Source organism: Rhinoderma darwinii, chromosome 1 (genome assembly GCF_050947455.1).
Source record: "Rhinoderma darwinii isolate aRhiDar2 chromosome 1, aRhiDar2.hap1, whole genome shotgun sequence".
Classification (NCBI taxonomy): domain Eukaryota; kingdom Metazoa; phylum Chordata; class Amphibia; order Anura; family Rhinodermatidae; genus Rhinoderma; species Rhinoderma darwinii.
In genome coordinates, this window is record NC_134687.1 from 72,968,041 (window position 1) to 73,112,219 (window position 144,179).

Below are 144,179 nucleotides of genomic sequence, written 5' to 3' on the forward strand. Positions count from 1 at the left end.
AAAATATGCATTTTTCTAAATTTAAATGTATCTGCTTGTAAAACAGATAGTAATACCACACAAAACAGTCACTAGTTACCATTTCCCATATGTCTACTTTATGTTTGCATCATTTTTTGAACATCCTTTTATTTTTCTAGGACGTTACAAGGCTTAGAACTTTAGCAGCAATTTGTCATATTTTCAAGAAAATTTAAAAAGGCTATTTTTACAGGGACCAGTTCAGTTCTGAAGTGGTTTTGAGGGCCTTATATATTAGAATCCACGTATAAACCACCCCTTTTTAAAAACTGCACCCCTCAAAGTATTCAACACAGCATTCAGAAAGTTTCTTAACTCTTTAGGCGTTTCACAGGAAATAAAGCAAAGTAGAGGGGAAATTTACAAATTTCTCTTTTTTTTGCCGAAATTCATTTGTAATAAAAAAAATTGTGTAACACAGAAGGTTTTACCAGAGAAATACAACTCAATATTTATTGCCCAGGTCCTGCAGTTTTTAGGAATATACCACGTGGCCCTAGTGGACCGAAACACCAGCTTCAGAAGCAAAGGAGCACCTACAGGATTTTGAGGCCTGCTTATTTTTAGATTATATTTTAGGCACCATGTCGGGTTTGAAAAGGTCTTGTGGTGCCAAAACAGTGGAAACTCCCCAAAAGTGACCCCATTTTAGAAACTAGACCCCTCAAGTAATTTATCTAGGGGTATAGTTAGCACTTTGACGCCACAGGTATTTTGCTATATTTATTGGAGTTAGTCTGTGAAAATGAAAATCTACTTTTTTCTGAAAAAACATAGACTTTTTTAATATTTACAAGGAATAAAGAAGAAAATGCACCTCAACATTTGTAAAGCATCTTCTCCCGATTACGGCAATACCCCATATGTGGTAATAAACTGATGTTTGGACCCACAGCAGCGCTCAGAAGGGAGGGAGCGCCATTTGGATTTTGGAGCGCAGATTTTGCTGGATTGGTTTTTAGTGCCATGTTGCGATTGCAATGCCCTGGAGGGAACAAAACAGTGGAAACACCCCAAAAGTGCCCCCATTTGGGAAACTACACCCCTCAAGGAATTTTTCTAGGGGTATAGTAAGCATTTATACCACACAGGTTACTTGCAGAATTTAGTCGAATTAGGCCATGAAAATGAATATAAACATTTTTGTCCACTAAAATGTTGCATTTTTTCATTTTAACAAGGGATAAAGGAGAAAAATTCGCCCTAAATTTGTAACTCAATCTCTCCCGAGTATGACAATATCCTACATGTGGTAATAATTTTTTTTTTTTATAGAAATGAATTAACCTTTGCAGGACTGATCCTTTTTTGCTTTTCCATTTTAGTTTTTCACTCCCCGCCTTCCAAACGCCATAACTTTTTTATTTTTCCATGAATTGAGCGGTGTGAGGGCTCATTTTTGGCAGGACGAGTTGTAGTTTTTATTGGTACCATTTTTTAGTACATGCAGCTTTTTTATCACTTTTTATTACATTTTATTTAGAGCTTTGGTGACGAAAAACAGTGATTTTGGCGTTTTAAATTCTTTATCTCTTACGGAGTTCATAACGCGCTATAAATGACCATTATATTTTATTCTGCGGGTTGATACGATTACGGAGATACCATATGTATATCGTTTTTTTATGTTTTGCAGCGTTTGCACAATAAAATCACTCCTTTATAAAATTATTTATTTTCTATGTCCCAATATTCTGAGAGCCGTAACTTTTTGATTTTTCAGTCAAAAAAGCGGTGTAAGGCCTTATTTTTTGCGGGACTGGTTGTAATTTTTATTGGTACTATTTTCGGGTACATGCGACTTTTTGATCACTTTTTATTCTATATTTTTGGAGCGGTGGTGACCAAAAATAGTGACTCTGGCATTGTTTTTAGTTTGTTTTTTTTGCGGCGCTCACCGTGCGGTAAAAATAACATTATACTTTTATAGATTGGGTCGTTACGAACGTCGTGATACTAAATATGTGTACTGTTTTTTAACGGTTTCATTTTTTCCCTATAATAAGAGACTTATTATAGGGGAAAAAAATCTTTTATTTTTACACTTTTGTAAAACATTTTTATTAACTTTTTTTTTACTTTTTTCTTTACTTTTGACACTTTCTTTTTTTTACCTGCAGCTCTGATCGCTGCTAGAATACATTACACTACCTAGGTAGTGTAACGTATTCCAACTGTCAGTGTGACGTCACAGTCACTCTGACAGTTAGGCTGGGTTCACACGACCTATTTTCAGGCGTAAACGAGGCGTATTATGCCTCGTTTTATGCCTGAAAATAGGGCTACAATACGTCGGCAAACATCTGCCCATTCATTTGAATGGGTTTGCCGACGTACTGTGCAGACGACCAGTAATTTAGGCGTCGTCGTTTGACAGCTGTCAAACGACGACGCGTAAATTGACTGCCTCGGCAAAGAAGTGCAGGGCACTCCTTTGCAACGTAATTTGAGCCGTTCTTCATTGAACTCAATGAAGAGCAGCTCAAGATTTACGAGCGTCTCAGACGCCTCGCATAATGCGAGGAGGAGCTTTTACGGCTGAAACGAGGCAGCTGTTTTCTCCTGAAAACAGTCTGTCATTTCATCCGTAAAAGCCTCTCACCGTGTGCACTTAGTCTACGAGGACCAGCCAGAGGCTGGTCCTCATAGGCTTCCGTACATAGCAGACCCGGTGGTTGTTGTCTGGCCCCCGGGTGCCATCACAAGCATCAGCAACCCCCACAATTGCATGGGGGCTGCTGATCTGCTACATACCCCCTAAATGCGGAGATCGCAATCGAGCCCCGCATGTAACGGGTTAATTGCCTAAATCAGTGGCAATGAGCCGCTGATCGGCAACAGTGGAGTGTCAGCTGTCCTCCCTTTCCCGATGCACACTGTCGCCGACACTGTCACAGACACGGTCATCGACACTGTGCATCGCGAACGGCAGTGACGTCCTGTCATTGTGACAGGAAGTCTATCAGGAGGCTGGTCCTGATAGGCTTCCGTACATGGCAGACATGGAGGCCATTACTTGGCCTCCGATCGCCATGCTAGCCATCTGCAAACCTCACGATTTCATTGTGAGGTCTGCCGATGTGCTAGAAACCCTTGAATGCGGTGATTGCAATCGATCACCGCAATTAAGGGGTTAATTGCCGAAATCAACGGAACTAAGCCGCTGATCGGCATACAGTAGAGTGTCAGCTGTGGGGACAGCTGGCCTCCCGGTTCCCGGTGCACACTGTCGCCGACAGTGAGCACCGGGAACTACGCAGTAACTATACGTCCTTGTACGCTAAGACACTGGCCACATGGACGTACAGTTGCATCGTGGTGCGCCTAGGGGTTAAGGACACAGACAATTTTAGCCTTGAGGACAGAACTATTTTTTTAGATTTACCTCTTTGCATCCCGATGCTCATAACTCTTATTTTTTGTACGACGTAGTTATATGAGACTTTGTTTTTTGCGGGACGAGTTGTACTTTATGTAGGTATCATTTTTTGGTACGAATACATAATCGTTTAATTTCTATACATTTTTATTTTGGCGAAAATGCAGAAAAAAAGCAGTTCTGCAGCATGTTTAATATATATATTTTTTTTACACCATACACCGATCATCATAAATAATGTTATACATTTGTTGCACAGGTTGTTACGGTCGTGGCGATACCAAATATGTCTATATTATTTCATGTTTTGGGACTTATATTTTAAAAAGTTTTATTTATTATAAAAAAAAGTGTGTTTGTGTATTTTTTTAACTTTTTATTTATTTATCATTAATTTTTTTTACATTCATTTAACTTTTTTTTAATCCCATAAAGGGATTTATCATTTTTATTTTTATTTTGTAACTGTAATGTACTGGCATAGATCTATATGCTAATACATTAGCCTGTTACTGATTGTACACAGGCAGTTGTTAGGGCATACCGCAGTATAAACTGCCTAACCCTAGACTAGAATCTAGAATAACCCTATATTTGATTTTCAGTAATGTAGTGTCTTAAGAGCGGATTTACATGAGCGTGTGCGTTTTGCGCGCGCAGAAAACGTGGCGTTTTGCGCGCGCAAAAGGCACTTACCAGCTCCGTGTGTCAGCAGCATATGATGCGTGGCTGCGTGATTTTCGCGCAGCCGCCATCATTATGACACTCTGTTTGTATGTTTGTAAACAGAAAAGCACGTGGTGCTTTTCTGTTTTCAATCATACTTTTGACTGCTGTTGCCCGAATCACGCGCGTCCCACGGAAGTGCTTCCGTGTGGTGCGCGTGATTTTCACGCACCCATTGACTTCAATGGGTGCGTGATGCGTGAGAAACGCAGAAATATAGGACGTCATGAGTTTTACGCAGCGGACACCTGCTGCGTAAAAATCCCGGACTGTCTGCACGGCCCCATAGACTAATATATGTCCGTGCGAGGCGCGTGAAAATCACGCGCATTGCACGGACGTATATGACGTTCGTGTAAATCCGCCCTTCGTGTCACAGTCAAATTTTCTGCATCTCGTCTCATACAAAGTAGCAAGTGTGAGGAGACAACTGGGGACGACGACTTTGTTTACATTTTGTGATCACTGTGAATGGTTCTCACAGTGATCACATGATCGGAGACTACGGTTATTGGTCTCCAATCATTGCTCTAAAGCCTGTTGCTAACAGCCTTGGCTTCAGAGGCAGAAAATGCGATGCCCGCGAAAGTTCTTCTGAAGCGCCGATGACAAAGCCTCATACACAGTGGCGTAGCTATAGGGGTCGCAACTTTTGCAGTTGCGACTGGTCCCCTAAGCCTGCTGACCACGTTGATCTCGGTTCAAACTGTATCCGCATCCTCAGGACACAGATAAATTCATTGCTGGAGCAAGTGACGTTATCGTGCCTGTCTGCACTGTGTCACTTATAGCACAGGCCAAAGGAGGTTGAAGGATCTCCTCCACTCATCGTGGTAACGGTGATAGGTAAGTAAATGTTCAGGGGGCTGATATGATGGCAGCTATAGAAGCATTATACTGTATGGGGGGCATTATACTGTATGGGGCAGCTATGGGGGCATTATACTGTACTCGGGCAGCTATGGTTGGCATACTGTGTAGAGAGCAGCTATGGGGGGCATTATACTGTGTGGAGGGCAGTTATGGGGGGCATTATGCTATGTGGTGGAAGCTATGGGGAGCATTATAGTGTGGGGGAAGCTATGGGGGGCATTATACTATGTGGGGGACTCTATCGGGAGCATTATACTGTATGGGGGAATTATACTGTGGAAGCAGCTATGGGGGCCATACTGTGGGCGCATCCATGGGGGCTGTTGGGCAAGGTGGCTGGGCTTAGGCACATGCAGGGGTCTGGAGGTGTTGGGGACGGGTAGGGGGGCCCAAGCTGAATTCTTGCACCAGGGCCCATGAGCCTTTAGGTATGCCCCTGTTCATACAGCTACGTCGAAGGAAAAAATAAAGTTCTGACTGCCGGAATGCAAAGAGGAAAATTAAATAAAAAATTCTGGTCCTCAAGGTCAAAATTGATCCGGTCCTCAAGGGGTTAAGGTTATGGCTGAATAGCTTATATAGTTTCTCAAACACACCGGTAATGTGATGCGTTGTTAAGGAGTGCCACAGAACTAACTCCACTGAATACATTTGCTTTACATACAATGAAGCAAACCATAGAAATAGTCCTCTCTCGTATAAATTGAGACAATATATACAGTATTTTATTTATTTCCTGCTTTAGTGGTTTTTACATTCTTTGGGTATGTTCACGTTTCTACTGAATCGAACTTACAGCAACATGGATCCCTAGATCTGGGTATTACATCTGAAATGCAGACTCTTAAACAAGGGTACACCACTATCTTCTGAATGAGGCCTAAGGTGTATAACAATTATATGTCCTGTTGTGTGCTGCCCAATAGCGGCAGTCCGTGTTTATACACTTCTGTATTGCTCTCCTCTTTCATGTTCCTTTGGGATCAGCTAAGAAGGTCTGTCCAGCGAAGTGATCTATTTCTACTAGTTGATTCTGCCAGGACAGTGTCTGACATTAAGGACACTTTGGAGGCACAGAAGCCGCCATTATAGAGGCTAAATATATAAAAAGAAAAATCAGCCACCTCTAGAAGCAGGTCAAGATGTACAGAGGTGAAAATTGTCATCTCAATTCAGCTCCTGTGACGTGATCTTACTTCCACGCAGTTTAGCGACTATCAAAATAAAAACTAGGGGTTAAAGTCTTGTAAAGATAAGCCAGGTTGGGAAAAGTTAGATTATAGTTTGCCAACGACATTAATAATGTTAATATGTTTCTTACTTTTGGCATTCAATCCATCAGAAGAGTAGAGGGATGGAAATACGGGTCAGTTCACAGTTTTTTTGGTGCTGATTTTGATGCAGAAATGGAATCAGAGTCAAAATCAGAGCCAAAAAACGGCCGAAATCACCCTCCCATTGATTTCAATGGGAGGCAGTGTTGTTTTTTTCCCGGACGGCTTTTTGCCACTCGCAGGGGAAAAAAAAGTGGCGTCTACTTTCGGAGCGTTTTTTTTGCCCGCAGTCCTTGCTTTAGATTCAATGGCCGTGGGCAAAAACTCCTGAAAATAAAGGGTCAAAACGATGGCAGTACACAAATCTGCATCAAAATTCCTGAAGCAATTTTGAGGCAGATTTTTTTCTGCATACAAAAAACTCTGTGTGAGCAGGGCCTAAGATTGTATTGTTGTAGTAGATTCACACCGTTTTTAGTTTACACATTACTTCAAGGGAAAATGGGAATAGGTGAGTTGTTTTTTTTTAAAAGATATACAAAAAAAATATTTAAAAGTCCCCCTAGTGATCATTTGCTCTCTGGTATTAAAGAGGCTCTGTCTCCACATTATAAGTGCCCTATCTCTTACATAAGGATATGGGCACTATAATGTAGGTGACAGCAGTATTTTTTATTTAGAAAAATGATCTATTTTCACCACGTTATGAGCGATTTTAGCTTTATTCTAATTACTTTCTTAATGCCCAACTGGGCGTGTTTTTACTTTTGACCATGTGGGCATTGTGGAGAGATGTGTATGACGCTGACCAATCAGTGTCATACACTTCTCTCCATTCATGTAATCAGCGCATAGTGATCTTGCTAGATCAGTATGTGCAGTCACTTACTTACACATTAACATTACCGAAGTGTCTTGACAGTGAATAGATATCGCTTCCAGCCAGGACAGGATGTCTATTCACAATCCCAACACTTCGGTAACGTTTGTGTGGTACTTACAGCAGAGCAAGCGTAAACTTGCGAGATCACGCTGTAAATGAGTTTACAGTGAGATTACGCTTTGCGTTACCGAAGTGTCAGGATTCTGAATAGTAGTATGCAGTGGTGGCTGTGGCATACAGTCACATCACATGTCGCCAAGGGGTTAACAATGATAAACAATAATTTACCGTTTATCTTTTTGAATTTAGACTGGGCAATATTCGATACAATCTCTTGGAATGGATCATAATTATTATTTAAGGGTCTGTCTCAGGTTGTCCACTCCGGACTCTCCTCTATAAGTCAACGTAGAAAGCTGCTGCAAACAGCGGCTCTCGCACTCATCTAGTGTATTACATGAACTGCCATCCGTTTAAAAGGCCACCATGTAATATTTAATTTCCCTGCAGTCGCTCTAAGGGACATTTATGGCTGGCTCACAGTGACAGCTGATTGGCTAGGACTATGAACGCAGTTGGTGTTTGAAACGCGTAAGCGTACTAGTCCTTTGTGTTTATGCGCTGGGTGGATTTTTAATGTTTATAAAATAATTTCTGAGATTTCTTCACGAAGTGCTGAATCGTACCTTTTTTTTGCTAGTGTGCAAGAAGCCTGGGCCAGGGTGAGGTCCGTGCACTGGTTCACTGAAGACGCTGGACACCGGTGAGCTGGAAAAATCTATTCATTTTACAGACTCCGAACCTATGAAGCTAGGGTTTGTACTAATCTTGGATAAATGCTAGCCATGCAACATTTACGTAGGAAGCCTTCTCTTACTTCTTTATCTTATGTATATATTTATTAGGCTTTTCTTATAGTAAATATAAAATACAGTGTAGCCCATGCTAAACTCTATCAAATTCCTTGCATTCTTGAGATAAGCATGGTTATACAGTAACCCTAAATCTATTGCTATTAGTGTTGATAACAGTTATGATAGATTGTAGCAATAGGTTCCCTTAGCGGTCATTAGCTATGATACCGCTGCTATTTACAACATTTTCAAGTTACCAGGTGAGTCATATATGGTACATTTTATCTTAGACTTCTACTGTGTGGGGTTAATAGGGCCGGGTGCAAAGCAGGGGATCCCCTCTAGGACTTCCCTATACCCCAATAGGAAATATGGACAGCTGGTATCCGGTTGGGACAACCCATATAATGAGGAACGTTCCTCTAAGAAACAAAACACACAATCGCACATTTATGTACAAGTCTTGTTTTTATTTTTCCATTGTCTTTTTTTCTCTCTTTTACATCAATCTGGAAAGCTACTCAAGATTTGACATATCACAAATAAATATTTATCAAAAGCAGCACACATTCATATTAATACTGTGTTGGTATATTAGTGCACTTTGTTAAGTCAGAAATATTAGTGTTTTCAAGCCAAACAAGATTTAAAGCTACAGTATTATGTTGTAATGATAGAAAACACTTTATGTGAAAACCAGGCTTTTATATTTAAAGGGTCATTCCAGGCAAAACACAAAATCGGGAGTTTAGCATAGACCCATAGTGCCCTTAACCCCCTGTGGTCTTACCTCCCTCACCCTCCAGCGAGCAAGGTGAGAGTATCAGGAATCTGGGCAAAACTCTGGTTTAATTGACACATACATCGAAAAACACATTTATTTTGCAGAGATAAAGGGTTAAAACGCTAGACTATAGAGGGTACATGTGACCACCCCCTATGGACAAAACCAGACTTATCTACTCTATCCAGAATAGAACAGGGAATATCCACCAAAAGGAATAATGCGTAAGAATAATTACAGGCCACTGCAAATGTAAGAGAACAGCAGCATCTACAATCATACTACACATAAGTCACATGAACTTTGTACCAACTCACACCCATTAACAATGCAGACAATTTCCACAAGAGAACTACGCCGTCAAAGAATTTATCTGTTGTATTTTTTCTTGCTGTAAAGCTGTAACTACCATTGATCTGCATAAATAACCTTATCTTGACTGTGCCGTCCTGTGCATGCTGCATTATGCAGGAATAAGGAACAGACTGAATTATGTCAAGAGCCCGAAAAGTGGCTTTGGTTTGGCAAGTGTCAGTAAAAACACAAACTCAAGGTGGCCATATACAGTAGATCACTGTCGGCATAACAGTTAAGGCCCTTTTACACGGGCCAATTATCGGGCGTACGATCGTTCATAGAACGCTCGTATGCCCGATAATTGCCCTGTGTTAACAGAGCAATGATCAGCCGATAAATGAGCAAACGCTCGATCATCTGCTGGTCGTATAGTTTTAAAAAAGTAAAATATATTATTGTGTAAACAGGGAGACGCGCTGCCGACATGATAATGAATGGGGACGAGCGATCGGAGTAACGAGCGCTTGTCTCCATACATAGCTCCTTGTGAAAATAGTAAACGAGCGCCGATCAACAAGCTGTCTTGTTGATCGGCGCTCCTTTACACGGGCCAGGACGAGACGTGTAAGCAGACATTTATACCTTTCAACTTCTCCATATACATTCGTGCCTGTTTATTTAATTGGGGAGAGTGGAATAAGCAGCAAGACGCCTTTGGCAATGGCGTATCTCCAATTGGAACGAAGGATCAGGCATGTTGAAACCCAACCTGCCCGATCCTTCTGCCCCCAAAAGTCGTCTGCCACTGACAGTGTTCGGAAGCTCTGACACACATCAGATCGTTGGCTGATTGATTCGTGGGTTTGTGTATAGGCACCTATAGGCTAACATTACTACAGAGCAACTAAATGAGAAATAACTGAATGTATGCGGATTCACACAATCTCAGCCACAAAAATAGAAAACACATGCGTAACTAAAGTCACAAAATGGGTTTGCTTATATTGCAGACTTCACATAGCTGCTCCTTGTCAATAATCAACTATTGCTGCTCATGTCCATACATTTCACAGGCTCATTTATATTTTCTTGTCATATTCACCCAACCCTAATAACATTTGTAGTGGTGAGACAGGAGAATGAAGACACATGCCGCCGTTCCTATCCCGCATCTTCCGCTTTCCACAATGGCTGCCTCAGTCTTATACTTTGTATGAAAAGCTTCTTTAGTAGTCTGAGGCACGCCTCACCCCCTCCACTTGTCCAGTCTTGACATAAAACCCACATGGGGTTAAAACACTGCGATCTTCTATTCTGTGTATGCCCTATAATCCGTGGACCCGGATTTGCGACTGAGCCTGCACCCTCCACTTGTTAGTGGGATTTTTATGGTTGTGCTGCTGATTTCTTGGATATTAGAATACAAAGACATTTATAAAACTGGCTGCAAGAAACGTTTGCAGTTGTGATTTTGCCAAAGGGGGTGTTATGTAGTACTGAGTGACAGGATGCCTATACTTTTGCACATGCCAAATTTTATATATATATATATATATATATATATATATATATATAAACATTTAGCGTGTATGTTTCTTAGCTGCAAAGGTTGTTTGCGCTTGGAAAGTCATTTAGCAAAGGGTGCCAAGAATTTTACATAAGATTGTATACGTTTACAAGGGATCTACTAGTCCTTCTCAATGAATTAGATCATCAAAAAGTGAATTTATTTCAGTAATTCAATTTAAAAAGTGAAACTCAATCTATAGATTCATTACACACAGAGGGATCTATTTCCAGCATTTTTTCTTTTAATGTTGATGATTATGGTAACAGTTAATGAAAACCCAAAATGTAGTGTCTCAGAAAATTAGAATATTCTATAAGCCCAATTTCAAGAATGATTTTTAATACCGAAATGTTGTCCTACTGAAAAGACTGTCCAGTATATGCCCTCAATACTTGGTCGGGGCTCCTTTTGCATGAATTACTGCATCAATGCGGCGTGGCATGGAGGTGATCAGCCTGTGGCACTGCTGAGGTGTTATCAATGCAGCGTGGCATGGAGGCGATCAGCCTGTGGCACTGCTGAGGTGTTATCAATGCGGCGTGGCATGGAGGCGATCAGCCTGTGGCACTGCTGAGGTGTTATGGAAGCCCAGGTTGCTTTGATAGCGGCCTTCAGCTCGTCTGCATTGTTGGGTCTGGGGTCTCTCATCTTCCTCTTGACAACACCCTATAGATTCTCTATGGGGTTTAGGTCAGGCGAGTTTGCTGGCCAATCACACACAGTGATAATGTGGTTAGTAAACCAGATATTGGTGCTTTTGGCAGTGTGGACAGGTGCCAAGTCCTGCTGGAAAATGAAATCAGCATCTCCATAAAGCTTATCAGCAGAGGGAAGAATGAAGTGCTGGGAAATTTCCTGGTAGACGTTTGCGTTGACTGATCTGTGTGTGATGAATCTATATAATATAGGAGTTTCACTTTTTGAATTGAATTACTGAAATAAATTAACTTTTTGATGATATTCTAATTCATTGAGAAGGACTAGTATAAGGTAGCCCAATAAAGATAAGCTAGTGGGGACACATTCAAAATGGGTAGGGTGAATAACTTATGCCCAATCTAATAAGAGGTCTGCAGTGTGTGGGACTCTTCTGCCCCTTATGGAAGTGATTTAAACCAGTCTAGCAGTTCAGAAAAGCCATCTTCGGAAATGCTCCTACTACATTATTTTCATTAGGGCATCTTGTAGGTGCAATCATTTAAAGGGGCCGTTCTAGGGATACAATCCCTGGCAGAAAGACTGCAAATACCTAGGCGCTAACCTGGGGTGTACTGTAATTTCCAACTCATGAAGCAGATAGTTAATATTGTGAAAACCATCTGCAATATAGTACAGTATCCCAAACAGTTCACACAAACACAACAAATACTGAATGAAGTCAAATACTGCATGAATTATTGGCTTTGTTGTTGCTCCTTAAAATGTTGCTCCACAAGGGTTAACTGAAGTTTGGCAACCCATGTTACGACTCTCCACCAGTACTCTAAATAGAGTCCCATCTGCACACATGCACAGCTTGTAACGCTCCGTCCCATCATCGTACATCAGCTCCCCCGTAGAAGTTGGTAACCGGGAAGGGGTAACCATCACGCTGCCATTCAGAATGATACTCTTTTCCTAATGAGAGAAACACGAGAGGTTTTAGGAAGTCTTCAATACTTCAATTTAATATTGTAACTTTTTCAGCACTTACTGCTTTCAGTACAATGTTTCCACCGGTACGGAAATCTATAGTCTTTCCCATTATATAGACTCCTTCATTTCCACGTACAGTAATTTGCCCATCAACATTTATTTTAAGATCACTGCTCGCGCTGCTGGTAATCTGAAAATAAAATAAAAAGATGGATAATAGAAATAGAATATATACCCCAATATATCTCTTCCCCATTGTCCACGAATATAAAGCGAACAACTACTCTGATCAGGTGACTAATATCTCTCTACCGTTTACTTATAAGGATATCAATACAAATACAACTTTTTCCATTATCACAGTCAAAATGTTGAAATTTCCTCAAAGCACTTTCATGATATCTCAACTAGATGTCAGAAAAGTGAGAATAGCTGCAATACTAGGCACAACCCATGGACAAGCAAGCATGTCTCGGTTTCTAAAAAAAAATTGGACCCTTTTTGCTAGTCTCATACAACCCCTTTAACATACATATGGGATAGCAGAGGAGCAACACCCCAAACTAAGGTGATCCAACAAGAAGAGAACCGTAATAGCCCTGATATGCCCAGACCTCAGCCGGAATGACAAAAGGTTTCACATATAAAAAACAAAACAAAAAAAAAGAAAAGAAAAACAAGCATAACACATGCATCCTGACATAATATGATCATAATGTAACATATATGTGAAAGTAAACCATACAATTGTGTCAAAAAACATGTATTAAGTAGAGCATCAAAACTATATAAAACCAGTGCGGGGGTCACAAAGGAACCATCCTGTAAGAAGATACCAGTTACCCGTGGGGAAGCCAGTTTCAGCAGTGACATACTGGGGTCTTTAGATAGGATGAAGAAAGATACAGTTTTTGATTCTGACTTTGATTTCATTTGTATCTTGGGAGTGCATTCAGAAGCTCTCTCTATGTTTTACCAATTTTTAGTTTGTGTGTCCTTATTATGGCCTCCTGTGAGTATGATATGGGGGAGGGGAGAATGATATTGAAGTTTAAGGTTTTAAGTGGACTTTAAAGGGGTTTTCGAGTCCTTATCCCCAAGATAAGCCATCAATATCTCGTTGGTCGGGATCCGACTTTCGCCACTCCCGCCGATCAGCTGTTGTAAAGAGGCCGCAGCACTCCTACAAGCGCTGCTTCCCCTTCATTTTTTTTACTGCTCACACTGTGGATCGCCAACACACTTGTAGTGGCGGTTCCCAGTATTACAGCCTTATCCCAAATACTTTGATGTATTTCTAAGTACTGGACAACTCCTTGGCATGATGTGCAATATTCAGAATTACTAATATAAAACACACATAGATACAGAAAAAGAGATGTGCCACATCTAAGAGACTCTTGAGACAATTTGAACATATAAAAATAAATCTGAATATATAGTAAAAAAACTAAAATAACAATCTTGTATTACCCTTTCTGTGGATGCTCGCTGTACATTCAATGTTTTTACTCCTTTTGGTAAGTGGAATTCATGTTTCTCATAATCTGTACTGAACAAAGTGTTTTGAGTTCGAGGGTCCACAAACTCCATGCCAATGTCGCTGGTAATGGACGTCTTGTTCTTGTCCACCTTCAATACTGTCGAACCTTGTTGAAGAATCACCTTGAAACACAAGACCCAAAACCCATTCAGTACTTTTCTTAGAGGACATCTGTGAGTTACTGGGAAAAGCTAATATGTGCAGACTGCAATTAAATGTCAATACATAAATGGAGCATCCCGCAGTATATACAGATATGGTAGACATATTAATGCTACCAAACAAGTCTAAAAGCAAATATTTCTAAATATAACCCCTTAGTGACCAGCCCATTTTAGGCCTTAATGACCAAGCTATTTTATTCGTTTTTCTATAGTCGCATTCAAAGAGCTATAACGTTCTTATTTTTTCGTCTACATAGCTGTATGAGGACTTGTTTTTTGCGGGATTAGTTGTGCTTTTTAATGGCACCATTTTTGGGTACATATAATTTTTATATTAACTTTTATTAACCTTTTTGGGGGGGGATTATAAAAAAAAAACTGAAATTCTGCCATTGTTCTATGCGTTTTTAAATTGACGCCGTTCACTATGCAACGTAATTAACATGTGACCTTTATTCTATGGGTCGGTACGATTACGGCGATACCACATATGTGGAGGTTTTTTTATGTTTTACGACTTTTGCACAATAAAAACACTTTTGAACTAAAATTATTTGCTTTTGCATCGTCGCTTTCCAAGATCCGTAATTTTTTTATTTTTCCATCAATGTAGTGATTTTTTGGGCTTGTTTTCTGCGGGACAAGACGTAGTTTTGAATGGTACTGTTTTGGGGTGCATGAGACTTATTGATTCATTTTTATTCTGACTTTTTTTGGGGGGCAATGGAAAAAAATTGCAATTTCGCCATGGTTTTTTGCGTTTTTTTTTACGGTGTTCACTTTGCGGTTTAAATTACATATTAACTTTATTAATGGAGTCATTACGGTCGCGGCGATACCACATATGTGTACTTTTTTTTATTTTTTTACACTTTTACTAAATAAAACCACTTTTTATGGAAAAAAATGGATTTATTTTTTTACTGTACTTTTTATTAATAATCTTTATTTCACTTTGATGACTTATTTTATTAGTCCCACTAGGGGACTTTACTGTGCGATGTTACGATCGCTGCTATAATGCTCTGGTATACTTCGTATGTAAATCTGACAGGCAATCTGTTAGGACGTGCCTCCGGCGCGTCCTAACAGGAATATGTCCAGGGCAGACCTGGGGGCTTTTATCAAGCCCCCGGCTGCCATGACACCCCATCGGAGACCCGCGATTTCATTCGCGGGCCGCCGATGGGTGACAGAGGGAGCGCACTCCCTCTGTAAACAAAGTTAAATGCCGCGGTCGTTATTGACGGCGGCATTTAACGGGTTAAACGGCCGCGATCGAAGTAAACTTCGATCGCGGGCGTTGGAGCAGGAGCTCAGCTGTCATCAGACAGCAGAGCCCCGGCTCCTGCCTGCACGGGAGACCCGTGCAGGACTTAGACTAGGCTGACGTGAAAAGGCGTCAGCCTAGCCTAAAGCCCATTAGTGACCGACGTAAAAAGGCGTATTAGTGGTCACTAAGGGGTTAAAGAGGGTATCTGACATTAGATATTGCAACAAAATTCCCCAAACCTGTAAGAAGAAACAAAACTTTGCAATATACTTAACGTTAAAATTCTGCTTTGGTCCTTAACTGGTTGCACTTTGGGGAAATGTGAGAACAACCTCATTAAATAACACTGAAATATTAAGAAGCCTCTCTTAGTTGGAATACAGTAAATGTGCTTAGACTATGGTAATATGTGACATAAGTTCGCTTCAAGTTATATCATAAATATATCCTAAATTGTATGCATAAAAATCTTCACTAAAACCCATCCAAGAATATCAGATTGCATTAATAGTCATAAATATAATGGTGATAATGACTGTATACATCAATCTTATTATCGGACTTGTATAAAAGTTTTCCTAATCTGATCAGTGTGATTGCTGGTTGGTATCTAAATTCGGTCAGTAAAGGAACCTCTTTATGTGGGGTTGCTGAGATTTTACATGCTAGGACTGAAATAATACTTTGGCATTCAAATGTGACGCTCGGTAGGATAACCCTCCAGCTGTGGATTAAATCAACCTGTGTAGCCCAAGCCTAAAATCCATTTACGTAATGTAATAATAAGAAACACCTAACAAGCAGAATAATTATCTTCTAAGAGTACGTGAAGGATGTTCAAATTTGCTTGTATGGACCATCGTCACGTGTAACCTATTTTGGATCTGAATGACCATCATTTAACGTAAAAGAAGCCAATGGGCGTCTTCAATAGTCTCAGTCATGACTGGGTAAATAGGTGGAATTTTATCATACAATCCATTCAGTGCTACTCCCAGTACAAGGCTAATACAGAGGATATATATATATATTATATAAAACTTACAGGCTGATTATTGCCAGTGATGACCAGATCTTCACTGCGTCGTCCTCCCACTGTGCTCTTGTATAATGGATGTATTGTTCCCATGTCAGAAACGTGTTTAAACCGGAGTAGACCGTTGTTGTGAAATTCCATGCTTTCACAGCCATTAGGACCAACACGGATGACAACCCATATTACCAATGTGATCTAGAAAAACACAAATAGTTAAATTCACTAATCCCGAAATTATAGAATCTAGAGGAGAACACACAAAGTTCCTATGACTCCATGTTATGGACTTGTAGTGCAGTTCGTGCACTGATATACAGACATGTGCACACCAAAGTTTATGGCAACAAAAAAACAAAAACAATGTATCTTAGGCCACATTCACACGAACGTGTTTTTGCGGCCGCAATTCCCCCGAAAATCCACGGGAGAATTGCGGCCCCATTCATTTCTATGGGGCTATGCACACGACCGTAGTTTTTACGGTCCGTGCATGGCCCGGGAACCCGCACCGCAGAAAGAACGGGCATGTCCTATTACGGCCGTCTTCTGCGGTCCGGGCTCATTGAAAACAATGATGGCGGCCATGTGCATGTCCTACGATTTGCGGGCGGCCCGCGGCTGACAATCCGCAGCCGGCCGACCCGAAAATCACGGCCGTGCACACGGCTACGGTCGTGTGCATGAGGCCTTACACTACATAAATAGTCATCCTTGTGTTGTTTCTAGATGATATTAGGTAATGGGATTGGTCATACACACCTTAAAGTAATATACATGCCAGCAGAATACATGAACACTACCTTACAGAGCTTGTAAACATGTCGCCAATGGTCTGTACTCACAATTAAGTTGATGACAGCCAAGATAAACAGGAGGACAATGACACAAATGGCTAAATTGCCCTTCCTGCCTCTCAGGCCAGTTTTATGCAGGCGATCTTCATCAATGGGAATGTATCCGGCTTTGAAGTTACTGTTGTGCTCTTTATTTACATTTCTGCGTTCTACTGCCTTCTCCCGCATTGACTTCTTGACTGGCCCATTGGAGCTCTAAGGTAAAAGCCCAAAAAAATTAAAAATGACAATAAACCTATAGTATTACAACAGTTTCTATTTAATGCCCTACACATGACTACATAAAGCAGTCGTATATTTAAAATACAAGTAAACACAGATAAATAAGGAGAAAAAAAGCCACAAGTGTGCTCACCCAATCTTCATTGTGGGATCTGTAGTTTCTCAATGGTGTGCAATCGGAAGGGGGGCTAGCAGGCAGGCAAGAAACTCAATATTTAGAAGAAAGAAAATTCCTCAGCACATCCGTAGAATATAAAAGATATAAAAAGAGGTTTATTAGGTCATCTTAAATAAACCCATAGAGGACACAGGTAAGGTGTGTCACAGCTTACGCGTTTCGAACAGAAGTGTTCTTACTCGTAGCATACGTAACAGATTCGATACATGTGTTTTAAAATCACAGTTAGCCAATCCTGACACATTAACTTAGTAACAGCTCTACACACCATTTAGAAGAGAAACAGGTTTCATGTATAATAAAATCACAGAATGTGTGCGCATATAGGAACCTAGAAAAAGTTTGCTTTATAATGAGATTACATATAGTGTATTTTTTGTTTTGATAGAATAAAATAACGAAATATATCCAGGAAAATGTCATCAAATAGAGAATATGTCTATGAATACAATCCGCATTAAGTATAAATGAATTATTAGGCATATTTAGGCACTAGGTGTACATAGACAAGGCATATACATATTATCCAGAAATTTCAAGGTAAGAAATATATTTTTCGGTTGGAAATAAATATTACAAATGAAAAACGTTGTAGAATATGTCATATAAAACAGACATGATACAGAGAACCTCAAGATTTTATATTCTCTATTTGATGATATTTTTCTGGATACACTATATGTAATCTCATTATAAAGCAAACTTTTTATAGGTTTCTATATGCGCACACATTCTGTGATTTTGTTATATATGAAACCCGTTTCTAAATGGTGTGTAGAGCTGTTACTAAGTTAATGTCAGGATTGGCTAACTGATTTTAAAACACATGTATCGAATCTGTTACGTATGCTACGAGTAAGAACACTTCTGTTCGAAACGCGTAAGCTGTGACACGCCTTTCCTGTGTCCTCTATGGATTTTTTAAAGATGACCTAATAAAGCTCTTTTTATACCTTATATTCTACGGATGTGCTGAGGAATTTGCTTTCTTCTAAATACAGATAAATAAGGCCTCGTTCACATCAGTGTCGGGTTCCGTTCGACCTTTCCGTCGGAGGAACCAATGAACAGAAAGACAAACGGAAACCATAGCTTTAGTTTGCATTACCATCGATTTCAATGGTAATCATTCAGTTGCAAATGGTTTCCGTTCCATAAGGTTTCCCTTTTCGTAGCGGAAACAATAGCATAGTCGAGTTCGCTATTGTTTCCGCAAAAAAAAAACAAAAAAACCTTACCGAACTGAGGCAAACGGAAACCATTTGCAATGGAAGCATTACCACTGAAATCAATGGTAATGAATTCGTCTTTCCATTCATGGGTTTCCCTGACGGAAAGGACTAACGGAACCCACGAACGGAACCTGACGCGGATGTGAACGAGGCCTAAGAAAAACTGAGGGCTAGAATATGAAATCTGCTTCTGGTACACAAGGGGTTTATGCGCCGATCCAGTGTTGATAAGATCAGGAATCTTTTAGATTGGGATGTCTATTGCATTTACGCTGTAGTAGCGTGCTCATTTCACCTGCACGTTGGATTTCAGCATGCCCGGTATTTTGCTCCCTGGAAGTGGAAATAACCTTGTCCTCGTGTCAGCAACAAATTTATAAATAAATAGACAACTGGGCTTTCCATTTCCCTTGTCAATAGGATGTGTCTATACACAGTTTGATACCATCAGCAATGTTTTGGCAGTGCCAGACTGTGTACGGACAAACCCTAATGACCCAGGGAATTATAGCATCCAATTGTCAATTTATTCATATATTTCCAGGAGGAATAACAGAGGAACGCAAAGTTCTTTGAAAAGATTCTACAGAATTGTTATTTCATGCGAAAAACAAGTATTTACTAAAACAGGTCAGGAGATCGGAAAAATCCTCTTAACAACCTTCTGTGCTTTGATAACTTGATTTGTAGTAGCAATCTATCATTTCTATACTATTCTACTGAAGTGCGTAGCCACCTGTTAGTGGAGTGACTGTAACGTGACACCAACACCAGGGTAATATTACTATACACAGTGGTCCTCGTAATTCTTCTATGTAGAGACTTAAAATCATAAAGTTCCTTGTGAAACAAATGTAAGGCCTCATTCACACGACAGGGTCCGAGTGTCGGCCGGGAAAATCGGCCGTTTTTGGCCGATTTTCCCGGCCGGTTTGCATCCGATTTGCATCCGTTCCGATTCCGTTCCGGGCCGAGTTGCCGTTTTTTCCGGCCGATTTGGACCCGATTTGCATCCGTTTTTTTCCCTGTCCGTTTTAAAATCGGATGAATTTCATTTAAATTTGTTGCCACACACAGCCCTTTGTAGATAATGTCACAGCCCCCCTGGTAGGTAATGCCACCCAGCCCCCTGCAGGTAATGCCACCCAGCCCCCTGTAGGTAATGCCACCCTGCCCCCTGTTGGTGATGCCACCCTGCCCCCTGTAGGCGATGCCATCCTGCCCCCTGTAGGCGATGCCACCCTGCCCCCTGTAGGCGATGCCACCCTGCCCCCTGTAGGCGATGCCACACAGCCCCCTGTAGGCGATGCCACACAGCCCCCTGTAGGCGATGCCACACAGCCCCCTGTAGGCGATGCCACACAGCCCCCTGTAGGCGATGCCACACAGCCCCCTGTAGGCGATGCCACCCTGCCCCCTGTAGGCGATGCCACCCACCCAGCCTCCTGTAGGCGATGCCACCCACCCAGCCTCCTGTAGGCGATGCCACCCACCCTGCCCCCTGTAGGCGATGCCACCCACCCTGCCACCTGTAGGTGATGCCACCCTGCCCCCTGTAGGTGATGCCACACAGTCCCCTGTAGGTTGCACCCATCCCCCCCCCCCTTCCAGGAGAAGTCACTGACTTCAATGTCCATATATGGACAGTGTAGTCACTGACTTCTCCTGAAGAGGAATTCCCTGCTACAGGTCGGGAATTCCGCTTCAGAAGTGAGTGACGTCACTGTGTCCATATATGGACAGTGTAGTCACTCACTTCTCCTGTAGCGGAATCCCCGGCTATAGAGTCGGGGATTTCGCTGCAGAAGTGCGTGACTTCGCTGTGTCCATATATGGACAGTGTAGTCACTCACTTCTCCTGTAGCGGAATCCCCGGCCATAGAGTCGGGGATTCCGCTGCAGAAGTGAGTGACTTCACTGTGTCCATATATGGACAGTGTAGTCACTCACTTCTCCTGTAGTGGAATCCCCGGCCATAGAGTCGGGGATTTCGCTGCAGAAGTGAGTGACTTCGCTGTGTCCATATATGGACAGTGTAGTCACTCACTTCTCCTGTAGCGGAATCCCCGGCCATAGAGTCGGGGATTCCGCTGCAGAAGTGCGTGACTTCGCTGTGTCCATATATGGACAGTGTAGTCACTCACTTCTCCTGTAGCGGCATCCCCGGCCATAGTCGGGGATTCCGCTGCAGAAGTGCGTGACTTCGCTGTGTCCATATATGGACAGTGTAGTCACTCACTTCTCCTGTAGCGGAATCCCCGGCCATAGAGTCGGGGATTCCGCTGCAGAAGTGAGTGACTTCGCTGTGTCCATATATGGACAGTGTAGTCACTCACTTCTCCTGTAGTGGAATCCCCGGACATAGAGTCGGGGATTTCGCTGCAGAAGTGAGTGACTTCGCTGTGTCCATATATGGACAGTGTAGTCACTCACTTCTCCTGTAGCGGAATCCCCGGCCATAGAGTCGGGGATTCCGCTGCAGAAGTGCGTGACTTCGCTGTGTCCATATATGGACAGTGTAGTCACTCACTTCTCCTGTAGCGGCATCCCCGGCCATAGTCGGGGATTCCGCTGCAGAAGTGCGTGACTTCGCTGTGTCCATATACGGACAGTGTAGTCACTCACTTCTCCTGTAGCGGAATCCCCAATCCCCAGCCGGGGATTGGGGATTCCGACTCCTACAGCGAGCAATAAAAGATCCTCCTCCTCACATGCACTCTGCACTGTGAGGAGGAGGAGAGAGAGAGTGCGCGAGCGACGGTAGACCCAGCCATCACTCGGAACACATTCCGGTGATGGCCGTGTATTACCCGGCCCCATAGACTTCTATGGGAGCCGGGCGGCCGGGCACCCGGCTGAAAATAGAGCATGTCCTATTTTTTGACTGGCGGTTTTCCCAGCCGTCAAAAAATCGGTCGTGTGAATAGCCCCATTAGGCGGGATTCACACGACCGGGTCGTTCCCGAGCCCGAGTGCCGGCCGGTAAAATCGGCCATTCTGCCCGGCCGGTTTGCATAAAGTTATGCATCCGTGCCGGGCAGATCCGGACAGTGACATCAGCGGCAGCTCCTGAAGGGGAATCCCCATGTGTTCGGGGATTCCGCTTCAGGAGTTTCCCCTGATGTCACTGCCCAGATATGGACAGAGACATCAAGCGCTCTGTCCAGGAGCGGAATCCCCGAAAACACGGGGATTCCGCTCCTTTAAGGAGCTAAAGTGCGGCTAGCACATAGCAGAGCGGGGAGATACCTCCCCGCTCTGCTATAGTGGCGTCGCTGCAGTAGCAGCCGCAGCAGCTGCTGCTACTAGCGGCGCCATCGAAGGTGTCGCCGAGCCAGGGTGCTTTTAACAAGCAGGGGAAGGGAGCCAGCGCAGCGCTGCTGTACACCCCGGCCCTGCAACACAGTGTACAGCGATGCCATTCGTCAGAATGGCATCAACTCCTCCTCCTCACATGCACTCTGCGCTGTGAGGAGGAGATAGAGCGCAAGCTCCGGAAAACCCGGCCATCACTCGGAACACATTCCGGTGATGGCCGTGTAATACCCGGCCCCATAGACTTCTATGGGAGCCGGGCGGCCGGGTGCCCGGGCAAAGATAGAGCATGTCCTATTTTTTGACGGCCGGATTTCCCGGCCGTCAAAAAATCGGTCGTGTGAATAGCCCCATTAGGGGTCTATCATTCCTAATGCAGCCGGGTGCCGGCCGATTTATGAACGGCCGGCACCCGGCCGGGAAACCCTGCCGTGTGAATGAGGCCTTAGGGGTCTATTATTCCTAATGCAGCCGGGTGCCGGCCGATTTATGAACGGCCGGCACCCGGCCGGGAATCCCTGTCGTGTGAATTCCGCCTAAGGCTCTGTATACAGTGTTCATGGCTTCCGTCAGCGGTATATACGCTCCCGACGTGTTCGTTCAACGGAGGCCTGTGATGGATCCCATGCAGTGACATCCGTCACCCATAGGATTTAATTGTAAAAAAACGGATACCACACAATGTACTTTTTTTGCATTGGCCCCCTCTATAGGAAAGTGCGGTTTGCAGCGTGCGTTCTGGACACTACGGGGTCAGGTGTGAACGGGAGGGATCGATAGATGGATGGACCGAGGAAAGAAGACAGGGCATTTTGGAACAACGGTGACGCCCTCGTTGCTCCAAAATGCTCATTTGCATATATGTGACAAAGGAAAATAACATTACATTCAGGTGAGGCTACACCATATTAGGCCTCGTTCACATCTGCGTTTGGGTCCCGTTCTGACGTAGTCGACTACGCTATTGCTCACGACAAAACGACAGGTCCGGTGCACAACAGAGAAAAACGGAAACCATGGGCACCGGATCTGTCACCGTTGAAATCAATGGTGGCGGAAACTTCTTCCGTCTGTGTCAGTTTGTGTCTGTTCAGGGTCCGGCTCCGACGGAACATAAGCACGGGACCCCAACGCAGATGTGAACGAGGCCTCAACTCTGTTGATCGTTTGATAGGTACGTTCCTGGTGACAGACTCCCTTTAACAGGTACAGCTTTTTTATTATGCGATTACAGTCGTTTCATACAAAGATATAAATTTACCCTATAAGAGATTTTTGCATAATTTTTTTTGGCATACGCATTACGAGACAATTATAGTTCCGTGAGCTCGGCATTACCTGTATCCGTATAACATAGCATAGAGAGAGTTATAGAAAAGCATCACCCCCGCAGCTCATGCTTTCCTATTAGTCTATATACAGCCATCTCCCCGAGATCTCCCGCAGTGTATACATACAAGACACAATGGTTTGTAATCATTTATCGCAGCTCTTTTATCCCCCAGAGCCTCGTAACCCCACACCGGCATACAGTCAGCTCAGGACTGACCTGCTCGGCAGCCGCCATCTTCCCTGCGCCCTGATTCTGACTGCGGGAACACAGAGGAGGTGCCGGACTATACCACTTGCATACAGACGGGGGGGGGGTCCACTTTGACGATCAGGTATAAAATATACTGGGGAAATAATTATTTGTAGACAGAAAGATAATCGATTACTGTATCGCTTCATGAAATCGGTTTAACGCTAAAATTAAATTAAAATTAAAATTCGGAACTTTTTTCTACCCCCCCCCCTCTCCCATTAGCGTATGGTTTCTGCCTGTGGTCTATAGGAATGTAGTGGTGGGAGAAGCTGCTCATGGACGAGATTCTGGACTATTATTGGACATTGTATAAATAGTGTTGTCAGGATTCTCTGTGTGGAGTACAGCTGGGCTCTCTCCTAATAGGGGGGACATATGAAGTTAGAGTGGAACTAAACTTTTAAAAAACTTTTGAACATGTCATAATGAAGTTTTCAAAGGTGGGGGTCCGGGCACTGAGACCCCCACCGATTGCTAAAACGAAGTGGCAGAAGCGCTCGGGCAAGCACTGTGCTGCTTTGTTTCCGATCGGCTTTCCTCGGAGAAGTGAATGGCTCAATAGAAAGTCTATGAGTCCATATTCCGCTCGCTCAGCTTTCCGAGGAAAGACGTTTAGAAACGAAGCAGCACAGCGCTTACCCAAGCAGTTCTGTTGCTTCGTTTTAGCGATCGGTGGGGGTCTCAGTGCCCAGACCACCACAGAACAAAACTTCTGATGCGTCACTGTGACTTGTCATAAGTTTTTTTTAAATTTAGTTATCCTTTAATATCGTTATTACTAGAGATAAATAAGTAGAAATCCCCTCCTGTTAAAGGTCATTTTCAGCTATAGGTTCAGGCGTTGCATCAAGGGATAGACAATCAATATTTGATCAGCGGAGTTCATCCTAAGGCTATGTTCACATGGGGTATTTTGCCGAGTTTTTTGACGCGGAAACCGCGTCGCAAAACTCGGCAGAAACGGCCCGAGAACGATTTCAATGGGAGGCGTCGGCGTCTTTTTCCCGCGAGCAGTAAAACTGCCTCGCGGGAAAAAGAAGCGACATGCCCTATCTTCGGGCGCTTCCGCCTCCGACCTCCCATTGACTTCAATGGGAGGCAGGAGAAAGCGTATATCTCGCTGTTTTATGCCCGCGGCGCTCAATGGCCGCGGGCGAAAAATGGCGCGATAATTGCCGCGAAAATCGGCGTGCAGGGAGAGGAATATCTGCCTCAAAGTTCCAAACGGAATTTTGAGGCAGATATTCCTCCCCCAAAATACTCCGTGTGAACATAGCCTTAAGATCCCCCTTTAATTGGCACAATAAGGGGGCAACGTTCCCTTCATTGATTACACAGGCACCTCGACTCGCCTGTGTGAGCGATTGTTTCTGGTACTCTTGCTCATCCCAACTGCCATGTTAAAAAACTTATACCTCACGGTATACTTTTGTTAATGCAGGATCCCTCAGAATGGAAAAGTGTTGTCTACTATGCTATTCCTTCCTTCAAAAAAAGGTTTACTGGCGTATACCAGCCCGACAGACCAAGAGGACACTCTTTTGGTATCCTAAGAACATGTTTAGTGTGTACGTTGGGAGCTTTCGACATACGTTATAAACGTAGGCCAAAAACGCCATGTGAACTAGGCCTTAGATTGTGTGTCAGAGGCACACAGGAGCCACTGTTGGCCAAGATGTCTGATGATGGCTGAATGATGGATTCGGCTTACAGCGATGTTATGCAGCTTATATGTATAGTAGATACATAGAAGCTGCAGCGCTAAGATGAAATACAATTTCTTAATGAATATTTATTTATTTTTTAAATAAAACTATATTAAAAAAATGTTTCGGATGCCTAAACACATACATTACATTAGAAGAAAAAAGAGCATCAAAGGTTTTTATACCCTTTATGCGTGCCATTTCTTCTAAAAAAATATTTTTCATAATGCTCTTTCCTTTTTTCCACTCACTAATTTTCTTATCAACTCCATCAAATTAAAAGGGCTTACGTCTAGAATCTATCGCTGTTTGATACATGAAAAATCTGTAAGGTGACACTTTGGTGCTGCATAATATTGGGAAAAACAGATTAGTCATATTTTGGTACTTCAATGGTTGAGAATATTGAAATATATTGTAAGGCTTTCCCCTAGCCCTGCTATGTGACTCTGTATGTGGATCTCTTGTATAAATTGTCAAAATTCTCCAGGAATAGAGAATTTTTATGTACATGTGGCCAAAAATCGTAGCATGCTGCAACACATCCCGTACAACAGAGGTATTTTCCTTTTGTAGTTTGGAAGAATTTTTATTTTTTCTTTAGTTCTCTTTTTATGAATTGTACTAACACACAGGTCAAGACAGGGCCAAGATACAAATTATATAAAAAATACAAAGCACTCATCAAGCAAAGGAAACAAAAAACAATAAAGAAAATGATCGCCAATCCCACCCCCATTTCCACCTGCTTACAAAGAATATTATCAAGATTAAGAAATGGGTGTTTAACTACGTAAAATCTCTAAACCAGTGTTTCCAAAACTGTGGGTCGCGACCCACTGCAGGGTTGTGTGAAGATTTCCGGGGGTCACGAGTCACTCACCAATGTCTCGATTTCAACTGTATCTGCGTCCTCAGGACTCAGATACTGTTGGATACAATGCTGGAGCAGGGAGCTGAGGGCTCCTTGCTCCAGCATTCACTATATAATGCCATCCGTGAGTGGCTCGGCGCAGACAGGCGTGATGTAATTACGTCATCGCGCCTGTCTGTGCTGAGCCACACACTGAACAGACCGGAGGAGCAAAAGGATCTTCTCCATTCGTCATGGAAGCGGGGTTATGTGAGTAATTATTATTTCTTTTCTTATATATATAAGGCACTATGGGGACAATATACTGGGTATGAGGGGCAACTATGGGGCAATTTACTGTGTGGGAGGCACTAAGGGATCATTATACTCTGTGTGGGCAGCTATGGGGGCATTATTCTGTGTGGGGACAGCTATGGGTGCACTCCATGGTGCCCCATGTGTATTCAGATTCTAGCACTGCCACTATATTCTGGGCAGGTTTTAGAGGGTGGCAAATTGGGCAATTGTTTAGGGCCCCATTTTTTTACTGAGCCCCTGGGAACTGGATCAACGATGTAAACTGGGAGCAGGGGCGTAGCTATAGGCCGATGGGCCCCGATGCAAAAGTTCTTATTGGACCCCCCCCCCCCGCAAACTTCTCATGGCCGACGGTCCGCAGCTTTCAGTTGCATCGCTGGGTCTCCTAAGTGACCCAACAATGCAGCACTAGCAGCCAGGGGCGTCACTAAGGACTTAAAATCTCAGGGGAAATAGCCCCAATACATATGTGTCCGCCCAAAAAAATTTGTGTGTGTATGTATAGGGGACAGCATAGCATATCTATAGCACTACGACCCTATAAACTATGGATAGGATTAGATACATTGGCCCAGCAGACAGTTTGACACATGATGGGATTAGATACACAGCTCAGCAGACAGTATCATACATTATAGGATTAGATACATTGGCTCAGCAGTCAGTATTACACATGATAGGATTAGAGATAGGGCCCAGCAGACAGTATCACACATGATGGGATTAGATACAGTAGCTCAGCAGACAGTATCACACATGATAGGATTGGATACAGTGGCTCAGTAGACAGTATCACACATGATAGGATTAGATATAGGACTCAGCTCGCTGACATTGCGGCTCCAGCGCTGGACCCAGGAAAGGTACGAATAATAATTGTTTTGCTTCTTAATGTGTTACTAATTATTTTTCTGTGTTTGTGTTTTTTTACAAGTTCGGTTGTTGGACTGCTTCGGATTCGAGGATTACTTCAATGACAGCGGTTTTTTTTCTCAATAAAATGGTAAATCTGGGTTGTCTATTTTTATTTTAATAAAATATTTTTTCTATCTGCTTTTATTTTTTTAAACTTTATTATTACTGCCTTAGTAATGGCCGCTGGCTGATTGACACCCTCCATTACTATGGTGGGGCTTAATGTTAGCAGGTGCAGAGGCAAACACTAACCCCCATTATTACCCCGGTACCCACCGCCACCAGGGGTACTGGAGAGAGCCGGGTACGAACCAGTACCCGACCATCTGTAGTGACAGTCAGGCACCAGGGCGGCAGCAGGCTGGTAGTATTAGGCTGGGATAGGCAAAAAACAGTGCCATTCCCACCCTGGTAATGCTGTCTGCTGCTGCTGTGTTGTATCTGGCTGGTTATGAAAATTGGGGAGGGGGGGGACCCCACATCGTTCTTTCCAATTATTTTTTTTTTTTTTTTTTTTAAATCATGTGAGGTCGCCCCCATTTTTCATAACCAGCCAAATACAATAAAGCAGCAGCAGCCTAGCATTACCAGGGTGGGAAGGGCCACTGTTTCTGGCCTTTCCCAGCCTAATACCAGCCTGTGGCTGCCCCATTGCCTAACCATCACTACAGATGGTGAAGTACTGGATCGTACCCGTCTCTTCCCAGCACCCCTGGTGGTGGTGGGTACCGGGATAATAAAGGGGGTTAGTGTTAGCCTCTGCACCGGCTAATACTAAGCCCCGCCTTAACGATGGACGCTGTCAATCAGCCGGCGGGCATTACTAAGGCGGTAGTAATATAGTTTCAAAAAAAACACAAAGACATAGAAAAAATATTTTATTGAAATAAAAAAAAACACACAACCCTCATTAACCATTTTATTGATAATAAAAAAAGCCGTCAACGAAGTAGTCCTGGAATCCGACGTAGTCCAACGACCGAACCCGTAAGAAAACACACAAAAAACGATTAGTAACACATGTGTTAGGCTTAGATACAGGGCCCATGTGTGATACTGTCTGTGGGATCCTGTATCTAAGCCTACCACAAGGTAGGCTTAGATACAGGGTCCAGCAGACAGTAATCTTATACAGTATAAGATTACTGTGTGCTGGGGCCCTGTATCTAAACCTACCATGTGGTAGGCTTAAATACAGGGCCCATCAGACAGGATCACACATGGGCCCTGTATCTAAGCCTACCGTGTGATTGGCTTAGATGCAGGGCCCAGCAGACAGCATCACACAATCTGTGATCCTGTCTCATGGGCCCTCTAAGCCTGCAACATCGTAGGCTTAAAGGGGTTGTACAGTCCCTAAACATTGATGGCCTATCCTCAGGATAGGCCATCAATAGCTGATGTGTCGGGGTCCGACTCCCGGGAGCAGGCCAATCAGCTGTTGTGAAGTGGCCGCAGCACTCGTATGAGCTCAGCTTCCCATTCATTTCCCTTACTCGCCCACACTGTAAATAGCCGACACGGATTCACAGTGTGAGCAAGTGACCGGACTGAAGGGACCGGAATGAAGGGGAAGCAGCTCTCGTACGAGTGCTGCGTCCCCTTCAAAACAGCTGATTGGCCGGCTCCCGGGAGTCGGACCCCGCCAATCAGCTTCAGCAGACAGGGATATTAATCTTACCCGCCTCTTCAGCCGCGGCGGAAGTTCTGTACTGACTCTATCCAGGATCACGATGTTGTCCGCGGCACAGCGTTGTGACGTCAGGACCTCCGCTGTGCTCCGGAACCAGGAAGGTAAGTACTGTCAGTTACTATAGTAACAGGGGCCCGCGGCCCAAGTTTCTATAGTAACTTTTTATTGATGTGGTGCGGGGGGCTGCGGGCCCCCCTGGCTTCAGGGCAATTGCGACCGCTGCGACCACTATAGCTACGCCACTGACTGGGAGTGAAGCATGCCCTTCACTGCCCTGGATCACCAAGTACTCAACCACTAACCCACTATTGGGATTGTTCGGCGATATTATTTTTTATTATATCAGTTTTGTGTGCGCATTTCATAGAAGTATTATTTGTCACTGTATGGCAGTATTTGGGTATAAACATTCAGGTAGAAAATACATGTATCTGTGTTTATAGATAAAAATATACTCTACAATTTATTGGTGGAAATCGCTCATCTCTTTATTAGAGAAGTCTCTGGAGTAAATTACATGACATATTAAGTAAATCTTTAGCTTTGGTGTCTGGTGTCCAGTGGGTTTGCTCTCTTCACCTGCTGTTCTCCAACTTTGAGGCACACCACAGGTCCCAGCATGCACGGAACAATGGAGAAAAGCTGACATATCCTCCAAAGATGGATATGAATTCTGGGATGCGTCATTCAGGTGTTACTTGTGGCCTCTACAGTGAATTACATCAGGGAGGATCAGGGGCGTAGCTAAAGGCTCATGGGCCCCGATGCAAAGGTTCTTATTGGGCCCCCGCATACTTCTCATGGCCGACGGTCCGCAGCTTTCAGTTGCATCGCTGGGTCTCCTAAGTGACCCAACAATGCGCACTAGCAGCCGGGGGCGTCACTAAGGTCTTAAAATGTCAGGGGAAATAGCCCCAATACATATGTGTCCCCCCAAGAAAATGTGTGTGTGTGTATATATGTGTGTATAGGAGAAAGCATATCTATAGGACCATGACCCTATAAACTATGGATAGGAATATATACAGTGGCTCAGCAGACAGTATCACACATGATAGGATTAGATACAGTGGCTCAGCAGAAGAGTATCACACATGATAGGATTAAATACAGTGGCTCAGCAGAAGAGTATCACACATGATAGGATTAGATATAGGGCCCAGCTCGCTGACATTGCGGCTCCAGAGCTGGATCCAGGAAAGGTTAGAATAAGAATTGTTTTGCTTCTTTATGTGTTACTAATTATTTTTGTGTGTTTGTGTTTTTTTTACAGGTTTGGTTGTTGGACTACTTCGGATTCGAGGACTATTTCAATGATAGCGTTTTTTTTACTCTCAATAAAATAGTTAATGAGGGCTGTGTGTTTTTTTTTATTTCAATAAAATATTTTACTATGTTCTATTTTTTTAAACTTTATTATTACCACCTTAGTAATAGCTGCTGGCTGATTGACAGCATCCATTACTAAGGCGGGCTTAGTGTTAGCCGGTGCAGAGGCTAGCACTAACCCCCATTATTACCCCGGTATCCACCGCCACCAGGGGTACTGGGAAGAGCCTGGCACGAACTGTAGTGATGAATCTGTAGTGATGGTCGGGCATTGGGGCGGCCGCAGGCTGGTAGCATTAGGCTGGGGAAGGCCAAAAATAGTGGCCCTTTCCACCCTGGTAATGCTAGGCTGTTGCTGTTGCTGCTGCTGCTGTGTTGTATCTGGCTGGTTATGAAAATTGGGGGGACCCCACATCGTTCTTTCCAATTATTTTTCGGCCGCCCAAGTATCTGACCATCACTACAGATGGTCAAGTACTGGATCATCCCCAGCATCCGCCTTAGTAATGGACGCTGTCAATCAGCCGGCGGCTATTACTAAGGTGGTAGTAATAAAGTTTAAAAAAACCACAAAGACAGAAAAATTATATTATTGAAATAAAACCCCTCCACACAACCCTCGTTAACCATTTTATTGATAATAAAAAAAGGCCGTCATCTAAGTAGTCCTCGAATCCGATGTAGTCCAATGACCGAACCTGTAAAAAAAACACAAACACAAAAAAACCGATTAGTAACACATGTGGTAGGCTTAGCTACAGGGCCCATGTGTGATACTGTCTGTTGGACCTGGTATATAAGCCTACAAGGTAGGCTTAAATACAGGGTCCAGCAGACAGTAATACTGTACAGTATAAGTGTAATGGATTTGCCTGACACAGCTTCTGTGTCGACGCCAGTGGTTAATCAGCCTGCATCTGTGCCTAGGTGTGTTAGAGTGACTCGATCTGCTACCACTCAGGCTGGGAGGCTGAGGAGTGGGAGAACCTATCACAGCCTGGCCAGACGGAGCTAGCTCCCGCCCTCTGTCTATTTATACCTTCATTTCCTGCTCCTCCCTTGCCTGTGATTCTGTCTGTTTCTTGGCTCTGCTGCGCCTGCTTGTACTATTGTCCTCTGCTTCAAATTGACCCTGGCTTTACTGACTACTCTCCTGCTCTGCGTTTGGTACCTCGTACACTCCTGGTTTGACTCTGCTCGTTCACTACTCTTGTTGTTCACGGTGTTGCCGTGGGCAACTGCCCCATTTCCCTTAGCTTCTGTGTACCCTTGTCTGTTGGTCTGTCGTGCACTTATTGAGCGTAGGGACCGTCACCCAGTTGTACGCCGTCGCCTAGGATGGGCCGTGCAAGTAGGCAGGGACTGAGTTGCGGGTAGATTAGGGCTCACCTGTCTGTCTCCCTACCCCGTCATTACATAATCACAGGCCCAAATACCTTCTCTACCCTGGTCCCTGACACACTATGGACCCCCTTAAGGCCCTGGCACAGCAAATGCCGCACACGTAAAACGTCTATCCAATCCCAGCAGTGTTCATAGCAACCAATGTATACATGAATTTACACTTCCCTGCAGGGACATATCGCAGAAATTTTTGGATGGTAAGTGGTACCTGTATGGTTCATTGAGTGAAAGATACATTTTTTTCATGCATGTCTATGATCTTAGGGCCTGTTCACATCAGCGTTAGGTTCTGTTGATGGGTTCCTCCTGTCAGACCTTTATGTTAGGGGAACCCATCAACGGAAAGGCAAATGGAAACCATAGCTTTCCGTAAGCATTACCATTGATTTCAATTGTAATGGTAATACTTCTGTTGCTAATGGTTTCCGTTTGTCTCTGTTCCGTAAGTTTTCCATTTTTTTACGGAAACAATAGCGCAGTCGACTGTGCTATTGATTCCGCCAAAACAACAGAAATCTTACGGAACAGAGACAAACAGAAACCATTAGCAAAGGAAGCATTACCATTACAATTGAAATCAATGGTAATGCTTACGGAAAGCTATGGTTTCCATTTGCCTTTCCGTTGATGGGTTCCCCTGACGTAAAAGTCTGACGGAATCCATTAATGAAACCTAACGCTGATGTGAACAGGCCCTTAAATAGTTTTTAATTTAAAAATCATCTATATATAGACAATATTTACATCCAAGTTCATCAAAGCATCAAATAATAAAATAATATACAATTGGGAACTAGACAGATTGTTTCTGGAGCAATATACAGTAAATTTATTTAAAGAAGCTCTGTCACCACATTATAGGTGGCCTATCTTGTACATAATGTGATTGGCGCTGTAATGTAGATTACAGCTGTGTTTTTTTTTTAGAAAAATTATTATTTTTGACGGAGTTATGACCTATTTTAGCTTTATGCTAATGAGTTTCTTAATGGGCAACTGGGCGTGTTTTACATTTGACCAAGTGGGCGTTGTGGAGAGAAGTGTATGACGCTGACCAATCAGTGACCAATCAGCGTCATACACTTCTCTCCATTCATTTACACTGCACATAGTAATCTTACTAGATCACTATGTGCAGCCACACACACACACACACACGCACACACACACACACACACACTAATGTTACTAAAGTGTCCTGATAATGAATATACATTACCTCCAGCCGGGGTGTGATGTCTATTCAGAATCCTGACACTTCAGTAACGTTTGTGTGAGATTTACAGCAAGGCAAGCGTAATCTCGCGAGATTACGCTTGCCTTACTGTAAATATCACACAAACGTTACCGAAGTGTCAGGATTCTGAATAGACATCACGTCCTGGCTGGTAGTGATCTCTATTCACTGTCAGGACACTTGAGTAACATTAGTGTGTGTGTATGTGGCTGCACATAGTGATCTAGTAAGATCACGATGTGCTGAATAAATGAATGGAGAGAAGTGTATGACGCTGATTGGTCAGCGTCATACACTCCTCTGTACAATGCCCACTTGGCCAAAAAGTAAAACACGCCCAGTTGTCCATTAAAAAACTAATTAGCATAAAGCTAAAATAGGTCATAACTCCGTCAAAAATTATCATTTTTCTAAAAAAAACAAACCATAGCTGTTATCTACATTACAGCGCCGATCACATCATGTACAAGATAGGCCACTTATAATGTGGCGACAGAGCCTCTTTAAGAAATCTATTTTCCAGGTCAAAAAGAGGGACATTTAAGGATTCACTTATATAGGAACAGAGCTGCGGTATTGCACCTCGGCCGCTATTCTGTGACTTGAGCCATCTGCTTCCGGAGGCAGCCAGAGCAGCTGATCAGTGCGGGCTCTGGGTATCGGACCTGCACCGATCATATACTGATAATGACCTATCCAGTGGATAAGTCATCAGTTGTCCGCTAAAACGAAGCGACAGAAGCGCTCGTGTGATCGCTCAGCCGCTTTGTTTCTGAAAGGCTTTTTCCGGAAATCAATGTATCGAAGTATTGGCTCGATAGAAAGTCTAAGAGCCCGTACACCGATACATCCGTAAAAAGCTAAACAGAAACTAAGCAGCTGAACACACACACCGCTTAGTTTTACCGATTGGTGGGGGTCTCAGTGCTCTGACCCCCACCAATCAAAACTTCTGACATGTCACTATGACATGTCAGAAGTTTGTCGAACATTTAGTTACCCTTAAGGAATTCCAGCGGTCGCGGTGTCAATTTGAAGTACATATATGTAATCATTTAACATAAGTGTATTAACCTTTGAGGGGTTAATACAATTCCTGTAGTTTTAATATAAATCTTGGATGTGACACTTGTGTCATGTTTGAGGTCATTACAGGATAAAATGACCTCATACAGGTCACGTATATTCTGCTGTGACTACTAAACTGGGCCAGAATATCCTGCCTGTCCCCCATTACTGCTCCTCATAAGGAGGAGGAGAAGACCTAGAGAGGAGGGGGTGAGGGGAGGGCAGGAGGATGAATAAAGCCGTTGCCACAACTAAAAAGTCTCAGGGCTGATGCAGTGGCGTCCCTAACACCCGAGCAGAGCAACAGTGCCGCGGTGATTGCAGGACTCGCCCCTCTATATAAAGAGGCGCAGGTCACACGTCAGCGACATTTTATTCCGGGGAGCCGTCCACAGAGCACAGCCATGGCAGACACCCTGAGGAGGCTCACCAACAGCGAGACGTGCAAGCTGCTGCAAGACAAGCTGGAGGACTGGTACAAGGACTATCATGTGAGTGGTCGCCATCACACTGCCTCGCACATACCGACTACTGTGTACAGCTGACGGCTGCTCTGTAACATATATATATTATAAGGATGCGTTATTGTATATAATATAGTAATACTACTCTGAGTACACACACACACGTACATACACGTCCAGGCTACAGTATATTGCATTCAGTTATATCGCGCCTGCTGTGTATTATAACATTTCTACCTATGAGCAGGTACTGCAGGAGCTGTGCGGTGTAATGCGATTATTGTGGTATTACCGCATCTGTGTGCGGTGTAATGCGATTATTGTGGTATTACTGTATCTGGGTGCTGTGTACACAAGGACTGGGATTGAGTTGGGATTGTCGGTAACCAAGGACGCTCGTTGTCATGGAGACTTGAAGCTCATTCACGGTAGAAACCAGTGCCAGGGACTACAGCCGCAGCTTCACTGTCATCACCACAAGCGGCTCCGGGTCCTGTGCCAGGCAATGCAGGAGAGTAATGTGCCCACTGCTGCCCTATAGCTACTGCTGATATATATATATATATATATATATATACATACACCTTGCAGTTTTCAGGCTTTATCTATTTGTTTAGAATTCTGGCTCAAGTTGCGTTAAAAAACGTACCATGCGTCAAATGTTTTTTTGTTTTTTTAGGGACTTTTTACACTTCGCTTAATAGTTTTAAAACTGTCTATAAATAGTGGCTATAAGAAAAGTAATAAAATGTTATGCGTTTATTAATAGCGCACGCGTTTTTTTTTGGTGCAAGCTATTGGTGTAAATTAGGCCAGTTATGAGGGGGGGGGGGGTAATGAAGAGAAAAGTGTCTAATATGTCCAGCAAGATGCGCCAAATTCATCATACAGCGTGTGTCACTGGGGTTAATTTTGTGCCGTTTCTGCCTGTTATAGCATTTACTTTCATGTCATGACATACTGCAATACATTAGTATATCATGCAAGCAATCCAGCGATCGCTGGTTCAAGTCCCCGAGGGGGACTAATAAAAAAAGTAAAAAAATTTTTTTTTACAATGTTTCAAAAAAAATAATTTAAAAGTAAAAAAAACAAACCCTTCTCACATTTTTTTCCTAAAGCAATGTTAAAAAAATAAGTTAACATAACTGGTATCGTTGTGTCCGTAAAAGTCCGAGCTATCACAATATAGCGCTGTTTAACCTGCTCAGTGATTGCTGTTTGAGCCCTCACCGCTAAGTTGATGTAAAAATATAAAAGTTATGGCTCTCGGAATAAGGCGACACAAAACATTATTTTTTTTTAGCAAATAGTTTTATTTTTTTTAAAACAAAACCTATAAATTAGGTATCGCCATAATGGTATCAACCTGTAGAATAAGGTGAATATATCGTTTTTACCACCTGATTGACGCCGTAGAAACAAAACCCCCCAAAAATGGCTTAATCGCTGTTTTTTGCCCATCTCACCCCACAAATAATTTTTTTTAGCTTTTCAGTACATTATGCGGTAAATAAATGATTCCATGAAAAAGGACAACTTGTCCCGCAAAAAACAAGCCCTCATATGTCGACGAAGGAAGAAATAAAAAAGTTATGGCTTTTGGAAGGCGGGGAGGAGAAAATGAGAATGAAAAAACTAACATTGGCCTGGTCTTTAAGGCTGGGTTCACACAGAGTTTTTTGCAGGCAGAAAATCTCCCTCAAAATTCAGTTTAGAATTTTGAGACAGATTTTGCTCTGCCTGCACGCCGATTTTCGTGACGTTTTTCGCCCATAGCCATTGAGCGCCGCGGGCATAAAACGCAGCGAAATACGCTTTCTCTGCCTCCCATTGTCAATCTCCCATTCATATTTCAGAAGCATAAACGCCCGAAGATAAGGCATGTCCCTTCTTTTTCCCGTGAGACAGTTTTTCCGCTCGCGGGAAAAAAACGCCTTCGCCTCCTATTGAAATCAATGGGAGGCATTTTTGGCCGTTTTTTGGCGCGTTTTCCGATGCGGTTACCGCGTCAACAAACGGGTTAAAAAACTCTGTGTGAACTCCCCCTAAGGCCCTGTTCACACGGAGTTTTGACGCCTTGACGAGTGTTTTGACGAGTTTTTGTCAAACCACTTTGCAAAAACCGTCTGGAGCAGTTTTTGCAGGAGGAATTTTCAGTGTGAACTTTCAGTGGCAATTTTCAGTGTGAACACAGCCTAAGGGGTTAAGAACGCCATGAAAAACAAAGCAAAACGATGTGTGTGAATGCAGTCTTAGGGCATGCCCAGACGTGGCGGAATTTTTCCGCCACTGTCCGCATCAATGCCGCACAGAATCTGCGTTGCAGATTCTGTTGCGACTTTGCCCTAAATGGGCATTAAATTAATGCCGACTAGCTGTTGCGTATTGAGGGGAAAAGTACTTCCCTTCTCTCTATCAGTGCAGGATAGAGAGAAGGGACAGCCCTTTCCCTAGTAAGAGTAAAAAGAAATTCATACTTACCCGGCCGTTGTCTTGGTGACGCGTCCTTCTTTCGCCATCCAGCCTGACCTCCCTGGATGACGCGGCAGTCCATGTGACCGCTGCAGCCTGTGATTGGCCTGTGATTGGCTGCAGCGGTCACATGGGCTGAAACGTCATCCCAGGAGGCCGGACTGGAGGAAGAAGCAGGGAGTTCTCGGTAAGTATGAACTTCTATTTTTTTTACAGGTTGATGTATATTGTGATCGGAAGTCACTGTCCAGGGTGCTGAAACAGTTACTGCCGATCGCTTAACTCTTTCAGCACCTTGGACAGTCACTATTTACTGACGTCGCCTAGCAACGCTCCCGTAATTACGGGTGCACACACGTAGTCACCCGTAATTATGGGTGCACACACGTCACCCGTAATTACGGGAGCCCCCTTTACTTCCTCAGTCTGGCTGTAGACCTAGAAATACAAAGGTCCAGCCAGAATGAAGAAATGTCATGTTAGTAAAAGCAATACGCTACGCAGCACACATAACCATGTACATGACATCTGCGGACTTCATTGCGGAATTTTGACTCTCCATTGAAGTCAATGGAGAAATTCCGCAATGAGTCCGCAACAAGTCCGCTACACGTCCGCAACAAACATTGTATGCTGCGGACACCAAATTCCGCGCCGCAGCCTATGTTACACAGCGGAATTGTTCGCAATGTGTAAACGAACACAACTAAAAAGCTGTGGAAGGCAATGGAGAAACGTGTACGCTGCGGATTTCCGCTGCGGACTGTCCGCAGCGGAATTCCAGAGCAATTCCGCTACATGTGGTCATTCCCTTATAGGAAAAGAAAAAAGCATGTTGTAATGACGGGGTAGGGAGACAGACAGGTGAGCCCTAATCTACCCGCCACTCAGTCCCTGCCTACTTGCAACGGCCCGTCCTAGGCGACGGGGTACAACTGGGCGACGGTCCCTACGCTCAGTAAGTGCACGACAGACAAACAGACAAGGGTACACAGAAGCTAGGGAAACGGGGCAGCTGCCCACGGAGACACCGTGAGCAACGAGAGTAGTGAACGAGCCGAGTCAAACCAGGATTGCACGAGGTACAAAACGCTGAGCAGGAGAGTAGTCAGTAAGCCAAGGTCAATAACAAGCAGAGGATCAGTAGTTCAAGCAGCAGCAGCAGAGCAAGGAAACAAGCAGAGCAGAATCACAGGCAAAGGAGGAACAGGAAAGGCAGGTATAAATAGACAGTGGGCGGGAGCTAGCTCCATCTGGCCAGGCTGTAATAGGCTCTCCCACTCCTAAGCCTGCCATCCTGAGTGGTGGAAGATGGAGTCAGTCTCACAGACATAGGAGCAGGTGCAGACTGATTACCCACGGACGTCGACACAGAAGCTGTGCCTGGCAGATCCTTTACACATGTACAAAATGATGTTTTTTATGCAGTTTAAATTGCCATAAAATCTCTTAGAAAATGCCACTAAAAACTCAAGTAAAAAATACATCCTGAAAAAAAGTGTGTGAAGACACTAAGGCCGTAGTTTTCATCCGTAATTACGGATACATTTCTATTGGCCACGGACACCTTTCCGTATATTTACGGATGTGTGTCCGTGCCGTAGAAATGATCCGCAAAATATAGAACATGTCCTATTTTTGTCTGCAATTTTGGCACGGACTCATCCATAGAAGTCTATGGGCGCTTCCGCAATTGCGGACGGCTGCCATGTGTATCTGTAGCCGTTGGATCAGTACTTGCGGGCAGTAAAAACTGTTACGGTCACGTGCATGAAACAGTAATAATAAATCTCCCTCAGTGCATTACGTTAATGTTTGAGCCTGTCTGGAGCCACTGATGTGTTCATTTCAGTCGGGTAAAACAGGATTTTGAAAGCCAAGAAAAAACGAAGAAAAAATATACAGTTTTTTAGCTTCGGTGCACAACCTGCGTTTTTTTATATTTAAAAAGTGCATCATCTTGTGTAGTTTTTGTCCCTAAGTTTCGGTTGCTAGGTTACCAGCTAACATAAAATCACAATGACCCAGGCAAATCCTCCTCCTTATTCCCTCCCCCACCCCATCCACCATTAACCATTCACCATCCTGTAGACTCAATAATGTAGAAAGAATGTTCAGAACCGACTTAATTATGATGTATTATGGGAATATTTTTCGGGCAGTAAAGTTGTTTTGTTTTGGGCTCTGAGATATAAAAAGAGTCAGCGGAGCCAGAGATGAGCTCCACTGTAATAAAAAACCTGGGTTTCATTTTGTTTATACAAGTTCTGCCGAAAGTTTTATGAGCCCTAGTTCAAATGTGTTGCTTGCTTCGCCCCTGCCTCGCCCGCTGTCTGTGGGTGAAGGGTTTAATACCAAAATTCTTAGTGGTCTAAGGCAGTGAAGGAGTTAATCACCATCTTCCTGATAGTCGAGGGCACTCAAGGGGTTATTGTGCACTGACAATAATTTTATCATCTGTTTAATACTAAGGGTGAGGACACACGTTGTGGCTGCTGCAGGCCGTCAAAACCATGCTAACGCACGGTGGCCGGGTTTCCAAATAGCGTGTTAATTGGACGCACAATTTTGCCAGTAATACCGCAGTTTTACCTACAAAATTGCGCAGCCATTAACAGTCATATGTCCTATCATAGACGTGATATGGGGTCCCTCCACTGGAAGCGCGCTCACTCAGCTGTTTCCGTGCCTCCTATTGATTTTGCATGTGCAGCCACTTTTCCACAGGAAACAGACACCCCCTTTTTCGGAATTAGTGGGGATCCCTTTAACAATTTTGTAAGGGTATGTTCACACGAGGTCATTACGTCCGTAATTGCCGGACGTTTTTCGGCCGGAAGTCCCGGACCGAACTCAGTGCAGGGAGCCGGGCTCCTAGCATCATACTTATGTACGATGCTAGGAGTCCCTGCCTCGCTGCCGGACAACTGTCCCGTACTGTAATCATGTTTTCAGTACGGGACAGTTGTCCTGCAGTGAGGCAGGGACTCCTAGCGTCGTACATAACTATGATGCTAGGAGCCCGGCTCCCTGCACTGTGTTCGGTCCGGTACTTGCGGCCGAAATACGTCCGTCAATTACGGACGTAATGACCTCGTGTGAACATACCCTAACAATCACATACTACTAAAACTGTGCACATGTATTATGGTATAGCAACAATTCAATCAACCTTACATAACTTTACATAGCTGAATATCCTACGACTTAAAGGGTAACTATACTTTTAAAAAACGAAGCTAACCAAGAGCTGGTATAAGGAAGAGAAAAGTGTCTCACATGCTCAACAAGACTCGCTACATGTATTATACAGCTGAGCCACTGTAATTAATTTGGCGCAACTTCTGCCTGGTCTAAGTTTACGCTGTCTAAATCTTATACAGCATTAGTAAATCTGCTCCAATGTTTGCCCAAGCCTTCCTTTTAATGAACAGATACCACATAATAAGTTCATGCTCTTACCCTCTTATTTGTACTAGAAAAGGTACCCGGCGCTGCCCGGGTATAACGTGTCGGTCTGTCTGTCTGTTCATTGGATTTGTTCCAAGAGTGCCCAGGAGGCCAATCCATGTCCTTGTATTTTCTTAGTTTACGGGGAAATCACTAGTAGCCCTATATACCCAGGCAGTTACGCACTATTTATTTTAATTTTAACTTCCTAAATACCTAACAGCTAAACTGGTTGGAAATGGATTCAAAAGATTGTGACAGAGCCTGTTGATTAACAACATTGGCAGTTTTTTTTACCAGTTGGCCATAGACTATGGTTGGATCATAATTGAAAACAGCATCATGCATGAAAGCCCACTCATTAGCACGCTGAACATGATACATGGCACATAGGTACACTACCGTTCAAAAGTTTGGGGTCACCCAGACAATTTTGTGTTTTCCATGAAAACTCACACTTATATTTATCAAATGGGTTGCAAAATGACTAGAAAATATAGTCAAGACATTGACAAGGTTAGAAATAATGATTTTTATTTGAAATAATAATTTTCTCCTTCAAACTTTGCTTTCGTCAAATAATGCTCCATTAGCAGCAATTACAGCATTGCAGACCTTTGGCATTCTAGCTGTTAATTTCCTGAGGTATTCGGGAGAAATTTCACCCCATGCTTCCAGAAGCCCCTCTCACAAGTTGGATTGGCTTGATGCGCACTTCTTGCGTACCATACGGTCAAGCTGCTCCCACAACAGCTCTATGGGGTTGAGATCTGGTGACTGCGCTGGCCACTCCATTACAGATAGAATACCAGCTGCCTGCTTCTTCCCTAAATAGTTCTTGTATAATTTGGTGTGCTTTGGGTCATTGTCCTGTTGTAGGATGAAATTGGCTCCAATCAAGCGCTGTCCACAGGGTATGGCATGGCGTTGCAAAATGGAGTGATAGCCTTCCTTATTCAAAATCCCTTTTACCTTGTACAAATCTCCCACTTTACCAGCACCAAAGCAACCCCAGACCATCACATTACCTCCATCATGCTTGACAGATGGCGTCAGGCACTCTTCCAGCATCTTTTCAGTTGTTCTGCGTCTCACAAATGTTCTTCTGTGTGATCCAAACACCTCAAACTTCGATTCGTCTGTCCATAACACTTTTTTCCAATCTTCCTCTGTCCAATGTCTGTGTGCTTTTGCCCATATTAATCTTTTCCTTTTATTAGCCAGTCTCAGATATTGCTTTTTCTTTGCCACTCTGCCCTGAAGGCCAGCATCCCGGAGTCGCCTCTTCACTGTAGACGTTGACACTGGCGTTTTGCGGGTACTATTTAATGAAGCTGCCAGTTGAGGACCTGTGAGGCGTCTATTTCTCAAACTAGAGACTCTAATGTACTTGTCTTGTTGCTCAGTTGTGCAGCGGGGCCTCCCACTTCTCTTTCTACTCTGGTTAGAGACTGTGTGTGCTGTCCTCTGAAGGGAGTAGTACACACCGTTGTAGGAAATCTACAGTTTCTTGGCAATTTCTCGCATGGAATAGCCTTAATTTCTAAGAACAAGAATAGACTGTCGAGTTTCGCATGAAAGCTCTCTTTTTCTAGCCATTTTGAGAATTTAATCGAACCCAGAAATGTAATGCTCCAGATTCTCAACTAGCTCAAAGGAAGGTCAGTTTTATAGCTCCTCTAAACAGCAAAACTGTTTACAGCGGTGCTAACATAACTGCACAAGGGTTCTCAAGTGTTTTCTAATCATCCATTAGCCTTCTAACACAGTTAGCAAACACAATGTACCATTAGAACACTGGAGTGATGGTTGCTGGAAATGGGCCTCTATACACCTATGTAGATATTGCATTAAAAACCAGACGTTTGCAGCTAGAGTAGTCATTTAGCACATTAACAATGTATAGAGTGTATTTCTGATTAATTTAATGTTATCTTCATTAAAAAAAACTGTGCTTTTCTTTCAAAAATAAGGAAATTTCTAAGTGACCCTAAACTTTTTAACGGTAGTGTACATCAGGTGTTCAGGAAGGTTTTCGTAAAGGTCACGGCCTTCCTGTTGTCCTCTGTTTTCAGCCATTATCACATGATTACGATCCAATACTATAAAAGCGAATACAGACATTCGCTTTTATAGTAAGTACAGCAAAAAAAAATATATAGAGATGTATCCTGGAGCTACATGATTTCTTGCCTTTTCCTGTCATGTTTCTTGTTGCTTTAGTGAGGAAGACCTAAGCAAAGCTGCACTGTATGTGAACAGCATAAGAACTTCCGGTGACCATCTAGCTACATGTATTGAAATGGTGGTCACCCAGACAAAAAGGTGCTTACTAGGCTGTAACTGAGCTGGAGTTAAGCTAAATTTACACGTAGCAATTTTTCACATCACCTGCGAACGATCAGTGGTTTAAAAATTGTAATGGGAATCTGATGGATATATGCTGCCATTTTCTAAGTGGTATTTCAATTGTAAAGCAAAGTAATGTTTGTTCAATAACGCAACGATTAATGTGATCTATAAACGAATCCTAAAGTGGAGCAACATTTACATACCAAGTTGCACTAAACTTCTTAACATGTGTGGGTCATGTAATGCATGTGAATTTATTATGCTTCACAGCTGGGATGAGGTTCTGATGTTGGATTGCTGTGTTCTTTTTCCTCCAAACAGTGTTTTGCATTTGTGCTTAAAAATGTTACTTTTATCTCATCTGTCCATAGAACATTTTCTTAGAAGCATTGTGAAAGATCCAAGTCACAATGTTTTTTTTGGACATCAGCGGCTACACATAAACAGAGGTTTTTGCAGTTTCGAGACTTCAGTAGGTCTTTTGTGTACCCTTGGGTTCTTTCTTACCTCTTTCAGGATCGCCCATTGTGCTCTTGGAGTGATCTTATCAGGACACCCACTCCTAGGGAGAGTAGCAACAATCCTGATTTTTTTCCATTTGTAGACCACTTGTCTAATTGTGGATTGATAGATAGAAGGAAGAAGGAAAAGGCTGGCACTGTTGAACCAGTAATTATTTGAGTGGAGTTCTTCAATGGTCTTTTTTGATGGATCACGGCAGTCAAATTGCCCGGGAGTTGCTCATCGACCAGTACAGCACAAATAACTTGATATCAAAAGATAGAAAGTATCGAGGCACTCACCGACTTTGCAACAAATTACTTTTATTCAGGATCTTGGTCTAGGATGTGGAATAAGCCTACGGCCGTTTCGCATGCGTACACGCTTTTTCAAGGCCCTGGCGTCCCTTCCTTTTCCTGCCCTTTTTATTCGAAAATCAGTATAGATTATTTCATAACAAAAAATAATAATATTAATGACAAAACGGGAAAATATACAACATATAATACTAGATGATGCACCATAATGATATCGCAGCAAAAAAAAAACAATCGTTTTTATTCATCCATTTCATTCTTTTTAAAATAACAAGGTTTATGTTATAAAAGCACTCAGGTCGTTTCGGTCATTAAGACCGAGAGGTCCTAGTGCCCCTGTCTGTAAGATAATCTCAGCCCCTTTTTGTAAATGGGTTTTATTTCTATCTCCTCCAGACAATAGTGGCTTAATGTGAACTATGTCCACAAACTGCATACATCGTGCATTACTTGCATGTTTTTCCTGCATATGTTGTATCAACCTAGGACATCCCTCTCCGGTGATTAATGATCTTATATGTTCACGAAATCTTTTATACATCGTTCGTATCGTTTTTCCTATGTAAAATCTACCACAATTACAGACTACTGCATATACAACATACTGAGTTTTACAAGTTATCAGCTCATTTATCTCAAATTCACAGCCCCCTAAATTAAGGTTCCTAGTACTTATTATGGAATTGCAAAAATTGCATTGTCCACACTTATGATTACCCTTTGGTCCTATTGCTGATAACCAGTTCTCATTTCCCTTTTCTTTTTGGGAAAAATGGCCCTTGACCAATATGTCTTTTAAATTTCTACATCTACGAAAATATATTATTGGTTGTCTAACTGCGACCTCCATTAATCGTGGATTGATATACACCTAGGTATTTAGCAATACTTTTGTCGTTTTTTTTTTACAGCTTAATGCATCTCTATAACACATATTCAGAGGTCTTCTGAAAGTTATTTGCCTTGGGGCATGGTTCATCTTTCTAAAAAACAGATTTGTCAGTAACCAGGCTTTGTGTGCCTTTATTTATTGGGCAAAGCACCTCTGAAACCCTTCCAATCTCATCTCCTTAATTGAAACACATTTAGCCAATTAGCTCTATTAACAGAGATTCACTTACTTTTTCCTCCCTGCACTGTGGATGTTTACTCCATGTGCTCAAAAAAGACATGAACAGTACAACTGTTTGTATGTTATTAGTTTAGTTACATTGTGTTTCACTATAATTCTGACTTTGATAACAATCAAACCACATTTTATTAGTAATCAATGCAGAAATCCAGGTGATTCCAACAAATTCACTTAGTCTTTCTTGCAGCTGTATAAAGTGTTTGTATGTAGACCTGTATGCTGGATGGTGCTGAATTAGGGTATGTGCACACGAGAACTGTCTTTTACGTCTGAAAAGACAGACTGTTTTCTGGAGAAAACAGCTGCGTCGTTTCAGACGTAAAAGCTCCTCCTCGCATTATGCGAAGCGTCTTTGACCCCCGTAATCTTGAGCTGCTCTTCATTGAATGCAATGAAGAACGGCTCAAATTACGTTGCAAAGAAGTGTCCTGCACTTCTTTGCCGAGGCAGTCAATTTACGCGTCGTCGTTTGACAGCTGTCAAACGACGACCCGTAAATGACAGGTCGTCGGCACAGTACGTCGGCAAACCTATTCAAATGAAAGGGCAGATGTTTTCCGACGTATTGTAGCCGTATTTTCAGACGTAAAATGAGGCATAATACGCCTCGTTTACGTCTGAAAATAGGTTGTGTGAACCCAGCCACAGGGTATGTTCACACGCTTAACAAAAAACGTCTGAAAATACTGAGCTGATTTCAGAGAAAACAGCCTCTGATTTTTGAAGCTGAAATGAAATTTGGAGCTTCTTTTGAGGCTTCTTTTCAGGCGTATTTTGAGGCGTTTTTGGAGCTGTTTTCAATAGAATGAGGCTGGGTACATACAACCTATTTTCAGGCGTAAACGAGGCGTATTATGCCTCGTTTTACGCCTGAAAATAGGGCTACAATACGTCGGCAAACATCTGCCCATTCATTTGAATGGGTTTGCCGACGTACTGTGCCGACGACCTGTCATTTACGCGTCGTCGTTTGACAGCTGTCAAACGACGACGCGTAAATTGACTGCCTCGGCAAAGAAGTGCAGGGCACTTCTTTGCCACGTAATTTGAGCTGTTCTACATTGAACTCAATGAAGCACAGCTCAAGATTTACGAGCGTCTCAGACGCCTCGTAAAATACGAGGAGGAGCTTTTACGGCTGAAACGAGGCAGCTGTTTTCTTCTGAAAACAGGCTGTCATTTCAGCCGTAAAAGCAAGCTAGCGTGTGAACATACCCTCAGGGTATGTGCACACGTTGTGACCAAAAACGTCTGAAAATACAGAGCTGTTTTCAAGGGAAAACAGCCCCTGATTTTCAGACGTTTTTTGAGCAACTCGCGTTTTTCGCTGCGTTTTTCGCGGCGTTTTCGCTGAGTTTTTTACATCCGTTTTTGGAGCTGTTTTCATTGGAGTCTATGAGAAAACAGCTCCAAAAACATCCAAAGAAGTGTCCTGCACTTCTTTTGACGAGGCTGTATTTTTACGCGTCGTCGTTTGACAGCTGTCAAACGACGACGCGTAAATGACAGGTCGTCTGCACAGTACGTCGGCAAACGCATTCAAATGAATGGGCAGATGTTTGCCGACGTATTGTAGCCCTATTTTCAGACGTAAAACGAGGCATAATACGCCTCGTTTACGTCTGAAAATAGGTCGTGTGAACCCAGCCTTAATGAAAAACGGCTCCAATTACGTCCCAAGAAGTGTCCTGCACTTCTTTTGACGAGGCTGTATTTTTACACGCCGTCTTTTGACAGCGACGCGTACAATGACAGGTCGTCGGCACAGAACATCGTAAAGCCCATTGAAAGCAATGGGCAGATGTTTGACAACGTATTGGAGCCGTTTTTTCAGACGTAATTCGAGGCGTAAAACGTGTGAACCCAGCCTTAGATTGGGTTAGGTGATACTCTAGCAGAGTTTCAAAGATATAGGTTAGCCATGTGTGTAGGAGTGAGATACTTGGTTAGGCCTTATGCACACGAACGTATTTTTTTCCTCCTGTAAATACTGGCGTAAATACAGGTCCTTGGTCATACGTATTCGACCCGTATTGCACCAGTATTTACGGATCCGTGCCCGGAAATACGGGTCCGGTGTCACCAGTATTCCACCCGTATTACACATTTACGGGCACGTTTTCGCTGCAAAATCGCACTGCACTAATCGGCAGACCCTTCTCTCTATCAGTGCAGGATAGAGAGAAGGGGCAGCCCTTTCCGTAGTAAAAGTAAAAGAAATTCATACTTACCCGGCCGTTGTCTTGGTAACGCGTCCCTCTTTCGACATCCAGCCCGACCTCCCTGGATGACGCGGCAGTCCATATGACCGCTGCAGCCTGTGATTGGCTGCAGCGGTCACATGGGCTGAAACGTCATCCCGGGAGGCCGGACTGGAGGAAGAAGCAGGGAGTTCTGGGTAAGTATGAACTTCTATTTTTTTTTACACATTGATCTATATTGTGATCGGTAGTCACTGTCCAGGGTGCTGAAAGAGTTACTGCCGATCGTTTAACTCTTTCAGCACCCTGGACAGTGACTATCCCCTGACGTCGCCTAGCAACTCTCCCGTAATTACGGGTGCACACACGTAGTCACCCGTAATTACGGGAGCCCCATAGACTTCTATGGGCCTCCCCGTGCCGTTATTACGGCCTGAAATAGGACATGTTCTATATTTATCAACGGCACGGACACCTTCCCGTAAGCATGCGGGGAGTTACCCGTGGCCAATAGAAGTCTATGGGACCGTAATTACGGGCATTTTTACGTTCGTGTGCATGAGGCCGCAAGTATCAGCTGAGATATATTTGGGCCAGACAGTGGCAAGAATATTACATAAACTATACACAAGCAATGTGATACATCTGATGTCTGTTAATGCAGTTGTGGTGAAGAATTTGCTATAGTTTTTGCTGTAAGTGAAGATGAATAAACCAATGGCCACTGTCACATGGCAGTATTTTACATCGGTATATGTAAGCCAAAAGCAGGAGTGGCACAATAACCGAGGAAAGTTTAATGGAAAGATTTGTACCTCCACTAAGCCCCACCCACTTTTTAAAAAAAGTGGCGGAAGCAACATAAAATGCGAAAGATGTGCAAATTATTGCACAACGATGGTGTGCACCATAATTAGCAACTTTTTTACACCATAATACTGGCGTATAACCATTGATAAATACCACCCATGGTGTTCTATGTAATTGCTGGATTTTAGTAAGTGAAATAAGTACGGTATATCTTTCAGACCCTACAGTCCGGATCCGGAGTATGCTATTTTAATCCTCCAACCGCAAATATGGAAATAGACAATTTTGTTTGACAAGACAATTTGGTTTTATTATATTACTGGGACTACCAACTGAATTGTGATATTTTGCTAGGGACAAGACCACCCTAATAATTATGTCATGTACACACCCTTCCATGTACACACCCTTCGATGTACACACCCTTCCATCTGTGCTATAGTGATTGTTAGCCTTTGCTAAATCATTGTATTGCTTAGTATCCATATGAGAGATACAGATCATGGGCTTGATATTGTTTAAAGGGATTGTCTGGTCGTGCTAAGACAAGCTGATTATTGGGGTCCATTTTTCTCAGTGGACACTGCTGGCTCTATCTAATAGAGATGCATCTCTATTCTTCCCTCCCCCCATCAATTTACCATGCCCTAAAAGAGCAAATCCAAAGAGGTTGTCTTCAAAGACAAAAGAAAAAAGCAAAGCAGAATTATCCAACTAGAAACACAAGGACTTGATGGTGATTTTACGTTTATTGTGTCCTTTACTTCCACACACTTTCTGTACATAACTATCTTATTTATTAATGTGTGTCTTTGCCTTTGGGTCCCCAGTGAGAATGTATTTGGCAATTTTAACATAGTGTTATTCCATTCTGCAGTAGAATAAATAGCGTAATTCAAATTCCCTGCAATTCTCCTGTCATCCCATAGCAGACGATGTCCCAATCGGAGATCACAGTCTGCGTGAATAGCAGCTTGTAGTCTACTAATGGACCTACAAGTCAGATATAGAGAGCGACGCTCCAGATGCTAAGGGCAGCGGAAATAAAATTTGAAAGATTAAATAATCCATTATATCCTAAACCTAGCATTGATAACGTTCGGGACTGGACTAGCTATGTACATATAGCTATATTACTCTTTCCAAATTCTCCTTGTGTTAGGCATGCTGCATATGAATTTGTCGGAATATAAAACTTTTGGTGGGATTGGCCAATGATCTAATATGTAGGGGGCTCTTGACCCTCAACTGATGGCAGAGGTCGGTGAAAGAGGGATCGGGGATGTTGGATTTCAACATTCTCCATCCTTTGTTTCCCGCAGGAGATAAGCCGCTGCCAGAATCCTCCCTCTATTGAAATAAACATGCACACTCATTCTTCTTACTATAAGGACATGGAGCGTAGAGTAAATTGAGCCTGTGTCTATTTCCTTTTTTATTTCATTCACACTGACATGAATAGACTTGTAGCTGCTGCTTTTGATCAGATTATTGTTCACTTACTGTAAACAAAGATAGAGCTGCGTTTCTCCCCCTTAATATTGATGATCTGTCAAGGCAAGTCTAATGGTTGCCATGTAACGCATTGCCAGGCCAAGTTAGTGGAAACCACATGTTAAGCGTAAGTGTAAACACAGATAAGAAAAGTATTTAAGAATGTAATGGCTGAAGTTGTACTGTAATCCGCAATGTTTAACGTAGTGATCCCATGTTAAAAAAACTGTGAGTCTACAGTGATGTGAAAAGTATTTGCGCCCTTAGGCTATGTTCACACGGAGTTTTTTTGCAGGCGGAATTTCTGCCTCAAAATTCTGTTTGGAAGTTGGAGGCAGATTTTCCTCTCGCTGCACGCTGATTTTCGCTGCGTTTTTCGCCCACGGCCATTAAGCGCTGCGGGCATAAAACGCAGCAAAATACGCTTTCTCTGTCTCCCCTTGAAGTCAATGGGAGGTCAGAGGCGTAAACGCCCAAAGATAGGGCATGTCCCTTCTTTCTCCCGCGAGACGGTTTTACCGCTCGCAGGAAAAAGACGCCTCCGCCTCCCATTGAAATCAATGGGAGGCATTTTCGGGCAGTTTTTGACGAGTTTTGCGGCGCGGTCTCCGCATAAAAAAACTCGTAAAAAAGCTCTGTGTGAACATAGCCTTAAAGACATCTATTAGTAAATAACATTGAATGTTATTTGATCTTTAAAGGGGTTGTCTCACATAACAGAAGTATCCCTTATCCAAAGGATAGGGGATATATGTGAGATCGCTGGGGGATCCGACCGCTGGGACCCACAATGATAAGGAGAACGGGGAACCGAAAGTCCCACGAAGTGCTCCATGAGAATCATGGGACTTCCGGGGTCTGTGTCCGGGCTTGTGTGTCCGGCAGCTCCATAGAAACAAGCGCGACCGGCCCTCCATTCATTTCTATGAAGCTGTCGGACACACAAGCCCGGATACAGGTCCCCCGTTCTCCTTATCGCTGGGGTTCCCAGCTGTCAGACCACTAGCGATCACACATGTATCCCCTATCCTGTGGATAGGGGATACATGTGTTTTGTGGGAGAACCCCTTTAAAGTAAATGTAATATTAGACAATGTCAATCTGAGTAAACACATAACATAGTTTTAATATTATTACTACATTTGTTTACATATTTTTTTAAACCAAAAATAGGTAATGTTGTTTGAGTGCCCCTACAGTGTCCCAAAAGAGACAGACAGTACTCCATAAGTTTCACCTAATGTTCCCATAAGTGCCAGCATCAATGTGTCCATATAAACACCAACGCCATAGCACAGCATTTGGATAACTTCTTCCCAAATCCCACTGTAAAATTCTTGAAGCTCCGATATTAATGGCTAAATTGACAAAAGTAATAATGAGGTCCCGCTAGTTTTGAGAGGCACGGACCAGTCAGAATAAGTACCGTGTCTCTCAAATAGGTGCCCTTGAAGGGTCTGTAGTTATGAACTGCTCGTGTCAGGTCCTGTCGCAGCTTCTCTATTGGTTTTAATTATATTTCCTCTTTGCATTCACAGATTAATTCTTGTGATCAAAATCTAAACATTTGCTGTGAACTTCTTGAGTTAAATTCGAAAATCCAGGGACAGCTATTCACAATCCTCAATTTCACAGCAAGAGAAGGTAAGAAGCTGAAATAAACAAACACGTATGGTAGAAAACATACATCACAAGAACAGACCCTCTACATTTACATTTATGGACACTACTGTGCACAACAGGGGCATACTAATAGCAAAAAACAAAACTAGTCCCTCTTCCAGGTTCTGGTTCACGCCATTACACAACTTGTATCATTTTGTTCAACTTGCTTGAAGGTAATGCATTTTTTTACTGAAACGTACACCTTCCTTCTAATCTGTTTTCTTGACATAATCATGGGGGCAGCCATCTTGCCTGAGTTGCTGAAACAGCAGCTGCAGAGATTTGCTTTACGGCAGGTGGTGAGCATGATCTGACGTAAGCAGAGGTCACTGTGCAGCGAAGGGGAGGAGGGCGGAGGAACTGAGCTTTCTCCATCACGTATGGCAATGGTGTGATCCTGTGTTGTCTACCTCCAGCTTTATAAAAGAGATGTTACTATTCATTGCAGTCATGCCCTCTGATGATGAGATGACTTTTGACCTTGTCCCCAGTGTACACAGCACAAGCTGAAAAATTATCTCTAGAAACAGGGAGTGTTAGGTCATTTTATGATAATAGATTCCCTTTAAAGTTCGGTGACTTTGGAAATGGGGAGCGAAGAGTATCGTATTTCTCATTGGGTGCCTCTATTGTATTGCATACACTCTTGCGCAAACGTGCACCAGCATTTTCAATTATATAATAATTAATAGATCATTATTTTCAGATGTAAACGTGTGCTTTAAGCACAAATATGTTTTCTCCTTTTCTCTCATAGGTGGTCAATATGCAGGAGTGGAAACCCTTAAGAGTCGCTTTCTGCCTTGGCTTGGCACCTGCTTCGCCAACTCCTCCTGTGCTGACAGCAGCTTCTCTCTTCTTCAGGTATATCACCGTCATTATCACAGACACCAATAAATTAACTTTAGCATGTAGTATAATTCCATGGCTCACGTGCATGCATATTTTACAGCAGTCAAAGTGGAGAAGGTAGTAGCAGAAAAAAGTTAGCAAACCAAAGTGCTCACTTCTCACAGTAAATTAGTATAGACATAGCAAGATTTCACATTTCCACAGCTACAGTAACTCGAATCAGGAAGTAGAACAACAGAAAGAAATAAAAAGGGGAATACAATCAATCACTTGAAATGAAGAGAGTACAATTTTGCCTCCATTGGGGTCAATGCTTCTGTAGAGCTCAAAAATACTCCCACGGTTCATAGGCAGCATTAAAAAAACAGTTCCATCATATTATAAAGTGTGGTGTCCAGGAGTGCCATGTGACATACTTTGCAAATACAAAGAAGGTCAGCTTCGGCTAAGGGGCGTAGACTACTTCCAGTATCCAGCTATGAGACAATTTGATGCAGTTAAGATGTGAAGAAGTTGTCTGGAGGACCGTTTACCCATACATCGGGGGAGAGGGTTCATTAAGTAAATAGACCAATGGATCCAGCAGGATATCTAAGAGAGCCAAGTGAATTAAGGCGCTGACATTAGCCCAAAAGGTAAGAATACCAGGGCAGGCCCAGAAAATATAAATAAGAGGCACTAGCGAGGACTGATAGCGCCAACAGATGGGGGACAGAATGGAGTTTAGTTTGTGTAAAAGTTAAAACATTAAGAGTTTGTATTGGTTTTCTTCGAATGATGTGTAGATCAATGTTTTGGCCACTCTTCCTCAGATAATCTGAGGGGAAAGTTGGCTACCAACGGAGCGTTCCCATTTAGCCATGTATGTGTAGTGCATGGGTTTATCCACAGGCTGGGAGTTCAGGATTATGTAAATATTAGAAATCAGACCTTAGGTGGAGGATATCCTCCGACAGAGCTTTTTAAACTCAGTGGAAGTAGAAACTCGTGTGTCACCAAAAAGGGAAATTGCAAAATAGCATATCTGCAGGTAATGATAGCGTTCACTTTCCAGCAGCCTATTAGTTTGCACTAAATACGTCTGAGTCAAAGTGGAGCTCTGTGCCCATTACTGATCCAGCCACAGGCCCATCCATCTGGTCTGTCAAGAGTCACTCTCATCTCATCAGTCCATAAAACCTTTGAAAAATCTGTCTTCAGATATTTCTTGGCCCAGTCTTGACGCTTCAACTTATGTGTCTTGTTCAGTGGTGGTCGGGTTTCAGGCTTCCTTACCTTGGCCATGTCTCTGAGCGCTAAACACCTTGTACTTCTGGGCACTCCAGGGAGGTTGCAGTACATAGGTACATAGGAGTGGGAATAGAGCAACCTGACAGGAAGGAGTTAATAATGCAGTTGTAAAGGGTTTGCCAGACACAGGTTCTGTGTCGACACCCGGAGTTAATCAACCTTCATAAGCTCCAAGGCCTGCTAGAGTGACGCGATCTGTTACCACTCAGGCTTGCAGGCTGAGGAGAGCGAGAACCTATCACAGCCTGGCCTGACGGTTCTAGCTCCCGCCCTCGGTCTATTTATACCCTCACTTGCAGTCGTTCCTTGCCTGTGATTGTCTTGTTTCCTGGCTCTGCGTTTCCTGCTATTTTCCTGATTGACCGCTGTTTCATATTGACCCTGACCTGACTGACGATTCTCCTGCTCTGATTTTGCTACTACGTACTCTCCTGGTTTTACTCGGCTCGTTCACCCTGCCTGTTGCTCACGGTGTTGCTGTGGGCAACTGCCCCAACTTCCCCCTTTGCTTCTGTGTGCCCTTGTCTTGTGTTGTCTGTCTTGCACCTATTGAGCGTAGGGACCGTCGCCCAGTTGTACGCCGTCGCTTAGGATGGGCTGTGCAAGTAGGCAGGGACTGAGTTGAGGGTAGACTAGGGCTCACCTGTCCGTCTCCCTACCCCGATTCATTACAGCAGTCATTCAAGGGATGAGTTCATCAGTATATATTTTATAGTAAATGTAGGTGAAGCCAACAAGGACCTGGGGCTTTACTCAAATCAGCGTCATGCACTTCTCTCCATTCATTTACACTGCACTAGCAATATAGCTATATCGCTAGTGCAGTCACTTACACAAACACTAACATTACTGCAGTGTCCTGATAATGAATATACATTACCTCCAGCCAGGACGGGATGTGTATTCAGAATCCTGATACTTCTGAATCTTTTCTGTGAGATTCCAGCAATGCAATCTCATTTGAAATGACAGGTTACATCGTAATCTCGCGAGATTACGCTTGCCTTGCTGGAATCTCACAGAAAAGATTCAGAAGTGTCAGGATTCTGAATAAACATCACGTGCAGGCTGGTAGTGATGTATATTCATTATCAGGCACTGCAGTAATGTTAGTGTTTGTGTAAGTGACTGCACTAGTGATATAACTATATCGCTAGTGCAGTGTAAATGAATGGAGAGATGTGCATGACGCTGATTGGTCACTAATTGGTCAGCGTCATACACTCCTCTGCACAACGCCCACTTGGTCTAAAGTAAAACACGCCCACTTGGGCATTAAGAAACTCATTAGCATAAAGCGAAAAATCGCTCATAAAGTGGTTTCAAATAGATCGTTTTTCGAAATAAAAAGCATTACTGTCACCTACATTACAGCGCCGATCTCCTTATATAGGAGATAGGGCACTTATAATGTGGTGACAGAGCCTCTTTAAGGAGGCCAGGGATTTGTGGGTGTGGGGAAATGACAGGAGGATAGATAATCTTGGCGTAAGAATGGCCTGAGCACTGGGTAAGGAGGTTGCAAAGTTTAGAATTAAATTCATGAAAGAAGGTGGAGATGCCAGAGGGGTCATAAATGAAATTACCATATCTGTCCCTGGGAGCCATAACATGATCTTATAATTATCTCGTGGCTCGAGTGTGGGCTTTAAAGCTTGTTTCATAATATTTTTGTTCATTATAAAGTAACATTTTCTCAACAATGGCCAGGTGTAGTTCAAATTCAAGTTTCAATCAAGGGTCTCAAGGTTAGAACAGTAGGGTTTCGTGCCATAGAAGTTTCAAGATCGTGCAGTTGGGTTAAGAGTTTAAGCCTGCTCTAAGTTGCATCCCTCTTAAGACGCTATGCAGTGTCCGTAGAGAACTGCCTTATGAGCCTCCCATAGGGTGGCCAAGGAGGAGACTGTAGCATTATTCTGTGAAGTGCGAAACTTTGGCACATTATGATCTCTCACGCAAAAAATCTTTCTACACCTGCTATAAGCTGATGTAGATTTGTGCCATAAATGTGCAAGATTTCCCCTTACTTCAATTAATACATTTGGCCTCAACTACGCGTCTGGGAGACCACACCGACTTTTCTTGTCACTTAAAATTTGACGAGTAAGTAGAAAAGTTTCAAAGAATTGTGCAAATATGGCGCACGTCCCAACGCGACTTTGGCCGCAATTACACATGTCGTTTTTATGTAGTTTGAGGTCCTGGAGATTTTAATGCAGTTTTTTTTTTTAGCCAATTCCAGTAGGGGAACCAAAAGTAAAGTTCTTCCTTTATACTTCTCATTTCTTTTGAATCCACTTCTGGCTTTGGCTCAAAAAACGGCATCAAAAACTGCATGTGTGATTCCAGCCTTAAAAAGTTGCATTTTGCGCAGAAAACTGCATAAACACTTTGGTAAATGTTGGCTTATATGTTTTATTAAAGGGCACCATGTCTCAGCCTTACCTTCTAGTATTAACATAATAGCATTATCATGTTCTTGTTAGGGTTTTGGAACCACTCCAATTATATAACGCGTTCATTACACAGTTTTACTGAAACCCATTTAGGCTTCTTTCACACTACCGTTAGTACATGTTTACCTCTCTTCCGTCAGAGGAAGAGAGGATCGAAAGATTAAACGGAAAACAAAAGTTCTGCAGACTGCACTTTTGTTTCCGTTCAAAAAAACGGAAACCTTAGCGAACGGAGACAAGCGGAAAGCAACTGAAACAAAAGAATTACCATTGAAATTAATGGTAATTCTAACGGAACCGTTTCTTTCCGTTTAATCTTTCGATCCTCTCTTCCTCTGATGGAAGAGAGGTAAACGTATACTTACGGTAGTGTGAACTTAGCCTTACTAACACATTTAATTATTGTTTATTTATATTATGGTTATTTTGGTATAGTTTTATTTAAGAGAATAAAAATATGAAATACTTTTAGTCATAAATATTGCTTACTATGGACCTAAATTATTGTATTAGGGCACATTGACCAAATTGCTCAAACTTTGCTTGAGAGAGTAAATGAAATTACATTGTGTTCCAGGACTCTCTGGAAAGGGACAAACGAATGAGGGAGTTGTCATCTTCTCAGGAAAAAGAGCTGCACAAACTGGAGTCTCAGTTGGCATCTTCACGTGTGGAACTGAACTCAGTGAGACAAGAGTGAGTCAACAGCCAGAAATTCTATCTATCTATCTATCTATCTATCTATCTATCTATCTATCTATCTATCTATCTATCTATCTATCTATCTATCTATCTATCTATCTATCTATCTATCTATCTATCTATCTATCTATCCATACATATGCAGGGACGTAACTCGGAAACACTGGGCCCCATAGCAAACTTTTGACTGGGCCCCCCTCCCCAGGGTGCCACACACAGCCAGTCCTTGTAGATAGTGCCCCCTGTCAATAGTGCCAGACAGCCCCCTCCTGTAGACAGTGCTATACAGCCCCCCCCTGTAGACAGTGCTATACTGCCTCCCCCTGTAGACAGTGCTATACAATGAACCCCTATAGACAGGAGAAGTCAGCAGCACAACCAAATGAATGTCCAGAGGAGAAGGCAAAATATCCCAGCGAGGGATGGTGCACGCAGGTCCAGAGGGACAGCTTGCACAGAGTAAATAGAAGAAATACTGCAGCACTCAAATATCCAAATGATATTGGTCTTTATTCACCAAGCACTAAAAACTGCAACGTTTCAAGCCCTGTTGGGTCTTTATCAAGCTTGATATGCTTGATAAAGACCCAACAGGTGTTGAAACGTTGCAGTTTTTATTGCTTGGTGAATAAAGACCAATACAATTTGGATATTTGAGTGCTGCAGTCTTTCTTCTATTTCCCCTATAGACAGGGCTATACAGCCCCCCCTGTAGACAGTGCTATACAGCGCCCATGTAGACAGGTCTATACAGCACCCCCTGTAGACAGGGCTATACAGCCCCCCCCTGTAGACAGTTCTATACAGCGCCCCCTGTAGACAGGTCTATACAGCCTACCCATACAGTAATATACAGCCACCCCTGTAGACAGTGCTATACTTTCAAGTGTCACAAAGAGGGACAGTCGATGCGGCGCAAGGCGGGATTTTTTCTTTCTTTTAAGCCACGCCTCTAATCCCACCCAATCCCTGCCCTTACACACCCAAGCCCAGGTTGCTTTGATAGCGGCCTTCAGCTCGTCTGCATTGTTGGGTCTTGTGTCTCTCATCTTCCTCTTGACAATACCCCATAGATTCTCTATGGGGTTTAGGTCAGGTGCAGTGATACTGTTGTTATTACACCAGGTATTGGTACTTTTGGCAGTGTGGACAGGTGCCAAGTCCTGCTGGAAAATGAAATAATCTCCATAAAGCTTGTCAGCAGAGGGAAGCATGAAGTGCTCTAAAATTTCCTGCTAGACGCTGCGCTGACTCTGGACTTGATATAACACAGTAGACTAAAACCAGCAGATGACACGGCTCCCAAACCATCACGGACTGTGGAAACTTCAAACTGGACCGCAAGCCACTTGCATTGATGCCTCTCCACTCTTCTCTATCTATATAGATGATGTTAAAGATGTTAAAATAAAATGTTTTTTTTGGACAAGCACATTTGCACTCATTTTTGCCAGTTTTCCCGGATCTCTCAGTAGACTCAAGTCTATGAGGGATCTGTGAAAACAGGTCCCACACAGGTGGAAAATTGACAGTGAAAAACTGTGTTTTTTCACGCCCGATTTGACACCCATTCGTGTGAATACGGCCTTAGTCTAGTCTTAAGGTGTATGTCCATCTTTTAAAACCATTTTATTTTTAGGTCCTAAATTCTGTTCTGATTACTTTCTTAATATAACTATATAGTAGTTGATTCAGCCAACACTAGAATTTTATCATTTAACTCCTTGTGGATGCAGGTCATTCGGAGCTCTTTATCAGAGAAATGGAGCTTCGCACAATAACCATATACTAAGAAATGCGTCACCACAAAATTTTGGACCTGTTTAGATTAAAAAATAAAAAATGTAAATCATGCTCAGGGACGGGCATTCACTTTAATGCCCTAATATAATCCAATCTTAGATTTAACAAATCACAAGTAATTGCGGTTTTACGAACAATATTATTTAGTGGGACCAAATATTTCGCTTACAGAATTATAATCAATTATTAATGAGTCAGAGCATACGGGATCCAGTTAACAATTACATCTTCCACTTTGTTAACTACTTCTATTTTCTACTTCTGCACTTAGCCTTCTTGAATCTCAAATGGAACTTGAGGAAACAAAAACCAAGTCAGCAACCACTCTCCTAGCAACAGAGGATGAGATACTGCAGCTAAGAGCAGAGTAAGGGGACATTACCTCACCTCAATATTTTGATGTTACAACCTGTTTAGCTTTAGAAGTCCCTTGGGTGTATTCTCTTTACAGCTGAAAGTATTGGATTAAAAGGGGTTATTCTCACCATGAAAACCGCTTGTTAAAAAGAAGCCAGCCTGACGATCAGCTGATCTCCGCAGGTCCGGTTTCTAAAACCCCAAGCAATCTGCGGTCATTTAAATATATGGCTGTCCATGTAATAGCTGGACGGCCAGGGTCCATCAGAGTGGGAGCCACATTTTTTTCATTTTTAAGCATAACTAATTTACATGAACTAAGACAGATTTCACCATAAGACAATATGTAAAGGAGATGTTTTTGACTTTTTGGATAATTACAGTCTAAGGATGGCTCATGAAAACCTGGAACTGAGAAAACTAGAATCGGAGGATGATTATCAGCGCAAGATACGGTTGCTGAAGGATGAGATCTCCATATTATCAGCTGAGAAGAGTATGCTACATGGAAGGTAAGTAGTTAGTCAGGGTTGAATGTGTCTAAAAGCAGCAACCTATAGGTCCTGGACCAAGGGGTAACGATGACAAACATATTGTACCGTTTGTCTAATAAATCATTACAAATAATATACGGGACTTGCTGTTGAGTGAGGGCAGCCTCGATATACAGGCGTACACAGTGGCTGCTGCCACTCAAATGTGAGGGGGTGGGAGAGACAGAAGCAGCGGTCTCTTCATGAATACATTGAACTCATAGGACTGAGTCTGGTGCATTTTTGTACAGTGTTATTAGAAAAATGATGGTGAATCTTACGACAATCTTAGTAAAGAAGATAGTTGGTATTAGTATTAGAAAAATGTGGTTTACTGGGACATAAACTCTGAATAAAGAAGGTGTGGATTCCTGCTAATACAAATCCTCAGCTTATAAGGAGAAGGAAAGTGGAACTAGACTAATTGAACTTATAGGGTAAAAACCCGTGGCATATCCATGACCAATCCGCTACAAATCCGCAGTGTGGAATATGTACCGAAGATGGTCAACAAATCCGCCATGTCTGAACATGGCCTAAATAGGATGGTGCACCAGCAAATTTAAGTGATTGATTGAGAATTATAGCCTAACGATAGCAGGAGGTATGATACTACATATCCTTGCATTGTACTGTGTGATCTTTATCAGCTATTCAAATGAACAAAAGATAGAACAAGAAAAAGCTCACATGTTTTCTATAATGTATCTATGTTTGAATATCTTCATGTTGCAGACTTTCCAGAAGCCGTTCTCCTAGTCCAATCCGCCACTCCAGCAGGTCAGCCAGTCCATATGCCAGAAGCGAGTCACCTACTGCTGCCCAACTCACCAATTCATCTCGCCATAGTCGGTTAATATCTCGTTTTAATGACATCTATGCCAACGATCGTCTAGACGCACAGAACCTACTGAGACGCTACATTGAAGACTTAGAGATGGTGCAGAGGATCATTTTTATAGCTACTCTGGTACGTGACAGTTTAATTATAGCTCAAGATGTATTTAGTATTATACAGCAGTATTAATGCTATGATTCATTGCTCTAAAATTGGAATATTATCCTTTTTGCTCAAAAAAATCTTGATAAAAAAATCTTCGAGTGTCGATAAAAAAAAAAATCTAATTAGAAATTTTGTTGTATACAGGAATCTTTCCATGCTGCAAAAATGGCATTCAGGCAGTTTAAGCTCCGAGTACGAAAGTCATTGTCTCCATCTCACATGGGACCAGAATCCCTAGAGGATGCCGTGATTGACTACATTGTCCGCAATCTGGATCTCTACGATGTCCAATCCAGTGTTAACGTATGGCTTTGTGTTTGAAAAATAATAAGGTCTCTTTCACACGGCTGTATTTTGTTCAGTATTTGGAAGCCAAAAACAGGAGTGGGTCCAAAATACGTAAAGAAGTGCAACTCTTTCCAATACTATTCTCTGTTTATGTTTCACTTCTGGTTTTGGCTTCCAGATACTGACGCAAAATACTGACCAACATACTATACTGCCGTGAAAGTGGCCTAATAATTCTTAGAGAACTGACAATATGTACGGATTCTGTTTTGGACTGTTGTTTCTGCCTGATTAAATGTGTCTAGTTTTAAATTATAAAAGAATGTGTTTGATCTGCCATTTAATCTCCAACAAATCATTGGTTATGCGTCTTGGCATAGCAAGTACAAGTGGCTACTCTTCAGTAAAGGCCCTTTTACTCGGGCTAATGATAGGGCAAATAAGCGTTCATACGAACGCCCGTTCCCGATCATTGCCCTGTGTAAAGAGGGCAGTGATCAGCAAATGCTCGTTCATCGCCTGGTCGGATCTTTTATGCGGCCAATAAAATGGTCACTAGTTGGCATCAAATCTCCCTATGTAAGCAAGGAGATGTGCTGCCAACATGATGCAAATAATTGGGGAAGAACGATCATAGTAATGATCATTTGTCCCGATACATTACCGATCATTTCTCCTTGTGACAGGAGTAAACGATCGCCAATCAACATGCTGTATCGTCGATCGGCGCTCCTTTTAGACGACCCGATATTGGTCGTGAAAACAGAAATTAGTTGCAAAAAATTTATAGCCTCCACCAGACAAGACAAAAAATGGTCGGTGACTGGTGGTCCATGTGGCACAATCCTGAATGATAATATGGTCTTCAACAGCTACAAAGTGTGAATGAGGCATTTTTTTTTATTTGTGTGTTTAGTTTATGACATGTTTTAATATTTGGATAAGAAATACCTAAAATGGTATAATGTAGCACTCTTGTAATATATCTTCATTATTGTTTTTGCTGTTTACCCTTATTTTTCTGTTTATTTTTAATCCATGCAGTGCAAAAAAAACAGATTTTCTTAATCAAACAAGTAGTTTAGGCTTTTTCGTTCACATCTGCGTTAAGGCTCTACGTTCTGACGTTCTGTCTGAGCGTTCCGTCAGAACGGAGCCCTGACTGACACAAAGAGTAGTCGACTACGGTATTCATTCCGTCAAAACGACGGAACCCTTGCACAACTGATACAAACGGAAACCATTGGTACCGGATCCGTCACCATTGAAATCAATGGTGATGGAAACGGAAAACTATGGTTTCCGTTTGTGTCGTTCAGGGCTCCGCTCCGACGGAAAGCTCAGACGGAACGTCGGAACGGAGCCCTGGCGCAGATCTGAACGAAGCCTTAACCCCTTCCCGCTCCTTGACGTACTATTACGTCATGGCAGCTGTATCGTTCGCGCTCCATGACGTAATAGTACGTCACGGGAGTAACGGCCGTTTCGGCCGTCCTCCCGACACATACAGGAGCTGTGACGCTGCTGTCTTGTTCAGCAGCTGTCACAGCTCCTACAGCGGGGACCGATCGCTGTGTCCCCGCTGATTAACCCCTTAAAAGCCGCGTTCTATAGAGATCGCGGCTTTTTAGGGGTTAAGCTGCCATCGCCGGCCTGCTACGCGATAGCGGCCGGCGATGGTGACTATGGCAACCGGACACCAAACAATGGCGTCCGGCGATGCCATAGACGGAAGCCTAGTGGGTCCTGACAACGTCAGGACCCACTATGCTTGCTGTCAGTGAGTAGCTGACAGTTCTAATACACTGCACTACGCATGTAGTGCAGTGTATTAGAATAGCGATCAGGGCCTCCTGCCCTCATGTCCCCTAGTGGGACAAAGTAATAAAGTAAAAAAAAAGTTAAAAAAAGTTGTGTAAAAATAAGAAAATAAAAGATTTAAAAGTATTAAAAGTAAAAATCCCCCTTTTTCCCTTATCAGTCCTTTATTATTAATAAAAATATATAAACAAACAAATAAACTATACATAATTGGTATCGCCGCGTCCGTAACGGCCTGAACTACAAAATTATTTCATTATTTATCCCGCACGGTGAACGCCGTAAAAAAAAAAAAATAATAAACCGAACCACAATCACAATTCTTTGGTCACTTCACCTCCCAAAAAATGGAATAAAAAGAGATCAAAAAGTCGCATGTACCTAAAAATGGTACTGATCGAAACTACAGTTCGTTACGCAAAAAATAAGTCCTCGCACGGCTTTATTGATTGAAAAATAAAAACGTTATGGCTCTTAGAATAAGGTAACACAAAAAGTGAATGATTGTTTACAAAACTTATTTTATTGTGCAAACGCCATAAGACATAAAAAACTATAAACATCTGGTATCGCCGTAATCGTATCGCCCCGCAGAATAAAGTGAATATGTCATTTATAGCGCACGGTGAACGCTGTAAAAAAAAACGAAAAAAAAAACAATCGTACAATTGCTGTTTTTTAGTCACCACGCCACCTAAAAATAGAATAAAAACTGATCAAAAAGCCGCATGCACCCCAAGAAAACTACAATGGATTCCTCAAGGGGTCTAGTTTCCAAATTGGGGTCACTTTTGGGGGGTTCCCAATGTTTTGGCACCACAAGACCTCTTCAAACCGGACATGGTGCCTAATAAAAAAGATGCTTCAAAATCCACTAGGTGCTCCTTTGCTTCGGAGGCCGATGCTTCAGCCCATTACCGCACGAGGGCCACATGTGGGATATTTCTCAAAACTGCAGAATCTGGGCAATAAGTATTAAGTTGCGTTTCTCTGATAAATCCTTTTGTGTTATAAAAAAAATGGTATAAAGAGGATTTTCTTACCAAAAAAAAAATGTAAATTTCACCTCTACTTTGCTCTAAATTCCTGTGAAACACCTAAAGGGTTCATAAACTTTCTAAATGCTGTTGTGGATACTTTGAGGGGTCTAGTTTCTAAAATGGGGTGTTTGATAGGGGTTTCTAATATATGGGCCCCTCAAAGCAACTTCAGAACTGAACTGGAACCTAAAAAAATAAATAAATGAGGCAATACTTCGCTTCTTACATTATACTGATAATGAGCCGTGCCCACCCCGAGATGACCCCAGTTTTGACCGTTTGTATAAACGGAGACCCCTATTAGACCGTTCCAGTGCCCGGTTTTCCCAAGCATACACCCCTGAGAAGTGTATTTCTATTGATGAGTCCCTGGTACATTTTAAAGGGAGGGTTCAATTCCGCGAGTACCTGCCGGGTAAGAGGGCAAGGTATGGCGTGAAGATGTATAAGCTGTGAGAGTGCATCAGGGTATACCTACAGGTTTAGGATATATGAAGGAAAGGCCACCCCCAAACCAGACTGCATCCTGGACTACAATAGGTACATGGGAGGGATGGACTTGTAAGATCAAGCCCTGAAGCCCTACAGCGCCATGCGGTGTGGTATAAGAAGCTGGCCGGGCACATCATACAGATGGCATTGTACAATGCGTACATGCTACGTCGATGTGCAGGCCAGACGGGAACTTTCCTGGAATTTCAAGAGGTGATTATCAAGAACCTAATCTTTAGGGACCAAGAAGGGGGGGGCACCCAGTACTTCTGGAAGCGAGCCCACACGCATCGTACCAGGGCAACACTTTCCAGGAGAAGTTCCCCAAACTGGCAAGAAGGGAAAAAGTCAAAAGAGGTGCAAAGTCTGCTATAAGAGGGGGATAAGGGATGACACAATATATCAATGTGACACGTGTCCCGAATAACCAGAGCTCTGTATGAAAGTGTTTTAAAATTTATCATACATCCCTTGGTTTATAATTTACCCCAATTTTACTTACCCTGATGCACTCCACACAGCTTATCCCCCCTCGTCTTTCCCCTCTGATCCCTGCTGTGTGTCCAGGCAGCTGATAACAGCCACATGTAGGGTATTGCCATACCCGGGAGAACCCACATTACAGTTTATGGGGTGTAGGTCTCCGGTCAAAATGCTCACTACACATGTAGATGAATGCCTTAAGGGTGTAGTTTTTAAAACGGGGTCACTTCTTGGGGGTTTCAACTGTTCTGGTACCTCAGGGGCTTCTGCATACATGACTTCGCACTAGAAAATCCCCAGTAGGCCAAATGGTGGTCCTTTCCTTCTGAGCCCTCCCATGGGCCCAAATGGCAGTTTATCACAACAAATGGGGTATTGCGGCCCTCAGAACAAATTGCGCAACAGAATGGGGTATTTTGTTTCTTGTGAAAATAAGAAATTTTCAGCCAAAACTACATATTATTTGAAAAAAATAATTTTGTTTTCATTCCCAGCCCAATTCAAATAAGTTCTGTGAAAAAACTATGGGGTCAAAATGGTCACAACACCCATAAATGAAGTCCTTGAGGGGTGTAGTTTCCAAAATGGGGTCATTTGTGGTTGGTTTCTATTGCTTTGATACCTCTGGGGCTCTGCAAATGCGACATGGCACCCGAAAACCAATCCAGCAAAATCTGGACTCCAAAGAACACACAGCGCTCCTTTCCTTCTGAGCCCTCCCATGGGCCCAAACGGCAGTTTATCACCACAAATGGGGTATTGCCGCACTCAGGACAAATTGGGCAACAGAATGGAGTATTTTATTTCTTGTGAAAATAAGAATTTTTGAGCTAAAATGACATATTATTGGAAAAAATATATATTTTTTTAATTCCCAGCCCAATTCAAATTAGTTCTGTGAAGAAACTATGGAGTCTAAATGGTCACATTACCCATAAATGAATTCCTTGAGGGGTGTAGTTTCCAAAATGGGGTCACTTCTGGTGGGTTTCCATTGCTTTGATACCTCTGGGGCTCTGCAAATGCGACATGGCACCCGAAAACCAAACCAGCAAAATCTGTACTCCAAAGAACACACAGCGCTCCTTCCCTTCTGAGGCCTCCCATGGGCCCAAACGGCAGTTTATTGCCACAAATGGGGTATTGATGCACTCAGGAGAAATTGGGCAACAAAATTGAGTATTTTGTTCCCTGTGAAAATAAGAAATTTTGGTAAAAAATTACATCTTATTGGAAAAAATGTCATTTTTTTAATGTCACAGCCCAATTGAAATAGATGCTGTGAAAAAACTGTGTGGTCAAAATGCTAACAACAACCATAAATGAATTCCTTGAGGGGTGTAGTTTCCAAAATGGGGTCACTTTTGGTGGGTTTCCATTGCTTTGATACCTCTGAGGCTCTGCAAATGCGACATGGCACCCGAAAACCAATCCAACAAAATCTGGACTCCAACAAACATATAGCGCTCCTTTCCTTCTGAGCCCTCCCATGGGCCCAAACGGCAGTTTATCACCACAAATGGGGTATTGCCACACTAAGGACAAATTGGGCAACAAAATGGGGTATTTTGTTCCTTGTGAAAATAAGAAATTTTGATCACAAATGACATTTTATTGGAAAAAATGACATTTTTTTCATTTCAGAGCCCAATTCAAATACGTGCTGTGAAAAAACTGTGCGGTCAAAATGGTAACAACAACCCTAAATGAATCCCTTGAGGGGTGTAGTTTCCAAAATGGGGTCACTATTGGGGGATTCCTACTGTTTTGACACCTCAACACCTCTTCAAACCTGGCATGCTGCCTAAAATATATTCTAATAAAAAAGGGGCCTCAAAATGCACTAGGTGCTTCTTTGCTTCTAGGGCTTGTGTTTTAGTCCACGAGCGCAGTAGGGCCACATGTGGGACATTTCTAAAAACTGCAGAATCTGGAGAATACATATTTATTAGTGTTTCTCTGGTAAAACCTTCTGTGTTACAGAAAAAAAAATGAATAAAATTGAAATTCAGCAAGAAAAATGAAATTTGCAAATTTCACCTCCACTTTGCTTTAATTCCTGTGAAATGCCTGAAGGGTTAAAAAACTTTCTAACTGCTGTTTTGAATACTTTGAGGGGTCTAGTTTTTAAAATGGGGTGTTTTATCAGGGTTTCTAATACATAGGCCCCACAAAGCCACTTCAGAACTCAAGAGGTACCTTAAAAAAAAGGCTTTTGAAATTTTCTTAAAAATATGAGAAATTGCTGTTTATGTTCTAAGCCTTGTAACGTCCAAGAAAAATAAAAAAATGTTCAAAAAACGATGCCAATCTAAAGTAGACATATGGGAAATGTGAACTAGTAACTATTTTGGGTGGTATAACCGTCTGTTTTACAAGCAGATGCATTTAAATTCAGAAAAATGCAATTTTTTCAAAATTTTCTCTACATTTTGCAATTTTTCACCAATAAACACTGAATATATCGACCAAATTTTACCACGAACATGAAGCCCAATGTGTCACGAGAAAACAATCTCAGAATCGCTTGGGTAGGTTTAAGCATTCCGACGTTATTACCACATAAAGTGAAATATGTCAGATTTGAAAAATGGGCTCTGAGCCTTAAGGCCAAAACTAGGCTGCGTCCTTAAGGGGTTAAAGAGCATCTGTTACTAAAGTATTATTTTTCTTTGTATTTGGACACGTAATTAAAGAACCATGATAAATATAAACAGCATTATATACAGTAGCTGTGTTTGCAGCTGTCCTAAATTTTATTTATCTGAAAATTCATGAAGGGTTCCACCCTTGTCTAGCCCTCTTAGGGCACGTTCAGACGTGGCGGAATTTTTCCGCTGCAAATGTTGGTGCAGATTTGGGGAAATTACGCAACAAATCTGCAGCAACATTTGCATATTTGACAGGTAATTCAGACGTTGCAGATATCACAGTGGATTGCATTGCAAAGGCTGAAATCTGCAGTGAAATTCCGCTTCTTCTCCACAAAGTCATGAGCATGCTGCGGAGGGAAAATTCTGCACCGCAGCCTGATTTCCGCACAGTTATTTTCTGCAACGTCTGAACTAACTTTCCTAACAATGTATAGAAACAGATGTAAAAAACGGCTGCTGCAGAATTCCACTGCGGACTGTCTGCAGCGGAATTCGACAGCAATTCCGCCACGTGTGAATGTGCCCTTAGAATGCTGGATTTAGCAGCTGATTCGACCTCACGTACATTGCTGAGCTGTAGAAAACTTGTTTTGTTAAGACAATGAGACGTCTATTTTCTTATAATTCTGTATTTCTTAGTTATATACCTGTTGGTATAATGTAACAATTTTTATTTCTGAAGTGAATATTAAGAGAATAATAATTTACATACTTCATATTTTTATTTTAGGATGTAATCAGTGCCATGAACGTCAATCCTAAAATCTCTTTCCCTGCTGAAGTAGACTTTATTCTGATCAGTGGCTTTATCCGGGAGGTTTGTCGGGTTGCATTTGCCATGCAAACCCTTGAGGCCCCATTAGACATTGCATTTGCCGTCGATGGAGAACTGTTTAGTGAAACCAAGTAAGGAAAGTTCTCAAAAATATACATATACATATGCTTTATATTTTCGTTCAACAGTTAACCCCTTCCCTCTGCAGTTGCTTTCCGGATTTTCACTTTAGTTTTTTCCTCCCCACCTTCCAAAAGCCGTAACTTTTTTATTTTTCCATCAATATTTCCGTATAAGGGCTTGTTTTTTGCGGGACAAGTTGTAGATTTTTCACGGCACCATTTATTGTACCATATATTGTAGTGGGAAACTGGAAAAAAATATTTGTGGGGTGGAATAGGAAATAAACAGGGAAAAAAACAGCGATTCCTCAATCTTTTGGGGGATTTTGTTTTTAGGGCGTTCACCGTGTGGTAAAAACAGCATGTTAACTTTATTCTGCGTGTCAATACAATTACGGTGATACCAAATTTATATAGTTTTTTTATGTTTTACTACTTTTACAAGGAAAAAACTGATGGTTAAAAATAAAATTTTAGTTTTGTCATCATATTCTGAGAGCCATAACGTTTTTATTTTTCTGTCGATTTAGCGGTATGAGGGCTTATTTTTTGTGGGGCGACCTGTAATTTCTATTGGTGTAGCTCCTGGGCCCTAATGCAAACTCTGTAACACGATTTCCATCATTCATAATACTGGTATCTTGTTTTGTGGCAGTAGGATATTTGGGGCCCCTCGGGTTCCAGCGCCCATTTGCAACGGCTATCTCTTCACCCCCAGCTATGCCCCTGAGCAGAGTGTTGATGCGCTGGTCTTATTGTTTTGAATGACAGTATAATATTATTGTGTTTTTTTTCATTTAGATATCGTCGTACATATGACTCTGAGCTCACTGCTCCATTGGTATTTTATCACATGTGGCCGACTTTGATGGAAAATGACGTTGTTGTTGTAAAGGGGGAAGCTGTGACAAAAAGGGGTGCACTGGTAAGTCCAAAGTATTCTTCACACACGACTCACCTTTTATGGTGGGATATCAAAGTTCATTGTATATAATGTACCTTGTATGCCAATTATACAAGGCAAAGAGCGGACAGCACTGGACTTTCCATATAAATATAGAAATCTTTATACATACATATGGTACATGTAATCTATGTAATATGTGTGATATAACATTTTCTTGTGTAACTTAACTTCAGTGGAGCCCCCGCAAGAGCAGAAGTAGAAGTTGCAGCCCTATACGATCTCGATCAGTCAGCCCAGGCCGGACCTTGGTAAGTACCCAAGCTCACAACTGCAATAAATGTTATAAAATGTAATACAAACATTGATCACTTTATCTTAGGTTGTTTTTTGTTTTTTATCTCAAATTCAAAAGTTATAAAACATTGTCAAGTTTCAAAATCATGATAATGATAACTCGTAAAGGGGAATAGGAAGATGTTAGAGGGAAAAAATAATCATATACGGTACCTGTTTTTTGGATAAATCTAATGAGCCACTGAACTGATATGGAAAATGTCATGGCTTGATTGCTCCGAAGCTAAATTTCCTTAGGCCTCACACATGACCACATTTTTAATCCATATCGTATAGATTCCCACTACATTTCAATGGGGCCATGTATACCGCCGTATATAAATATGGCAGTATACAGGAATTATTTTTATGCAGAATCTATTGAAAAATGTACAGCAGTCTTTATTGGGTACTATATATTGATCCAAGTTTCCCCCTAAATGCACTGTATTCTGTTGTTCAATGGAAAAACTGGTTTTAAGATACATACAGACGGTCGCATGTTTGAGACCTTAGGGTGGGTTTACACGGGCAAATTTCTGCCCATAACGAGCGCTGATCGACGATATAACAAGTAGATCGGCGCTCTTTAGAAGGCCTTATTACACGGGGCGGAGCTATACAGTTTGCATCATTGTCAGCAGCACATTCACTGTACATTCACAGGAAGATGTGCTGCCGACAACAATTATTTTACAGGCTGCAGAAAAGATGTGATCAACCAACGAACAATTGTTTGCTCGTTTGCCGGCTAATCGCTGCCTTCTTTACACGGGCCAATAATCGGGCCATTTACTGGCCTGTGGGGCCTTTGCTCAGCTGTCAGCACAGTGCCAACCTAGGCAGCTGAGTCGTGTGACACGGGCAGGTTACTATGGAGAAATTGCCTAACACACTTTAATATTAGGTAGTTCGGGAGTGCCTCTTTAGCGACCGGTCTGTTTCATTTTACTTACTTCTCTACCTTAAGTCCAAATTGATGCCAAGCTGCGGGCCGACAATGTGCAAGGAGGCTTAGTAGTATTCCAACCACACATTTATCTATTTATCGCTTCTTTATTATTTCTATTTTAAGCTTTATTAAGTAAAACTTTCCAAAATGACATTTTATAGCAATGTGTAGATCCTTTCTTAAGAAAAGAAGATGTCTTAGTATTTCTTCTATCCTCATGTATTTTCAGGCATCTAGAAGCCGTAGCCCATCCCCACGAAGAAGTGGAACTCCACGTAAGTTAAATGATAGTCAGCATCTTGAACTGTCTATGTTGAGTTCATAAAGACACAGAATCAGCAATATGAAGGAGTCCAAGTTATTGCAGGAAGGATATAGCCGCAAACCCAATAAAACATACTGAAAAGCTGAAAATGTTTTCAAACTTTTTGCAGAATATAGATGACATTTATAAGTGTGAATATTCATACCGGTAAAAAAAAAACTCCAGACTTCGGAAATACAAAACCAACAAAGAAATATCTAACAATGTTGTTCTAGCTTCTATGAAGTCTGTCTTTCCAAGGGAGGATGAGCAGCAGAGCACTGTTGGTCACTTTGTTAATCTGTGTGACATGTTCACCTATAGATAATTCCCATACGTTTTCTCCTTTAGGATTCTAAGTGGCTTTGTGTGTGAAGTCTGTCCATCATGAACCGGTCAACATCAATGGTGCTTTATGTGTTCTCCAAAGTACCTCAGACCTTCATTGTCAAAATGTGAATGACTATTTAGTTCTTGTTTATACATAGTGTGTTTTATTACTATTTTGTGAACATTACTAATGTACTTTGTATTGATTTTTGTAAGAGAATTATGATAATAATGTGAGTTTCATGATCGGCAAGGTGTGTGCAGTATCAGGTGGGGAAGGCGTCTTATCATGTGGTTAAAGAAGAGATCATTGCAGAATCTGAAAAGTTGTCAAAGAAATTGTTTTAAGTATTTACTGGCCATAAATGAGTCAATCAGATTTATTTTTACTAAGTATTTAAAAATATAGAACTATTTTGCCTACGTACTCCATATTTTACTGTATGTGTGATGACATGTATTGTGTCTATGATATATGTAATATTCAAAGGCAGAACAGCAACTAAAAGAGGAACTCACAGTTGTCAATTTGTTAATACTTTTCCAGGAGGAATAACAGAGGAACTCTGTACAATGCAGAGTTCTAAGAAAAGATGCTCCAGCATTATTATTTTATGGAGAATATAAGTTTTTAGTAAAACAAACATGTCAGGATAGCTTATTTAACTGATTCAATCAGATTCCAAATAAATGGGAAGCACCCCTGTAGTGAAGCGTGGTGCTCGTTGGGCTGGGATGGGTTCCCGGGATACAGTCACGAATTACCCCAGCACACACACAAAAGAATAGAAGTTTTTTTCTGATTCATCAAATATTTATTCTTATTTTTAGTTGTATTTCATATATTTGGTTTCATATAGAAAAAATAAATTAACAACATGTGCATAGGTGACATAATCCTAAGCATGTTACGTCGGTAGTCCTGACATTGATGATACAGTCAGCAATTGTAACATCTTTCATTTTTGCAATTAGATCTGTTATTAACCTATGCTGTTCCAGCGCAGTATATTATAATGACAGGTCCAATGAGCTATAGTGTACTGGTTGGATAATAAAGTAGACTAATACTCAGCTTTATCTATGAGCCTGACATTCCCCCGCCTTCTGTCGCCCCCTCACCATGATTGATGGCCTTTGAGATTTTGCATATTTTGATAAATCAGACACAATTGTTTCATGTGGAGTTAGGGCGGATTCACACGAACGTGAATTGCGTCCGTGCAGGTCGCGTGGACCAATAGAAGTCTATGGGGCAGTACAGACAAGACAGTCTGTGCTTTTTGCGCAGCGTTTGTCCGCTGCGTAAAAAGCGCGACACGTTCAATATCTCGGCGTATTTCGCGCATCATGCACCCATTGAAGTCAATGGGTGTGTGAAAACCACGCAGGTCGCACGGAATCACTTCCGTGCGAACTGCCTGTTTCGCGCAACAGCTGTCAAAAGGATGAATGTAAACAGAAAAGCACCACATGGTGTGTCATAATGATGGCGGCTGCGCGAAAATCACGCAGCCGCGCATCATATGCTGCTGCCTCACGGAGCAGGTAAGTGGCTTTTGCGCAGGCAAAACGCCACGTGTTTTGCGTGCGCAAAAACGCCACGTTCGTCTGAATCAGGCCTTAATCTGTGTGTCCTGCACAAGCACTTTTATTAAGATTTAAAGTGAATGTCCACTGTTGAACACCATTTAATTTCTCTAAAATTCTAAATAGTGTCAAATTCTGTGATTATTTTAATAATATATATTCATAGGGGTTGTAGCTCTGTTACATAGATCTGCTACTTTTCACACAGCCAAAGTTACATGATCAAAATTCTGTCTGCCTGCAGCAACCACTAGGGGGAGCCTACTGGAAATAGATTCAAACAGCTGAAGTCAATATATATTTCCACTGACAGTCTCAGCTATAAGACATTTATCGGCGCGGCACAGAGTTAAAAACTGTCTTTAGCATTAGACATTTATCATGACCCGGAGACAGTTTAATAAATAACTCACAGACTTAGCAGTATTTTGGGTATTGGATTTGTAGACCATGTCTTTTGTTTAATCTTTTTGGAATAAAGTCATACAATAGAAATGTAAGGGCTTGTCCACACGTAATGGAATTTCTGCGTATTTTCCGTCCGGAATTGCGGACGGAAAATACGCAGCGGAATGCAGTAACAGCATAGTGGGTGAGAATTTACAAATCTCATCCACACGCTGTGTAAAATTTCTGAGCAGAAATTCACCTGCAGTGTGTATTTTTCGGACCGCAGCATGTCCATTCCCGCTGCAGAGAGTTGACTGAGTTGCTGCGTTTTTCCCATGTTACCATCTCCCAGCAATGAGAAAAACGCAGCCAAATACGCAGGAAATGGTTTGCTTTTTCCGCAGCTGAATATCTGCTAATTTCAACGGAAATGCTGCAGAAATTTTCTGTAGAAATTCCGTTATGTGTGGAAAATCCTTCTAAGTCTTTGTGTCCGGATTCTGCCGGGCTCTAAGGCACGGTGGGTTACACAGGACACCTGTTCTCCTGGTAGGTGGTGTTCCTAGCAATGGGATTCCCACCTATAAGACATTTATGGCATATCCTTTAGTACTAAGTATTAAATGCTCATAACATCTGCAATCTGTCTCATGGTGCTCACCTTAGTAAACAGGCTCTGAAGTGTAAGGTCGGGTTCCCACGTAGTGTAAACACTGCAGAATTTCCGCAATGGAATTGTGTGTGGAAATTCCGCAGCATTTACAGTAACAGTAAAGTGAATGAGAGTCAGAAAAAACCTGCAGCGTAAATGTTAATAAATTGACCTGTGATGCAGAATTTAAATCCGCAGCACGTCCATTTATGTTGCGTTTTCATTGATTTTCCATTGCGGGTTTTCCACATTGGATTCAATGGGGATGCAAAACCCGCAACATATAGCCAAGCGTTGCGACTTTTGCGGCTTATTCTCAGTGATTACGCCGCATAAATCGCAACTACGGGAAAAAAAATGGCCATAGTGGCTCTGAATAAAAAAACATACTTACCCAGAAGTCTGTGTTTCTTCAACCATTCAATCCGGCCTCCTGGGATGACATATTATCCCATGTGACCGCTGCAGCCAATCACAGGCTGTAGCGGCGGCCAGGTCTGATACGCTGCACAGTTGTTACGCAGTGTATCTGACCCATGGGAACCCAGCCTTAGACAAACCAGCAGGTGTACAGCATGACACTGCAATCCCCACCAAGACATGTTTTAGTCTTGAAGCTTGGCCATATTTACACGTTGCAGAATTTTTCCGCTGCAAATGTTGGTGCAGATTCGGGGCAATTACGCAACGAATCTGCAGCAACATTTGCATACTTGACAGGTAATTCAGCCGTTGCAGATATCACAGCGGACTTGCCACAGATTTCAGTTTTTGCATTGCAAAGGCTGAAATACGCAGTGAAATTCCGCTTCTTCTCCGCAACGTCATGAGCATGCTGCGGAGGGAAAATTTTACACCCTAGCCTAATTTCCGCACAGTAAATTTCCGCAACATCTGAACTAAGTTTCCTAAAAATGTATAGAAACAAATGTAAAAAACGGCTGCTGCAGAATTCCACAGCAATTCTGCCCCGTCTGAACGTGGCCTTAGGCTGTTTTTCTAAGAATTGCAAAAAAAGGCATCAAAACATTGAAAAACATACACAAAATATTGAAAATGAAAAACGTCTCGAAACCAAGACTATGTCCCGAAAATATGGAAAAATCTTGGTATCAGTTTTCTTTATCTGGGATTTCATTTATTAGTGACAGTGTTCTCCATAGGAAGTCACACAGTTTATCCTGTGATAGGAAGCTCTGAATCATTTACTGATCCACTACTTGTCATCAAATGGGTCAAATTAAGAGAATGTGTGAAAGGCCACATAAATCTTTCCTCTCGAGCGTAATTGATTATTGCTGTATGACATCGCTGATGTAATATTTTACACTGACTGTAATCTCCATTTGATCTCTTCATTTGTCTTTCATTGTAACTTCACTATTTTTGTATTTTTTACCTAAGATTTTGGTGCTTTTCAAAAATATATTTAATATTAAATGCTGTGAATTCCTGCATTTGGACTTTTTGATCAATAAACATTTTAAGTAATAACTCTTTGAGTATGTGATATGCTTCTCCTTTTAAAATGTTAATTTTTTTTTGCCATAACAGTAATTGCATATTCTTCAAATTGTATATGGGCATGCCCAGACGTGGCAGAGTTCTTCCGCCACTGTCCGCATCAATGCCGCACAGAATCTGCGTTGCAGATTCTGTTGCGGCTCTGCCTAAAATGGGCATTAAATTGATGCCGACTAGCCGTTGCGTATTGAGGTGAAAGTACTTACCTTCTCTCTATCAGTGCAGGATAGAGAGAAGGGGCAGCACTTTCCCTAGTAAAAGTAAAAAGAAATTCATACTTACCCGGCCGTTGTTTTGGTGATGCGTCCCTCTTTCGCCATCCAGCCCGACCTCCCTGGATGACGTGGCAGTCCATGTGACCGCTGCAGCTTGTGATTGGCCTGTGATTGGCTGCAGCCGTCACTTGGACTGAAACGTCATCCCGGGAGGACGGACTGGAGGAAGAAGCAGGGAGTTCTCGGTAAGTATGAACTTCTATTTTTTTTACAGGTTGATGTATATTGTGATCGGAAGTCACTTTCCAGGGTGCTGAAACAGTTACTGCCGATCACTTAACTCTTTCAGCACCCTGGACAGTGACTATTTACTGACGTCGCCTAGCAACGCTCCCGTAATTACGGGTGCACACACGTAGTCACCCGTAATTACGGGTGCACACACGTAGTCACCCGTAATTACGGGAGCCCCATTGACTTCCTCAGTCTGGCTGTAGACCTAGAAATACATAGGTCCAGCCAGAATGAAGAAATGTCATGTTCGTAAAACCAATACGCTACGCAGAACACATAACATCTGCGGACTTCATTGCGGAATTTTGACTCTGCATTGAAGTCTATGGAGAAATTCCGCAATGAGTCCGCAACAAGTCCGCGACACGTCCGCAACAACCATTGTATGCTGTTGGCACCAAATTTCGCACCGCAGCCTATGCTCCGCAGCGGAATTGTCCGCAATGTGTAAACGAACCCTACTAAAAAGCTGTGGAAGGCAATGGAGAAACGTGTACGCTGCGGATTCCAGAGCAATTCCGCCACGTCTGGTCATGCCCTATTAGTGCCCAAAGGAGTCAATGACAGTCACCACTAGGCTTGTGTCCATGCAGGGGTCAGTCTCCAACTCAAGGCCACACACCATTAGTGTAGGACAGTGGTGATCAACCGATATATTATAGGGGTCTGAAATATGGCCCTTAACTCTATCAAAGTGTCGCAGATCACATTAAGCCAGGGACGACCCAAGGGGTAGACACACACACACACACACACACACACACACACACACACACACGTATGATGTATATTTTACACAGCTAAAACATGACGTAAAACAGGTGTGGACTCAGCAGAAGAAAAGAAAACCTTTCCAATACAGACCTTCGAAGATTTGAAAAATACAGATGGAGAGGTAAGGGCACGTTCAGAGTTTTTCAGCTGAAAATGTTGGTGCAGATTTAGGGCAATTACGCAACGAATCTGCACCAACATTTGCATATTTTACAGGTAATTCAGACATTGCAGAAAACACAGCGGACTTGCCACAGATTTCAGTTTTTGCATTGCAAAGGCTGAAATACGCAGTGAAATTCCGCTTCTCCGCAAAAGACAGTGCATGCTGCGGACTGAAAATTCTGCACTGCAGCCTATGGTCCGCAGCGGAGTTTTCCGCAACGTCTGAACTAACTTTCCAAAAAATTTATAGAAACAAATGTAAAAAACGGCTGCTGGAGAATTCCACTGCGGACTGTCCGCAGCGGAATTCCACAGCAATTCCGCCACATGTGAATGTGCCCTTATACTGGTATATGAATAAAGCCATAACCTAGATACACATACATAATTATATATACTACAGCTTTTGGAAATGGGAAAATTATCATAGTGCCTCCATAACAGAGTAGTAGCTCTTTTGTTCTTTAAGGTTGGACAGAGCACGTAACATACAGGGGCACTTGTGCCTGATTCCCCCTGGTTGAAGCAGAGTGACACTGAACGTATGCTTTACTCCTTAGGCCCTGTTTACATCATGTTTTTACCTAGCGTGTACGTCAGTATAGCACCCAGCATACATGCTAAACATTGTCAGATATAGGCCAAAAGTGTGTGCATTTGGCCTCAGTCTGGCTGGGATACATTACAATACTGCAAAAGGAACGGTATTGTAAAGCATAATAGACTACTTTATTCCATCCCGCTGGATCCTGCAAAAAATGTAGACCTTGCAGTAAACATTTTTGTAACATGGGAGCCTATAGGTGACGTGTGCCACTGCATAGCATATGTCACAGACTTCAGTTTAACAAATACGTCATGGGCTTTCCAATAGCATATCATGATGTATCCGTTAAATGGAAAACATTGTAGTCTATAGGTGCTGAATCCGTAAAAACAGATGACTAATAGTCCCATCCGTCACCCATAGAATATAATGGTATCCGTTCAACAGATACGCCATGAACTCTCATGACCCCAGTTCATGACATATGCTGAGCAGGGCTCAGAAGGGAAGGAGCGTCATTTGGATTTTGGAGCGCAGATTTTGCTGGAATGGTTTTCGGTGCCATGTTGGGTTTGCAACACCCTAGAGGGACCAAAACAGTGGAAACCCCCCAAAAATCACCCCATTTTGGAAACTACACCCCTCAAGGAATTTATCTAGGGATATAGTTAGCATTTTGACCTCACAGGTTTTTTTTGCTGAATTTATTGGAATTAGTCTGTGAAGATAAAAATGACTTTTTTCTGAAAAAACATAGAATTTTTAAATTTTTACAAGGAATAAGAAAAGCACCCCAACATTTGTAAAACTAATTATCCAGATTACGGCAATAACCCACATGTGGTAATCAACTGCTGTTTGGACCAACAACAGGGCTCAGAAGAGAAGGAGAGCGATTTGGAGCACAGATTTTGCAGAAATGTTTTTTGGGCGCCATGTCGCGTTTGCAAAGCTACTGAGGTACCAGTACACTGGAAACACCCAAGAAGTGACCCCATTTTGGAAGCTGCACCCCTCAAAGAATTTATTTAGGGGTGTGATCACTTTTATGAATTCAGTGGAAATCTGGCATGAAAAATAAAATGTAAAATTTTTCACAAATTAGTCAATTATTGGACAGGTTTTTCAGGCACAGAGCATATAAGTGAAGTTTTGTCCCTGTATTTTAGACACAGGACCCCATCCTGCAGTAATGCCCTGCTTTCGCATATTTGCAAGGATTGGCTGATGGGGGTCTTGGGAAGGGGCCTCTGTTTTTTCGGACCGTCCCACTGCTACTTATTTTTTTGTCTTTTAGACATGTTATGAACAGGGGTACACTTGTGTACCCCTTGTGCAAGTACAACTTGTACCCCTGATCAAATAGTGGGTGCAGGAGGTCCCAAACTATCTTCCCACTGGTCGTTATGCAGGCTGTACAGTCTGGGGGCTGTATTGTCCTGTCCTACGTTAATTTAAATTTCTTTGTCGGGGGTGTAGATTTAAGAAAAATTTTAGGAGAAAATATTAATGAGGGATCTAATTTTAAAAACTCTGTCTCGGAATTGGGGTCATCCTGGGGGGGGGGGGGGGACATTGGGAGTTGTCATTAAAGTACAAAAATTTATGGAGGGCCTCAAAGCGGGGTCTGGTCATAGTATTTCATACAACAGACAATGCTACAAAATGTTCGTGGACCAGTAGGATCTCACTTTGGGCTTTTTAGTGAGACCCATGTTATGTACTAACCCACAATATTTCAGCATTTCTGCACAATTGGTCGGTTGCCAGCGACTGGACTGGGCATAAAAGGAGTTGCGGTGTTTGGAAATAAATTGGTGGGCATAAATGTTGGTTTGGTCCAACATAAGCTGTATGCAGTCGACTGCGCTATTGATTCCGTTGAAAAAACGGAAACCTGCCGGAACTGTGACAAACGGAAACCATTAGAAGTGTTTCCGTCACCATTGATATCAATGGTGATGCAAACGGAAGCTGTGGTTTCCGTTTAACTTTCCATTGCGGGGTTCCACGACAGAAACCTCAGACCAGACCCCTGAACGGAAAGCGAACGCTGATATGAACAGGCCCTAACTGACAAGTGACACAACTGACAGTGATGGATTGACGCTGACTAACTGACAAGAGACGGATTGACGCTGACTAACTTACAAGTGACGCAACTGACAGTGACGGATTGATGCTGACTAACTTTCAAGTGACGCAACTGACCGTGACGGATTGACGCTGACAACTGACAAGTGACGTGACTGACAGTGACGGATTGACGCTGACTAGCTGACAATTGACGCAACTGACAGTGACGGATTGACGCTGACTAGTTGACAAGTGACGCAACTGACCGTGACGGATTGACACTGACTAACTAACAAGTGATGCGACTGACAGTGACGGATTGACGCTGACTAACTGACAAGTGACGCAACTGACAGTGACGGATTGACGCTGACTAACTGACAAGTGACACGACTGACAGTGACGGAGTGACGCTGACTAACTGACAAGTAATGCAACTGACATTGACGGATTGACGCTGACTAACTGACAAGTGACGCGACTGATAGTAACGGATTGACGCTGACTAACTGACAAGTGATGCAACTGACAGTGACGGATTGACGCTGACTAACTGACAAGTGACGCGACTGACAGTGACGGATTGACGCTGACTAACTGACAAGTGACACAACTGACAATAACGGATTGACGCTGACTAACTGGCAAGTGACGCAACTGACAGTGACGGATTGACGCTGACTAACTGACAAGTGACGTGACTGACAGTGACGGATTGACGCTGACTAGCTGACAATTGACGCAACTGACAGTGACGGATTGACGCTGACTAGTTGACAAGTGACGCAACTGACCGTGACGGATTGATGCTGACTAACTGACAAGTGATGCAACTGACAGTGACGGATTGACGCTGACTAACTGACAAGTGACGCAACTGACAATAACGGATTGACGCTGACTAACTGGCAAGTGACGCAACTGACAGTGACGGATTGACGCTGACTAGCTGACAATTGACGCAACTGACAGTAACGGATTGATGCTGACTAGTTGAGAAGTGACGCAACTGACCGTGACAGGATTGACGCTGACTAACTGACAAGTGACGCGACTGACAGTGACGGATTGACGCTGACAAACTGACAAGTGACGCGACTGACAGTGACGGATTGACGCTGACTAACTGACAAGTGACGCGACTGACAGTGACGGATTGACGCTGACTAACTGATAAGTGACGCAACTGACATTGACGGTTTGACGCTGACTAACTGACAAGTGACGCGATTGACAGTGACTGATTGACGCTGACTAACTGACAAGTGACGCAACTGACAGGGACGGATTGACGCTGACTAACTGACAAGTGACGCAACTGACAGTGACGGATTGACGCTAACTAACTGACAAGTGACGCAACTGACAGTAACGGATTGACGCTGACTGACAAGTGACGCGACTGACAGTGACGGATTGACACTAACCGACAAGTGACGTGACTGACAGTGACGGATTGACGCTGACTATCTGACAAGTGACAAGACTGACGGTGACGGATTGACACTAACTGACAAGTGACGCGACTGATCGTGACGGATTGATGCTGACAACTAACACAAGGGATTGATGCTGACTAAATGACGTGACGAATTGACGTAGACGACCTAGAAATCTAATTACAACTAAATCTAATTATTATTTTTAGTGAATTATGATGAATAAAAAAATATATAAAAATAGATCTCCCTCATACAATGGGAGGTGGTGAAGTCAGACACTGGGTACATGACAAACATAAAATTGGGGTTTATTCTCCTTTTTTTTACTTAGACTGGCACAGAACACGACACAGGCTCTGATCTCGTCAAGTTCTCTTCACCAACAAAGAGATCAGAGCCCTGTGTGAGGTATTTTTCACCCGCAATTGGTAAAAATGCACTGGTGCGTCTAAACAGACACAGCAATTGCTGGCAATGGATCACTGCTATTGGTCCATTGGCGGTCACATGGGGCAGGGGTGGCCATAGTACCCATTGCCGGAATTAACTACAAGTCCCGTGAGCGGTTTTTAAAACTTTTAACGTAGAAACAATGTGATTGGTGGATCTGTACAGTGACTGGGAAGTGTTAGCTGTAGGGGACAGCTGCTCTCCCGGTTCTCGGTGCACATTGTCACTCACAGTCTGCATCGGGAACGTCTCAGTAACTGTACGTCCTGGTGCGCGAAGTAACTTACTGCCAGGATTTTCAGTTGTGTCCTGGTGTGCCTAGGGGTTAACCTTCGCTGCATGCCAGAGGAGTAACTTGAAGCTCCTGGGTCCCAATGCAAAATCTGTAATTTATAGTACTATTTTCCTCATATGGGCCGGAAGGACTTTTTCGGCCCCCATTAGGCTCCGGGGCCTAGGTGCGACCACAACCTCTGCTCCAACTAGCACTAGCTATGCACCAGCTGAATGCATCCATAACAAACATAAAAATATAAACACATAAAAACATAGGCAATGCTTTTTTGGTTTGACACTTTTATTGTACTCCCACAAGATGGCACTAGTGCTTCAAACACTATTGTTTTATAATGTGCATGATTATACTTTTATGTTTCACATTTGAGAAAAAATAACATTCTAAGTTAAATACAAAAAAGCATAGTTCCTCAAATTTTGGTTCTAACGTTATTGCCTAGTGAAAGATTATGCCAATTGCAGTGTTTTTTTAAAATAACATGTTATAGTTCTCACCTTGCTTTGTACTGAACTTGAATATATTTTACGTGGGTTCACTGCATGAAGCATTTCCAGAAGTGAATAAAATAAACTTGTCTAGTCACTCTTTATAACTAATATTATTATTATCTTATATTAGGAATTACACCTTATTCGCTTTCTATATTCATTTGGAACATTAATCTCTAGACATGTATATATTTTTTTACGTTTTTGTGCTGTGATTTTTCTATTTGCACCAAAAAACAACCTCAAAACAAATAATTCAACCATCCAAACAATAGTTGCCATAATTGACAATGTCTGGCATACCCTAAAGCCTAGAATGATCAAAAGACTATCCAATTAAATATCTCAGTGTGCCATCCAAGACAAGGAATAAAATTACAAAAAGTTAAAAAAAAAACAACATTCCAGGACATAACCAGCACCACACACTGAGTTGCAATTTTTTAAAATAAATATATACATAACATTTCCCTGACTAATACCATAAACAAGTTATACAAAAAACTGCATTATTAAAAAATACCACCATGCAGTTTGTGCACAAGCAGAGGCATAGCTAGGTTCTCCAGCACCCGGGGCAAAGATTCCGTTTGGCGCCTCCCCCCAAAACTCTTTCCCGACAGCTCCTTCCCCTTCGCCATTTTTGTTTTCTCTACCAATCAGTGACGTGTCATTTCTTTTCCACATTTTTTTTATGTAACTCGAGCATAAAAACATTTGTACATTTTACAAGCAATATAGTTCTATACACAACACCAGAACCAAGCTCATTACATATATGCAGCACCAGAACAAAGCTCATTACATATATACAGCACCAGAACAAAGCTCAGTACACATATACAACACCAGAACCAAGCTCTTTACATATATACAGTGCCAGAACAAAGCTCATTATATATATATATATATATATATATATATATATATATATATATATATATACAGTCCAGGGTGGATGAACACAGCACTCCAAATGCAACAAATCAGGCCATGTGCTCGTTACCTGGGGGTGAATCAATTCCCCAATATCCAGATAGAGAGAAATGTAGAGCGTAGTAACGGCACCAGGACTTCAAGATGGATGAAAGCAAAAGTGGATTTATTTCACCTCAACACAGCAACGTTTCGGTTCAACAGGAACCTTTCTCAAGCCATAGTAAACTGAATAAAGTGTCAAACATTTATAGGAGGAGCATACATTAATTGGTAATAAAACAATTACATGTGTAAATCCATCAAAATATGAACAAAACATATACCAGTATTGAATAAAAGCATTTCATAAGGTGCAGATCACTTTTCCACTGTGAAATATACAAAAACATTAAAATATACATACAAAATGTAGTAATAATTACAAGACAACATAAATAAGGACAATTTCCGATAATTGGAAGCAGGCAGAAGCTAATTATAATAAAGCACCAATGTACTCACTGTAAATCATTCAATCTGTGAAGAGATGACAAATGCGTCCGACACACACATGTGTGCGTCTAGCACGCATGTCCAAAGATGGCGCCCAAACCGGATGTTTACATCCGGTGGAACGCATCAAATAGCAGGTTCCTACTGCGCACGCGCCACGACGGAGCTTGCGTTCCACCGCTCCTGCGCATGCGCCAGCCGGAACTAAGCTATTCAAAACCTAAAGATGTCCGAAAATAGCACAATATCTAAATTTAGACCATACTCGACACAATGCATTGGACTCAATTGTCCTTCCATAATGGATTTATGCAGATATTCAATCGCCTATACAGATAGTAAGGCTACAGCAAATATCAATGTGTACAAGATGCAAAGCTGCAGATGTAGTATACGACCCCCTAGTGGTAGAGAACTAAATCTACATGTCATATTATCTAAATATGATATGATTGTAAATATCAATGGGAATATTACGAATATTCTATTAGAGGGAACTTTAAACACTCCAAACAAGGATATCAGATAGTCCCAATAAATAGCAAGGCAGAGAGAAACACATCTGCCAAAAATCACGTAATATAAATGAATATCGACGCTAAACCCATATTTAAGTAGAGAAATAGAATAACATTTATTAAAAATGCCAGGGAGGAAATACAAACATCAATAGCATTGCAACTATGTGGTCCGGATAAACAAAAAATTTTAGGTTTAAACAAAGCTCTGCTAATATGTATTACAAGTGTAGCGTTGGTGCTTTTAAAGGGAAGACTTCTGCCGCTATCCAATGCCTCTCAAAATTGTTTAACAAGCAGTTGTGTATCTAAAGCGTGGAAAAAAAACGTGAAAAAAAAGAGAAGTATATTAATATACAAAATATACCAATTAAAAACAAATGTATAAAATATATGTATATAAATTCAACCAAGGTCAAAATAGGACCCCAGTTGAACTATACATTACAGACACAAAATTATACCTTTGAGGACGTCAACCAGTCATATCTCTAAAGAACCACGGGAGAAAATAGATATCAAAAATTATCTCAAATATGTGGGCCACAAGAATATTCAATGTTCAACCCCTTAGGAGACATGGTTTCCAGTCTAAAAATCCACTCAAGCTCTTTCCTTTTGAGTACCAGACCCCTGTCACCGCCACGTCTCAGCTGAGGCACTGAGTCAATGACTCTAAATCTCAACTGTGATAAACTATGCTTCTTCTCAACAAAGTGTCTCGATACTGGTAGATCTTGTCTCTTAGTTTTAATGTTTGATTTGTGATTTCTCATCCTGAGACGTACCTCCGTAGTGGTCTCACCAACATAGTGAAGACCACATGGGCAGCTCAGCAGATAAATCACATAAGATGATTGGCACGTGAAAAAACCTTTTATCTTTATTGACTGGCCATTTTGTGGGTGACTAAAAGTGCTACCTTTGATCATCATATCACAGATGTTACAACCAAGACATGGGAAACACCCATGTTTAGGGGGGGCCAGAAACATCTGATTTTTCCGATGTGACCCGATGTCTGCCTTGACCAAAGAGTTTTTTAGTGTTTTACCTCTCCTATATGCCATCATAGGCCTCTCCTGGAATTCAGTAACTCCAGGAAGAGCTCTTTCCAACATCTTCCAATCCCTCCTCAGAATCCCACCAATCTTTGGGCTTAATGAGGAAAAAGTGGAGATAAATGGCAACCGAACATTCTTCCTAATAGCAATCTGACCACTAAGAAGGTCCTGTCTGTCCAGCAGATCCACCTTCCGTCTATTAGAATCCAGCACATAGTCTGGATACCCCCGATCGGAAAATTTTTTACACATTTGGTTAAGTCTTAAGGATACTTTTTCTTCCTGACTCACAACCCTTTTAACTCGAATAAGCTGACTATAAGGTAATGACTTCAGCAACATACTTGGATGCCCACTTGTAAAATGTAAGAGATTATTTCTGTCCGTTTTTTTGGAAAACAGGTCAGAAACCAATCCATTATTGACAATAGAAATTCGGGTATCCAAAAATTCAATAGAACTTGTAGAGAAAGACATAGTAAATATAATTGTGGGATTCAAATCGTTGAGAAATGTGACAAACCCCTGTAGTTGAAGCATTGAGCCGGTCCATATGAGGAAGACATCGTCTATGTATCGCCACCACCGCAGCACTAAACTGAAGTGGTGGGACACATAAACAAGGCCCTCCTCAATGCGCCGCATGAAAATATTGGCATATGTGGGGGCCACATTGGACCCCATTGCCGTTCCTCTTTTCTGTAGATAAAAAGTGTCTCCTACTAAAAAATAATTTTTCACAAGAATAAATTCCAATAATGATTGAATAAACCCAATTTTATTCTCAGAAAAGCCAGACCTCTCTAGATAGAAAAGCGAGGCATCAATACCCTCCTGATGGGTGATTGAGGTATACAGACTACCCACATCAAGGGTAACCAGAACCGACCGGTCAGGAATCACAAGATCCTGAATCCTGACCAGGAAGTCCGAGGTGTCCCTGATGTAGGAGTCTGCACCAATGGCAAACTGCCTAAGAATTTTATCCAGAAATGTAGCAGCTGGGACAAATAGGGAATCACACCCCGAGACAATAGGACGTCCAGGGGGCCGAGTGGGATCCTTGTGAATTTTGGGCAGTAAATAAAGAACGGGGGTCACAGGGAATTTCACCTGTAAAAAATCATGTAGATTCCTGTCAATAATTTTGCTCTTGAATGCATTGCCAATCAGGGTATCTAACTCACGAAGATACATGAACTTAGGGTCACCCAAAAGAGCAGCATAGACACTACTATCATTCAGTTGTCTGGTCATTTCTTCCAGATAAAGGGAGGTGTCCATAACAACTATGGCACCCCCCTTATCTGCCGGTTTGATGGTAAGATCCCTATTATCTATCAATTCTTTAAGTGCCAAATTTTCTGTGTATGTCAAATTTCTCTGAGTAAACTGACCACTCTGCACTTTCTTCAATGAATTTATCTGTTCTCTAACAAGTAAAATATAAGTTTCAACAGCATGGTTATTTTGGGGAGGTTGAAATTTACTCTTATTAAATAACCCATAATCCCTCAGATGGAGCATCTCACTAGCTGAAGTCATGGAAGTTTCATCAGCGAATTGAGACTGTTCGCAAAAATATGCTTTAAGTCTCAATGATCTAAAAAAACATTCAAGGTCTAAATTTAATCTAAACCAATCAATAGGGTTATTTGGACAAAAAGATAGGCCACGATTAAGCACTTTAACCTGTGAATCGGTTAATATACATGACGAAATATTCACCACTAGATCTGGGGGTTTTTCTTTCTGGTCTGGTATTGCCGTATCCCCCGTGCTGGAGTCGACCTGCCTCTGGTTCTGTTGGTATTCGCTCTTCCTCCTATATTTCCTCCCGCCCCGGCGGGTTCGCTTTCTCCTAAAATAGGGGTGTCCATGTTGTCCCCTAAAAAAGGAACATTATACTGGTCATCAGAGAATTCTGAATCCGTGACGTATGGCTCGGCTCCCCTGTATCTTCTTCTGGGTCCTCTTTCGATCCTCCTGGGACCCCTTGGGTCAGCCTCTTCACCCTGCCAGCAATAGATTTTGCCAGTGGCGTAATCATCTAGATCTCGCTGCCATTTCTGGCGTTTGATCTTCTCAATGTCGCTGCGGAACTTCTGTAAATATAAAACAACTTTATCTCTCAGGTTAGAGAAATCTTGTGGAGACATCATCTCTCTCAGCTGAGCCTCTTTCTCGCTCACACGTATTTTCACCAGATCGATTTCCTTCTGTAAGAACTCCAGGTTCAACAGCAGAAGGTCTTGGGAGTATTTATTTGAGATAGCTTCAAACCTCTCCTTAAATGCTGTATTGGCAGGGAAGAGATTGGGTCTCAAATGCGAGCGCATGCCACGCGGTATACGGAGACATCTGTAATACTCGCCAAGTGTTGATAAATGTAGCTCAAGGGAAATTGACCTCTTGGAATCTGCCTCCCATTTTCTCCGTACATTTTCAACGGTGGGAACACTTAGAAAGGTGACATCTCCCGATAGACCTTGTAGGATACGGTCGGCGTCCTCTCTGGTATAAGTAAAAACTTGAGGCGTAATCACACCTATATCCAGCTCATCCTCAGTAGACATAATCAAAGCAATAATGTAAGCAGGGTGCACGTGTTCGATTCAAACAAACACAGTCCAGGGTGGATGAACACAGCACTCCAAATGCAACAAATCAGGCCATGTGCTCGTTACCTGGGGGTGAATCAATTCCCCAATATCCAGATAGAGAGAAATGTAGAGCGTAGTAACGGCACCAGGACTTCAAGATGGATGAAAGCAAAAGTGGATTTATTTCACCTCAACACAGCAACGTTTCGGTTCAACAGGAACCTTTCTCAAGCCATAGTAAACTGAATAAAGTGTCAAACATTTATAGGAGGAGCATACATTAATTGGTAATAAAACAATTACATGTGTAAATCCATCAAAATATGAACAAAACATATACCAGTATTGAATAAAAGCATTTCATAAGGTGCAGATCACTTTTCCACTGTGAAATATACAAAAACATTAAAATATACATACAAAATGTAGTAATAATTACAAGACAACATAAATAAGGACAATTTCCGATAATTGGAAGCAGGCAGAAGCTAATTATAATAAAGCACCAATGTACTCACTGTAAATCATTTTTGTTTTCTCTACCAATCAGTGACGTGTCATTTCTTTTCCACATTTTTTTTATGTAACTCGAGCATAAAAACATTTGTACATTTTACAAGCAATATAGTTCTATACACAACACCAGAACCAAGCTCATTACATATATGCAGCACCAGAACAAAGCTCATTACATATATACAGCACCAGAACAAAGCTCAGTACACATATACAACACCAGAACCAAGCTCTTTACATATATACAGTGCCAGAACAAAGCTCATTATATATATATATATATATATATATATATATATATATATATATATATATATACAGCACCAGAACAAAGCTCAGTACAAATACATTTCAGTACAAAGATCATTTGCAAAGTCAGGTAAGCAGCTTCCAGTATGACCTGAATACTGGTAATCATATACTGGGAGTTCCTTATACCCCAAAAAATAGTACCCTCCACCATCTGTAAAGATCATACAGTAATAATTAGACTTCGTTCTCACCTGCATCGTGGTTCCGTTGCTAATGGTTTCTGTTTGTCTCCATTTCACAAGGTTTCCGTTTTATTGGCGGTATCAATAGAGTAGTCGACTGTATCCACCTGTAATCTATCACATCTAACTTATGTGATGTATTACAGGTGGAACCAGCGTGTCAGAGACACACAGGACCCGCTGACACTGAACCCATCAGTCCCACAGACTTGACAAGTTCAGGATTCAGCATAAGATACAGCTGCTCTGTATACAGGATACAGAGAAGCTGTATCTCAAAAAGTAAAAAGATATTTTAATAAAAACTAATTATAAAGTTGTAGAAAACACACTGACTAACATTTAAAAAAAATCCCTTTCAAAGGTGTACATAACCTTTAATGCAAACAATCAGATCGTAACAACCATTGTCCAGTAAGACACACATGCATTTTTACCAAAAGTCGGTGCAGTTTTGAAATGATTGGTAATGTCTGCAAAAAACTCCATGGACATTAACAATGATTTAAAAACTGCGCTGACTCGTGGGAATGCAGCATGTTGACGTGGTTTGCAGCTGTATTGTTGTAAGACAGCAACTACTATATTTATATACTGTACGGGTATGTTCACACAGGGCACATACACTGTGTAAAAGCACTGCCCTGTGGTGCAGTTTTTCTGCCAGGAATGGCCGCTGCGGAAAACTGAGCAGAAAAAAAAATGGATACTTACCATGGCGACGCTTCCCTCCTACATCCTGCAGCCCTGGGATGATGTTTCATCCCATGTGACCGCTGCAGCCTGCAATTTGACTGCAGTGGTCACATGGGATGAAACGTTGTCCCAGGAGACCAGCCCGGAAAAAGAAACAGAATTCTAGGTAAGTATAAGATTAAAAATGTTCCTGAGTTGCGTTTTTTGCAGCAGAATCGCTGCATTTCCACCGCAAAAAAACACAACATCTGCTATTTGTTGCAAGTTTTACCTCCCATTGAATTAAATGGGGAAAACTCGAAACAAATAAGCAGCATTTACGCAAATACAATTAACATGCTGCGGATTAAAAAAACGGACCGCAGTTAAATTACTGAGCCTTTTTCCCGCTCATCGTGTGGGTGAGATTTATTCAAATCTCACCCACTCTGTTGCTACCCCATTTAGGCTTGTCCACACGTAACGGAATTGCTGCGTATTTAAATAATTATCAAATCCCATCCACACGCTGTGTAAAATTTCTGACCAGAAATTGACCTGCGGTACGTATTTTTCTTACCCCAGCTTGCCAATTCCTGCTGCGAAAAGTGAACTGAATTGCTGTGTTTTTCAGAGATGTCACTATCCCCCAGCATTGTGAAAAACGCAGCAAAATCCACACCATTTTATGCAGCAAAAAACGCAAGAAATGGTGCTGTTTTACCACAGTAAAATTTCTGCTAGTTGCTGCAGAAATTTTCTGTAGCAATTCCAATACATGTGGAGAAGCCCTTATACTAGGGATTTACGGTATGTTCACACGATGAGAGGCATTTACGTGTGAAAAGACAGACTGTTAGCTGCCTCGTTTCACACGTAAATGCTCCTCCTCGCATTTTGCGAGCCGTCTGAGACGCTCGTAAATCTTGAGCTGTGCTTCATTGAGTTCAATGAAGAACAGCTCAAATTACGTGGCAAAGAAGTGCCCTGCACTTCTTTGCCGAGGCAGTCCATTTACGCGTCATCGTTTGACAGCTGTCAAACGACGACGCGTAAATTACAGGTCGTCTGCACAATACGTCGGCAAACCCATTCAAATGAATGGGCAGATGTTTGCCGACGTATTGTAGCCCTATTTTCAGGCGTAAAACGAGGCATAATACGCCTCGTTTACGCCTGAAAATAGGTCGTGTGAACCCAGCCTTAGGGTTTGTCCACACACACAACAGAATTGCTGCAAAAAAAATTCTGAAGCAATTCTGTTGAAAGTCATAGGCACACATGAACACGTACACATCACACACTATATATACAGACACATGAACACATCACACACTATATATACACACATAAACACATCACACACTATATATACACACATGAAGACATCACACACTATATATACAAATGTACACATCACATGCACATGTACACATCACATTCACTATATATACACAAATGAACACATCACACACTATATATACACACACATGAACACATCACACACTATAGATACACAGACATGAACACATCACACACTATATATACACACATGAACACATCACACACTATATATACACACATGAATACATCACACACTATATATACACACATGACCACATCACACACTATATATACACTACCGTTCAAAAGTATGGGGTCACCCAGACAATTTTGTGTTTTCCATGAAAACTCACACTTATATTTATCAAATGAGTTGCAAAACGACTAGAAAATATAGTCAAGACATTGACAAGGTTAGAAATAATGATTTTTATTTGAAATAATAATTTTCTCCTTCAAGCTTTGCTTTCGTCAACGAATGCTCCATTTGCAGCAATTACAGCATTGCAGACCTTTGGCATTCTAGCTGTTAATTTGCTGAGGTAATCGGGAGAAATTTCACCCCATGCTTCCAGAAGGCCCTCCCACAAGTTGGATTGGCTTGATGGGCACTTCTTGCGTACCATACGGCAGAGGCGTAGCTAGGTTCTCCAGCACCCGGGGCAAAGATTCAGTTTGGCGCCCCCCCCCCAACCTCTTTCCCGACATCTCCTTCCCCCTCGCCGTGTTTGTTTTCTCTACCAATCGACGTGTCATTTCTTTTTATGTAACGCGAGCATAAAATTATTTGTACATTTCACAAGCAATATGGTTCTATACACAACACAAGACCAAGCTCAGTACATATATACAACACCAGCACAAATACAGCTCAATTTAGTGCAATCCCTGCCGTATAGGTTTGTACGGCGTAAAACTACAGCTCCCAGCATGGCCCGAACAATGGTAAGGATATGCTGGGAGATACCGTTTCACAAAAAATAAATCCTATCATAATCATATCACCACCACGCTGCAGATCATACAGTGACTACAGTGCTGATTAGAGGCAGAATAAACATTTACATTAAGTGACTCACCGGTGACGTCTCAGATTCTAGTTCTTTTTCTCCATTTGGTCCAGACCTCTATGACGACTTCTCCCGATCCATTTCTGCAGTTTGCCGCTCACATGTCTTCAGCTTCTCACTTTTCCAACATTTCTGCACCTATAAATAAATATAAAGTTATCATTATACCACACACTACGCCCCTAAATATAATAGCGCCATACACTGCACCTCTAATTATAATAGCACCATACACCGTGTCACAAACACACACACACACACACACACACACACACACACACACTGTGCCCCCTGTAGATAGTGCCTGCCATAGAGCCCCTGTAGATAGTGCCCCCATATAGACCACCCCTGTATATAGTGTCCCACAAATAACTCCCCCTATTGTGCTCTACAGATAGCCCACCACCGTATATAGCCCCCTGTAGATATAGCCCACCCCTGTATATAGAGCTCTACAGACAGCCCAACCATGTATGTAGCCCCCCTGTAGATATAGCCCACCCCTGTATATAGTGCTCCACATATAGTCCACCCCTGTATATAGTGTTTCACAGATAGCCCACCCCTGTATATAGCCCCCCCTTGTACATATAGTCCACCCCTGTATATAGTACTCCACTAGATAGTCCACCCCTGTATATAGTGCTCCACAGATAGCCCACCCCTGTATATACTATATACAAGGGTGGGCTATCAGTGGAGCACTATATACAGGGGTGGACTATATGTACAAGGGGGCTATATACAGGGGTGAGCTTTCTGTGGTGCACTATAGGGGGAGCTATTTGTGGGATACTATATACAGGGGTGGGCTATATCTACAGGGGGACAATATACAGGGGTGGGCTATATCTACAGGGGGACTATATCTACAGGGGTGGGCTATCTACAGGGGGACCATATCTACAGGGCTGGGCTATATCTACAGGGCTGGGCTATATCTACAGGGCTGGGCTATATCTACAGGGCTGGGCTATACACAGGTCTGGGCTATACACAGGGCTGGGCTATACACAGGGGGGCCATACACAGGGGGGCTATACACAGGGGGGCTATATCTACAGAGTGGGGGGGCTAAACACAGGGGGGCTATATCTACAGAGGGGGCTATATACAGGGGTGGGCTATACACAGGGGGGCTATATCTACAGGGGTGGGCTATATACAGGGGGAATATATCTACAGGGGGCTATATCTACAGGGCTGGGCTATATACAGGGCGACTAGATCTACAGGGGGGGCTATATACTGGGGTGGGCCATCTATGGAGCACCATATACAGGGGTGGGCTATATCTACAGGGGGCTATATACTATATAGCCCACCCCTGTATATGGTGCTCTATAGATAGCCCACTCCAGTATATAGCCCCCCTGTAGATATAGTCCCCCTGTATATAGCCCCCTGTAGATATAGTCCCCCTGTATATAGCCCAGCAGATATAGTCCCCCTGTATATAGCCCCCCTGTAGATATAGTCCCCCTGTATATAGCCCAGCAGATATAGTCCCCCTGTATATAGCCCAGCCCTGTAGATATAGTCTCCCTGTAGATAGACACGCCCCGTAGATAAAGTCCCCCGTGTAGACAAAGTCCCCCCCGCAGATACAGCCGCACACTTCTATTGCAATTAAAAAAAAAAATAATAATTTCAAACTCACCTAATTCCCGCTCCCACGCCGTCCAGCAGCCATGGAGACCTGCTCTCTTCTGCGCAGGTCTCCAGGGGTTTGAACGCAGCGTTATGAAAGGCGCTGATTGGCTGGGCAGGATGACTTTCCCTGCCAGTCAGTCAGCGCCTTTCATCGACGGAAGCGTCACTGGTACAAAAGGTACCAGTCGCTTCATTCGTGGAGAAGCGCTGAATGGCTGGTCATTCATTGCTTCTAATTGTACCTGTGTCCTTGCGACACAGGTACATTATAGTGCAGGAGGAGGTGGCGCTGGCGCCCCCTCCGAACTGCGCCCGGGGCACATGCCCCGCTTGCCCCCCCCTAGCTACGCCCCTGCATATGGTCAAGCTGCTCCCACAACAGCTCTATGGGGTTGAGATCTGGTGACTGCGCTGGCCACTCCATTACAGATAGAATACCAGCTGCCTGCTTCTTCCCTAAATAGTTCTTGCATAATTTGGAGGTGTGCTTTGGGTCATTGTCCTGTTGTAGTATGAAATTGGCTCCAATCAAGCGCTGTCCACAGGGTATGGCATGGCGTTGCAAAATGGAGTGATAGCCTTCCTTATTCAAAATCCCTTTTACCTTATACAAATCTCCCACTTTACCAGCACCAAAGCAACCCCAGACGATCACATTACCTCCACCATGCTTTACAGATGGCGTCAGGCACTCTTCCAGGATCTTTTCAGTTGTTCTGCGTCTCACAAATGTTCTTCTGTGTGATCCAAACACCTCAAACTTCGATTCGTCTGTCCATAACACTTTTTTCCAATCTTCCTCTGTCCAATGTCTGTGTGCTTTTGCCCATATTAATCTTTTCCTTTTATTATCTCAGATATGGCTTTTTCTTTGACACTCTGTCCTGAAGGCCAGCATCCCGGAGTCACCTCTTCACTGTAGACGTTAACACTGGCGTTTTGCGGGTACTATTTAATGAAGCTGCCAGTTGAGGACCTGTGAGGCGTCTATTTCTCAAACTAGAGACTCTAATGTACTTGTCTTGTTGCTCAGTTGTGCAGCGGGGCCTCCCACTTCTCTTTCTACTCTGGTTAGAGCCTGTTTGTGCTGTCCTCTGAAGGGAGTAGTACACACCGTTGTAGGAAATCTTCAGTTTCTTGGAAATTTCTCGCATGGAATAGCCTTCATTTCTAAGAACAAGAATAGACTGTCGACTTTCACATGAAAGCTCTCTTTTTCTAGCCATTTGGAGAGTTTAATCGAACCCACAAATGTAATGCTCCAGATTCTCAACTAGCTCAAAGGAAGGTCAGTTTTACAGCACCTCTAAACAGCAAAACTGTTTACAGCGGTGCTAACATAATTGCACAAGGGTTTTCAAGTGTTTTCTAATCATCCATTAGATATACACCTATGTAGATATTGCATTAAAAACCACACGCTTGCAGCTAGAATAGTCATTTACCACATTAACAATTTATAGAGTGTATTTCTGATTAATTTAATGTTATCTTCATTGAAAAAAACTGTGCTTTTCTTTCAAAAATAAGGACATTTCTAAGTGACCCTAAACTTTTGAACGGTAGTGTACATACATGAACACATCACACACTATATATACTGTAGCGTCCATGGCCGTGGGCCGTCGGGTATACTCACCTCCCGACGCCCGCAGCCATGGATCCGTGAGCTAGGTCCTTCCTAGGAGATGCCAGCGCTCACTTCCACTCCGTTCGGCTGTGTCCCATAGGGTGCGCACGCATCATCATCAACTGCCACGATTTCCTGGTCTATAAGAAGGCCCCTGGCCTTCTAATCCTTGCCTGAGCATTGTTAGTTTTCCCAGTCTGTCTTGAAAATGGTCCCTTAGTGTTTCCCGTTCCAGTTGTTACCCGTGCCTTGTTCCCCGTTCCTGTTTCCAGTGCTGTGCCTTAGTATCAAGTCGTGCCACGTCCTGTGTCATCTGCCACTCCCGGAGGAATCCGCCACGTCCTGTGTCATCTGCCACATCCGGAGGAATCCGCCACGTCCTGTGTCATCTGCCACGTCCGGAGGAATCCGCCATGTTCTGTGTCATCTGTCACATCTGGCGCAACTTGCGGCTCCTGTGTCATCCGCCACGTTTGGCGCTATCTGCTGCACCCATCTCCAACTGTGCCAGAGCTGCGGCCACCGTCTGGACTATCCAGGTACCCTTGTGTGGGACATTGCTTTTCTGGGGTGTCCTGATGTTTGGCCAGCTGCCTCCCCGCTACGGCGGTACGGCCTAGTGGGTCCACTAACCCGCTTCGTGACAGTACGCTCAGGCCATGGACCCCGCTGGTCAACCTGAGATTTCGACGACACAAGCCATGCTGGCTGAGATGGAGGATCCCCAGTTTCGACAAGACCAGCTCCTCCTGTCGGTGAATGCCATTGCCCATCGGCTGCTTGCTCCAACCACAGTCGTCACCGCACCCGTTCCTGCGGTTCCTCCTGCTACACTTCCTGTCTGTACCGGTACCAACCCCCTGTGTTTCTTGCCGCTACCTCCACGCTATGACGGAGATCCGAGGTCCTGCAGGGGATTTTTGAATCAGTGCCTGATCCATTTCAGACTACATGCCAGGTCCTTCTGTTCGGATGACGTCAGGATCGCCTTCATCATCTCTCTCCTTACTGGGAAAGCCCTGGCATGGGCTAATCCTCTGTGGGAACATCAGGGACCAGAGACCCGGGACTTGCAGTGCTTCTTACAGACCTTCCGCTCGATCTTTGAGGAACCTGGGAGAGTTTCTTCGGCTGCTGCATCCTTGCTAACCCTGCACCAGGGAGACCTCTCCGTGGGCGAGTATGCCATCCAGTTCCGTATCCTGGCTGTTGAATTGACCTGGACCAACGAGGCTTTGGTGGCCACATTCTGGCAGGGACTGTCTTCAGGGATCAAGGACGAGCTGGCTGCTCGCGATCTGCCATCTAGCCTGGACGATCTTATCCTACTCACCTCCCGGGTTGATATGAGGATCCGGGAACGTACCCAAGAGGTTCTCCGGGTGAGAGAACTTCCTAGGCTGGATTCTGCTGTCCTGCAATCCCCCTCAGTCATCCCACCAGAGGATCCGATGCAGAGTAATTATGTAAAATTGTCTACCCAGGAGAAACAACGCAGACACACTTCTGGACTTTGTTTGTATTGCGGCCATGGAGGCCATGTTGTGCGTCTGTGTTCCCAGAGGCCAGAGAGACCCCATTGCCTAGGATTGGTTGGAGAAACAACCCTAGGTGGAACGGAATCTAACAGAGCATTCGGTTCCAAACTGACTATTCCTGTGACCCTGGTATCTGGCGAGGGGACGCATCAAGTTTCTGCCTATCTTGACTCTGGTTCTGCGTCTAACTTCATCCAGAAAGAGCTTGTGGATCATCTTCAGTTGCCCACAGTTCCCCTAGAGACGTCTTTGGCTGTTGCCTCAGTTAATGGACTGCCTCTGCCTGATCCCATCATTTCTAAAACCAAGCCGTTGAAGCTCCAGGTTGGAGTCCTGCATTTTGAATTGATTTCTTTCCTTGTTTTGCCCAAGGCCATCAATCCTGTTCTGCTGGGCCTGCCTTGGCTTCGACTACATGCCCCAGTCCTGAACTGGAATTCTGGAGAGGTTCTACAATGGGGCTCCAAGTGCCATAGTCGTTGTCTGTTGCAGATCCATCCTGTCAAGCCTCCTCTGCCTCAGTATTTGGCGGGACTGCCTCCCCAATTTGCTCAGTATGCAGATGTTTTCAGCAAAAGGGAGGCTGAGACTCTTCCTCCACATCGTACCTATGACTGCCCCATTGAACTGTTTCCTAATGCTTCTCTCCCCCGTGGTCGAGTATATCCTCTCTCCTTTCCAGAGTCTCTATCCATGTCGGCCTATATCAAGGAGAATCTGGAGAGGGGTTTCATACGAAAGTCTTCCTCCCCGGCCGGGGCTGGATTCTTCTTCGTTAAAAAGACTATCCAGGTACCCTTGTGCGGGACATTGCATTGACTACCGGGGTCTCAACCTGATCACAGTCAAGAACAAATACCCATTGCCACTTACTTCTGAGCTGTTTGATCGCATACGAGGAGCCAAAAAATTTTCTAAGCTAGACCTGTGGGGGGCTTACAATCTAGTGCGGATTCGCCGGGCTGATGAATGGAAGACGGCATTTAACACCCGGGACGGGTACTACGAATACCTAGTGATGCCCTTCGGACTGTGTAACGCTCCCGCAGTGTTTCAGGAGTTCGTTAACAATATCTTCCGAGATCTCCTCTATGTCTGTGTTGTTGTTTATCTCGATGATATTTTGATTTTCTCCCCAGATCCGACGACTCATCGGAGGCATGTCCATCAGGTACTACTACGATTGAGGGAGAATCATTTATACGCCAAGCTGGAGAAGTGCGTCTTTGGGAGGAATTCTCTGCCCTTCCTGGGCTACATCATCTCAGATCAAGGCCTCAAGATGGATCCTGAGAAAGTGAAAGCTGTCCTGGAGTGGCCACGTCCTCAAGGCTTAAGGGCCATACAGCGGTTCGTGGGATTCGCCAATTTCTACCGGCAGTTCATTCCTAACTTCTCTTCTCTGACGGCTCCCATCTTGACCCTTACCAAGAAGGGTGTGAACGCCAAAGTGTGGACTCCCGAGGCAGAGTCCGCATTTATTAGCCTCAAGAAAGCCTTCACTTCGGCCTCGATCCTCCATCATCCTGATGTATCTCGGCAGTTCTCTCTGGAAGTGGACGCTTCCTCTGTTGGTGCAGGTGCTCTTCTGTCCCAGAGGAGCTCCAAAGGAAAGGCCATAATATGTGGCTACTACTCAAGACTGTTTTCTTCTGCTGAGCGCAATTACTCCATTGGAGATCGGGAGCTACTGGCCATCAAATTGGCCCTGGAGGAGTGGAGACATCTTCTAGAGGGCGCTGCTCACCCCATCCTGGTCTTCACCGACCACAAGAACCTCACCTACCTTCAGTCTGCACAACGACTGAATCCCCGTCAAGCCAGGTGGTTGCTGTTTTTCACCCGTTTCCAATTTCTGCTCCACTACCGTCCCGCGGACAATAATGTGAGGGCCGATGCCCTGTCCAGATCGTTTGAGACGGAAGACACGGTGGAGTCCCTTCAGACTATAATAGACCCGTCCTGCATTGTCACTGCTAATCCTCTGCAGGTTAGAGACATCCCACCTGGGAGGACTTTTGTTCGGTTGGCAGACAGGAGAAGAATTCTCCGCTGGGGGCACAGTTCTAAACTGGCTGGGCACGCCGGTGTCCGTAAAACCCGAGACCTGATTGCTCGTCACTTCTGGTGGCCCACGCTCCCTAAAGATGTTCTGGACTTTGTCTCTTCTTGCACGGTGTGTGCCTCTAACAAAGTGACTCACTCCAAGCCTGCTGGCCTGCTTCAACCTCTGCCTGTACCCAATGCCCCCTGGCAGCACATTACGATGGACTTTGTCACAGACCTTCCCCCCTCAGCAGGATGCAACACTGTCTGGGTGGTGGTGGACCGGTTATCTAAGATGGCTCATTTTATCCCGCTGACCGGCCTACCTTCTGCTCCTCGTCTGGCGAGTCTCTTCATTCAGCACATCTTTCGCTTGCATGGCTTGCCTCTTCACATCGTGTCAGATCGGGGTGTTCAGTTTACTTCAAGGTTCTGGAGAGCCCTCTTTAAACTCCTGGATGTGAGTCTGGACTTTTCCTCAGCCTATCACCCCAAGTCCAATGGGCAAGTTGAAAGGATCAACCAGATCATGGAGAATTATCTCCGCCACTTCATCTCTTCACAGCACGATAACTGGGTACAGCTTCTTCCATGGGCCGATTTTTCATACAACAACCACACAAGTGAGTCCACCACTTCCACTCCGTTTCACATCGTGTACAGTCAACATCCCAGAGTCCCTCTTCCTGTGTCGACTTCATCTCAGGTACCCGCTGCTGACTCTGCATATGGGGACTTCCTGCAAATCTGGCAACAGACCCGGTACTCTATTTTGCTGGCGGTAGATCGCATGAAGCGAAAGGCGGATACTAGGAGAAGAGAGCCGCCTCAGTATCTTCCGGGGACTAAAGTCTGGCTGTCCTCTCGGAACATTTGCTTGAGGGTGCATTCATACAAGTTTGCTCCCAGGTTCCTTGGTCCTTTCGAGATCCTGCAACAAATCAACCCTGTCTCCTATAAGCTGCGGCTGCCTCCTACCCTCAGAATCCCTAACTCCTTCCATGTGTCCCTCCTGAAACCAGTGGTCCTGAACCACTACAGCAAGACTTCTAGTTCCACAGTTGCTCCCAGCGGTCCTTCTGATGTATTCGAGGTAAAAGAGATCCTGGACTGCAAAAGGGTAGGAGAAAGGACTTTCTATTTGGTGGACTGGAGAGGATTTGGTCCTGAGGAGAGGTCCTGGGAGCCAGAAGAGAACCTCAGCGCTCCTGCTCTTATTAAAAGGTTCCTCTGACGCTCTGGCCCCAAGAAGAGGGGGCGTAAGAGAGGGGATACTGTAGCGTCCATGGCCGCGGGCCGTCGGGTATACTCACCTCCCGACGCCCGCAGCCATGGATCCGTGAGCGCTGGTCCCCATCTCCTTCCTAGGAGACGCCAACGCTCACTCACGCTCCATTCGGCTGGGTCCCGTAGGGTGCGTGCGCACGCTCGTGCCCTGCCTTAAAGGGCCAGTGCGCGCAAAAACGAGGAAGTCATCATCATCAACTGCCACAATTTCCTGGTCTATAAGAAGGCCCCTGGCCTTCTAATCCTTGCCCGAGCGTTGTTAGTTTTCCCAGTCTGTCTTGCAAATGGTCCCTTAGTGTTTCCCGTTCCAGTTGTTACCCGTGCCTTGTTCCCCGTTCCTGTTTCCCGTGCTGTGCCTTAGTATCAAGTCGTGCCACGTCCTGTGTCATCTGCCACGTCGAGAGGAATCCGCCATGTCCTGTGTCATCTGCCACGTCCAGAGGAATCCGCCACGTCCTGTGTCATCTGCCACGTCCGGAGGAATCCACCACGTCCTGTGTCATCTGCCACGTCCGAAAGGAATCCGCCACGTCTGGCGCAACTTGCGGCTCCTTTGTCATCCGCCACGTTTGGCGCTATCTGCTGCACCCATCTCCATCTGTGCCAGAGCTGCAGCCACCGTCTGGACTATCCAGGTACCCTTGTGTGGAACATTGTATTTCTGGGGTGTCCTGTTGTTTGGCCAGCTGCCTCCCCGCTACGGCGGTATGGCCTAGTGGGTCCACTAACCCGCTTCGTGACATATACACATGTACACATCACATACACTATATATACAGACCTGAACACATCACACACTATATATACACACATGTACACATCACATACACTATATATATACACACATCACACACCATATATACACACACATGAACACATCACACACTATACATACAGACATGAACACATCACACACTATATATACACATGTACACATCACATACACTATATATACACACACATGAACACATCACACACTATATATACACACATGTACACATCACATACACTATATATATACAGACATGAACACATCACACACTATATATAGACATGTACACATCACATACACTATGTATACACACATGAACACATCACATACACTATATATACACACACACATGTACTCATCACAAATATACACATTACATGCACATAATATACACATATAAAGTACACATTGTTAACACACATGCCCTTAACTTTTATGTAGGATAATTGTCAAGGAAGTTCTGCAGCTTAATTGCCGACACAGTGCTGCAGACAGTCTCCCCTCCCCCTCCCTCAAGTCCCAAATGATAACAGCAGCCCGAGGAGAGGTGTAAGGCTGGATTCACACGAGCATGTTCCGTCCGTAAAGGACGGAACGTATTTCGGCCGCAAGTCCCGGACCGAACATACTGCAGGGAGCCGGGCTCCTAGCATAATTATGTACGACACTAGGAGTTCCTGCCTCGCTGCGGGACAACTGTCCCATACTGTAATCATGTTTTCAGTACGGGACAGTAGTTCCACGGAGAGACAGGGACTCCTAGCGTCGTACATAACTATGATGCTAGGAGCCCGGCTCCTTGCAGTGTGTTTGGTCCGGGACTTGCGGCCGAAATACGTTCCGTCCTTTATGGACCGAACATGCTCGTGTGAACCCAGCCTAAAGAGTATGGAGGGGGCTGGAGGGGGAGATTTGTTAGCAGCACAGACTACAGCTGCTGTTACAGTCGGGCGGCAGTTCTTAGCTGCTGTGCCCTGCGCCTGAGGCCAGAAGCTCACGTAGAAGTCAGACTGCCGACACTGATCGTTGACGCCCCCTTCTAAGTTGCGCCCCGGGGCACATGCCCTCCTGCCCCTTCCTAGCTACGCTTCTGGCACAAGAATCGTGGACGAAATATACTCATCTATTGGAAGGCATCTTTGTGGGGCTCCATTATCCTTCGCATGCATCCAGCAAAGTGGTTTCTAATTCGACCATTTCTTTCCACCAGGCCTGATAGCAAATAAAGTGCACTATTCCACTTTAGTTTTGGTTGATTTTTGAAAAGCCTGACGGACACGTGGCATGCAGTTCGGCTTCAACAGGTGCCAAGATCTGGGTCCGGATTGTCTCCAGTCACTCCTTTAGGACTTATTCACACGAACGTTGAATATGTCCTTGTGACAGCCGTTAAAAACAACGGCGTTATAACAACTCTTCAATGGGGCCATTCAGACATGCAGTGTTTTTGACGCAGCGTGTTTCCGTTGCATGAAACTCACTGCATGTCCTATTCTGCGCGTTTCTTGTGGATCACGCACCCATGGAAGCCAATGGGTGCGTGAAAATCACGGACAGCACAGGTATGCACATCCATGTGCTGTTTGTGATTCATGCACCAGTTCCTTGAAATGCAGAGAAAAAATATTAAAAATAAAGACATGTCCACCAACACTGACATCAACAACTGATGCCACACGGAACAAACACTGATGGCATACGGAATTGCAAGGCATGAAAAACATGTCCGTTTTTTGCACACACAAAACGGAAATGCTCCTGTGAATCTAGCCGTAGAGTGTGATAAATGTTCCTATTAACCCGGGTAATTATAGACTAGTAAGCTTAACATCCATTGTGGGGAAAATGTTTGAGTGGCTATTGAGGGACTATATACAAGATTATGTGACAATAAATAGTATTATAAGTGACAGCCAGCATGGTTTTACTAAGGACAGAAGTTGTGAAACCAACCTGATTTGATTTTATGAAGAGGCGAGCAGAAGCCTAAACAAAGGGGCCGCTGTCGATATAGTGTTTTTGGACTTTGCAAAGCCATTTGACACTGTCCCTCATAGACATCTAATGGGTAAATTAAGGACTATAGGTTTAGAAAGTATAGTTTGTAATTGGATTGAGAATTGGCTCAAGGACCGTATCCAGAGAGTTGTGGTCAATGATTCCTACTCTGAATTGTCCCCGGTTATAAGTGGTGTACCCCAGGGTTCAGTGCTGGGACCACTATTATTCAATTTATTTATGAATGATATAGAGGATGGGATTAATAGCACTATTTCTATTTTTGCAGATGACACCAAGCTATGTAATATAGTTCAGTCTATAAAAGATGTTCGTGAATTGCAAGCGGATTTAAACAAACTAAGTGTTTGGGTGTCCACTTGACAAATTAAGTTTAATGTAGATAAATGTAAAGTTATGCTCCTGGGTACGAACAACCTGCATGCATCATATGTCCTAGGGGAGCTACACTGGGGGAGTCACTTGTTGAGAAAGATCTGGGTGTACGTGTAAATCATAAACTAAAAAACAGCATGCAGTGTCAATCAGCTGCTTCAAGGGCCAGCAAGATATTGTCGTGGACTCACAGGACAGGGATATAATATTACCACTTTACAAAACATTAGTGCGGCCACATCAAGAATATGCAGTTCAGTTCTGGGCTCCAGTTCATAGAAAGGATGCCCTGGAGTTAGAAAAAATACAAAGAAGAGCAACGAAGCTGATAAGGGACATGGAGAATCTAAGTTATGAGGAAAGATTAAAAGAACTAAACCTATTTAGCCTTGAAAAAAGACGACTAAGGAGGAACATGATTAACTTATATAAATATATGAATGGCACATACAAAAAATATGGTGAAATCCTGTTCCATGTAAAACCCCCTCAAAAAACAAGGGGGCACTCCCTCCGTCTGGAGAAAAAATGGTTCAACCTGCAGAGGCGACTAGCCTTCTTTACTGTGAGAACTGTGAATCTATGGAATAGTCTACCGTAGGAGCTGGTCACAGTAGCTACAGTAGATGGCTTTAAAAAAGGCTTAGATAATTTTCTAGAACAAAAAAATATTAGCTCCTATATGTAGAAATGTTTTACTTCCCCTTTCCCATCCCTTGGTTAAACTTGATGGACATGTATCTTTTTTCAACCGTACAAACTATGTAACTATGTAACCCCTTAACGCCCTTCAGGACGCAGCCCTTTTTCAAATTTTCACTTTTGTTTGTCACTTTTTCAAAAGATATAATTTTTTATTTTTCCGTCTATATCGCCATATGAGGGCTTGTTTTTTGTGGGACAAGTTGTAGTTTTTCATGGCACCATTTATTGTACTGCATAATGTACTGGGAAGCTGAAAAAAAATTATTTGTGGGGTGAAATGGGCAAAAAACAGCGATTACGTCATATTTTGGGGGGTTTTAATTTTACGGCGACCATTAGGCGGTAAAAACTACATGTTCACCTTATTCCACAGGTTGATACGATTACGGCGATACCAAATTTATATGTTTTGTTTTATGTTTTACCACTTTAAATTTTTTTGGAGCGCTAAGGTGACCAAAAAACAGCAATTTGCGTGTTTTATATATATATTTTTTACAGCATTCACTGAGCTGGTTAAACAACACTATATTGTGATAGTTCGGACTTTTACGGACGCGGCGATACCAGTTATGTTAACTTTTATTTTTTTTAACATTGATTTAGGGGAAAAATGTGAAAAGGTTTTTTTTTTGAACTTTTAATACTGTATTGTTTTTGGAACATAACAAAAATCTTTATTTAACAGTTTTTTTACTTTTTTTATTAGTCTCCCTAGGAGACTTGAAGCAGCGATCGTTGGATCGCTTGCATGATATACTGGCATGATATACCAGAAGGCCCAGCAAGGCAAGATGCCTGACCCAGGGACCAGAGTACGGTCGAGGAGTGGGGGCTACTGCAGTCGGGGGAGTCGATGGAGACCGTCAACTCCCGCCTAGTTGCCCGGCTGGAAGAATACCGGGACCTCGGTAAGTTCCTGCGGCGGCTGCGGTCGCCAGGGGATGAGCCGCGAAAACATCAGGTGCCAAGAGGTCCCGATATAGTCTCCAGGTAAAACAAATCCTGGAGGAAGTCAAGGCGGTGGAGGAAAGGCGATCAGAGATCGTGGCTGGTGGGGGAGCCTTCGGGGAGAAGCTGAAAAATGATGAGAGGTTTTCCCTGATGGCGTCCCCCACACAAGGTAACGAAACCCCCTGGAAAGGGGAAGGAAAAGGAGGAGGAAAAAACAAAAATAGAGAGACTGATAAAAATGCAGTGATGGTGGAGGATGTGAAAACTGAGGCCGCAGCAAAGGCCACAGGAATGGAGGCTGGGGAAGTGGAGGCTGGAGAGGTCGTGGAGATGGAGGAACGTGTGGAGGCCCGTGAGGAGACGGAGACGGGCTCGGAGGACCCCTGGGAAAACAGTAATGGAGAGGCAAGCAGGGAACTTTCCCGCAACCAGTGCATGGACAGTTTAGAGTCGGGCAGTGAGGACCCCCCGGGGTTGCTCACGCAAATACAGCAACAAGAATCCCCAATTTCTTTTCAGAACTTTTGTATTGGAGCACAGTTGCCGCCAGAGGAGGAAAAAAGGAAGAAGAAAAAGTTATGGAAGATGAGGAAGAAGGCAAAGGCAAAGACAGGTGGAGTAACCTATAAGTATTCCTACCTGTCTTCCTTGCGTTCCGGACCGAGTGAGAGCTCGGTTCGGGACGCAAACCCCGCAAATCCCCCAGCTCTGGCCTCTGCAGTGGGGTCGTGGCGGGTATGTGGGCAGAAAAATATGGTGCTGGTTTTGAGCAATGTGGCCAAGATGGCGCCAGACGCCGTCTCCTGTAAAGGAGGTGGTGTCGATGGCCATGTGGCGCTAGGGCGTGTCCCCATGTCCGGCGGATGGGGAACCTCAGAAGCCGGCATCTGGCGCAAGCCGGAGGCCGTGGGACGGGGGGAACTGGAAACCGGATGTGGCGCCGGAAAACCGGAACTCCGCTGGTCATGTGACTCGGCCAGCGAACGCACCAGAAAGTGTTGCGGCAGCGAGTGATGGCGGTAGGAGAGGCTCCGGCACTGCTGGCCACCCCCCGACGGGAGGGGGGGTGGTTTGGTGCCGGGAGCGGCTCTAGCGGTGCCTGCGGCCCCTCCATCTGCATCGCCGCAAGGCGGTGGGAGGGGTTTAGCGAGCACGGGGCGGCACCCCTCCTCCCGAACATTGTATTGGAAGAAGCAGAGATAAGACAGGCCTTCGAGGATTTTCTTCAGAGCCAGGTACCTTTATTGGATCTAGGTGGTACTAAGTCTGAGTGGTGGGAGGTGTTCAAAGAACGGGTGGCTGAGTTTTTCCCGCCAGATCTTGTGCCTCAGGTCTATGAGCAGGTATCGCCTGTATCAAGACATGAGGAGGAAACTTGAACATCTAGTCTCAACCGGAGGTAGTCGTGAGGAAATCTCCGGGGTGAAAGCTCTGCTCAAAAGATGCCAATATGATAGGCACACGTCTTTGGTTCTTGAACGGGATTTCGGGAGGTACCGCTCGCCCGACCCTTACAGGAACTGCAAGATGTCAGTGAGTCGTAAGGTGGTGACAGGACTGGTAGATAGTACAGGCTCCCTGATGAGATCCAAATCAGGGATCCTGGAGGTCATCAGATCCTTTTATTCGCAGCTTTTGGGTGAGCAGGATCTAAACCGAGACGAAATGTCGGCTTTCCTGGCTGAAACCATACCTGAGCCAGGAGCAGACCCCTCGCTTGGTGTTTTGACAGAGTCGATCAAGGAAGAGGAAGTGATGCTGGCGATTGATGGGTTGGCCATCAAAAAGTCGCTAGGCCCAGATGGCTTAACATCTGAGTTTTATAAGGCTTTTAACTGATTCCCGACCGCTGGCTGTATTTTTACGGCCAGCGGTCAGGGTCCTTAAAACCCGAGCCATAGACTTTTTACGGCTCGGGTTCTAACTTGCTGCCCGCGCGATTGGGCAGCTGAATGTCGGGTCTCCGGCTGTCAGTGACTGCCGGGGACCCTGAGGAGAGGATAGAAGCAGCTTTAGCTGCTTCTGTCTTCTCCGATGTCTTTTTACACAGCGCTCAATGAACGCTGTGTATATGAATAGAGACAGCAGCAGCGGCGCTGTCTCTATTCCTCCCGGTAATCATGTGACTGGTCACATGATCGCCGGGTGCCGTTACTTACAGACTGCTGCTGGGTCTAACAAGACCCAGCACAGCCTTATTAGTGACAATCGTCACTATGAGAGGGCTGATTTCCCCTGTAACTGGGGCTGCTGTACAGCTCCAGTTACAGTGGAAAAACATGGTGTAAAAGAAAGAAAAAAAATATATAGAGTTCCCCAAAGGTCTTTTTTGACCTTTGGGGGACAGACCATAGTAATAAAAAATAATAATAAAGTAAAGTGCAAAAAAAAATTAAATAATAAATACACATAAAATACCCACCCCCAAAAAAACAGTTCCCCCCGCCAATCATTGTTGTAACGCTAGCGCTGACACAATTACTCTAATATAGACATGTAATATATTAAAATTTACGGTAGACAATGACGATCACAAATAAAAGGTCTATTTTAGAGTAAAACTATGTTATTACCCCCAAAAAAATAGCTGAAACGTAAACAAGCTTATTTTTTTACTATTATTTTCAAACTTTATGAATAAAAATTCTAAAATAGCAAAAAAGGTGTGTATAAAAACGATAAAAAATGAAACCTGCATTGTCTACGGAAAAAACATCGCAAAAATCACGTCGTTAGCCCAACAAATAAAAAAGTTATAGCCATTTAACTAACGCGTGCTAAAAAGGGCTAAACGATGTCTGGTCCTGAAGGCGCAAAATAGCCCGGTCCTGAACTGGTTAAGGGAACCTTAGTTCCCCTCTTGACTGCGGTTTTTAATGACTGTCTCTCCTCGGGCACTTTGCCAAAGTCAATGGGCAAGTCGGCCTTGATCATTCTGTCAAAAGGTAAGGATTCGACCCGTATTGAGAACTGGCGTCCCATAGCGCTCCTCAATATGGACAGAAAGGTTCTCGCAAAAGTACTGTTTAATCGGCTGGTGAAGTTTGCACCCCGGCTCCTTTCGTCGGCCCAGCATTGCTCTGTTCCAGGCCGCAGCACCTTTAGTGCTGTCCTCAGTGTCAGAGAGGCAGTGGAGCAGGGACATTCTGGCCGATGGGGGGGGTACAAGCTGTCCTTGGATCAGGCCAAAGCTTTTGACCGGGTGAATCACAAGTACCTTTGGTCAGTCCTTCTGAGGTATGGCCTACCGCGTGAGTTCGTTAATTGGCTCCAGACCCTATATGCTGGGGCTGAGTCTTTTGCACTGGTGAATGGTTGGACTGGAACCCCCTTTGAGGTTGGGTCTGGTGTCCGCCAGGGTTGTCCCTTAAGCCCCTTGCTGTATGTTTTCGCGATCGACCCCTTTCTTAGGCGGCTCGATCGTGGGCCATTGGCGGGGGTGGGGATGGACTTGGAGGGGCCGGAGGCCACTCAGAGGGTGGTTGTATACACGGATGACGTCACTATCTTTGTCTCCTCGAGAGGGGAGGCAGAGTGGGTGATGTCAGACGTTGAGCGCTACTCATGGGCATCTGGGTCCAGGATCAACCGGGACAAGTGTGAAAGTCTCTGGCTGGGGGGGGGATCCCAGTTTTGATCTCCCGGACACCCTCCCAGAGCCCAAAGGGTCTGCTAAAATCTTAGGCGTTGAATTTGGCCCGGGTGATTACCCCAAGAAAAACTGGGAAGGTAGGCTATCAATAGCTGCCCAGAAGGTTGGCCAATGGAAGGGATGGTCTTTGTCCCGTAGGGAAAGAGTTCACCTGACCAAGGCTTACCTGATGCCCATGTTGCTCTACCTTGGCAGCGTGTGCATGTTGCCAGAACCTCTATGGACTCGGGTCTATAGCCTGTTCTTCCAACTGTTATGGGAAAACAGGCTTAACCTAATCAAGAGGGAGGTTACTTACCTACCGAGGAAACTAGGTGGGTTAGGTATGGTTAACCCAGTGGTGTTTCTAGTAAACACCTTCATTAAAATTAATTTGGTGAACCTCTTTGAAAGAGAAAGGGCTCCTCTGTGGATATCCTCCTGCAGGGGATGGTTTCGGCCTTTCTTCCAGGAATGGGAGACAGGAGGCCAAGCGAAAGACCTGCGTGCACCCCATGGGCACCTCCCGGCTTATGCCGCCCCAGTTCTGAAGGTTGTTCGTCGGTGGGGTCTGGAGGCGAGGGAGATCAAGACCATGTCGAGAAAATTTCTTGACAGAAAGGTCTTGTTGACCTGCTTCCAGAAGCCCCTGGCGCTCAGGGACCGCCCAAGTAGCGACCTCGGGTGGGATTAAAACTTTTAAACTCTGTGAGGATTCCCAAGAAGTTTTTGGATCTGGCTTGGCGCTGCTTCCATGGGAGGCTGTATGTAAGGGGCAATCTGAAGTTCAGAAACTCAGATGAAAGAGGTAGTCCTCGGGAGGAGTTTGATGACACGCTGGAAAGCATGGACCATTTCTTGCTTCAGTGTCCCTTCAATGCAGAGGTTTACAAACGGGTAGGTGCCTCCATCGGTTGGCCCGGTCTGACCAACCTCTCCTACGCTGGTTGGGCCTATGGGGCATTCGGAGACCTGGGTGGAAGGGATCATTGCACTTCTTTTTTAGTTAGTTTAGTGATCAGGTATTTCACGTGGAACGCACGGTGCTTAGTATCGACTCAGTTTAAAATCCTCCTGGAGGACGAGGTGTGTAGGAATATCATGGGTGACCTGGTGAAGGTCCGGTCACTGGAGGTTGAGAAACTGGGTGCATCCAAGGCCTCTCGACTTTGGAGGGGCTTTAATTTTAGGGTGCCCTATGTGGAACCAACCTTCAGGGGGAGGGGAGGGGGTGCCCCTGGGTATTAGACTGTAGGTAGGGGTCTACACCTGGCCATGACACCGGGAAATAGCGATAGGGACAGAATGAGAGACAGCAGGAGGGACAGATTAGTTTATAAAGTAATAAGGGATAGAGATAGGGCAAGCAGGATAGGTTTAGCGATAGGGACCGGGGTGGTGGTTGGGGGTGGCTTTGGCCTCTGGGCTGGTGCTCTAGGGGGGCTTTCCTCTCTCTTTCCTCTGGTGATGGGCTGAGTAAGCACAAGTAGGTTTTTGTTTTGAGCTTTTTGGAGACAGAAAAAGGGCTTACAAGCAGCCAAACTTAGGTTTTCGGGTTTATGTATATAGTATGGTATTTGGTTATAGTTATGTGTCGGTAAGATTATATGGTGTTTAGGTGTATGGATGGATTTGTGTGAATGTTTAGGTAAGATGGGCAGTAGATAGGTGGGGTGGGGAGCCTGGGGGTGTGCCCAGCCCGATTCTGGACTACGTGGACGTGAGGAGGACATGAGACGTGGGATCGGGCTGGGTGGGTGATGTGTTGGGTGGTGGGGGCCAGCATCTGAACTATGCGGACACGGAAGGACATGAGGCATGATGCTGTTTGGGGGAGGTGATGGGTGGTGATGGATAAGTTAGTATTTACAAGGTTAGGGTCTATAGCCTGTTCTTCCAACTGTTATGGGGAAACAGGCTTAACCTAATCAAGAGGGAGGTTACTTACCTACCGAGGAAACTAGGTGGGTTAGGTATGGTTAACCCAGTGGTGTTTCTAGTAAACACCTTCATTAAAATTAATTTGGTGAACCTCTTTGAAAGAGAAAGGGCTCCTCTGTGGATATCCTCCTGCAGAGGATGGTTTCGGCCTTTCTTCCAGGAATGGGAGACAGGAGGCCAAGCGAAAGACCTGCGTGCACCCCATGGGCACCTCCCGGCTTATGCCGCCCCGGTTCTGAAGGTTGTTCGTCGGTGGGGTCTGGAGGCGAGGGAGATCAAGACCATGTCGAGAAAATTTGTGTTGGGTGGTGGGGGCCAGCATCTGAACTATGCGGACATGGAAGGACATGAGGCATGATGCTGGTTGGGGGAGGTGATGGGTGGTAATGGATAAGTTAGTATGTACAAGGTTAGGGTCTATAGCCTGTTCTTCCAACTGTTATGGGGAAACAGGCTTAACCTAATCAAGAGGTGATGGGTGGTGATGGATAAGTTAGTATGTACAAGGTTAGGTATGAATGTGGTTAAGTGAAATAAAATGTAAAAATAAAATTAAATTAAAAAATTAAAAATAAAAAAATATAAAAAATAAAAATTATGGGAAAAAAAATGTAAAAAAAAAAATTCTAAAATTTATTTTTAGAGTTTATTATTATTATTATTATTATTTTATTTCTATTATTTTTGTGATTCTTATTTATTTTGTTTAATATATGTGGTGATTTTTTTTAGGGGGCCATTGGTTGGCACATGGTTTTTAAGAGTATGTTATAATAAGTATGTTGTATATAGTGTTATAGTTATGTTTTCTTGGGGTTGGGGGGTATAGGTGTGTGTATGAATGAGTATGGGATTATAGTTATGTATGCGTGGGGATGTATGTAAGAAGGGCCAGGCTGGGTCAATTGTGATATACAGAAATGTACATAAGTTTTGTTTTGTTGTGTTTGTTTTTTTGTAATGTTTTATATTTTTCTATTAAAAGAGTACCAGAGAAACACCACTAAATATGTATTGTCAAGATTCTGCAGTTTTTAGAAATGTCCCACATGTGGCTCTAGTGTGCTCGTGGACTAAAACACAAACCCCAGAAGCAAAGAAGCACCTAGTGCATTTTGGGGCCTCTTTTTTATTAGAATATATTTTAGGCAGCATGCCAGGTTTGCAGAGGTGTTGAGGTGCCAAAACAGCAGGAATCCCGCAAAAGTGACCCCATTTTGAAAACGACACCCCTCAAGGAATTAATTTATGGTTGTTGTTGTTGTTATGATTTTGACCCCACAGTTTTTACACAGCACGTATTTGAATTGGTCTGTGAAATTAAAAAAATTACATTTTTTTCCAATAAAACGTAATTTTTTATCAAAATTTCTTATTTTTTTTCCAAGGTATGGGCAATGTCATACTTTGTTTCTTGTAACTGCACAGAAAAAAAAAGGATACAAGCAAAATTCAATAAAAATGTTTTGGGAAAAAAAAAAAAATTCTTATTTTCACAAAGAACAAAATACCCCATTTTGTTGCCGAATTTCTCCGGAGTGCAGCAATACCCCATTTGTGGCGATAAACGTCCGTTTGGGCCCATGGGAGGCCTCAGAAGGGAAGGAGCGCTATGTGTTCTTTGGAGTCCAGATTTGCTGGATTGGTTTTCGGGTGCCATGTCGCATTTGCAGAGCCCCAGAGGTATCAAAGCAATGGAAACCCACCAGAAGTGACCCCATTTTGGAAACGACACCCCTCAAGGAATTCATTTGTGGGTGTTGTGACCATTTACACCCCACTGTTTTTTCACAGAATTTATTTAAATTGGGCTGTGAATTAAAAAAAAAAAAATTTTTTCCAATGAGATCTCGTTTTAGCTCAAAATGTCAGGAATAAAATACCCAATTTTGTTGCCCAATTTGTTCTGAGTGCGGCAATATCTCATTTGTGGTGATAAACTGTCGTTTGGGCCCATGGGAGGGCTCAGAAGGTAAGGACCACCATTTGGCCTACTGGGGATTTTCTGGTGCTAAGTCATGTATGCAGAAGCCCCTGAGGTACCAGTACAGTTGAAACCCCGAGAAGTGACCCCATTTCAAAAACTACACCCCATACGGCATTCATCTCGAGGTGTAGTGAGCATTTTACCAGAGACATACACCCCATAAACTGTAATGTGGGTTCCCCCGGGTATGGCAATACCCTCAATGTGGCTGTTAACAGCTGCCTGGGCACACAGCAGGGCTCAGAAGGGAAAGACGAGGGGGGATAAGCTGCGCTGAGTGCATCAGGGTAAATAAAACTGGGGGACTTTATCTACAAGGGGGACTTTATCTACGGGGGAACTTATTTATCTACAAGGGGGGCTTTATCTACGGGGGGACTTTATCTACACGGGGGGGACTTTATCTACACGGGGGGGACTTTATCTACACAGGGGGGGCTTTATCTACAGGGGGGGGTCTATATACTGGGATGGGCTATCTATGGAGCACCATATACAGGGGTGGGCTATAGCTACACTACAGGGGGCTATATAGTATATAGCCCCCTGTAGATATAGCCCACCCCTGTATATAGTCCCCCTGTAGATATAGCCCACCCCTGTAGATGTAGCCCACCCCTATAGATATAGTCCCCCTGTAGATATATCCCACCCCTGTATATAGTCCCCCTGTAGATATAGCCCACCCCTGTAGATATAGTCCCCCTGTAGATATAGCCCACCTCTATAGATATAGTCCCCCTGTAGATATAGCCCACCCCTGTATATAGTCCCCCTGTAGATATAGCCCACCCCTGTAGATATAGTCCCCCTGTAGATATAGCCCACCCCTGTAGATATAGTCCCCCTGTAGATATAGCCCACCCCTGTAGATATAGCCCACTCCTGTAGATATAGCCCACAACTGTAGATATAGTCCCCCTGTAGATATAGTCCCCCTGTAGATAGCCCACCCCTGTAGATAGCCCACCCCTGTAGATATAGCCCCCCTGTAGATATAGCCCCCCTGTAGATATAGTCCCCCTGTAGATAGCCCAACCCTGTAGATAGCGCCCCCCTGTAGATAGCCCACCCCTGTAGATAGCCCACCCCTGTAGATAGCGCCCTCTGTAGATAGCGCCCCCTGTAGATAGCGCCCCCCTGTAGATAGCGCCCCCCTGTAGATAGCGCCCCCTGTAGATATAGCCCCCCTGTAGATATAGCCCCCCTGTAGATATAGTCCCCCTGTAGATATAGCCCACCCCTGTATATAGTATCCCACAAATAGCTCCCCCTATAGTGCTCCACAGAAAGCTCACCCCTGTATATAGCCCCCCTGTACATATAGTCCACCCCTGTATATAGTTCTCCACAGATAGCACACCCCTGTATACACTATATGCAGGGGTGTGCTATCTGTGGAGCACTATATAAAGGGGTGGACTATCTAGTGGAGCACTATATACAGGGGTGGACTATCTAGTGGATCACTATATACAGGGGTGGACTATCTAGTGGAGCACTATATACAGGGGTGGACTATCTAGTGGAGCACTATATACAGGGGTGGACTATCTAGTGGAGCACTATATACAGGGGTGGACTATCTAGTGGAGCACTATATACAGGGGTGGACTATATGTACAGGGGGGCTATATACAGGGGTGGGCTATCTGTGAAACACTATATACAGGGATGGACTATATGTGGAGCACTATATACAGGGGTGGGCTATATCTACAGGGGGCTACATACAGGGTTGGACTATCTGTGGAGCACTATATACAGGGGTAGGCTATATCTACAGGGGGGCTATATACAGGAGTGGGCTATATCTACAGGGGGCTATATACAGGGGTGGGCTATCTGTAGAGCACTATATACAGGAGTGGGCTATATCTACAGGGGGCTATATACAGGGTTGGGCTATACGTGGAGCACTATATACAGGGCTGGGCTATATCTACAAGAGGCTATATACAGGGGTGGGCTATCTGTAGAGCACTATAGGGGGAGCTATTTGTGGGACACTATATACAGGGGTGGGCTATATGGGGGCACTATCTACAGGGGGCTCTATGGCAGGCACTATCTACAGGGGGCACAGTATGTGTGTGGGACACGGTATATGGTGCTATTATAATTAGAGGTGCAGTGTATGGCCCTATTATATTTAGGGGCGTAGTGTGTGGTATAATGACAACTTTATCTTTATTTATAGGTGCAGAAATTTTGGAAAAGTGAGAAGCTGAAGACATGTGAGCGGCAAACTGCAGAAATGGGCTGTAACCGGGAGAATTCATCATAGAGGTCTGGATCGGATGGAGAAAAAGAACTAGAATCTGAGACGTCACCGGTGAGTCACTTAATGTAAATGTTTATTGTGCCTCTAATCAGCACTGTAGTCACTGTATGATCTGCAGCGAGATGATGGGTGGTATGATTATGATAGGTGTAAAAGGGGGTGGGGTAATAGCGGGATTCACTGGTTAGTGGCACCCACTATTACTACCGCCTTTATAATCAGGGTCACTAGGATTATGCCTAGTTCCCCTACCTTTTCCTTATACGAATTCGATCTAATTGCTTTAGCGGCTACTCAAGGGAATAAGACCGTATAGTAAATAAAGGTAATATTTATTAACATACAGTAATCACTCTCATATATATAATACAGTAACTAATCACAGTACAGTATAAACACGGTATCACAATATTATACCGCCACCCACTTACCTAAACATACACAGAATACAGTTACGTTACAACACAATACACATAAGTTACTTGTGATTCTCACACACTCTCTATCTCTATCCCACTCCCTCCTAATATAACTTTCCCTATACACTAAGGGTTAATACGGGATAAGGAGGAACAAGGGGAATGGGTTTTTGTGTACCTGGGGATGTGCAGGTCAAGGGTCACTGCAGGGTACTTAGGGCAGCAAGGGTTAACTTAGGGAACACAGGGTTACTCAGAGAAGCAAGGGTTAACTCTGGGACAGTACTCAGGGAGAGCAAGGGGTTAACTCAGGGACTCAGGGAAGCAAGGGTTAACTCTGGGACAGTACTCAGGGAGAGCAAGGGATTAACTCAGGGACTCAGGGAAGCAATGGTTAACTTAGGGAGAGCAAGGGGTTAACTTACTCAGGGAGAGCAAGGGGTTAACTGAGGGAAGCAAGGGTTAACTCTGGGACAGTAGGGACTCAGGGAGAGCAAGGGGTTAACTCAGGGAACTCTGGGACAGTACTCAGGGAGATCAAGGGGTTAACTCAGCGAAGCAAGGGTTACAGCAGGAGGAGACAGGGAGAGACAGGGTTAAGTGTAGCTGCTGCTACACTTGATACTTAGGGTGACTTTGATGGAGTAGAAGCAGAGGCAGAAGCAGGAGCCCAGGTCTTTGGAGGAGAGAGAGGTGAGCCGGGTCGTAGTGGTGTGGGAGGCAGGCAGCTCTCAGCTGATCGTCTTCTGCTAGCTCCAGCTAGCTTCGGCTCCTGAGCGTACCGACGCAGGGCTATTTAACCCTGTCGGTACGCTCGGGATGTGGCGCTTGCCCCTGGCTAGCATGGGTCGGCATGGTGATAATGTATCACCAGCCGACTCATGAGCGCCTGCACGAGACAGTCCGTGCGTGCGGGAGACTTGAAATGGAGACAGGGGATAACTATCCCTTGTCTCCATGGTTTCCAAACAAAGCAGGGCAATGCTAATTGTCCTGCTTCGCTTAGAACCGCATTCATGACCAGGGCTGTTGTTGTTACAGCCCTGGCTCATGATACATTATATGTATTATACATACACATATATATTATATATATATGTGTATATATATATATGTATATATACATATACACTGTATATATACACACACATATACATACACACTATATATAAGGGACACTTCCCTTTACAATAGGATTTATTTTTTGTGAAACAGCATTTCCCAGCATATCCTCACCATTGTTCGGGTCATGCTGGGAGCTGTAGTTTTGCGCCGTACAAACCTGTACAGCAGGGGTTGCACTAAATTGAGCTGTATTTGTGCTGGTGTATTTATGTAATGAGCTTGGTTCTGGTGTTGTGTATAGAACCATATTGCTTGTAAAATGTACAAATGTTTTTATGCTCGCGTTACATAAAAATAAATGTGGAAAATAAATGACACGTCGATTGGTAGAGAAAACAAACACGGTGAGGGGGAAGGAGATTTCGGGAAAGAGGTTGGGGGGGCGCCAAACTGAATAAGCTTATACATCTTTACGCTGTACCTTGCCCTCTTACTCGGCAGGTACTGGCGGAATTGAAGCCTCCCTTTAGAATGTACCAAGGACTCATCAATAGAAATACACTTCTCAGGGGTGTATGCTTGGGAAAACCGGGCACTGAAATGGTCTAATAGGGCTCTCCGTTTATACAAACGGTCAAAACTGGGGTCATCTCGGGGTGGGCACGGCTCATTATCAGTATAATGTAAGAAGCGAAGTATTGCCTCATTTTTATTTTCTTTTAGGTTCCAGTTCTGAAGTTGCTTTGAGGGGCCTATATATTAGAAACCCCTATCAAACACCCCATTATAGAAACTAGACCCCTCAAAGTATTCACAACAGCATATAGGAAGTGTATTAACCCTTTAGGTGTTTCACAGGAATTTAGATTAAAGTAGAGGTGAAATTTACATATTTATTTTTTTTGTCAGAGAATCCTTTTTATTCACATTTTTTTCTGTAAAACAGAGGGTTTTACTAGATAAACGCAACTCGATTCTTATTGCCCGGATTCTGCAGTTTTGAGAAATATCCCACATGTGGCCCTAGTGCGGTAATGGACGGAAGCACAGGCCTCCGAAGCAAAGGAGCATCTGGTGGATTTTGAGGCCTCCTTTTTATTAGGCACCATGTCCGCTTTGAAGAGGTCTTGTGGTGCCAAAACAGTGGAAACCCCCTAAAAGTGACCCTATTTTGGAATCTAAACCCCTTGAGGAATTCATTGTCGTTTTCATGGGGTGCATGTGACTTTTTGATCAGTTTTTATTCTGTTTTTAAGAGGCGTGGTGACTAAAAAACAGCAATTCTACTATTGGTTTTTTTATTCAATTTTTTTTACAGCGTTATATATTCTGCGGGGCGATACGATTGTGGCGATACCGTATGTTTACAATTTTTTTCGTGTCTTATGGCGTTTGCACAATAAAATATTTTTTGCAAAAAATCATTTACTTTTTGTGTTACCTCAGGCGAAATTCACACGAACGTGTGCGCTTTGCGTGTGCAAAAAAGGCAGCATTTTTTGCGCGTTACAGTTCCGTGTGTCATCAGTTTTTGGTGCGTGGCTGTGTGATTTTCGTGCATATGGCATCCTTATGACACGCGGTTTTGATGTTTAGAAAATGAAATGAAGGAGGTGCTTTTATTTTTCCCTTCATTTCTTGAACAACTGTTGCGCGAATCACGCGCGGCACACGGAGGTGCGTCCGTGTGCTGCGCGTGATTTTCACGCACCCATTGACTTTGATGGGTGCGTAATGCGCAAACAACGCTAAAGTATAGGACATGCAGTGAGTTTCACGCAGCGAACACACGCTTCTTGAAAAACACGGAATGTCGGAATGTCCCCATTGCCTTAGGGGACATAGGTCCGTGCGACGCGCGTGATTTTCACGCGCGTATCACGGACGTGAACTACGCTCGTGTAAATAAGGCCTCATTCTAAGAGCCATAACTTTTTTTATTTTTCCATCAAGAAAGCACTGTGAGGACTTGTTTTTTGCGTAACGAACTGTAGTTTCGATCAGAACCATTTTTAGGTACATGCGACTTTTTGATCTCTTTTTATTCCATTTTTTTGGATGTGAAGTGACCAAACAAGTGTGATTCTGGTATGGTTTATTATTATTTTCTATTATGGCGTTCACTGCGGGATAAATAACGAAATAATTTTGTAGTTCAAGCCATTACGGACGCGGCGATACCAATTATGTATAGTTTATTTATTTATTTTTATTAATAATAAAGGACTGATAAGGGAAAAAGGGGGACTTTTACTTTTATTACTTTTAAAACTTTTATTTTCTTATTTTTACACACCTTTTTTTTTACTATTTTTTTACTTTACTACTTTGTCCCACTAGGGGACTTGAGGGCAGGAGGCCCTGATCGCAATTCTAATACAATGCACTACATGCGTAGTGCAGTGTATTAGAGCTGTCGGCTACTCACTGACAGCAAGCATAGTGGGTCCTGACTTTGTCAGGACCCACTAGGCTTCCGTAGATGGCATAGCCGGACGCCATTGTTAGGCGTCCGGTTACCATAGCAACCATCGCTGCCCGCTATCATGTAGCTGGCCGTCGATGATGGTTTAACCCCTAGGAAGCCGCGATCGCTATTCACAGCGGCTTTTAAGGGGTTAATCATCGGTCCCCACTATGGGAGCTGCGGCAACCTCTGTACAAGACAGCTGCTGTCGCAGCTCCTGCATGTGTCGGGTAGACGGCCGAAATGGCCGTTCCTCCCGTGATTCCGTCATGGAGCGCGAACGGGATGGTTACCATGACGGAATAGTACGTCACTGAGCGCGAAGGGGTTAAGGAAGGAGAGGACCGTTTTAGGCTACAGTGGATGGTTCAGGTCTGTCTGGCCTAGATGGTTTACCCACGTGGCGTTTATGCCCCCATATAAAAGTTAGGCCCCCAGTTTGTCCCCCCCCCCATAAATTTAGTGCTCTCTGTAGATAGTGCCACACAGCCCTCCTCCCAGGTAGTGACACACAGCCCCCCTCCCAGGCAGTGCCACACAGACCCCCTCCCAGGTAGTGCCACACAGCCCCCCGTCCCAGGTAGTGCCACACAAACCACTTCCTGGTAGTGCCACACAGCCCCCTTCCCTGGTAGTGCCACACAGCCCCCTCCCTGTTAGTGCCACATCCCCCTCCCTAGTAGTGCCACACAGCCCCCCTCCCTGTAGGTAGCACCTTTGGGGCTCCCTCTAGGAGTGGAATCCCCAGCCAGGGCATTGCCTACGCTAGTACCATTCAGCCAATCTGTAGATATCGTCATACAGCCCCCTGTAGATAGCATAATACGGCCCCCTGTAGATAGCTCCATACGGCCCCATGTAGATAGCCACATACAGCTCCCCCTGTAGACCTGTAGATAGCGCCATACAGCCCCCCTGTAGATAGCGCCATATAGTGACCCCCCCCCTCATTTAGATAGCGCCATATAGCAACCCCCCTCCTGTAGACAGCGCCTTCCAAACAAATAAAAAATGTTATACTCACCTAGGCCTCGTTCCCACGACGAATAGAGCGAATCAACGCCGATGGGATGCTTGCATAGGCCAGCGAGATCCAGTGACGAACATGGTCTGTGGCCTAGTAAATTGGCAGAGTAAGGAGATACCTCCCTGCTCTGTCATAGTGTTCCGTAGTATCTGAATCCTAAGGATGCAGATACTATTGAATGTAGAGTCGCTACCACTGTACCCCTTCCTGCCGCGGACCCAGTAGCAGCAGCTATGGCTACTACAGCGGTAGTTACGCCACTGCATGGAGGGGTAAATGAGGATTGGGCAGCTGTAATTAAACAGCTGCACAGTTCTCTCTTAGATTTGGCTTCATGAGCGCTCTGCCCAATCACTAAGGGGAGAGCTCAGGGAATCTGCGTGGGAACTTGGGAATTGTTAAAGGAACAGTGTCACCACAAATTTTTTTTTAATATGTTAAAGATGTTAGTGCTTTATTAAAAACGTTTGGATTAATTTGTGTTACTTTTTTTTATTTTTACACTTTTTCTTCCCTATGGGGGCTGCCATTTTTTTTTCCATTTCTGTATGTATCGATTAACGACACATACAGACATGGAATACGGCAGCTCCAGTCCCATAGGGACTGCGAACGGGGCCCGTTCCATCCACTATCATGTACGCCGCTGTGTGGGAACGGCGCTTGCGCCGCTCCCACACAGTTCAATTTGAAATGCGCGCCGTCCGGCGCCATTTTCCTGTGGACCGGAAGTCGCGGCCGGACAGTAATATTACTACTTCCGGTCGCGGCTTCCGGACTTGTGCACATGGAGCAGCGGCAGCAGACGGAGCGGATGGACCGGAGGGAGCGGCGGCGACTGGAGCAGGTAAGGGATTTCTATGTATGTTTGTGTTTCAGTGTGTGTTTACTACTGTATGTAAACCTACTACACTGTGTGTTAGCTCAAAAAATGGCGACACACAGTGTAGGAGGTTAGACCGTTCAAACCCCTCGTTTCTCCCGGCACTAGCCAGGATAAAGGAGGGAGGGATTCTGAGAGCTCACTAGAGCGAGGGATTTTTACCCAATTTTGCAGCATAAAGCAATGTGGTTGCTTTACCACATGCAATGCTGCAATTTTGGGAATGGCTCCATCTAGTGACCAGCAATGGAAAATATTATAAATTAGAATCCAATTGAATCCAATTTATAATATTTTCTGACTCGTGAAAAAAATAAATAAAATGAGAACAATGTTTAATCACCTACACACTAATTGTTTAACTAAAAAAACAAAAACATGTTTTGCTGGCAACACATTCCCTTTAAGCTCCGCTTATCTTACCCAAACAGGGAGTTAAAAACTGTTTTGTGTGTCTGTAAAGGGTGCTTGCTAGATAATAAAATGTTGTGATCACAGCAGAATCAGCACTGATTGAAGCAAGCAGTCTCTGCAGTTTGAGAGAGAACGAGGGAGTAGGTACGAGTGTAATGTGAGCTAGCAGGCTTATAGACAGAGTGACTGAGACCCGGCTGCAGCTCCACTGTGTCTATAACTTGGCAGAAAATTATGTTAGTGAGTACGGAGGAAGGAGAGGTCTGCAGCATAAATGGTTTAGAATTGAAGAGATAAGATTCACAAGGTATTGTACATGGGGATCTAAGAGCACAGTGAGGGTTTTTTTTGTTTTTGCTGATTTTGCTTTCAATCTTTAGTGTAGTCCACATGGTCTAATGGAGTCTTAGGCATTTTCCTTTTCTTCCTCACCAACAACCCACGGCTGCATGATATTAAAAAAACAAAACACTCATCTAAGTAGCATTGTTAGGTACTGTCTAGTGTGTTATGGAATCACCAGTTGAGCAATTCCCAGGGTGGAAGTTTATGGAATTGCTAGGTGAGCGATTCCCCAAAGGCTGTTGGAGACTGTCAGGAATGAGCGTGCAAATAAATCCGCAACCCCAAATCTGTCAAAACTCTGATCAACAGAATCTAAGGCTACTCTATGGTTTTCGCCAGAGCCCACCGGATGGCAGGTTGGGCTTTGCAGCATACAACCCAGGTTGTTTTAACAGAGTTCGTTGTTGGATGAGGTGCAACGCAGGCAATACCAGAGCAGATAACAACACAGCCCGAGGGTTAACAGAAAGTCCAAATCACAAAGCTAGTGGATATCAGTGATTGCAGAGGTCAAAACCAGCCGGGAGCAGAAAGTCCAAATCAGTAAGCAAGGGGTAATCCAGTGACAAGCAGTGGTACAGTTCCAAAAAGTGCAAATAGTCAAAGGTACAGGGTATGGTCAGTAGCTTGATCAAACACATGGAAACAAGGAAAATCACAAGCAAAGAAATCAGAACCAACCCAGATTTAAATACTCCAGCCTTAAATCTGATAGGAAGAAAGAGAAGTGGAATAGGCTCAACAACTAAAACCAGAACCGCCCTGCAGTTAGACTAGTAGTCATGGTAATCTTAAAGGAATGGACGTTTCCCAAAATAGTGCTTTAAATATGGATTATTTTTGCTATTGTCATTATAAATTCATTCTTACCTGAACACATCAACTAATTATAGAAGATCATCTTTGGCCATATCACATTGAATATGGCTAAGGACTGAGTCGAAAGCTCATGTAACCATTAATGTGTACAATAAGAATTTAATTTATAATCTGTTGGTTTACAATGAATTATAGGCATTAGCCTGTAAGGAATACGAAGCTAAAACCACACACGATCATAGAATTTCATAACTACAGAGCTGGCTCAGCTTCATAGAAACTCAGCCAAATATTTCAAGGTCACGATCCATCAATTAGTATTCCAAGTGAACAATGGTATTAGAATGTGAATTTTACAGGAAAAGATTAGAATGAGTTTATCTTTACTGATTTTCTGATTTCTTTGAAGATTCATTTTACAGGAAAAGACTGACATTGCAATGAATATATCTACTATGCCGTATTCTGTCGCACTAATGCAGTTTGTCTTACTAGGAAAGATTTAATTTCCAATTGACATTGTCAAATATAACTCAAATATAAGACACTATAATCAGACAGTGGCATATTTGTACATATTTTTATTGGCCACTGGTTGTTAGAATAAAAGGCTATACTTCACGCTGTCAAAGAAAAGCATCTATTACAGGGTGAATGACAACTCTGTTGTACTGTTAGAGCCTAGATAAGCAGGTTTTACATTATCATAGGGAGAGATGATGCAGTATGTTAGACCTCATCTCCCAGCTCAAAACAGAGTGTGTGCGTTTGTAGTGGGGGGAACTTATATAAAGAGGTCTAGTGAATACGGGATATGGGGTCCACTAAGGGCCAGCCTTAGGTTGGATGGCGCACTGTGCGAGGCTCCCTATTGCTGCCCTCCACAAACCAAAAATTAAACACATATATGGACACAAACATACTGGATCATAAAGCAGGGGCATAGCTAGGGGGGCAGGCGGGGCATGTGCCCCGGGCGCAACTATGATGTAGGGAAGGGGCGGCGCCGCAGAGCACCCGTATGAAAACAGCTGATCTCTGCTGATAGACGCCCTGTATACCAGGCGGCTGCAACACAGGGCGCCTATCAGCAGCAATCAGCTGTTTTGATACGGCTGCTCTGTGGCGGTCCCATCCTCTCAGGGTCCCCCGTTGCCCGGAACACTAGATTTATGGGCCGGGCAGCACGGGCCCCCTCATGCCTGGTGGCATCGCTAGCACCGGGCAGGGCCTCAGGACGCAGATACAATCGAATACTATGGTGGAGCAGCTCCCCTCCGCCATCACTAGGCTACAGGCCATATTAGGCCTGCAGCCTATAAGATGCTGGGACGCAGGCCAGTGTGATGACGTCACTGGATCACGCCAGTCTACGCAACGGCCTCGGAACGGGGCTAGATAATAATTTTTTTTATTTATACAACGGCAGGGAGGGGTCTATGTGGTATCATCTACAGGGGGGCTGTGTCGCACCATCTACAAGGGTGCTGTGTGTGACCTCTTTAATTTATTTTTTTCTAACTTATTGTTATATAACTATATTGCTTGTAAAATATACAAATGGTTTTATGCTCGAGTTACATTCAAAAAAAGTAAAAAAAATGACAACTCATTGATTGGTAGAGAAATCAAACATGTCAAGAGGGAAGGAAATGTCGGGAAAGCAGTTGGGGGGGTGGGGGGGGGGGGGGTGTTGGGCGCCAATCTGAATCTTTCCCCCGGGTGCAGCAGAACCTAGCTACACCTCTGCATAAAGGCAGATATTTAGACAAACAGGCAAATATATATATACTCACATACTGGAATATATACATACATAGAGGTAAATGTATAGACATACAGACACACACACACACACACACACACACACACACACACACACACACACACACACACACACACACACAGATAACACACAGTGAGAACTCTCTGAATACTGATAATGTAGTAGATGTTACCTGCAGTCCTATGTAACACCACCGATAACACACAGTGATAACTCTCTGAGTACAGATAATGTAGTAGATGATACCTGCGGCCCTATGTAACACCACAGATAACACACAGTGATAACTCTCTGAGTACAGTAAATGTTGTATATGATACCTGGAGTTCTATGTAACACCACAGATAACCCTGTGATAATGTGTGCCATTGGTTAATGTTTTTTAGGTTACCATATATGAAAATGTGGTGTCTCCCTTCAGGGGCAGCAGAGTATATGAGGGGTAGCATAGTATATTGGGGACAGCATAGTATATAAGGGGCAGCATAGTATATAGGGGGCAGCTTAGCATATAAGCGGCAGCATGTTATATAGGGGGCAGCATAGCATATAGATGCAGCATGGTATATAGGGGGCTGCATAGTATATAGGGGGCAGCATAGTATATAGGGGCAGCATAGTATATAGGGATAGCATAATATATAGGGGCAGCACAGATATGTTAATTTTATCTTTTCCACTTTAATATTGAACATACACTTACAAAGAGACATAAACACATGCAGAGACATATGTAGACACCCACACACTGCAACAAACACAGAGACTTATATACACACATACACACAGAGACACATAGTCACACATAGACACTTACCATCTCTCCTTGCTGATAGATCACAGGCTTCGTGCAGGACAGGCTGTGGGCGGAGCTTCCTCCTCTTCTCTTGCACCTCGGCTTTTATTTACTCCATGTGTGTAACTAAGAGCAGAGGCAGAGCTTAGTGGCACCCCCTACATGCTGAGAGGGTGCAGCCAGGGCCGCCATCAGGGGGGTACTGGGGGTACTGCAGTGAGGGGCCCGGGCATAAATTAAAAAAAAAGGGGCCCGCACTCTGCCGCTGGAATTAATATACTCACGGCAGTGTGGCTCTTACGATTTCATTACGGTGAAAGGAACAGGTCCCATCACGAAGCAGGGGCCCGTTCATTACATCAGAATAACCGTAAGGGCCCGCTGGAGAGTGAGATGTGCCCGCCCCTCCTCCTCCACAACAGCGTGACAGCGTGTGGGGAGGAGACATCACAGCAGCGGGAGTTATGAGCTCAGCCTCGGAGGATACGTCCAGCAGCAGCAGCAGCAGTCGTCGTCTTCTTCTTCAGACACAGTGAGTACTAACTTATGTCTGTGTCCGGCTGCTGCTGCCCGGAGCCTCCTGAAAAAATCGCCTCCTGCCCCCATAGAAAGTAAATATCTTACCCCCCTCTGTATTATGTTAACACCGCAGCATAGGATTGTATCAGCTCTGCGGCTCTTATCTCCCGTCCTGTGTCTTCTCCCTCTGTTTACACAGGACAGGAGAAAAGAGCCGTTGTAGGGCTGATAGTGATACAATCCTATGCTGCAGTGTAAACTAATACAGACGTGGGGAAGATTTTTGCTTTCTATGGGGAGGGGGTAGAGTTAGATGATAATGGGGGCAGGGAGATGATAATGGGGGCAGGGAGATGATAATGGGGGCAGGGAGATGATAATGGGGGCAGGGAGATGATAATGGGGGCAGGGAGATGATAATGGGGGCAGGGAGATGATAATGGGGGCAGGGAGATGATAATGGGGGTAGAGTTAGATGATAATGGGGCAGGGAGATGATAATGGGGGCAGGGAGATGATAATGGGGGCAGGGAGATGATAATGGGGGCAGGGAGATGATAATGGGGGCAGGGAGATGATAATGGGGCAGGGAGATGATAATTGGGCAGGGAGATGATAATTGGGGCAGGGAGATGATAATGGGGGCAGGGAGATGATAATGGGGCAGGGAGATGATAATGGGGGCAGAGAGATGATAATGGTGGCAGGGAGATGATAATGGGGGCAGGGAGATGATAATGGGGGCAGGGAGATGATAATGGGGCAGGGAGATGATAATTGGGCAGGGAGATGATAATTGGGGCAGGGAGATGATAATGGGGGCAGGGAGATGATAATGGGGGCAGGGAGATGATAATGGGGGCAGGGAGATGATAATGGGGCAGGGAGATGATAATGGGGCAGGGAGATGGCATTGGGTAGGGAGGGAAATGATGCTAGAGTGGGAAGGAGATAATAATGGAGGGAGGATGGCACTTGAGTAGGGATGCACGATGCATCAAAACTTTGATACGGTTTCGATACCGTGCACCCCCAAACGGTTCGATACCGTTATTTCATGTATTTCGATACTAAGCTGTGCGGCCGCACAGCTCAATATTGTAATACATGAATGTATGAGAGCGGAGCTGTGGCTGTTTGATACAGTTACGGCCCCGCTCCGGAGTCCTGACATGTGCGCGCCGCCAGGATGATGCAATGCGGCCAGCGCTGTACTAATGAGTGGCGGCACTGAAAACAGAACATGGCGGGCGCACTACAAAACATGGGGAGGGGTAGAGGAAGGAGAGAGTATACCTGGACAGGGGGAGAAAGCTTATACTGGAGGCAAAGTTAGCAACAGTCCTGAATTTGCATGTTCTGTCTTCAGTGCCTGAACCGCCGCTCATTAGTGCAGCGCTGCCCGCATCACCTCGTGCTGACCGCGTGCGGGGCGGGGCAATGGCTGTATTACACAGCCACAGTCCCACTCTATAAAGGCAGAGATCAAAGAAACCTCTCATCTCCTCCGCTATTCCCCTGAATGCTGCGATCAAAGCTGACTGCAGCATTCAGGGGAAAATAAGAAGGGGGGATGCCCCTTGGATCGCGTCGCAGGAATCCCTGTGACGCGATTGAGGGACATACCATATATGGCAGACAGCCAGGGTCCAATGAAGGACCCCAGGACTGTCCTACCATATTTCCTGTTAGGGCATACTCAGGTCTGTCCTAACAACTGCCTGTGTACTATCCGTATATAGATATATACCAGTACATTAAAGTTTACAAAATAAAGTAAAAACATAAAGTAATGTTAAATAAAAAAAATATACACCTACACCTTTTTTACAAAACACATTAAAATAAGTCTCAATACATAAAATATACACATTCAGTATTGGCGCGGCCGTAATAACCTGCACAACAATTTTTTTGCGTCATTTATGATGTGTACGCTGTAAAAAAATAAAATAAAAACTTCTTTCACTTAATAATGTGGGGCACGAGGTGTGATGAATTTAACCTCCATGTGCCTCACATTAATAGTAATTAACCCCATCATGTACCTTACACATTAACCCATTATAATTGATGAACATGATGGGGTTAATTACTATTAATGTGAGGCACATGGAGGTTAAATTTACCATCACACCTCGCTCCTCACATAAGAAATGGAAGAACTGTTTTGTTTTTTTATTACCGTTGGCAAAGTATCGCTTTGTTATCGAAATCGCAATACTACACAAAAGCATCGGTACCGAAGTCCAAATTCTGGTATCGTGACATCCCTCCACTGGAGGAGGCATTATACAAGGGGGGGAGGGGTAATAATTGGGTGAAAAGTGATGATATCTGAAGGGATGGGAGAAATTATACATGGGGAGGGGTAGAGGAAGGAGAGAGTATACCTGGGCAGGGGGAGAAAGCTTATACCGGAGGCAAAGTTAGCAACAGTCCTGAATTTGCAGGGACTGTCCTGAATCTACAGATGCAGTCCCGGCAAATTACTGTCCCAGACGTGTCTCAGCCACTGCCATATTCAGAGCAGGAAAGTATCAGCTTCCTGCTCTGCCATTCACCCATCCAGGAGCGGAATCCCCGGCCAGAGAGTTGCCGACACTCTGGCCGGGGATTCATCTCCTAGAGGTAGCCCCTGAGGTCACTGTCCATATATGGACAGTGAGGTCAGGGTCTCCTCCTGGACTGGAATCCCCTGTAGAGAGTGCCACACACTCCCCTGTAGTTAGCGCCAAACATACTCCCTGTAGATAGCGCCACACACACACTCCCCTGTAGATAGTGCCACACACTGCCCCCTGTAGATGGCACCACACAATCCCATGTAGATAGCGCCACACCCACCCTGTAGATAGCGCCACACCCACCCCTGCAGATAGCGCCACACACACCCGCCTGTACATAGCGCCACACACACCCCAGTACATAGTGCCACACACACCCCTGTAGATAGTGCCACACACCCCCCTGTAGATAGCGCCACACACCTCCCCTGTAGATAGCGCCACACACAGCCCCCTGTAGATAGCGCCACACACAACCCCTGTAAATAGCGCTCCAGACCACCTGTAGATAGCGCCACACACACCCCCCTGTAGATCGTGCCACACACCCCCCTGTAGATAGTACCACACACACCACCCAGTAGATAGTGCCACACACACCGCCCTGTAGATAGTGCCACACAACCCCCCCCCCCTGTAGATAGCTCCAGACACAGCCCCCCTGTAGATAAAAGTTTAAATGCTAAACTCTGGCCACAGGTAGGGGTCTGGTGGAAAGGTGTCTGAATTACCTAACAGGTCTGGTCTAGGATCTGAATTTTTTTCTGGTTTGGTGTCTGAATTAATTTTGTTGTGTGGTTTTTACACAGATAACGTGTGTGCAGCGTGTGAAGAGAATGCAAAAGCATCATCCAGACATGCCCATGGCGGTGGGAGATCTTAGGGACTACATTTTGGTGAGTGACTCTCCTGTGTATAGGGCTTCAGTGCAATGATTTTTGTTTATATTGCCCTCCTACACCCTGACAGATTCTACACACACACACACACACACACACACACACACACACACACACACACACACACACACACACACACACACACACACACACACACACCTCCTCCCTGTCACTCCACAGAGCCCCTGTTAGGTTGCGTCTCCCCCCTGGCTACCACTGCTACCTTCAGTTCTCCCAGCCCTGGCACTTAGTCTCTCCCCTTTGCCCTCCGACACCCACCTCCTGTCTCTGCCCTGCTCCGCCCTTTTACATTTCACCCCCCCCTCCTAATAACGAGGGGGGCGGGGGCCCAGACTCATTGGCAGTATGGGGCCCAGAAATTCCTGATGGCAGCCCTGGGTGCAGCGCCTTGTGCACTCGCACATGTCCCACACCACTAAGGTGGCCCTGGGTCCACTCTAGCACTTTTAAGTTGGTTCTATTTTTTTCAAAAGATCATCTACTATACATTCCTTTTTGTGCTTCTCAAGAATAAATAGTTATACTGCTGCTTGCATTACTGCAGTTTTGTTTACTGTCATCTAAGTGCAGGATGAAATGCACCAATGATTCATTCAGAGAGGGAACAATGGGCATGCTCGCCCAAATTCTCTAGATACGTGGCGCGACATCTTGATTTGTACGATTAGCGACATATACATTGCTTAACCCCTTCCTGACATTTATCGTAAGTATACGTCATGGAAAGCCAGTGCTTCCCGCAAAATGTTGTATACTTATGCCAAATGTTTGGCCCCGGCTCAGAAGCTGAGCCGGTGCCGTCATCGCCGGATCTCAGCTGTATCTTACAGCTGACAACCGGCTGTAATGGCGGGGACCGAAATTAGCTCGATCCCCGCCATTAACCCCTTCAATGCAGCGTTCAAACGTGATCGCTACATTTAAGCTGTTTGCAGCTCATCGGAACCCCAGCAATGAAATTGCCAGGGTTCCGGTGGCTGCAATGGCAACCGGAGGCCTAATACTGGCCTCCCGGTCTGCCTAGCACGGAAGCCGGTCAAGATCCGCCCGGCGGCGGAGCCTGATCGGCTTCCGTAGCCACCGGCAAGATGGCGCCAGCTCAGGAGCTTATCTGGCGTCATCAGCGGTGGAAGTCAGCTGTATGTTACAGCTGACATCCGCCTGTAATGGCAGGAACCGGAGCTAGCTCCGATCCCTGCCATTAACCCCTTCGATGCAGCAATCGAAAGCGATTGCTGCATCGTAGCGGTTACTAGCAGATCGCCAGCCCTGACAGGCAATCAGGACTGGCGACTGCTGCTATGGCAACAGGAGACACAATGGCCTCCTGCTCTGCCATTACGGAAGCCGATTAGACCCTGCCGGGAGGCGAAGCCTGATCGGTTTGCGGTCAGTGAATAACTGACAGATCTAATACATTGCAGTACGTAGGTAGTGCAATGTATTAGAAAAAAAAACCATCAGACAGTTGGAACTTCAAGTCCCCTAGTGGGACTTGAAAAAAGTGTAAAAAAAAAGTATAAAAAAGTGTAAAAAAAAGTGAAAAAAAGAAAAGTTCGAAAACAATAAAAGTTTCAAGTAATAAAATAAAACACAATCGCCCTTTTTCCCTTATCAAGTCCTTTATTATTGAAAAAAAATAATAAACCATACGGATTTGGTATCACCGCGACCGTAATGACCTGAGGTATCAAAATATTATATAATTTATTGCACGTGGTGAACAGCGTAAAAAAAAACGTGAAAAACTATACCAGAGTGTAATGATGGGGGTAGGGAAACGGACAAGTGAGCCCTAATCTAGCCGCCACTCTGTCCCTGCCTACTTGCAACGACCCGCCCTAGGCGACGGGGTACAACTGGGCGGCGGTCCCTACGCTCAGTAAGTGCACGAGACAAACAGACAAGGGTACACAAAACTAAGGGAAAAGGGGCAGTTGCCCACGGCAACACCGTGAGCAACAAGAGTGGTGAACGAGCCGAGTCAAACCAGGAGAGTACGCAGTAAGCCAGGGTCCGTATGGAGCAGGATCAAATAGGAGAAACTGTAGCTGGGCCAGGAAACCACACGAGAAGAATCACAAGCAAAGGAGGAACAGGAAAGGCAGGTATAAATAGAGGGCGGGAGCTAGCTCCGTCTGGCCAGGCTGCGATAGGCTCTCCCACTCCTAAGCCTGCCATCCTGAGTGGTGGAAGATGGAGTCAGTCTCAGAGACATAGACTCAGGTGCGGACTGATTACCTATGGGTGTATACACAGAAGTTGTGCCTGGCAGATCCTTTACAGTACCCCCCCTTTTATGAGGGGCCACCGGACCCTTTCTAAGTGGACCTGGTTTATTGGGGAAACGAAGGTGGAACCTCCTGACCAATACCCCAGCGTGAACATCCCGGGCAGGTACCCAAGTCCTCTCCTCAGGCCCGTATCCTCTCCAAAGGACCAGGTACTGGAGGGAGCCTTGGACCATCTTGCTGTCCACAATCTTTGCCACCTCGAATTCCACCCCCTCAGGGGTGAGAACGGGAACAGGAGGTTTCCTCGAGGGAGCCAAGGACGGGGAGCAGCGTTTAAGGAGGGAGGCATGAAACACGTCGTGTATTCGAAAAGATGGGGGCAACTCCAGTCGGAAGGAGACAGGATTGAGGACTTCAATGACCTTATACGGCCCAATAAACCGGGGAGCAAACTTCTTGGACGGGACCTTAAGGCGCAAGTTCCTAGACGATAACCACACCAGATCCCCGACCATAAACAAGGGGTTAGCAGAACGTCTTCTATCAGCCTGAGTTTTTTGTACGCTCTGGGACGCCTCTAGGTTCTTCTGAACCTGGGCCCAGACTGTGCACAGTTCCCGATGAACGACCTCTACCTCGGGATTGTTGGAACTACCAGGTGAAGCGGAGGAGAACCGTGGATTAAACCCAAAATTACAGAAAAAGGGGGAGACCCCTGACGAATTACTGACCCGGTTATTAAGGGAAAATTCGGCGAGGGGAATGAATGAGACCCAATCATATTGACAGTCAGAGATAAAACACCTTAAATATTGTTCTAGAGATTGATTAGTCCTCTCCGTTTGGCCATTAGTTTCAGGATGGAAGGCAGAGGAGAAGGACAGATCAATCTCCAACTTTTTACAGAAGGCTCTCCAAAACAATGAAACAAATTGTACCGCTCTGTCCGAAACAATATTGACAGGGACCCCATGGAGACGCAGGATGTGTTTGACGAACAAGGTAGCTAACGTCTTGGCATTGGGTAGTTTCTTGAGGGGAACAAAGTGGCACATCTTACTGAAGCGGTCTACTACAACCCACACCACCGACTTGCCTTGAGATGGAGGCAAATCGGTGATAAAATCCATGGAGATATGGGTCCAAGGTCTCTGGGGAATGGGCAAAGAACGTAGTAAGCCCGCTGGTTGGGACCTGGGAGTCTTGGACCTAGCAAAAACCTCACAAGCGGCGACGTAGGCCTTAACGTCTTTAGGCTACCCAGGCCACCAATAGTTTCTGGCAATGAGGTGTTTGGTACCCAGGACGCCTGGATGACCAGATAGTGCGGAGTCATGACTTTCCCTAAGTACCCTTAGCCGGAATTGCAGGGGAACAAACAGCTTGTCCTCAGGAAGGTTCCCGGGAGCTGAACCTTGATCAGCTGCAATTTCAGAGACTAAATCAGAATCAATAGAAGAAATGATTATACCAGGAGGCAAAATACAAGCAGGATCTTCCTCCGAAGGAGGGCTGGCCATGAAGCTACGCGACAGTGCATCGGCCTTAATATTTTTAGACCCAGCCCTATAGGTAACCAAAAAGTTGAATCTGGTAAAAAATAGCGCCCATCGAGCTTGTCTCGGGTTTAGCCTCTGGGCAGATTCTAGGAAAACCAGATTCTTGTGGTCGGTAAGGACCGTTACCTGCTGCCTAGCCCCCTCCAGGAAGTGGCGCCACTCTTCAAATGCCCATTTAATGGCTAAGAGTTCGCGGTTGCCAATATCATAGTTACTCTCAGTGGGCGAAAACTTCCTGGAGAAGTAGGCACAGGGGCGGAGATGGGTGAGGGACCTGGTACCCTGGGACAAGACAGCCCCCACTCCCACCTCGGATGCGTCAACTTCCACGATAAATGGCTCCATTTGGTTGGGCTGAACCAGCACCGTGGCCGAGATAAAACACTTCTTAAGGACCTCAAAAGCCTGGACAGCCTCAGGAGGCCAGTGGAGGAGATAAGCACTGGTCTAAGGAGTCAGAACAGGGATAGCTAACTAGCAGGTCTTTCAGGGCGTTCGACAGACCCAACCTAAACTGGCACCTTAAGGCAGGGTCATTCCACCGAGAAGCTACGCACCACTTCCTAAAGTCAGAGCAATACTCCTCCACAGGTCTCTTACCCTGACGTAAGGTCACCAGCTGACTCTCGGCATAGGCAGTCCTGTCAGTCTCGTCATAAATGAGTCCGAGAGCAGAAAAGAAACGGTCAACGGAGGAAAGTTCAGGGGCGTCAGGAGCCGGGACATAATTATACCCACCCGATGGCTCTCAGAACCTGAGGAGTGGGGCTTTAAGCGAAAGTAGAGCTTACAACTCTCCTGAAAGGAGAGAAAAGTCCTCCGGTCCCCTGAGAACCGGTCAGGCAACTTGAGGTGGGGTTCAAGAGGTGAGGTGAGGGGTACTACCATGGCAGCGTCAGGCTGGTTGACCCTCTGAGCCAGGGCCTGGACCTGTAGGGAGAGACCCTGCATTTGCTGGGCCAGGGTCTCAAGGGGGTCCATAGTAGTGTCAGGGACCAGGGTAGACTAGGTATATGGGCTTGTGATTATGTAATGATGGGGGTAGGGAAACGGACATGTGAGCCCTAATCTACCCGCCACTCTGTCCCTGCCTACTTGCAACGACCCGCCCTAGGCGACGGGGTACAACTGGGCGGCGGTCCCTATGCTCAGTAAGTGCACGAGACAAATAGACAAGGGTACACAAAGCTAAGGGAAAATGGGCAGTTGCCCACGGCAACACCGTGAGCAACAAGAGTGGTGAACGAGCCGAGTCAAACCAGGAGAGTACGCAGTAAGCCAGGGTCCGTATGGAGCAGGATCAAATAGGAGAAGCTGTAGCTGGGCCAGGAAACCACACGAGAAGAATCACAAGCAAAGGAGGAACAGGAAAGGCAGGTATAAATAGACAGAGGGCGGGAGCTAGCTCCGTCTGGCCAGGCTGCGATAGGCTCTCCCACTCCTAAGCCTGCCATCCTGAGTGGTGGAAGATGGAGTCAGTCTCAGAGACATAGACTCAGGTGCAGACTGATTACCTATGGGCGTATACACAGAAGTTGTGCCTGGCAGATCCTTTACACAGAGTTTCTGTTTTTTGGTCACTTTGCCCTACAAATATTGGAATAAAAAGTGATCAAAAAGTCGTACGTATCCAAAAATGGTACCTATAAGAACTATAGTTTGTCTCGCAAAAAACAAGCCCTCATACAGCTCCGTCGACAAAAAAATTTAAAAGTTATGGTTCTCACAACTTGGCGACAGAAAAAATACATTCTTTTTCCAAAAGTTATTTTATTGTGCAAAAAGTTGTAAAACATAAAAAAGTTCTATAAATTAGGTTTCCCCAGAATCGTACTGACCCGCAGAATAACGTGAACATGTAGTTTATAACGCGTGGTGAACGCTGTATAAAAAAAACCTAAAAAAACTATGGCAGAATTGCGGTTTTTTGTTTACCTGGCCTCCCAAAAAATAGGATAAAAGGTGATCAAAAAGTCGCATGTACCCCAAAATGGTACCAATAATAACTACAGCTCGTCCCGCAAAAAAAAGCCCTCATACCACTACGTCTATGAAAAAATAAAATTAGTTAAGGCTCCAATAAGTCAGGAAATAAAAAATATGCAGTTGTGCCGGCCTGAGGGGAACATTTCTTCTGTTTCAAGAGGCAATTTATCAAGGTTCTAAAATTAGGGAACCAGGAAGGGGAGGGCCCAAACATATCTGCTGGAAGGGTGCCCGTATTATACTAGGACAACACTTTCCCAGCAAAATTCCCCAAACAGCAAAGGTGCGGAGTGTGGACCAAAAGGGGCATAAGAAAGGACGCCATATATCAGTGCGACACCGGCCTGTGCAAAAAGGATTGTGTCACAGCGTAACACACATCTATGGATCATTTTATTGTTTTTTTACCCCATTATTATACCCCCTGATTATGCCCCTGATATACTCCGCCCGGCTTACATGTACCCCCACATTATAAATGGAAACACCAGCAATAATCAAACAAGTCTACTACCAAGCAAAATCCACTCTCCAAAAGGCAAATGGCGCTCCCTCCGCTCTGAACCCTACAATGTGCCCAAACAGCAGTTTCCTTCCACATATATGGCATCGTCATACCCGGGAGAACCCTTTTAACAATTTTTTTGGGTGTGTGTCTCCAGTGGCATAAGCTGGGCATGACATATTTGTCATTGAAATGGCATATCTAGGGAAAAATATAAATTTTTAATTTGCACCATCCGCAGTGCAATCATTTATGGAAAAGACCTGTGGGGTGAAAATGCTCACTACACCCCTTAATAAATGCCTTGAGGGGTGTAGTTTCCAAATGGGGTCACTTCTCATGGGTTTCTTTTTATTATTTCACATCTGAGCCTCTGCAGTTGTGAACCAATACTTTGTAAATCGCCAAATTAGGCCTCAATTTTACATGGTACACTTTCACTCCTGAGCCTGGTCGAATGTCCAGGCAAAAGATTAGTGCCCCATGTAGGGCGTTTCTAAAACCGGGAAACACTGCATAATAATTAGAGAGCTGTCTTGTTATGGTGGCACAAGCTGGGCACCACATATTGGCATATCTATGGAAAAAATCAAATTTTCACTCTGTAACATCGAGTGTACACTAATTTCTACAAAACATCTGCAGGGTTAAAATACTCACTACACCCCTAGGTAAATGCATTGAGGGGTGTAGTTTCCAAAATTGGGTCACTTCTGGGGGGTTTCCACTGCTTTGGGCCCACAGGCGACCAGAAACCAATCCAGCAACATCTGCACTCCAAATGGCGCTCCTTCCCTTTTGAGCCCTGGCGTGTGCCCAAACAGCAGTTTATGACCACATATGGGGTATTGCCGTACTCGGGAGAAATTGCTTTACAAATGTTGGGTTCTTTTTTTCCTTTATTTGTTGAGAAAATGAAACATTTTGCGCTAAAGCTACGTCTTATTGAAGAAAAAGGATTGTTTTTATTTTCACTGCCCAATTCTAATAAATTCTATGAAACATCTGTGGGCTCAAAATGCTTACTACACCCCTAGATGAATTCCTCAAGAGGTGTAGTTTCCTAAATGGAGTCACTTTTTGGGCGTTTTCATTGTTTTCTCCCCTCAGGGGCTCTGCAAATGCGACCTGGCCTCCGCATATCATTCCTGCTAAATGTGATCTCCAAAAGCCAAATAGCGCTCTTTCCCTTCTAAGCCCTGCCGTATGTCCAAACAGCCGGTTATTACCACATGTGGGGTATTGTTTTACTCAGTAGAAATTGCTTTACAAATTTTGCATTGCTTTTTCTCCTTCAGTCCTTGTGGAAATGAGAAAAAATTAGCTAAACCTACATTTTCTTTGAAAATTATGTCGATTTTAATTTTTACAGCCTACTTCCAATAATTTCTGTAAAAAACCTGTGCGGTCAAAATGCGCACTATACCCCTAGATAATTTCCTTGAGGTGTGTAGTTTCCAAAATGGGGTTACTTTTGGGGGATTTTCACTGTTTTGGCACCGCAAGAGCCCTTCAAACCTGACATGGTACCTGAAATATATTCTAATAAAAATAAGGCCCCAAAATCCTCTAGGTACTCCTTTGCTTCTGAGGCCGGGGCTTCAGTCCAGTAGCACGCTACGGTCACATGTGGGATATTTCCAAAAACTGCAGAACCTGGGCAATAAATATTGAGTTGCATTTCTCTGGTAAAACCTTCTGTGTTATAAAAAAAAAATTGTATTAAAAATTTATTTCTGCAAAAAAATATGAAATTTGTAAATTTCACTTCTACTTTGCTTTAAATCCTGTGAAATGTCTAAAGGGTTAAGACATTTTCTAAATGCTGTTTTGAATACTTTGAGGGGTGAAGTTTTTAAAATGGGGTGACATTTTGGGGGTTTCTAATATATAAGGCCCTCAAAGCCACTTCACAAGTTAACTGGCCCCTGTAAAAATAGCCTTTTGAAATTTTCTTGAAAATGTGAGAAATTGCTGCTAAAGTTCAAAGCCTTGTAACGTCCTAGAAAATTAAAAGGATGTTAATTAGAAACAATTTTGTGTGTTATAACTGCCTGTCTTACAAGCAGATACATTTAAATTGAGAAAAATGCAAATTTTTGCAATTTTTCGCTAAGTTTTGGTGTTATTCACAATTAAATACTGAATATATCGAGGAAATTTTGCCAGTAACTTAACCCCTTCCCGACATGCGCCGTACATGTACGGCGCTGTCGGGAGGTGCTTCCCGCAAAGCGCCGTACATGTACGGCGCAGTGATTGTGCGGGCTCAGAAGCAGAGCCGGCACCATCACCGCGGGGTGACAGCTGTATTATACAGCTGGCACCCTCCTGTAACTGCCAGGACCGGAGCTATTCTCCGATCCGGCAGATTAACCCCTCAGATGCTGCGCTCAATAGAGCGCAGCATCTGATAGGTTTTCACCCGATCGGCAACCCAGTGATGCAATCGCTGGGTTGCTGTGGCAATCGGACGCCAGAAAATGGCGTCCGAGTCTGCCTTGTACGGGAGCCGATGAGGACCCGCCTTCGGCGTGTCCTCATAGGCTTGCTGTCAGTGAATAACTGACAGCGCTAATACACTGCACTACGTATGTAGTGCAGTGTATTAGAGTAGCGATCGGGGCATCAGGCCCTCATGTCCCCTAGTGGGACATGTCAGAAAAGTAAAAAAAAGTTAATAAAAATGTGGTAAAACAATAAAAACACACACATTTCAAATAAAAATAAAGCTAAACTGACTTTTTTCCCATAGTAAGTCTTTTATTATGGGAAAAACCGTAAAAATTAAAAAACTATACATAATTGGTATCGCCGCGTCCGTAACGACCCAAACTACAAAACTGTTATGTAATTTATCCCGCACGGTGAACGCCGTAAAAAAAAAACATGAAAAACAACGCCAGAATCTTTGTTTTTAGGTCACATCTCCTTCCAAAAAATGCTATAAAAAGTGATCAAAAAGTCACATTTACTCCAAAATAGTACTAATAAAAACTACAATCCGTGCCGCAAAAAATAATCCCTGACACCGTTTAGTGCACGCAAAAATAAAAAAGTTATGGGTCTTAGAATATGGCGAGACAGAAAACAAATGATTTTATAAAAAAAGTGATTTTATTGTGCAAAAGCCGCAATACATAAAAAAACTATATAAATTTGGTATCGCCGTAATCGTATCGACCCGCAGAATAAAACTAACATGTAATTTAGGGCGCACTGTGAATGCCGATAAAAAAAACAATAAAAAACGATTCCAGAATTGCTTGTTTTTGGTAATTTCCTTTACCAAAGAATGAAATAAAAAGTGATCAAAAAGTCGTATGTGTTCTAAAATGGTACCAATAAAATCTACAGCCCGTCTCGCAAAAAACAAGCCCGCACACCGCTCAATCAACTGAAAAATAAAAAAGTTATGGCACTAGTAATGCGGTGATGAAACATCTCAATGCGCAGGCCGGAGGGGAACATTCCTTCAGTTTCAGGGCCCTAGTATTTAGGAACTAGGAAAGGGAAGGGACATCGCACATCCGCTGGAAGCGAGGGCGCCCATATTATACCAGCGCAACACTTTCCCAGCAATATTTCCCAAACTACGAAGGAGAAAAAGTCCCCAAAAGCTGCAGAGCGTTACAGAAGGGGGATAAGAAAGAAAACTGTTTATCAGTGTGACGCCGGACTGCGCATAACGGATCGCGTCACAGCGTAACACACATCTATGGATAATTGTATTATTTACCCCATTATTATACCCTCTTATTATGCCCTGATGTACTCCGCACAGATTACATATACCCCTGATATACTCCGCACAGATTACATATACCCTGATGTACTCCTCACATATTACATGTACCCTGATGTACTCCGCACAGATTACATATACCCTGATGTACTCCTCACATATTACATATACCCTGATGTACTCTGCACAGCTTACATATACCCTGATGTACTCCTCACAGCTTACATATACCCTGATGTACTCCTCACATATTACATATATCCTGATGTACTCCGCACATATTACATATACCCTGATGTACTCCTCACAGATTACATATACCCTGATGTACTCCGCACAGCTTACATATACCCTGATGTACTCCTCACATATTACATATACCCTGATGTACTCCTCACAGATTACATATACCCTGATGTACTCCGCACAGATTACATATACCCTGATGTACTCCGCACAGATTACATATACCCCTGATGTACTCCGCACAGATTACATATACCCTGATGTTCTCCTCACAGCTTACATATACCCTGATGTACTCCGCACATATTACATATACCCTGATGTACTCCTCACATATTACATATATCCTGATGTACTCCTCACAGCTTACATATACCCTGATGTACTCCGCACAGATTACATATACCCTGATGTACTCCGCACAGATTACATATACCCCTGATGTACTCCGCACAGATTACATATACCCTGATGTTCTCCTCACAGCTTACATATACCCTGATGTACTCCGCACAGATTACATATACCCTGATGTACTCCGCACAGATTACATATACCCTGATGTACTCCTCACATATTACATATACCCTGGTGTACTCCTCACATGTTACATATACCCTGATGTACTCCGCACAGCTTACATATACCCTGATGTACTCCTCACATATTACATATACCCTGATGTACTCCGCACAGCTTACATATACCCTGATCTACTCCTCACATATTACATACACCCTGATGTACTCCGCACAGCTTACATATACCCTGATGTACTCCGCACAGATTACATATACCCTGATGTACTCCGCACAGATTACATATACCCCTGATGTACTCCGCACAGATTACATATACCCTGATGTACTCCGCACAGATTACATATACCCTGATGTACTCCGCACAGATTACATATACCCTGATGTACTCCGCACAGATTACATATACCCTGATGTACTCCGCACAGATTACATATACCCTGATGTACTCCGCACAGATTACATATGCCACCACATTATAAACTGAATACCAGCAAAACTCAAACAAAACTACCAAGCAAAATCCATGCTCAAAATGGCGGTCTATTCCTTCTTAGCCCTACAGCGTGCCCAAACAGCAATTTATGGCCACAAGTAAGGCATTACCATACCCGGGAGAACCCGCTTAACAATTTATGGGGTAAGATTCTCTAGGGGCACAACATATTGTGCGGTGAATAGGCAGATCAGTGGAAAAATTGCAATTTTCACTTTGCACCATCCACTGCGTATTCATTTCTGAAAAACACCTGTGGAGTCTAAATTCTCACTACACCCCTTGATAAATGCATTTAGGGGTGTAGTTTCTAAAACGGGGTCACTTTTGTTTGGTACATCAGTGGTTTTGCAAATGCAACATGGCGTCCGCAAACCATTCCAGAAAAATCTACGCTCCAAAAGATAAATACCGCTCCTTTTCTTCTGAATGCTCCCATATACGTAAACAGCTGATTATAACCACATATGGGGTGTTACCGTACTCGGGAGAAATTACTTTACAAATGTTGGGGTGCTTTTTCTTCTCTATTCCTTGTAAAAATGAAAAATGTTGATCTAAAACTACATCTTGTTGGAAAAAAAAATGATTTTTCATTTTCATAGCTTAATTCTAATTAATTCAGCAAAAAACCTTTGGGATCAAAATTTTCACTATACCCCTAGATGATTCCTTAGTGGGTGCAGTTTCCCAAATGGAGTCAATTTTGGGGTGTTTCCACTGTACTAGTACTACAGGGGCTCAGCAAATGTGACATGGCGCCCAGACACTATCCAAAATCCAAATGGTGCTAGTTCCATTCTGAGCCCTACCGTGTGTCCAAACAGCCGTTTATGACCACATGTGGGGTATTGTTTTACTCGGGAGAAGTTGCTTTACAAATGTTGTGGTGCTTTTTCTCCTTCAGTCCTTGTGGAAATGAAAAAAAAAATACCTAAACCTACATTTTATTTGAAAAAATGTAGATTTTCATTTTTACGGCCTACTTCCAATAAGTTCTGTAAAACACCTGTGGGGTCAAACTGCTCATTGTACCCCTAGATAATTTCCTCATGCGGTGTAGTTTCCAAAATGGGGTCACTTGTTGGGGGTTTCCACTGTTTTGTCCCCTCAGGAGCTTTGCAAATGTGACATGGTCTCCGCAAACCATTCCTGCTAAATTTGAGCTCCAAGAGCCAAATGGCGCTCTTTCCCTTCTAAGCCCTGCCGTGTATCCAAACAGCCGTTTATTACCACATGTGGGGTATTGTTTTACTCGGGAGAAATTTCTTTACAAATTTTATGGTGCTTTTTCTCCTTTAGTCCTTGTGGAAATGAAAAAAAATTAGCTAAACCTACATTTTATTTGAAAAAATGTAGATTTTCATTTTCATGGCCTAGTTCCAAAAATTTTTGCAAAAAAACTGGCCGGTCAAAATGCTTGCTACACCCCTAGATAAATTCCTCGAGGGGTATAGTTTCCAAAATGGGGTCACTTGTTGGGGGTTTCCACTGTTTTGTCCCCTAGGGGGCTTTGCAAATGTGACATGGCCTCCGCAAACCATTCCTGCTAAATTTCAGCTCCAAGAGCCAAATGGCGCTCTTTCCATTCTAAGCCCTGCTGTGTGTCCAAATAACCGTTTATTACCACATGTGGGGTATTGTTTTACTCGGGAGAAATTGCTCTACAAATGTTGTGGTGCTTTTTCTCCTTTAGTCCTTGTGGAAATGAAAAAAAATTAGCTAAACCTACATTTTATTTGAAAAAATGTAGATTTTCATTTTCATGGCCTAGTTCCAAAAATTTTTGCAAAAAAACTGGCCGGTCAAAATGCTTGCTACACCCCTAGATAAATTCCTCGAGGGGTGTAGTTTCCCAAATGGGGTCACTTTTGGGGGGTTTCCACTGTTTTAGTTCCACAAGACCTGTTCAAAGCTGACATGGTGCCTAAAATATATTCTAATAAAAAGGAGACCCAAAATCCACCAGGTGCTCCTTTGCTTCTGAGGCCGGTGCTTCAGTCCAGTAGCACACTAGAGCCACATGTGGGATATTTCCTAAAACTGCAGAATCTGGGCAATAAATATTGAGTTGCATTTCTTGGATAAAACATTCTGTGGTACAAAAAAAAATGGATTCAAAATGAATTTCTGGAAAAAAATAATGAACTTTGTAAATTTCACCTCTACGTTGCCTTAATTCCTGCGCAATGTCTAAAGGGTTAAGAAACTTTCTAAATGCTGTTTTGAATACTTTGAGGGGTGCAGTTTTTAAAATGGGGTGATTTATTGGGGGTTTCTAATATCTAAGGACCTCAAAGCCACTTCACAACTGAACTGGCCCCTGTAAAAATAGCATTTTGAAATTTTCTTGAAAATGTGAGAAATTGCTGCTAAAGTTCTAAGCCTTGTAGCGTCCTAGAAAAATAAAATTATGTTTAAAAAACGATGCCAATCTAAAGTAGACATATGGGGGATGTTAGTTAGCAACATTTTTGTGTGGTATAACTGCCTGTCTTACAAGCAGATACATTTAAATTGAGAAAAATGCAAATTTTTGCAATTTTTCGCAAAATTTTGGTGTTTTTCACAATTAAATACTGAATGTATCGGGCAAATTTTGGCAGTAACATAAAGTCCAATGTGTCACGAGAAAACAATCTCAGAATCACTTGGATAGGTAAAAGCATTCCGGAGTTATTACCATATAAAGTGAAACATGTCAGATTTGAAAAATGAGGCTCTGTCAGGAAGGTCAAAAGCGGCCAAAGAGGGAAGGGGTTAAAGTCCAATGTGTCACGAGAAAACAATCTCCGAATCGCTTGGATAGGTAAAAACATTCCGGAGTTATTACCACATAAATTGAAACATGTCAGATTTGAAAAATGAGGCTCTGTCAGGAAGGTCAAAAGTGGCTAAAGAGGGAAGGGGTTAAAACAGTTCCTTGAATCCCCACCATTATTCAGGACCTCATTGAGCCAGGGCCAGGCCACTTTATCAAAAGCTTGGTAAATGCTCGGGGACAGGCCAATATAAAGGTTTAAGTGTAACATCCACGGTCGCGGACCGTCAGGACTACTCACCCCCCAACGACCGCAGCCATGGACTTCTGAGCGCTGGTCCGCATCTACTCCCCAGGAGACGCCAGCGCTCACTTCCGCTCAACTCTGCTGTGTCCCGTAGGGTGCGCGCACATGCTAGCGCCCGGCCTTAAAGGGCCAGTGCGCGTACATATTTAACATCACTAATTAGCCCATGATTACCCTGAACTTAATTAGGTCCCTACCATTTTGCTCATTGCCTGAGCATTGTTCATATTTTTATGTTAGTCTTGCAAATGGTCCCTTAGTGTTATCCTGTTCCCGTTGTTCCCGTGCCCTGCTACCTGTTCTTCCTGCACATCTCCTGTCAGTGCCAGTGCCGACTTCGGATTCTCGCTGCCACTACCTCCTCGCTACGATGGAGACGCGAGGTCCTGTAGGGGATTTCTAAACCAGTGCCAGATCCACTTCAGCCTATATGCCAGAGCATTTCCTTCCGATGGTGCTAGGATCGCATTCATAGTCTCTCTCCTGGCTGGCAAAGCCCTGGCATGGGCGAATCCCATCTGGGAACATCAGGGACCAGAGACCCGTGAAATACAGTGCTTTTTACAAACTTTGCGTACAGTATTTGAGGAACCTGGACGAGTCTCTTCAGCAGCTGCACCCCTGCTGACCCTGCGCCATGGAAACACCTCTGTGGGTGAGTACTCCATTCTGTTCCATAACCTGGCGTCCGAGCTGACCTGGAACAACGACGCATTAGTGGCCACATTCGGGCAGGGTCTATCCTCTGTAATCAAAGACTAGCTTTCCGCTAGAGACCTGCTCTCTACTGTAGATGACCTCATTCTTCTAGCCACCTGGATTGACATTCGGATTCAGGAACGGTCTCAAGAGGTATGCCGGTCCAGAAGATTTCCTAGGCTTGCTCCTACATTTCAGCAACCCCTGTTGCCCTCATTAGCTACTTCAACTGAGGAGCCTATGCAAGTAGACCGTCTCAAATTGTCTGTCCAAGAAAAACGACGCAGACGCACTTCGGGACCATATCTGTATTGCGGCCTCGGAGGCCATTTTGTGCGTCTGTGACCCCAAATAACAAAAAACTCCAGTGCCTAGGTTTATTTGGAGAGACAACCCTAGACGGAAGGGCGCTAAATAAAAGACTCTCTCCCAAATTGTCCATCCCCTTGACAATAGGGTCTGGCGAAAAGACGCACCGGGGCTCTGCCTATCTGGACTCAGGATCCGTGGCAAACTTCATCCAGTAGGATCTAGTGGATCATCTCCAGTTGCCCACTGTTCGTCTGGAGACGTCTTTGGCTATTGCCTCGGTGAATGATCTTCCTCTGTCCGGTCCGATCCGATCGTGTCTGAGACTGCCACTGGAGCTCCAAGTTGGAGCTCTTCACACGGAAGTGATTACATTCCTTGTCTTGCCTAAAGCCGTCAATCTAGTTTTTCCGGGTCTGCCTTGGCACCAGTTGCATGTTCCAGTCCTGGATTGGAATTCAGGAGAAGTTCTCCAATGGGGCCCTAAATGTCCCCACCGCTGCCTGGTACAGATCCATCCCATCCAGCCTCCGTTGCCTCAGTCATTAGCGGGGTTACCCACACATTTTTCCCAGTTTACAGATGTCTTCAGCAAAAAGGAGGCTGAGATGCTTCCTCCACACCGCAGCTGACTCTGCATTTGGAGACCTTCTGCAAATCTGGCAACAGACCCGGTCCTCTATTCTGCTCGAAGTTGTTTGTATGAAGCGAAAGCGATAGAAGAAGGTACCAAAGTCTGGCTGTC

The 144,179-nt window shown here is 43.9% G+C and overlaps 2 protein-coding genes across 7 annotated transcripts; one reads left to right on the forward strand and one right to left on the reverse strand.

Annotated features, from left to right (window-relative positions):
- Positions 1-8,459: 8,459 nt before the first annotated feature.
- SGCB (sarcoglycan beta) lies at positions 8,460-23,734 on the reverse strand. 4 transcript variants are annotated; one of them, XM_075859660.1, is made up of 6 exons: positions 23,663-23,734; positions 17,155-17,361; positions 16,322-16,507; positions 13,770-13,961; positions 12,355-12,486; positions 8,460-12,278 (listed from the first exon to the last, which is right to left on the reverse strand). In XM_075859660.1, the coding sequence occupies exons 1-6, from the start codon at positions 23,678-23,680 to the stop codon at positions 12,078-12,080; spliced, it is 936 nt and encodes a 311-aa protein (XP_075715775.1). In that variant the 5' UTR covers positions 23,681-23,734; the 3' UTR covers positions 8,460-12,077. The 4 variants fall into 4 exon arrangements, with proteins under 4 accessions (XP_075715775.1, XP_075715781.1, XP_075715787.1 ...); XM_075859666.1 differs by lacking the exon at positions 23,663-23,734 and adding an exon at positions 23,452-23,634; XM_075859672.1 differs by lacking the exon at positions 23,663-23,734 and adding an exon at positions 17,522-17,581.
- A 10,596-nt stretch (positions 23,735-34,330) lies between these two features.
- Positions 34,331-74,618, forward strand: SPATA18 (spermatogenesis associated 18). Of its 3 annotated transcripts, XM_075859695.1 has the most exons (13): positions 34,331-34,712; positions 50,956-51,061; positions 51,840-51,946; positions 56,258-56,376; positions 58,457-58,552; positions 58,926-59,054; positions 59,811-60,045; positions 60,223-60,381; positions 67,587-67,762; positions 68,555-68,678; positions 68,894-68,968; positions 70,175-70,220; positions 70,601-74,618. In XM_075859695.1, exons 1-13 carry the CDS (start codon positions 34,626-34,628, stop codon positions 70,606-70,608), a joined length of 1,467 nt encoding a protein of 488 aa, XP_075715810.1. In that variant the 5' UTR covers positions 34,331-34,625; the 3' UTR covers positions 70,609-74,618. The 3 variants fall into 3 exon arrangements, with proteins under 3 accessions (XP_075715810.1, XP_075715814.1, XP_075715802.1); XM_075859687.1 differs by lacking the exon at positions 70,601-74,618 and having other exon boundaries at positions 34,332-34,712; positions 70,175-70,359; XM_075859699.1 differs by lacking the exons at positions 58,457-58,552; positions 70,601-74,618 and having other exon boundaries at positions 70,175-70,359.
- Positions 74,619-144,179: the final 69,561 nt, after the last annotated feature.

What these genes read in the sequence shown, in the direction of transcription:
- SPATA18 (XM_075859687.1), top strand. Translation starts at nt 34,626, where the DNA reads ATGGCAGACACCCTGAGGAGGCTCACCAACAGCGAGACGTGCAAGCTG. An exon ending in CTGAACTCAGTGAGACAAGA is followed by an intron (nt 56,377 to 58,456) that starts GTGAGTCAACAG and finishes TTCTGCACTTAG; the next exon opens with CCTTCTTGAATCTCAAATGG. An exon ending in ATGTCCAATCCAGTGTTAAC is followed by an intron (nt 60,382 to 67,586) that starts GTATGGCTTTGT and finishes TTTTTATTTTAG; the next exon opens with GATGTAATCAGTGCCATGAA.
- SGCB (XM_075859660.1), bottom strand. An exon ending in TCACTGGCAATAATCAGCCT is followed by an intron (nt 13,962 to 16,321) that starts GTAAGTTTTATA and finishes TTGTGTTTCAAG; the next exon opens with GTGATTCTTCAACAAGGTTC. An exon ending in GAAACATTGTACTGAAAGCA is followed by an intron (nt 12,279 to 12,354) that starts GTAAGTGCTGAA and finishes TTCTCTCATTAG; the next exon opens with GAAAAGAGTATCATTCTGAA.